Source organism: Lotus japonicus, chromosome 1 (genome assembly GCF_012489685.1).
Source record: "Lotus japonicus ecotype B-129 chromosome 1, LjGifu_v1.2".
NCBI classification, from domain to species: Eukaryota; Viridiplantae; Streptophyta; class Magnoliopsida; order Fabales; family Fabaceae; genus Lotus; species Lotus japonicus.
This window is the reverse complement of record NC_080041.1, coordinates 29,348,485-29,490,791: the sequence shown is the minus strand read 5'-3', so window position 1 is coordinate 29,490,791 and position 142,307 is coordinate 29,348,485. Positions and strand designations below refer to the sequence as shown.

At 36.6% G+C, this 142,307-nt stretch overlaps 15 protein-coding genes, 1 long non-coding RNA gene, 1 other non-coding gene and 2 pseudogenes across 20 annotated transcripts; 10 read left to right on the top strand and 9 right to left on the bottom strand.

Annotated features, from left to right (window-relative positions):
• The first annotated feature begins 3,277 nt into the window (after positions 1–3,277).
• LOC130734341 (filament-like plant protein) lies at positions 3,278–8,230 on the top strand. 2 transcript variants are annotated; one of them, XM_057586707.1, is made up of 5 exons: positions 3,278–3,423; positions 4,218–4,369; positions 5,311–5,650; positions 6,051–7,606; positions 7,729–8,230. In XM_057586707.1, exons 2-5 carry the CDS (start codon positions 4,256–4,258, stop codon positions 8,122–8,124), a joined length of 2,406 nt encoding a protein of 801 aa, XP_057442690.1. In that variant the 5' UTR covers positions 3,278–3,423; positions 4,218–4,255; the 3' UTR covers positions 8,125–8,230. The 2 variants fall into 2 exon arrangements, with proteins under 2 accessions (XP_057442690.1, XP_057442689.1); XM_057586706.1 differs by having other exon boundaries at positions 5,308–5,650.
• A 548-nt stretch (positions 8,231–8,778) lies between these two features.
• On the bottom strand, positions 8,779–8,863 carry TRNAM-CAU (transfer RNA methionine (anticodon CAU)). Its single transcript is given in 2 exon segments — positions 8,779–8,814; positions 8,826–8,863. It is a non-coding gene; the product is annotated as a tRNA-Met (tRNA).
• A 14,631-nt stretch (positions 8,864–23,494) lies between these two features.
• On the bottom strand, positions 23,495–25,697 carry LOC130731777 (replication protein A 70 kDa DNA-binding subunit C-like; annotated as a pseudogene).
• A 6,810-nt stretch (positions 25,698–32,507) lies between these two features.
• Positions 32,508–37,706, top strand: LOC130734339 (chlorophyllide a oxygenase, chloroplastic). The gene is made up of 9 exons (XM_057586704.1): positions 32,508–32,663; positions 33,360–33,581; positions 33,766–33,870; positions 33,991–34,296; positions 34,649–34,796; positions 34,991–35,175; positions 35,308–35,420; positions 35,898–36,192; positions 36,909–37,706. Exons 1-9 carry the CDS (start codon positions 32,595–32,597, stop codon positions 37,089–37,091), a joined length of 1,626 nt encoding a protein of 541 aa, XP_057442687.1. The 5' UTR covers positions 32,508–32,594; the 3' UTR covers positions 37,092–37,706.
• Positions 37,707–38,344: 638 nt separating this feature from the next.
• On the bottom strand, positions 38,345–38,928 carry LOC130734340 (uncharacterized). The gene has a single exon (XM_057586705.1). The coding sequence runs from the start codon at positions 38,869–38,871 to the stop codon at positions 38,539–38,541; it is 333 nt and encodes a 110-aa protein (XP_057442688.1). The 5' UTR covers positions 38,872–38,928; the 3' UTR covers positions 38,345–38,538.
• Positions 38,929–40,532: 1,604 nt separating this feature from the next.
• On the top strand, positions 40,533–43,673 carry LOC130732152 (serine/threonine-protein phosphatase 7 long form homolog). The gene is made up of 4 exons (XM_057584264.1): positions 40,533–41,864; positions 41,949–42,565; positions 42,809–42,860; positions 43,558–43,673. The coding sequence occupies exons 1-4, from the start codon at positions 40,826–40,828 to the stop codon at positions 43,671–43,673; spliced, it is 1,824 nt and encodes a 607-aa protein (XP_057440247.1). The 5' UTR covers positions 40,533–40,825.
• An 820-nt stretch (positions 43,674–44,493) lies between these two features.
• Positions 44,494–45,159, bottom strand: LOC130732144 (uncharacterized). The gene is made up of 2 exons (XM_057584257.1): positions 44,824–45,159; positions 44,494–44,679 (listed from the first exon to the last, which is right to left on the bottom strand). The coding sequence occupies exons 1-2, from the start codon at positions 45,157–45,159 to the stop codon at positions 44,494–44,496; spliced, it is 522 nt and encodes a 173-aa protein (XP_057440240.1).
• A 1,257-nt stretch (positions 45,160–46,416) lies between these two features.
• Positions 46,417–47,583, bottom strand: LOC130731776 (protein FAR1-RELATED SEQUENCE 4-like). The gene is made up of 2 exons (XM_057584000.1): positions 47,432–47,583; positions 46,417–47,346 (listed from the first exon to the last, which is right to left on the bottom strand). The coding sequence occupies exons 1-2, from the start codon at positions 47,570–47,572 to the stop codon at positions 46,441–46,443; spliced, it is 1,047 nt and encodes a 348-aa protein (XP_057439983.1). The 5' UTR covers positions 47,573–47,583; the 3' UTR covers positions 46,417–46,440.
• A 1,667-nt stretch (positions 47,584–49,250) lies between these two features.
• On the top strand, positions 49,251–49,462 carry LOC130731775 (60S ribosomal protein L29-1-like). The gene has a single exon (XM_057583999.1). The coding sequence runs from the start codon at positions 49,277–49,279 to the stop codon at positions 49,460–49,462; it is 186 nt and encodes a 61-aa protein (XP_057439982.1). The 5' UTR covers positions 49,251–49,276.
• Positions 49,463–51,978: 2,516 nt separating this feature from the next.
• On the top strand, positions 51,979–55,721 carry LOC130732135 (uncharacterized). Its single transcript, XM_057584248.1, has 4 exons — positions 51,979–53,606; positions 54,060–54,170; positions 55,178–55,287; positions 55,539–55,721. The coding sequence occupies exons 1-4, from the start codon at positions 52,361–52,363 to the stop codon at positions 55,719–55,721; spliced, it is 1,650 nt and encodes a 549-aa protein (XP_057440231.1). The 5' UTR covers positions 51,979–52,360.
• A 2,732-nt stretch (positions 55,722–58,453) lies between these two features.
• Positions 58,454–59,101, top strand: LOC130732123 (uncharacterized). Its single transcript, XM_057584239.1, has one exon. It carries the CDS (start codon positions 58,454–58,456, stop codon positions 59,099–59,101), a length of 648 nt encoding a protein of 215 aa, XP_057440222.1.
• A 2,561-nt stretch (positions 59,102–61,662) lies between these two features.
• On the bottom strand, positions 61,663–63,186 carry LOC130731774 (uncharacterized protein At3g50808). Its single transcript, XM_057583998.1, has 3 exons — positions 62,905–63,186; positions 62,048–62,287; positions 61,663–61,938 (listed from the first exon to the last, which is right to left on the bottom strand). The coding sequence occupies exons 1-3, from the start codon at positions 63,097–63,099 to the stop codon at positions 61,789–61,791; spliced, it is 585 nt and encodes a 194-aa protein (XP_057439981.1). The 5' UTR covers positions 63,100–63,186; the 3' UTR covers positions 61,663–61,788.
• Positions 63,187–70,998: 7,812 nt separating this feature from the next.
• LOC130732113 (ent-kaurenoic acid oxidase 1-like) lies at positions 70,999–75,997 on the top strand. The gene is made up of 8 exons (XM_057584229.1): positions 70,999–71,231; positions 73,310–73,787; positions 74,438–74,701; positions 74,862–74,951; positions 75,047–75,125; positions 75,453–75,559; positions 75,655–75,773; positions 75,892–75,997. Exons 1-8 carry the CDS (start codon positions 70,999–71,001, stop codon positions 75,995–75,997), a joined length of 1,476 nt encoding a protein of 491 aa, XP_057440212.1.
• A 7,357-nt stretch (positions 75,998–83,354) lies between these two features.
• On the bottom strand, positions 83,355–86,493 carry LOC130734337 (BTB/POZ domain-containing protein At1g21780-like). Its single transcript, XM_057586703.1, has 4 exons — positions 86,364–86,493; positions 86,127–86,272; positions 84,418–84,533; positions 83,355–84,180 (listed from the first exon to the last, which is right to left on the bottom strand). The coding sequence occupies exons 1-4, from the start codon at positions 86,474–86,476 to the stop codon at positions 83,572–83,574; spliced, it is 984 nt and encodes a 327-aa protein (XP_057442686.1). The 5' UTR covers positions 86,477–86,493; the 3' UTR covers positions 83,355–83,571.
• On the top strand, positions 86,108–86,581 carry LOC130734338 (uncharacterized). The gene is made up of 2 exons (XR_009017911.1): positions 86,108–86,244; positions 86,322–86,581. It is a non-coding gene; the product is annotated as an uncharacterized LOC130734338 (long non-coding RNA).
• Positions 86,582–90,276: 3,695 nt separating this feature from the next.
• LOC130734336 (V-type proton ATPase 16 kDa proteolipid subunit) lies at positions 90,277–93,473 on the top strand. The gene is made up of 3 exons (XM_057586702.1): positions 90,277–90,462; positions 90,582–90,867; positions 93,138–93,473. Exons 1-3 carry the CDS (start codon positions 90,387–90,389, stop codon positions 93,268–93,270), a joined length of 495 nt encoding a protein of 164 aa, XP_057442685.1. The 5' UTR covers positions 90,277–90,386; the 3' UTR covers positions 93,271–93,473.
• A 2,674-nt stretch (positions 93,474–96,147) lies between these two features.
• Positions 96,148–99,360, bottom strand: LOC130734335 (wall-associated receptor kinase 2-like). The gene is made up of 4 exons (XM_057586701.1): positions 98,767–99,360; positions 98,206–98,591; positions 97,601–97,771; positions 96,148–97,447 (listed from the first exon to the last, which is right to left on the bottom strand). The coding sequence occupies exons 1-4, from the start codon at positions 99,225–99,227 to the stop codon at positions 96,243–96,245; spliced, it is 2,223 nt and encodes a 740-aa protein (XP_057442684.1). The 5' UTR covers positions 99,228–99,360; the 3' UTR covers positions 96,148–96,242.
• A 3,992-nt stretch (positions 99,361–103,352) lies between these two features.
• On the bottom strand, positions 103,353–125,363 carry LOC130732082 (protein disulfide-isomerase-like; annotated as a pseudogene).
• Positions 125,364–127,467: 2,104 nt separating this feature from the next.
• Positions 127,468–137,606, top strand: LOC130734334 (aldehyde dehydrogenase family 3 member H1-like). Of its 3 annotated transcripts, XM_057586700.1 has the most exons (11): positions 127,468–127,732; positions 132,186–132,245; positions 134,416–134,484; positions 134,566–134,662; positions 134,778–134,984; positions 135,426–135,541; positions 135,639–135,743; positions 135,821–135,993; positions 136,098–136,188; positions 136,625–136,774; positions 137,116–137,606. In XM_057586700.1, exons 1-11 carry the CDS (start codon positions 127,568–127,570, stop codon positions 137,347–137,349), a joined length of 1,467 nt encoding a protein of 488 aa, XP_057442683.1. In that variant the 5' UTR covers positions 127,468–127,567; the 3' UTR covers positions 137,350–137,606. The 3 variants fall into 3 exon arrangements, with proteins under 3 accessions (XP_057442683.1, XP_057442682.1, XP_057442681.1); XM_057586699.1 differs by lacking the exon at positions 132,186–132,245 and having other exon boundaries at positions 127,469–127,789; XM_057586698.1 differs by lacking the exon at positions 127,468–127,732 and having other exon boundaries at positions 131,845–132,245.
• Positions 137,607–142,307: the final 4,701 nt, after the last annotated feature.

Genomic DNA, 142,307 nt, shown 5'->3' with positions numbered 1-142,307 from the left:
TGACCCACTCTTGGAAAATAAATAATTTCCCAATCTTGGGAGATATGTATATTCAACTTTTCTAGAGCTTTATCTCGTTCCTAGTGTTTCCTGGACAGAATCAACATTTAACCTTAAACTAAATGAAAGGTAACCTTGATCTAACTTGAACTTTTATGAGAGTTAATCATGGACATAATCTCAGAGTCCTTTGACTGAATCTAGGGTTTTATGGATACCATACGTACTCATTTAATTTATTCTTCAACACAAAATATAGAATAATAAGTTAATGGCTCATATTTTAGACCATATTTGGATTGGTAAGAGGAGGTAGAATGTGATAGAATAGAAGGAGGGTTACATATACCGTTGTTTAGTTTTGTTAAATAAAGATGGAATGGAATTGAAGGGAGTTGAATCCCTTCTATCACATTACATTATTATCATCTCTTACCCCATAAATTGGACGGAAGGGAATGAAATGTGTTTTTTTTCCTCCAAATTTTGGAAATTCGACGACAAAGCCTAGAAAGTTCCAAGTATAGGTCTCAAAATTCATATATGAGTGAAGATGCCTATTCGTCTGAAGTAGGCTCTCTCTTAAAGGTTTCTTATCATCCTTTGAGTTCTCTTTAAGTAACCGTTATAACCTCACATTATGGAGTTTTAGTATGATACTATTGTATGCCAGTTAATGCATTTAAGCATGCGTTCCGACTTTAGTTTTGATCTTCAGCTTCAACCCCTTACTCTTCTAAGACGATTCCTCTGTTTAGGTAATCATGCCTGAGTTTAGGTGCTTGAGACTCGGCATCTCTCCAAGATTTAAGCGTCTAGCTTAATGGACATGAGTTGTCAGGTTCAGACCAATGAGACTCAGCAAGTACACAACACTCCATGTCCTAAGGGTCTAACTTAATAGATTCGAGTTGTCGGGTTTAGGTGCTTGAGACGCAGCAGGCACACAACGACCTCCAAGTCCTAAGCATCTAGAGTAGTGGACTTGAGTTGTTGAGTTTAGGCGCTTGAGACTCAGCAAGTACTCAACTCTAAAAGCCATAAGCGTCTAGCTTAATAGATTTAAGGGCCCGATTTTCTTTTGGCGGGAATGTAATGCACGTATTAAATGCAGGATTTATGCCATATTTTTTCCCAAGATTTTACACTTGATTTCTGCACTTTATATTCAGAACTCATGTGTTTTCAAGTGTATTTCTGAAATGCATGTGAAAATAGAAAGAAAATAAAAAGAATACAATGGAAAAACGGGCAAAATGGAAAAAAGTGAAGATTGGTGTGCTTCCTCTCATCATGACCGTGGTGTCCAAAGGACACGACCGTGCCCAATAGAATTCAAGATTCACGAACGTTTCAACCCCAAGAGCACTTGTGGATATTGATTTAGTTGTGCTCCTTAAGTGGCATGACCTTGCCTTCCTGAATAGCCAAAGTTCATTTTGAACTTAATTGTTTCTATTTAAAGAGAGACTTGGAAGTGGTGGTGGCAGTGGCGGTAGCGATAGTGGTGGTAGTGTTTTAGGACGATATTGGTGGTAATTGTTGTGGCGAAGGGCGACTGTGGCGACAACAGTGGTGGTAGTGGCGATGGATGGTGGGTATGGGTGTAGTGGTGGCAACGACAGTGGTAGTGGAGGTGGATTGTGGCGGTAGAGGAGTTGTTATTTGAATTAGCAAGGTCTAACTCAACCCAAAAGCTAGCTCAAGAGTTAAGGGTTGCTCTATCTTTCATAAGCACTTGATTGGTTACATCTCTAGCCAATGTGGGACTCTAACAATTGTGATGCTAGTGGTGATGATGGTGGTGGAGGCAGCAATGGTCGTGGTGGTGGAGCTGGCTGTGGTGGCGGTGGCAACAATGTTGTAGGGTGACAGTGACGGTGGCAAAAGGTGGTGGTGACAATGAGTGGTGGTGGCAGCGGGAGTGGTGGTGATGGAAACAATGACAGTGGCGATAGCGGGGATTGTGGTAGTGGCGATGGTGGTGTTGGGACAATGGATTAAATAATTTAAAATAGCTTATGCGTCATAGTCTTATACGACCTTATTCATCATTTATAAGGTGCATTAAATAATCCATCATTTGAATGTATAAGAGAAAATTGAAAGATAAACTTATGTTAACACCAAACAATGAATAAACTCAAAACCTTTTTTTTATAGGCAAATGTTAGTTGTTAGTAAATTAGTCTCTCCTTAGGGTTCGAACCCTGGACCCTTCATCTCACTCAACCTTTATGTCTCTTAACTCTTACCACTTGAGCTAACCTTTGGGGACAAACTTATAACGTATTATATAAACTTATATTATCATGCATAATACGGTCTACCAAACAAGCCTCTATTTTAAACTCAAAACACAAACAAGCTGAAATCTCCCAAAGTTCACGAGCTAATAGCATTCCTCACATTCTCATAAGCTACTATACAATTTTAAACAGCTGAAGAGCCAAAAATGGCCTAACGATGGGAAGGGACGTTTACCGTATGTAACAAAGTAAAAAAATATATACAGAGGCAAGGTTGGCATTGGAAGTTCGATTCACATAGACACATTAATTTTTTTTTATGGGACGTAGATACATTCATTAATCATTAGTAGAGTAAGGGAGAAAATATTATAAATCAAGCTATATTTTTCCTTTCATCTCATTTTTATTTATTATATATCATATATCATATTACTATCTGTCCCACTCTCAGGGTGAGTGATTTTTTTTTTAATACATCGGAAAATAGTGTGAGTGAAAATTGAGTTTTGAACTAAATAAGTAAAATATTATTTGTGGAAAATAGATGGACAATAAATGAATGAATGAGTGACCTTGGGCGGGAATAAGTGCAGCTCAAGTTCAAATTAATAAACACAAATATAGAAAAAAACATTTTGGTAAAAAGCTGAAAAAGTGTTTTGTGGTCACGCACCCCCACTCACACGACACAAGCTCATCCTTCAATCTCACACTCCTCTGACACGCTTACAATCACATGGCCTTCTATTCTTACATTATTTTAAAATAATAATAATCATACATCAACTCAATAAAATAAAATTAAGAAACCATATATTAAAAAATCAATAATAATTATATATAGCTAAGAAAAAACAAGAAAAAGAAACTCCAAATCCATTATTATCTTCTACCTGCTGTGTTGTTTTGCTATGTGAATGCTCACTCACTCACTGTTACTCTTCTTTCTGACATTCTACAGGTTTTTTTTTTTTTTTTTGCCTCTGCCCATTTTAATTATTGTTTTATTTTATTTATTTATTTATTTATTTATTTATTGTCATTTACTACCATTGTTGAGTATCTTCTTTTTCTTCTCTTCTACACACACTTTCTGACACTCTCTCTTCCCTTCCTTTGCTTCCATTTATTGTTTTCTTGGTTTGGTTGAGTTGGCATCAACTGGTCAAAGGTATTTTGATCTGGGTTTTTCTTTTTGTTACTTGCATTTCTCTGTTCACTGATAACTAGTTGTGGCATTAAAGAACTGATTTTTTTACTATGCATTGGAATTTTGGGGTTGTTTGAGGCATTTTCAGTTCAATGGCTCAAATGGGTAGCTCATGTTTTAGGGTCTTTTCAACTGGGTCTTCGTCGGTAACATGCTTGACCCTTTTTTTTTTTTTTTTTATTAGTCCATTTTTCTGCAATTTAGCTACTGTTTCATTACCCTGTGTTGTTATGTAGCTATTGTATTTTCAAATTTCAATCCTGTGAAGAAAAAAAGGGGTCTGAATGATTTCCAAGAACTATGTTTTGCTAGTGATTCTGGAGCTAAAAGATTTCTTCTTTTCAATTTTTTACATGGTTTGAATCTAGCTAAAGTCTCTTACTTTTATTCTTATAGATTGTGAGTTTCTTAGCAAAACTGGTGGATAATACTTACCAAAGTTATCTGCTTTTCAATTTTATTTTATTAATTTTTGAACTTTTTGAAATTTTTTGAACCACTGAGATTGTAGAAGAGGGAATGTGTTTCTGGGTTTTGCTTTCTGAAGGCTAGGGCATGTGGGTTGGGATTATCTGTTCTGTAACAAGCTGAAGACTTGGCTTCAGCTTTTTCATCCTTTCTCTTTGTTGTAATATTGAGAACATTTTATTGGCAAAAAAAAAAGAGAGAACATTTTGAACAAGATTTTGCATTGGGGTTTTGAGTGAGCTTCTGAACATTTTGGGTACTGATGCCTGCATATGAATGCCCTGCAGTTTTCAAGCTAGTTTTGGATTGTTAGAAAGACCCGATAATGACGGATAAGAAGAGATGGTTTCGGAAGCGGAAGTCTTCTGAGAAGAGCTCTGGCGATACTGAAAGTTCAGGATCCGTTTCATCTCATTCTGAGAGGTACTCAGATGAACAGGTAAGATAAACAATCCAGAATCAATAACAAAATGTGGTGTACCCTAATTTGCATTTGGTTCCTTGAGATATATGAGGTCTTTTTTATATCATACTAGACACAAGATTTGAGTTACAATTTGACTCCTTCCTTGTATGGAAAACATTAGATTCCTTACTTACCAGTGGATGAATTTAATCATTGACTTACTGGCTAGCTAAGATTGTTTTCACTGGCTGTTCTATTCCATCTCTCCTGTTTTCTGCAATATGATGTCCTAATTTGAGATAAGTAAAAACCATAAAGTTGTGCTCATAATCATAATATATGAGTGTTTTGCTAGATATGTTTACTCTTGAATCTGGTGTAATCAGTAAATTTTCTGTAAAATGAGAAACTGAAAAGATTGAAAGAAAAAAATCTCTTGCATTGTTGAGTTCTTTCAGTAAAGCCATGTTCCACAATTAATTATTCTCCCTAGACATGTTCAGGTAGAAGCTATTAATTTAATGATCATGAAATGATAATAACAGAAAATGTAGGGTGTTTTCATTCTTCTGGTCTATCTCCAGCCGGGAAAAAAACAATTTTATTTCTGTTTTGGCATAAATTGCTTGAATAAGTGAGTGACCTGAAGACTTGTCTCATTAATTATTCAAGTTTGATGTACCAATGCACACACATCTGAAATTAAGTACTCACTTTGTAGCTCTTCTGAAAATGGCTCCAGTGGGGCCAATGTTGAGTGCATTCAAGAATGTATTGTTTTAAGTTTTAACAATTTCCTTTCCAAGTTTATTTTTATGCCTTTCTCAACCTGGAAATCAACTTGTGGTCGTGTAGTAGTGTCTTTATGTAATGACCATGTTACTATATTGCACGAACAGAACAAAGTTTACCGTCAATGTTTATCCTTTTTTTCCTGATAAGTTTAGAATTTTTTGTCTGATATTTGAAAGCAGGAGGCCTCAAAGGAATCTCCTAACGGAAGCAATCAGTCCCCTGATGTAACCTCAAAAGTCACGGCCTGTGCTGAAGATGTTAATGATATTTCCATTATCAATGCACAATTGCCTGAAGAAATCACCCCAAAACCTGTACCCACTACAGGAATCATAAATCGTTGTTCAGTAGAGGAAGATGAAAATGGAGAAAATAGAAATATGCAAAATGGAAACGAAGGAGACCTAAATGATGGTTCAAGGAATATATCTGAGAGGCTATCTGCTGCACTTGTGAATGCCAATGCCAAAGAAGACTTGGTTAAGCAGCATGCCAAAGTTGCTGAAGAAGCCATTGCTGGTACAAAAACTGCTGTTAATATTAAGTGCATTCCTCCATTTCTCTCTGTTATTTTCAAAATAAATCACTGATTGAACTCTATTGCTTGATTACCATTGCATCATTTGTTGAATATTTCATTCATGATGTGTGGCATGTGTCTATGAAACAATTCAGCTGCTGTTAAACTAGCAAACTACCCAGTATGTTCCTCCTTTATGAAAATTAAAATTAAACTTGCATCTCAATTCAATAGTATATTAGATTAAGGGGATGTTGGCTATCAGAAATTTCATAATACTTGTTGACTGAGGTAAAATAGATATCTCTTTGTATGATTCCTGGATATATTTTTTCCCTTCTTTTTCTCTGTCGTCCCTTTTCAGATTGTCTCTAAATTGGGCCATTTTTATTATCTTAGGCTGGGAAAAGGCGGAAAACGAAGTGGTACTTTTAAAGAAGCAACTTGATTCAGTCACCGTCAGGAATTCAGCTCTTGAAGATCGAGTTACTCATCTAGATGGAGCACTTAAGGAGTGTGTTAGGCAGCTAAGACAGACGAGAGAAGAGCAGGAAGAGAATATCCATGATGCTGTAGCAAGGAAGACTCTTGAATTGGAATCAGCCAAAGCTAAACTTGAGAGCAAGCTCATTGATCTCCAGAGCAAATTAGATGCTGCAAATGCGAGATCTAATTTTGATCTTGATATGAGTCGTAAGGTTGAAAGTTTGGAGAAAGAGAACATGGCTCTCAGGCATGAGATGCTAGCTCAATTAGAAGAGCTGGAAATTAGGACAATTGAGAGGGACTTAAGCACTCAAGCTGCAGAGACAGCAAGCAAGCAACATTTGGAAAGCATCACGAAGGTAGCCAAGCTTGAGGCTGAGTGCTGGAGACTAAAGAGCATGGCTTCCAGAGCATCTGTAGTTATTGATCATAAATCCGCCGTTGGATCTCTCACAGATAGTCAATCAGACAGTGGGGAGCGGCTTGCTGCAGTGGAGATTGAAACCCGCAAGATGAGTGGCTCAGAACCGAACAAGTCTGAGCCAAGTTGTTCTGACTCATGGGCATCCGCACTAATCGCTGAGCTTGATCAGTTCAAGAACGAAAAGTGCAGAAAAGCTCCATCCAGCTCTGTTAAAATTGACCTAATGGATGATTTTCTTGAAATGGAACGACTTGTTGCATTGCCGCTGGAGACTAAGGATGAAAGCAGTGTCCAGGAGTCTGTTGTTTCCAATCAGCGCATTGACAAAGAAAGCTCTCTCAAGGCTGAGTTTGAGATCATGAGTCAACAAATGGATGAACTAAAAGAGAAGCTAGAGAAGGTGGAAGCAGATAAAGCTGAACTAGAGATAGCTTTGATGAAAAGTGAAGAGTATATTGAGGAGTCACAACTCCAGTTGAGGGAGGCAGAAGAGAAATTGGAGGAGTTGCAAAGCGAGCTAGAAAATGCCTACCAATCAAAGCAGAAGATAGAAAATAACCTGATGAGCATGGACGCAGAGGCTCAGACATTATCTATGAAGGTTGATTTATTAGAAGCGGAGGTCGATCAGGAGAGGGCCGTGTCACATGAAATTGCAATGAAGTGTAAGGACCTGGAGGAAGAGTTAGGAAGAAGATCTGCAAAGCTTGGCTTATTAGAAGCTGAGCTTGATAAGCAAAGGTCCGTGTCTGATGAAATCACAATGAAGTGTAAGGACCTAGAGGAAGAGCTAGAAGGCAAAACTGCAAAGGTTGACTTATTAGAAGCAGAGATTGTTAAAGAGAGAGCTGAGTCAGATAAAATTGCAACTAAGTGTAAGAGCCTGGAGGAAAAGCTGGAGAGCAAATCTGCGAAGATAGATTTATTAGAAATAGAGGTTGATAAGGAGAGAGCTATGTCTGAAGAAATTGCAATGAAGTGTAAGGAGTTGGAGGAAGAGATACTCAGGTCAACTAACTCATATGTTGAAAAGAAGATTAAGCAGGTTGGTCATCACTAACATCTATATATTAAATGTTCTATCATTGATCTAATGTACAAAATAAGAGAAATTAATCATATACTTTCTACCCAATCATGTAATTCATGTGAATTTTTTTATTCCAGGAGGACCTAGCATTAGCTGCCGGAAAGCTTGCCGAGTGTCAGAAAACAATAGCATCTTTGGGGAATCAGTTAAAATCCTTGGCTACTCTTGAAGATTTCCTCATCGATACAGCAAGCATTCCTGCAACTCCGCCACTCATTGCACATACTGACGGAGAGATGTGGAAGTTGCATTCAAATGGCACATTTTCACCCAAAAGAAATTCCAGTTCTTCCAGGATGGCTGATGGTAGCTCTGGACCGTTGTTAATCAGAAATGAGGAAAGCTCACCACCCTCATCATCATCTTCAACTTCATCAGCACCCTTGCCGAACCATGTCAGCTCTGAGAAGAGTCGGAATGGCTTTGCGAAATTTTTCTCGCGAACCAAGAGTGGGATCCGGCTAGAAATTTAGTCTTAGCTAGAAACGGAAGTATTTTTTTTTCTCGAGTTGTAGAACAGATTGATCTTGTGATTCAAAGAAAATATATAACAGCATTCAATTGGTGTCAATTATATCATTTTTCAAAATCTTGTGTTGGGTTTATGTGCATGTTTGGTTTCCTATTGGCTTGCCAAATCCCAGCATCAATTCTGGTAGAGTGAAACAAATATTGGATGAAAACATTGATGTTTGATAATCATTTTGGAGAATTGATTTCAGCCTCGAAATCAATTCTTGATGAAAATACGTATGCCTTGATTTTGTAAAACATTGATGTTTGATAATCATTTTGGAGGCTGAAATCAATTCTAGTAGAAGTTAGAGAGAGTAGATTTTGCATCGAACACAATCAATTGCGTGATTTTACAATTGAACTTCATAACATTACCGGACAAAAACCATTTTTCATAGGAACGTTTTTACTATAGTCAATTTTACCAAAATCAATTGCGATAAACTCTGATTCAAACACGCTCTATTTGTCTTTTGACATCATCTATTTCACATCATGTTCTTGAAAGTTTTCCACGTGATCTCATTTTTGTGATGGGATTATACATGTAAAATTGCAGATTGCACGTGTAGGAAGTAGGAAGTAGCTGCAGAAAATAAAAATTTAAAAAATGGGGTGAGAGAGGCTCGAACTCTCGACCTCAGGATTACTCAGAAGCTATGAGACCTACGCGCTAGCCAACTGCGCCACCACCCCTTGATGATGATTTGCTGCTGAAAGCTATTAATAACAAAACAATCAGAAGGTTGGATAAGGAACGTCTCAAAGTAATTCACCGTCATAAATTTCTAATTAAGCGGGTAGATATGAGTGTGCATATGCTTCATATACGATAATACGAATGCATCTTTTACAAAATTAAAGCATACTTGTTTAATTTCATCGGTCAAAGTTAAGGTAAGTTAAATATGTTCTGTTAGACTTTATTTTAAATTTTTAATACAACGGGAAATATCAATTGCATTCTCTAGGAATTGATTATAGGATATCTCCTCCCAACCTATGCGTCCCCTAACTTTTACCACTTGAGCTATCATTTGAGAATGTTATGCTATAATAGAGGTTGAGCGCTTGAAGAATATTTTAATTTGACTTTTGTTAGAAATATCATATGTGTTAAGTCACTCACATATTGCATATTGAGAGGTTCTTACTATCATCTGACAATTTTTAAAAAAAAAATAGTATCATCTGACGAATAATATACCCTAGAATATTCTATGTGCAAAATCCTCATCCAACCAGAGCGTGCAAACTGTGAAGTTTATTTATTTGTAGGTGGTGAATGACGACTGCGGGATGGGCGGTCTGGGTGGCTCGCCGGAAACAATGGTGGGGAGAAATGTGGTGGATGAGAGAAGGAAGAGAAAGAGGAATAGGAAGGAAAAGGAGAGGATGACCCAATTTGATGAAAGAAAATATTGAAGGACATGTGAAAAATCCACGTGAGCCGCCTACATGTATTGACTATTGATAAATAAAAATGTTACATTAACTATTACGTCAGAGAGACCATTTGAAATCAAACAAAGATTTTTTTTAGTGAACATTTTAGATTCTCGTATATAAGTCAAAGATTAAAAATATATGTAACCCTAATTTTTTATTTTTTATTTTTTATCTTTGAAATGTGTAAACACGTCTCTCCCAAGTCCTAACAAATGGTTCTACATACGTATAATGCTCAGGATCAAATCTGGGACTAAATACATAAATAACTCATTTATTATCAGTTGTGCTAGACTTTATTGGTGTTGTTAAAAGATAATGTATAGTGTTTTTTTTTGCAATGTATTGTGGTTAAGCTCTCTATTCTTCTACTCAATACATTCATCATTAGAAGCCCAAGAGGACATAGTCCATAAATGCAGATACTTCATAAAAATGGCCTTGAAAATCCCCAATCCCAAAAATAAAAAGCCCTAAACCTAGCCTCCATCGAGATCCCTGTCAATGGGGAAAAAAATAACCTGATATAAAAAAAAATTGACATCTCAACATCTTCCTCCAAAATCCTTCCACCCGAACAACACAAAATAGTTGTATTCGATGATTGGCAAATTGCACAATTATAACTTTATTATAACTTCATTGTTAATGAAAATACCAAGACAAGCCCAAAAATTGATATAGGCAGATATTTATATTTATACCAAGTAGACCTGCTTGAATAAAACCCAAAAGAAGTAAAATGGCAAAAAAATAGTTTAGTTACATATGACAGAAATTAATAATGAAAAGCTAATTGAAAATTTAATCAAATCAATTGTTTCTTCACTTAAAAAGCAATAGACTTAGTCTCCAACCGTTCCTAAGGCCACAATTCAAGCCATAAAAAATGTAAACATAAAATACACCATGTTCCAACCAGTTCCCAAGGCCACAATTCAAGCCACTTATGTATTTCTTTTGTTGATACCCTGTCGAAGCAAATTAGGGTGACATCCACTACCATGGAATAATTGCACAGGTTGAATAGGTTGCTTACCCTTGACTTCGTGTACCATGTTGCATTATAGGAACCACGCGATAAAAGGATTGGGCAGGTTGCATATGGACCCCTTGACTATGTGTACCCTATTGCATCATAGGGACCACTCCATAAAAGGATTTGACAGGTTTCATAGGGACCCCTTGACTATGTGTGCCATTACCAGCAACCACATTGTTATGAGAAACCAAATTGTGATGTTGTGGTCTCCACTTTGAATAATATCCGTTGATCTGTTGTGATTGATTACCTAATAAACAACAAGGCAACAAGGCATAAGTTAATCTCAATTTTCAAAACTAGTGAATATTAAGATTATGATAAGTGAGCAACTTACTATGTTGTTCGGAGGTGGTACCATTTAATGAAATCTATTTTGAAGTATACCTGTTGATCTGTCGGGATTGATTACCTAATAAACAACAATGCATAAGTTAAGCTCGAGTTTCAAAACTAGTGAATTAAATTTCAGACTGACCTAAGTGAGCAAATTACTATGTTGTGTGGAGGTGCCACCATGTGAGGAGTCCCACAATGAAGTATACCTGTATTGCAGATGGGTTTCCTTTCCTATATTAAGCAATAAGAAACAAATTCAGATTGATATAAGTGATTAAGATAATATTGATGAAATTTTTTTGTTAAGCACTCACCATTTTCTTTACTGAATTTTGAGTACATAAAATAGCAACATCATTTTTATATTCTGGATGTTGACTATTAACAGATGCTTTGGCCTGCTTTTCATAAATTAAACCAGCATTAGCATCAATTCAACAATAAACTACATAAAACAACAACATAAACAATTACTGTGTCCTTCTCCGATTTCACTGTCACACTATTAAGTTTTTGTTTCTTTTCTTTACCACCCCGACGATGTTTGACATTCGCAATACTCTACAAAAATAAATGAATCACAAAGTCAAGCATAACACATAATGTAAAGATAGCTAAACAATTTCAACAAGACATATTCTAACTTTGGAAATAGACTTGTGAGTCGTGTCCGGTGTTTGTTGTACATTGTGATAATCACGTCCAGTCAATTCTTTCTCTTTCCCCGGCATACAAGTAAATTTTAAGTTGACTAATTTAAAAATAGAGCAACTAAATAACAGTTTTAAGTAAAAAAACAATTACATTTTCTTCTGATGATGATGCATCATCCACGACAAGCTTTTCTTTGTCCCTGTTCTTCGCAGTACATGTTCTTTTAGTGTTCCCTCTTCTAAGACAATTTGAACACCTTACCCTTGTATTGGTTTTTTGCTTCTTTGGTGGAGCACCTTTGCCTGGAATAACATCTGGATCACCAATGTCTTTATCTCCACCGCTCCCACGACGATGACCACCGACCTTCTTCTTATACTTTGATGTGAGTTTCAATATATCATCCATAATTTCTCTTAAAAACTCTCCATTATCTGAAGCTATACAACAAAGGTCATTGCACGCAGAAACTACAACACACTATGACAAGTTGTCCTCATCACCTCAAGAGCCACTTCATCAGTTGTTGGTGATGTCATGAACTTAGATTTTGCATCTTTTCTCCACCGTCTAAAACTAAGACTACTTTGTAGTGATTCCATGTTCTCATGTCTCATGGCTAAAAACATATGAGAACAAGGAATTCCTCGAGAAGGAAATAGACGACAATCACCAGTAAATTCATCTTTTGTTGTATTATAGAGAACATTCTAAACAACGTCGCGCCTATCATACCTGTGCATCTTGAATGTCTTAATCTCTCCATCAATTGTTTTTTTCCATCATATCTAATTCACCCACATACTCAATTTGGATTCGTACTTCTTTAAAGATTTCATGCGTGAACACTTTTGAAGCATGACTCTCTATCTTATAAAGAGGGGTGGTCAATACATTTTCAGTAAAGAGAGAGTTATAATCAGCACGCAACTCATTCTTCCTGTATACTCTTATGGCTTGTTCAATGTTATGCATGAACTCGACAATGCTATTTCCCCCCCCCCAACATACGGCTTGATCTGAAAATTGATTGCTTCACATCGCGAGGTAGTTCGTATGCCAGCAAAGAATTGGTCATAGAGATATGCATTGGTCCAAGAATTCCTTTTCTGATAGGTTCTTAAAAACCATCTATTTCCCGCAAGATTGTGTTCAACAACCGGGTTATTCCAGTGTTCTCAATTGTGAAATCAGAATACATTGCTTTCGCAAATCCAGTCAAGAAGGACTTATTCTTCACATTATCCTTTGAGTTCTTGTGCACGTGCCATGCACATCGACGATGTGATGCACTTGGAAAGACTTGTTTGATTGCCTCCCTCATAGCCTCATCACCATCTGTCACAACTGATTTCGGGTGTTTATTTGACATTGCTTCCAAAAATGTTTCCAAAAGCCACTTATATGATTCCATGGTTTCATCAACTAGCAAAGTACAACCAAAAATAATCGTCTGCGAGTGACAGTTAGAACCAGAAAATATAACAAGTGGAGGTTATATTTGGTCTTCCCGTATGTTGCATGAAAAACAACCACATCACCAAAGCACTGGAAATTTGCTCTACTGCAACCATCTGCCCGAAAAATATGTTTCCGTTTACAATCCTCCATAGTCGTGTATTTCAAATAAAACATTGCATCATTGTCTGTCTTGCCTCTCAAATAAGTGATAGCAGCTCGTGCATCCCCACCTCGTAGCTTGTAATGTTTCTGTCTGTTAATATAATTGTACAAATCCTCCTTTATAAACTCAACTCTTGAATATCCACCTTTTTGCCCGTCAAGAAACCCATAATATGACATGTTCTAATGCCAGATTAACGAAGACTATCTACCTAAGCTTTATCACTTTCACTCAAAGTGCGATTAGCTGGTGTGACATGGGAATATATCAACGGGGTGAGTTCATGGTTATGATCATCCACAAAGGAAACCACCTTCCATTCTGAAGTCTTGTAATCCAATCGTATCCAAAACTTGGTTTGACGTCTAGTGCGAGTAAGGGGTCTATGACATCCATTCCTAGCCATATTGAAGTATTTTGATTCTCTTAACCATGCTTTGTTGCATACATATTGTCGCATTACAACATTACTTTGTGCATCTATCCGGACTTCATCTTTTCTCACAACAAACTCATAAGATTTGGCATAGCTTGAATAAAACGTCAAAGCATCAATCCAAGAAGAAAATTTCAGACCACATATTACATCTCCCTTCGTCTTTCCCTTCCTCCAATGTGTCTCGAAACCACCATAATTAATGGCGCCGTTTTCATTAATCGTCCTTTCTATCTTCTTCAACTCCAGGCTACAAAAACCTTCTTCAACCTATTCATTCCTCTACCCTCATTCAACTATTTACCTCCATATTCACAAATCTTCAAGACTTTCAGTCATGTGTGGCTCAGCAAAGGCAAACCGAAGCGGACTAAAAGGTACCAAGCCCACTCCGCCGTCTGGAACGAAGAGCCAAAAGTGGATGTGCCGATGGAAGTCATTGAAATATCTTCTAGTTAAGAAAGTCATAATCTTTACCCAAAACTATGTGGGTTTGGTTCATTTCGAGTGATTCGATGTACATGTAGGTGTAACTTGATGCATAGATTTGTGGTTAATAAATAATTTTTATAACAACATGGATCCAATATAATGAATGTGTTTGAAATGCATCCAAAATTCCTAGTAATAAGTTGTTATTTACAAAAAAATTATCAAAGTGAACGAATATGGTCATTGACAGTGAACAAAAAAGCAATTGTTATGCATACATATTTGTTTTCAACCGCCATGTTTCACATGACAACAAATTAGAATAAATCTCATACTATTGATTGTACAAGAATAAATCACTAAGCAACCTGTATCTTTTAGGAAGCATCCTATCAAAAATATTTATGAATTTTCTGATATAAAGCACCTAAAGCTTGAGTTATAGCAAGGTTGAAAATTTTATGATATAAAGCACCAACGTTCAGTTCTTCTGTTCTGATATATGTTCTCCTACAGATTGTAGGACGGTGTATAAATGTTTATGATTAGGTGTTTTTAATGATATAATAAAATTTGGTTAGCTAAATATTCTTTGTTTGAATAAGGTGGTAGTTCTATTATTCCTTATTAAAACAAGTTCACATGGAATGCTACTTTGAAAATATTTTGAATAATATGACATATAGTTACTTATGATGTCTAGAAATGAATCTTTCATATTTTATCTCTTATATGCATAACATTTCACAGAATGTGGGAGCTAATTAAGTGTAATTTTATTGGTCACGCTGAATCTCTTTATATATTATGCAGTTTCCAAGGAGGTAACCTTAGACAAGATGATGTTGATGACAAGAAGGTGATCACCCATCTGATAAATGAAGTGACAACCATGAAAGCTTCAGTGGATGACCTAAGGCAAACTGTCTCAACGCTGGCCAAAGTTGTGCACCAACAAAGTCCTAGAGTAACACCATCAGGCCACAAGGATACACCTAAATCAATGATTAACCATGCAGAACAAAAGAGTTCTCTTTCTGGCCACGTTGTAAAAAATAATGGAAAAAATGATGGTGAAGAAGAAGTTGCTGGGAGGAAGTTATTTTTTGGTCCAACTTATGGAATAGTTGATTTTACACAAAGTTTGATTCATTCCATGGAATCAATTTAGGCCTAAAGAGTGGTATCAAAGTTTATGAGGTAATCAAATAAGTGAGTTAGGTGTTTTGAATCAAAATTATTGTTCTGAAAAAGTTTTTATAACAATCGTGTGTCAATCTTTTGGATCACACTTATGTATGCTTTGTGTGCAGTGTATCCATGTCATTTATCGTCCTCCTGATAGTATGATTTTCAACCAGGTTAAGGCGGTTACAACAACTTATATATTTGCAGACAACAATGCTAGTGGATGGGTAAATTGTGTTTTGTATATGGAGTTTTCTGCTATAAGCTTTGATTGAATTCTAAGCATAAATACTTACTATCATTATTGGGTACCAGTTTGTTGTATCAACTGAGAATATATATATTCATCAACTCTCTGTTTTACCAAAGCTACATGTTAATAAGTTTCAAAAAGCAAACATAATTTCTTTTCACCCTTTAATTTCCGGTTTCTCTCAATTTATCTTTGGTGTACCTACTGTTTTCCAGTTTCATGCAGACATAGCAGCTCTAAAAATTCTTAGACCAATGGGATGGGTTGACCAAGATGTAAGAATAATCAGAGTTTGTGATTTCAATAATCTTATTTTTTAAGACTACTTTGTTGACATAGTTTACAATATAAATACTTAATTTGGTTGTGAGCATGCTTTCTTATCAAGATAGGAACAATGGGGGAATGAAATTTAGGTGGTACTTACCAACAACGTTTACGGTAATTTCTTCCCCTTTAGCTTTGTTCCATGGTTTATTTTTATTAAACCTATTATGCAATATAGTTTAATCTCTTTTAATCACAGCAATTTGCATCAATGTCTAGTATTTAGAAAGATGATATTGTGAGTTCGTACAAAGATACATTCATGGGCAAAGCTGATAAATTGAAAAAGGTATGTGCTTATTTATATAAAAAAATTATTTTTCAGATTATAGCAGTTATTTACTTAGAAATCTTTTGGTGTTTGCAGATCTTTATTCCTATTAATGATGAGAACAAGCATTGGTATCTAGTTGTTGTCGACATAGTCCTCCATCAAGTGATCATTCTAGACTCCCCCCCAAGTCCATGTAGAAAGTATGATTGGAAGAGAGAAGTTAGAAAAGTGGTAAGTAAATATATCTTATTGTTAGAAAAGTGGTATGATAGTAACTGTCATATGGTTAATACAACCATATTCTATGAACATGTCATATTTTTAGATGAATTGTTGTTGAGGCAGGAGTTTAAAAGTACTGGAAAATTGAAGCTTGCACTTTCCGAGTTTGAAATCATACACAAAGATAATGTTGGACAAAAGCACCTGGCTCGTAAGACATTCTCAATTTAATTTACATTTAAAATTGGTTTATGATAATTATTTCACTAATTATTCCCTTACCATTTGAATGACTACAAAGTGTGGGTTGCAACTTGGATGACTGATAATTTATGGATTGAAGATTACCTAATAACTGTAAGTATGTTTTATAATATTGCCATAAATTTTTTTCTACATCGAAATTCTCTATCAACATGCATTAACATATTTTTGTAGGTTAATGAAGAGACAAGAGTGAGGCTTGCACATGATTTGATGTCCTTGCCATGAAACCATTGTAAGTGCTTACACATTATGGACCAAATATATGAAGAAGTAGAATGGATGCAATCCCTTGGAGTTGAACTCAGATTTTTATTAGGACTTATTTGATAATAGATGTTTAATTTTGGGAGAATGTTTAATTTATGTTTTTATTTGGACAACAAATTTTGTATGTGCATCCTGCAATTTTGGACTTTTTCATGTGTATGGAATGCTATTTTGATTAGTTATGTTTATGTTTTGTTTTCAAATCAGCTCATTATTATTATTCTCATATATATGCTTTTATTACTTGTGAATTATGCAAGTACCAATGTGAATTTCAGGTATCTTCCTTTATATATCAAAGTTTGGAAAACAGTTATACTTGTGAATTATGCAATTACTTGTGAATTTGCAGGTTACAATTGCAGAGTTTGGAAAGCAGCTATAAAAGCTAAGACAACGGATGCTGCATTAAGGGGTGTTGATTTGAGTTGCAGTTCAGCAAATTTGTAGATCATATATTATTATTTTTTGTTCTTCATATTGATAAAGTGTAACACCCGAAAGGAAACTCTTAATGTACTCATACTTTATGGTGTCAATATATCAAAGTTCAATTCCCCAAAGCTTTTATTACTTCCAATTTTTTATCTCAATTTTTTAACCTACTTTAAATCTGGTGTGCTTGTTTCATCAACTTGAACACAGGGGATCAATTTCTTGTAATAACTTTTTTTTTTGAATTCAGCTAATTTATCAAAAATTTAGGATTGATTGTACAACATAAAATAGCTTGACTCATAAACTACCATAGTGTGTTTGAATCAGTTCATCTTTTATATCATAATCAATCAATTGACACCCATAAACAAAAGGTACTGAATTGTAGAATTGAATAGAATGAAAGAGTTATTTTATGGCTAACATTACTCAGGCATTAAGAAGTTAAATATGGAGTAACTATAACAAACACATGAAATTAGGGATGTCAATGGTACGGGTGGGCATGGGTAGTATATACCCACCACCCGCTCCGCAGGTAAAAATTTATACCTGTACCCGCTCCATACCCACATGGATATCTATTAAGTGGGTTTTAACAGGAATTTTAAATATCCATGGATATTCATGGGCACCCGACATCCATTAATACATATTGATTCCCATATATTTTTTAAATGAAAATAATATTAAAAATAAAATTTAAGATTGAATTTTACCGTTTTCAAGGTGTAAAGGAAACTACTTTTATGCCTCTTTTTTGGGTCTAAGGGTTGCTTTTTACCATTACTATTATACATATTTATTTGAAGGAGAACTATAATTCAAACATAAATTCATTAGATATTACATTTTTTTTTTACAGATAAATATTAGACTTCATATATATATATAAATATATATATATAAATAAATAAAAGATATTTTAATATTTTATATATCGGGTGAGTATTCATGAGTATGGATACATCAATATCCATACCTGCCCCATTAATAAATGGATAATGAAAATATCCATTAAATAAATCTATGGATGCGGGTAATTTTACCCATAACGGGTTTTTATCCGTGTGTATCCGCGAGTATGGGTAATTTTGACATCTCTACATGCAATCCACTAGCATCCAATTAAAGATCTGGATACATACAATCTAACACAACTCTAATCCAACTACTTTTCACATACAATCCAACCACAACTTATGAGATGTAACTCAAGAGAACCAAAATTAAACACATAACAAAACAACAAACAAATGCTGCTAATTTCCTAAACTTATTCCTAAGTGAATGCACTTCTTGTATGGTAGATTCCAAGTTTTGATTAGTATCCAACAAGCTTTTCTCCAAAGTCAATACCCTAGCCTTTTTTGCTTCCAGTTCATCCGTCAGATTTTTGTTCTTCCTCGCTAGATCATTGATAAGCTTGGTTGATAATTGACTTGTCTCACCACACCAAATAAAAAAGTAACAATGATCCAAAGATCCACCAACCTTTTGACAGCCAAAAAAATTCTCTTAGGGTTCTCTTCAGTTTTCGAAACTCTGACAGTACAAGGATCACCACAGAAGCATCTTTGCATGTTGGACCCCTTGATTGATGATGTGCTTCTCGAAACAGAGGAAGATGATGAATTGTCATCCTCCATTACCTAACATAAGAGTTTCTTTGAATGGTTTAAAGAAAGAATTGCTAATGATGATAGTGCATCTGATACAATCAAACGACTTTCATTTAAGCCTAAATGTAACGTTATAACTTGGAGTGCATATGATATTAATAAAAATTCCTTTTATATAAAATCAAAGGATGATACCATGCAAAATAGTGGGGTTATGGTTGTGGCTGAGTCCATACACTTCTCTAGTTAAAAAGATAAAAACACTATAATGACATCTACGCCGTACTTTGGGGTGATTGAAGAGATCTGAGAGGTTGATTATGTTACATTACAGTGTCTGTATTTAAATGCAAGTGAATTGATATTTTCAGTGGTGTAAGAATTGACAAATTTGGATATACACCGGTTGATCTTTACAAGGTAGCTTATAGGGACAAACCTTTGGTTATGGCATCCCAAGCTAAACAAGTGTTTTGTGTCACAAATCTTTCTAACACAAGGTGGTTAGTGGCTCTACAACCAAAAACTACACACGGTAGTGATGAAACCCTTCATATTTCTGAGATTCCTTCTTCTGCAACAAATGTTCTTACCTCTAATGTAGAAAATGAAGTAGATGATGTGCACGTTACTCGTTTGGATCATGAAGAAGGCATATGAGAGAGCTAGTAAGTTTTTATTTTTTGTTGAAATAAGTTAGTAAATTTAGTACCCATGTATGCCACATGTTATATCTATTTGATTAATTAGTTTATGTCATTAGTAAATTTCATATTATATGATCCATCGAGATCTAGAGCAAGTGATTAGTGTGTTATGTGTGAGTGTTGTAAATTCTGTGATTGAGTGTTGCCAATTGCTAATAGTGCTGATATTATTACATTTATTTGTGCTTTGATTCTGAATTTTTTTTGTTTTGTGTAAACATATACATGGCTGATTCAACCAACATCCCTCTTTCGTCTAGTGAACCTAATCATTCGTCTAGTGAACCTTAAAAGAGAGTGGTTAGAAGTTGCACTAAGATGACTAAAATTACCAAAGTTCGGAAAACAAGTGTGAAATTAAAGATTGAGTTTGATTCACAAACTGAGAATTGTTATGATGAAAATTCTGCAGTGTTTAGGAGTTATGCAACATTACTTGCTCGAAGTACTTGTAGTTTTTAATAGATGAGTGGCGACAGGTACATGTAGACACAAAAAATTCAATTTGGGATGATCTTAAGGTGTTATTGTCGTATTTTTAATTCATTGTTTACCCATTCATTTTGTATCTATTGATCTTAGGTACTAACACCAACTTTTTTTATGTATATAGATTCATTTTGATATTACAAAAAATGATGATCCAAAGAATTGTGATTTGAAGAAAAAATGGATGATGTTTTTGGGGGATCGATGGAGAGGTTTTAAGGCACAACTCTCATCTGATTATATTAATAACCCCAACCCCGATCGCCCTCCTCCGTATGATGTGTATCCTTATATTAAAGAATATGTATGTGAGAAGTTTTCGAGTCTCGAAATACCTATGCATTTAAGGTTATTAGTAATAATATTTTTTTTCTAGCAAGAGCTACCAAGTTAATTTTGTTTTATTCAGTTTTAATTATCAAATGTTTGCACTTGTTGAGTTGTTTGCAACATATGTAAGTTAAGGATTGCATGCATAAGAATTATCATGTTGTGAAGATATTTTAATGAGCATGAGGTGAGGCATAATTTGGACTGAAAATCATACATGTGGTTATATGTTAAGTTCTAAGTGTTAACAAAGCATAGCTTAGGGGGAAATGTCACTTTTAAACCACAGGGAGACTAGCTGAATTTTGTTCTTATTTTGATACTTATGTTCAGTGTATTGTGTGATTCCATTAACATTTTCTGTTCCATTGAAATTTTGGAGCACCAATTAGTTGTTTATCAAGGTATCAGGTTGGGGATCCTAATTTGTTTCCTAATTACTATTGATGTTCAAAGTGTTATTGTTAGATTGGTTTGGATTCGATATTCCTAGTTCTTGACAACAGTGTTGGCTTTCTATTGTTAACAAACAAATTTTGTTTTGTTTGATTCCTCTTTGGTGCTTCTCTATCAAATAAATTTAGTAATGGTTCTTTGATGTATAATAGGAAAAAAGTCAAAAGGGTAGGGATGATGTGGCTAAGAATCTTTATCCACATACATTATTTCATGGAGGATATGATTTGTTTGAGCAGAAAATGATTAATGAAAAGAGACAAGAACGAGACGCATCAAGAGAATTATATTGTATTCCATCTCCACCGTCACGTCATGACAAAAGAGAGCCCGACAAAAGCGAGGGGCCATACACATTAGAGGCTACACGAGTTGTTTCTGAGAAAATTGTAAGTAAAATACTTTTTCCATGATTACTTTCTGATTATGGTTGTATGTGTTCCTTGTATGCAACATCCTTCTTTTCCACTAATGAAATATTAAACTTATATGTGTTATGGAAATCTGTGTTTTGCAAATGTATGACTCACTGGTTGAAGAGACTGAAAAAGGAACCTTTATTTCACAAGGACGTGACGATATCTTGATAAAGGCAATTGGAACATTTGGGCATGGTGGTCGTGTTCGTGGTGTTGGAAGATTTTCTAATCTAAGCAATTACTTCGGAAGGTCCTCACGTCCAACACAATCCATAGATGTTAAGGAGATTGAAGTACAACTTGAGGCGAAAATTGAAGAAAAACTTGCAGCAAAAATTAAAGCAGAATGTAAAGAAAAGTTTGAATAACCGTTGACCATAACGCATGAGAAGATGCAACAATCATTTATGGAGACGCTAAAGACTATGAGTTTATCTGATATCTCCACAACAAACAAACAAGTAGAACAAAATGTGTTTGTGCATGGAAGCACAAAAGTTTCCTGTTCCGCCGCACAAGAAAATTACAAGGAGGACTCGACCACTGACAATGTTCAGAAAGTGTTATTCATGTTTTTGAAAGAGCAACAACATGTATGTTTACCATTACAACATGATCATGGTGTAAAAAAAATTTAGATTTCACCAAAACGTATTAAAGAGTTGTTGGTGGGTACGACTTGACATTACTGTTCTACTCTATAAGTTTGGTGCACGTAAGTACACTTTCATTTTTACCGTTATCTTTCATGACTGCAATATTCAATATTGATTTCAAATTTATTCAGGTATATCCATCGTCTATGTATCGAAAAAAACAAATCAGATGTGTTTGGAATTTTGGACCCAGTAGTCATGAGTTTTAATCCAAATGTCTCAGACTAAAAAGAAAGTTCAAACACACATACAATCTAGGTTACGTGATTTGGACAAAGTGTGTTACTTAGCACCATATCTTGCTTTGTATGTATACTAGGTAGTTACCCGTGCGATGCACGGCTGCCGATTTTTTGTATGAAAAATTAATATTATAAAATGACAAATTTACAATTCTAAATATGATCAACAAAAATGAACGCATTCATTCTAGCTAATATTAGAGAATTCAACCACATGTCATCTGTTTTCTATTTTCCTTATGTTCATAATTTAATTTAATTATTATTTAATAATGAGAATGAGTAAAATCAGTACAAGGGGCAAAGTTTAAAAACTATTTCGTATCTAAATCGGAAAAAAAAAAAAACGAAATGAACATTTGTCATATAAACCATGGATTAGTAGTAATAAGGAATTTTTATAAGTTTAGACTGTGACAACCGTAAACAGGATATATATATATATATATATATATATATATATATATATATATATATATATATATATATATATATATATATATATATATATATATATGACTTCAATTTAACTGATGTCCAATAAGAAGAAAAAAAGAGATAACGTCGTAACCCTTATTAAAGACACATAAGAATAAAAAATAAACACAAGGTCCAAGAATACATAATAACATACTTCATTAATTCAACAACTGCAACATAGTTAGAAACAAGTCCCCAGTATACAACCCAAGTACTTAGTAACATAATCAACCAAGTGCAAACCACTATTTCACAAATAATCAATTATTCTAGAAGATGACCTATGCTACTAACACTACGCCAACCACAAAAGAAAAACGGCCCAAAATGAATGGTAGGCTTTTGATCCAGCTAAGCACACTGCATTATTGGTAATTATTATTAATAACTAATAGAAACTACTTCTCCAATTTGACCTGTTTCAGCTTCAGTTTAGGAGCAACCACATCTTTCTTGAAATCATCATCAACCTTCCTCTTAAACATATTAGCAGAGCTCCCCACATAAGATGGTCACTGCCAAGAGAAGGGGTTAAAACCTCAGGGGATAAAACTTCACATGACTGAGAAGGTCCTTGCACTGCTTCCTTAGCTTCACATGTACTAACAACAACCAGTGGAGTGGGACACCTAGCCTAAATATCATACGATAAATCAGAAAACAGTTACTCATAGTCAAACCAAATTTAAAATCATAAAAGACCTTGATAACTCATCCTGTAGTTTAATTCTTCACCACATTTGCAGTCTGCGCAGAAGAAAGTGCCTTGTAGGCCACAATAATAGAAAGGTCATCACAAATTCGCTTCACACGGTAGGAATCATCAAACTGAAAAAAGTTATTTGATCCCTTCTCCACCTTAAACATCAATTCCTTCCCAATCAATTGTTGTTCCATCAAAGGAGTTATCTCACCGGACTTGGGATCCTACTAAATTGGTAAATCTTTAATGAACTTTGCACATCTATAACTACTAAGTTTCCCTAAAATCGAATATATACCTTCACATTTGCTAACATATCTTGCATGACTTCTTTATGAGCTGATGAACATCAGAATTAAACAACATAAAATTGCCTGAATCAGTGTCATCGAAAACCTCCAGCTTAATCTTGTACCTACATAACCAAAAAGTTGTTTCAGAAAAAAAAAAAAAACCACAAACATAATCACACCCAAGTAAATACATGGTTTAAGATACAACAAAAGCACCTTGCAGACACATCCATAACATGCCTACAACTACCTGAGCATAAATATAATCCATCATCAAAGGTCACAGCTTTGTGACACTTGCAAACAAAGTACCACCATTGATCATCTTGCAACAAACCAACCATAGTCCCATAAACAACAAAGAAACCGTCCTACACATCAACCACCAAAAATAAACAATTAAAATTACTTTACAGACAAACTTAAAATTAAAATAAGCATAAAATAACAAACTACCTCAATTGTTTCATTCAATCCGCAGATTGTTTTCTTAGGATGGTTATTCATGAAATCTTCAAAAATTGGAACAGAGGGATTGGGAGAGATAATGTGCCCAACAGGTTGATTGGCTTGGAGATCAAGGACATATATGCTACAAAATAAATATCAGACTTATATTCAATTTTGAAATCATGTTACGTAAAATGAATAACCAATCAATCACTTAAAAAAAACCGATCCATCAAAGAAACAGACTCAGCAATTTTCGGATTAATGATAATCCACGACGCTGTCATTACATTATGCAGTATATTCTTTCCTGCATAATACAGAACCCGAATTAAAATTCAGATTTACTACTAATATTAATCATTTTCTTCAAAATACAGATGTTCAATATCAATACCTCTAGTTAAATGACTTAAGCTTCCCAAGCTGTAGAACAACAGCAGGCTTTTCCAAAGGATTAGCACCAAGGTAGTCCAACACAATTTGGACATACTCTTCAAAGAGGGCACACTACACTTCCCCCCTGATCAATGAAATGATTCATAAAAAAAAATATAGCTTAGAATGTAGAAATATATATATATATATGTAGTAGAAGTATCATCCAATTAATATATAAACCAAAATTCATACTTATGATCAGTAATTTCAAGCAGCATCATCTTAGTCACAATGCCATCATTAATTAACATAAGTCATTTCCTCAAAGGTGGCTGTCAACAAACCTAGCATATTTGCATTCAAATATTTTCCTACATAAGTTATCAATATCAACAAAATCAGCAACAACATAATAACAATAGAAAAACACCCACCAACTAAGTTTATAGTCTACACCTTCGCCATTAAGTTCAGCTGAATCCTTGAAAGAAAATCCCCACCTGGAATTGTGCTACTCTCAGCTGGCATGATTTTAGTTTTAGGTTTGAACAAAATCCTAAAAGCATGATCAGTGGGTCGATAGGCTCCAAAATTAGGAATCAAATGAAAGAATGTTATCAAATAGACATTTCCTTCGACAAACTGTTCACTCCACTTCCTAAACATCAGCTTCCTCACAGATGCTTGTATTTTCCCACCCTGCAATGACAAAATAATTCATCTACATAATCATCCCAAGACCTTTAAAACACTAAGTGGCTATCAAGCTATGCACAACTAAATAAAATAATGAATACATCTTCTTCTAATAACCAAATATCTATAATGAGCAATCCGATCTATAACAACAAAATTCAACATGCAAAGTCTACAATGAACAATTCTATATTATAAACAGGTGTTTCCACAAAATTTTTAGAAAGCATCCACATACATGTTGATCTAGTAAAATCAACTCCATTGAAAGAGGTTTGTTTTCACCAGCAATAGAATCAGCAATCCAGAGTTGAACAACTCGCACTTTGATCCTCCAATTATGGTTTGGAGGGCACAATGACATCACAAAGTCAACCGCAGCATAAGATGCCATCAGATATCAAATAGAAATTAGCAACCTCAAAAGCTTGGTTTTCACAAATACCTCGAATCGCTTCTGAAGGCTACCACACCGCACAACAACCCTTTATATACCACCGATAATGGCTAGATCAATCGGGTTAAAGGTAATTGTTTTGGAAACATCTACAAAGTTGGCTAAAAAGTTAATTGCACCCCAAAAGTAAAACGAAAAAAAATGCTACAAAAGTTGCTGCGAAAGGTGAAATTTGAAACTCCTGCACACTAAAAGCCATATTACATCTCTAAGTACTAAAACCCTTTTCCTATTAATGTACAACTTGAACTGATATCCTATTCGTGTACCTAAATTTTCAGTCCCTATTACTTAATACTCAATATCTCGTACAACTTATATTAAGTATTAGTCTCAATTATAACTTTTTTTAAATAAAAAATGGCTTAATACATCAGAAGGCCCCTGAAATTGTAAAGGGAATCAGTTCCAGGGCCTGTAAAATTTTCGCATCAAATTGGGTCCCTAAGAAAAAAAATTAATTCAATTAAGGCCAAATGCTGTCCGACCTCAATTTTGTCCTAGTCGTCAATTACACGTGGCTTTTATAATTTTTTTAATTAATAAATTAAAAAAAATTAATTCCAACTCAATTATTTAATTAGAAAAAAAAAATTAAAAACTTAATAAAAACCTAATCTAATAATCCCTTAACTAAACAATCTAATAATCTAAATAATAAACTAACCTAATAATCTAATTATAACCAATCCATAATTAAACCCTTTCATCCCCAAATTGAACCAAATTACAAATCTTCCCCATCCCCAAATTGAACCCAGACAAGAAACCAAACTCTCATTCCTCCTCCGTCACCAAGAACAAGAAATTGGATATTGGTAGGGTTTGGTACGGTTTTGGGTTTGGTACGGTTTGAGGGTAGTGTTGGATTTGGCTGCAGTGAGGCTTTATGGTGGTTGAAATGGAGATTGTGAAAGGTGGGTGGTTCGAATCAACGAGTGGGGTTTTGGTCGGGTGTGTGTAGCTGCTGTGTGATGTGGGTGTAGAGATTCAATGGTGGTTTTTGATTTTGGTGGCGGCTGGCTGCGGAGGAAAGGCTTGATGGTTGTTCTTGCTTTGATGGTGAAGTGAGAGGTTTGTTCTGCACTGGGTTTCATGGAAATACATTCAGCTTTCTAAAAAATGAATGGGGTTTATGTGGTTGTTGAGTGATGGCTTGTGAAGGAGATGAGATGAGGTTCAATGGAGGAGTGAGAGAGGGAAACGTATCAGAGATTGAAGGAGAGATGGAGGTAGGTAGGAGGTTGAAGAAGGCTGAAGAATATTGTTCTAGTTTGGGGTTGAACACAATGGTGGGTTTTGCTAGGTTAATGAAAATCAACATGAGTTTGGTTTTGATGAAGATGATTTGGGGTTAATTTGAGAGGGTTTGGAATTAAAAAATTAAGTTTTATAATTTTTCAATTAAAAAATAATACCAAATGCCACATGGAAAAGCTGAATAGGTTAAAATCGAAGCCACTTCAGCATCAAACACACTTTGTCCTTAATTGAATTAAAAAAAAAATTTTAGGGACCCAATTTAATGCAAAAATTTTACAGGCCCTGGAACTGATTCCCTTTACAATTTCAGGGGCCTTCTGATGTATTAAGCCATAAAAAATTCATATCTCAATGATAGTATCACTTTCTTTTTGAAAGTGTAAATATCAAATACTCACATAAGAAATATAATTTACCACTGTTCTTAAATTTAATTACTATTTGCCATTCCATAGTAAGTTAGTAACAACCTAAATTAAAATAATGTTTGTCTTCTAGCAAATTTCATCCAATTTTTTTTCTTATCAACTTATTTCCTTTTTTATATCTATTTCAATTAATTTTTAATATAAAATCTATCTTCAAATTAATATAATGAATATTAATCAATGACATTTATTTAAAGCTTAATCCTCAAATTAGTCCCTGTCTTTGTCTCGCCGTCTGAAGTAGGTCCCTGACCGGAAAAATTTGTGGAAAAGGTCCTCATGAATGGAAAACGTGTGGAGCTAGTCCTCGCCGGAGCTCGGAGCTCCGGCGAGGGATGAAATGGCATGATGACTGTATTAATGAAGCTGATGTGGCTTTAAAAAAAATTAAAAATTACATATCATAAATTAAATTAAATTAAAAAATTAAATTAAATCATAAAAAATCAAATCATCTCCTTCATCTAACTAACTCGTTTCTCCTGTAGATATAAGCAAAAAAATTAAGCAAAAAAACCAAGAACACACCACAAAGAGCCACCACCACCTGCAACCGAATTATCTCCTTCATCTAATCCGTTTCTCCTTCACCAAAAATCAAGAACACACAAGACAAAAAACCTAGAAAATCAAATCATCTCCTTCATCTAACCTGTTTCTAGAAATTTCTGCAGAACCTCAACCCACCACCACCTGCAACCGAATTAAAAATCTAAATCACCCCCCCCCCCCCCAATTAACCCGTTTCTCCTATCCTCAAAATTATTTGCTATTGTAGTATCCATGTTGAATAACTTTTGTATTTTAATCACTTTTCATTTTCAAAACACATTGGATTTCCATATTTCACAAATTAATCATGTTATTTATTTTTTTATATCGATTACAATTCAAAATTAATGTATCATTCTGTTTTTAGTTTCCCAAGGTATCTCCACAGCCAGCAGCCATGAGACTACCAATACATTAAAATTTAATAACTTTGCACACAAACATAATTATCTATATTAGAATTAGTATATATTGTACCGAAAAAGAATTAGTATATAGTATATATTAATCACGAATCAATGACACATATTAAATAGAGAAATATATAATACTCTAAAGAAATAAAAAAAACTAACCAGCAAACAAAAATCAGGTCATTACTATGAAATTACCTTTTGAAGTCAAAGCTAAAAGGTTTTCAAAAGCTCCTAATTAACCAAATATTATAACCAAAAAGTACCAGCAATAGTTCCTTATGGTGCACCTCCACCACATTGAATAAAAACCCCTATATGAATAGTAGCAAAATGCTATTCCTTTGTAGTAGTTATAGATGTAAATTGGTGTTTTCTCTTATTTATTTTTAATCCAAATGTATCTTACTTAACACACTAATTGTTCTTCCACGCGTACATAGGGCATTGACAACTAATAATCACTTGTCCTAAAGGCAATACTTTAGTTCTCCTTTGTTCATTAAACAATGATCTTCATTCACCAATGAAGGATATTGTTACACAGTAAGTGTATATTTTATGTTGCTTTTGTTATATATTAATATGTCCTATTACACTAAAATGTATAACTTACTATGATGATTGTTTTCAATTTTTTTGATATAGAGCTATGAAGGTTTATCAATTGGCTAAGGGTAATAGAAAAAATCCTCAATGACTTCGTCCCAAAGTAAGTGTAGTGTAGATTATGGCTGCGTCTTGCTGTTGCTGTTTATGCTTCTTTTTTCTTGATCCTTAGGTGCATGATTTTGGGGAAGTCATTACTGCTACATGGACTCCCCTGGTCACTGTAATATATACTAATATGCTTCTTGTCACTGGTTGTAATATGTACTGTTTTGATATATATATATATATATATATATATATATATATATATATTCAGTGTATAAAAATCGAATTCATTTGTAGGCAAGGTTGCAGCCTAATGGGAATGATTGTGGATATTATGTGATGAAGAATATGCTTGACATTGTCTCTGATAATATTACTAAGTCTTTGATGGAGATATTTTAATTTTATGATAAGGTAAATGTTTGTCTCACTGTTTGAGTTCTTCATCAAAATGTCACACAACCTGTATTTTAACCTATTGTACAAATTGTACGTATTCAATGATCCAATGACATTAACAGAACAAGAGTTGTATGGTTTGCAAAACAGTTGGGCAACTTGTTTTCTTGACTTGCTCAAAGGTTAATATTTATTTGGTATGTATTTAAAGTTTGTGCCTAAACTGCCTGAATTTCCTCTATTGGCTCATGCTTTATCCCTTCTAGAGTGGTTAAAGTTCTAAATTCTGAGGACAATGATATACATAGGAAAAAATTATTTGCATAAGAGTGAATTCATTGTCACAAATCTTTCAGAGCCAAAAATTTTCAAGCCAAGTTTCTCTTATTAAAGACTCCTAATATATTGTTCTTTACTTTTTTCTCCATGATCCACACATAAAGGGTTGATAACCGTTTATTTGATGTGGTGTTCAGGTTAGCTATAATTAAAGCAACATAATAATACTGTGAGAAAAGGAGGTTGTGAAATCATGCTTGTGGTACTGTCATCAAGTGCTAATTCTAGTTGTTTCCCCCCCCAAAGTTAGCTGTCTTAAGAATAGATTGGGGATTATTAGCTGCTATTTTGTTTTGTTTTTTTTTTTCCTTTCTTTCTGGTTTTGGGAACATGGCATCAAAGGAAAGAGTCACGCAAGGACCATGATATCAAGGCCCTTGGACGATGCTGCTGCTCTTGTTTCCATTTTTTCTAATGTTATAGTTATGTAGTAGTTATCTGGTTTTGACAAGTTTTAGTAGCCTTCTTTTCTGCTGTAGTTTTCCTTTTATGCTGTTTAGACCCTTTAACTTGGGGGAGTATGTTCCCAAGACCTATTACTTATCAATGAATTTCTCTTTTCAAAAAAGATTGGTGATGTAAAAATATTTAGCTCGAATTAGTGTAAAAAAAGCGCAAAAAAAAGTAATAGGAAAAAAAATGCAAAACAAAAAGAAATATCTCACATCGGTGTGAGAATATAAGCTGATGTAAAACATGTAAATAAATAAAAACGAATTTACATCAGTGTGCAATAGAACTGATGTGAAATATATATATTTTTCACAACGGTGTTTTTGTCTCAATCGTTGTGAAAACACGTGCGTTCAGTTTTAAGTTATAGATTTCACATCAGTTTTATTAGAGGTCTGATGTGGAAAAGTACTTACCACTACGGTTTTGTACCTGATGTGAAAAGGTGCAGACATACCACATCTCCTTTGTTTACATCAGATGCAAACCGATGTGAAAACACATTTTTAACTGATGTGGAAACCTCTTTTTGTAGTAGTGTGAGATTGTAGAAAGTTTGCAACACATGAAAGTTAAATCTACTACATTTGGTGAAATAGAAAATTCCAAGCTGTTTGAATATACATCTCTTTAATGTGTTTTTCTTTATAAGCCAATGAATAAATAAGAAATACTAGGAGTAGTTCAACCCAATTTACAAAAGGGAACCAAGGGTTAAGAGTGAAAACCGCCCCATTTGCTGCAATACATAGCACTAAGGCAGACCCAAAACGAAAGAAAAAAAAACAAGTCCCTCCAACTGTCAAGATGTTACCATCAAATCAACAAGCATGCACCTCAACAATAACACAAGACTATAATACTACAAGCTCCCTCACAAACAGATATGTGTTGTGTATTGTGCTGTGTATTAATTCACATTTTTTATGCAAAAAGTTCACTATAACTCAGTGGCCTAAGGCCAAATCCAAAATTATATAATTGTGGAAAACAACCAACAACTCAGACTCATGGAGGAGATAGTAACTGATTTATTGCAAATAAGAAGTTAATGCAAACAGGAAATACTACTAGCAATAACAAAATAAAGAGATCACACAAACATATTTTAGGATTCTAGAAAGTAATGTTAAGACAATGATAACTTTATTGTAATATGCCTAATCATACAAGGACAATGAACTAAGGAATATGTTTCTTCCTTCATGCTAAATGAGTAGTGCCTCATAGCCAAGAAACAAAATACTATCCATAAATTTTCCATGTTTTAGGATATTATAAGGTTGTACCGGTAGAGACCACTTACCCCAAATAAACCCTAAAATACATGTCACTAATTAAAGCAAAAGTTTTCACTTATGACTTTCGGAGGCTACTTTTTGTTTGGAGTAAGTGGCCAATCGATTAAAACGTAAAGGGAGGAACTTACTTCAGACGGCGAGACAAAGGCAGGGACCAAGTAGATGATTAACCCTTAAGTAAAATATTTAAAACGTAAAGGGACTAAACTATGAAATATAAGAATTACTATGACTTGACACGTTGTCACACTTGTCATATTTTAATTGGCAGTAAAGAGGGGGGTATGACTGCTGTATTGGGTTGAAGTACCCCTTATATTTTCTCACCAATACAAGTTTAGTTTATCTAAAAAAAAAGCTTGCCAAAAACAATTGTACAATTATAGCAAATTTATATTTACCTCTTTCAATAAGAGGAGTAATGATTCGAATATGCGAGGCATCACAAATATAAGACTTTTCATGCACTCCATTAACTCCTTGAGTTACTATTTTAAATTTTGTATTTGAGTTTATAAGACACTAGTTTAGTTTATAAGACACAAGTTTAGGGAAAAATATCTCTTGATAAAATTCTTCCAGACCTTGCAAACTACAAATCAAATTCTGCTTGGCAACAAACATTGACTGTAATTATCTGATTACTTTTCTGGGGCTCCTTTCATTTCCCACACAAAAATCTGAAACAACCAATTAATGCACGTAGCTAGCATTTTCACAAATCAAAATAAAAATCCAACAGATAACAACAAATGACACAGCGCGAAGAGGATAGAGAATATATCTTCACAATCCGAGCTGGCACCACCCGCAGGCCCCACAGCTGTGAACAAGCATGTGGAAGAAACAGCAGCCACGTGTCAAACAACGGTGTCCACGTGGCACTCCTCAGAAGGTGAACTGAGATCGCGTGAAACACCAACCTCTTATCAACAAAAAATCCATACAATAAAGCTTGGTCGTTTTTTCTTTCTCACGGTTTCTCCTCCTTTCAAACTAACTGTCTTGTTTTGTCAATCTGGCACCGCCATGAATGCCATAGCCACTGCTTCTGCTCCTACACTTCCAATCTTCTGTAGAACATCCAACACCAAAAAGGTAAGATGGTTTTTTTTATTTTATGTAATTTTGTTATTTAAGGTGAAAGTTTCAACTTTCAAGTGAAATGAAGTTAGTTGATAATTTTGTGTGTTCTTTAATATGACTTACTTCTGAACTTATAAGGGCACATCACATAGTATGATACTAGAGGCAGGGAAGTTTGTTGATCCTAATATAAATTTAGATAATGTTTTGATTCTATTATCCTTTCTTTTGTGATGAAAACTTGGTATTTTAGACTTAGCTTTTAGCTCAGCTTTGGCTTGTAGTATAATGTTTGACATTAATTTACATTGTTACTTTATACTTTGTAGTTTCCATTTGTAAATACCTATGTTGTAACCACAAGGTGTAACACAACTGGTAGATAGTTGAGCTCCTTTAGCATCTAGTCCACGGTTCGATCCCTAAGCGGTGCGTGTGTATGGATGGAGAAACATTTGTTGAGAGAGACCTACCCATTTAACTTGACCTCTGAGCCTCGAGGGATTAGTCTCATGGTTGTCGGCTCTGAGATACTTTGGGAAAGAAAAAAAACCTTCACTTCTTATTAAAAATCTATGAGCAGTTAATATAGCAAGTTTCTTCTATAATGGGGCTACATTTTATTGTCCCACATACTTGAAGGAGTATGGTTTGTACTTTGTACTCTACCCTGCAGCTTATATTTATTTGGGCATTTCAAAATTTCAGGGTTTGAAAGGTAAATTTAGAGTGTTTGCTGTATTTGGAGAAGAGAAGAGAAATCCATGGGGTGCGCTCTTTGACGTAGAGGATCCAAGATCGAAATTTCCACAGCTAAAAGGGAAGTTTTTGAATGTATATCAAGCCCTGGAATTGGCTAGGTTTGATATTCAGTACTGTGATTGGCGAGCTCGGCAAGATGTGCTTACCATCATGCTCCTCCATGACAAGGTTTCAACTCATTTCTGTTGTTTTTACATATTTTTGTGTCAAATTCTATGCTTAAATAATGGATATTTGTTTATAGTTGGTCTTTGAGAATTTTAACATTTATAAAATTGGCAATTGGATCTTATTAGTATATAACTGCTATGTACTTTTTGTTTGACTATACCTTTTCACTAAATGAGTGTAGGTGGTCGATGTTCTTAATCCGCTAGCTCGTGAATTTAAGTCCATTGGCACCATGAAAAAGGAGCTAGCTGAGTTGCAGGAAGAATTGGAAGATGCACACAGACAGGTAAAATGAACTAAGCAAAACTTGGAACCGAGATGTCTTTGTTTCATTTAACTAGGCAGAAACTTGTCCACTAGTTACTAATCTTTCGCTATATTTATATAACTAAATGAATGACTGCAGGTCCATATATCGGAAGCAAGGGTTGGCACTGCTTTAGATAAACTAGCTTACATGGAAGAATTAGTAAATGATAGGCTGTTACAGGACAGAAGCACGGCTGAAGTTGCCCAGACACCCTCTCTTCCCAGTACTTCTACAAAATCTGAGGATATTCCCAGTACTTCTACAAAATCTGGGGATATTCAGAGAAGAAGGAAGCCACGGAAAAGCTTGAACGTCTCGGGTCCGGTTCAGTCATACCATCCCAACTTGAAGAATTTCTGGTATCCTGTTGCCTTCTCTTCTGGCCTAAAGGACGATACCATGGTAAGTCAATCATATACTTTGAATATTTCAATCATATATTTTGCAGCTATCCTTTTCCACTGGAAACCCTTATGATATGATAGTAAAACATTGTCTTTCATCAACTGACAGAATTAAATAGATCAGAATTTGGAATTAAATGTCCTTGAGACATATTTTGACAGGTTGCAAATTAAAACACTCACTATTTTTTGTTAGTTTATATTATCATTTTTTGTCCTTTTTATTCTATTTCGGGCGAAATGGTTGCCGTGTCTGATAAGTCAGTCCTACAGAAAATTATCGTTTTGCAAAAGTTACTCTAATCTGAGTGTGAATTCTCACAATTTTATGTCTCCTTTTTCTATTTCAGATCCCAATAGAATGTTTCGAGGAACCATGGGTTATCTTTCGAGGGAAAGATGGGAGACCTGGATGTGTCCAGAATACCTGTGCACACAGAGCATGTCCTCTGCACCTTGGTTCTGTAAATGAGGGTCGTATCCAATGCCCCTACCATGGTTAGTAGTCACTGTAACAATTAACGAAACTTGATGTTGTTTCCTTTGGGCATGTGTGCTTGAGTAACATGCTTGTATCCTAGCAATGAGTTATATGCACTTGTTCATAATGTGTATGTAAGATCACAACACAGTTTACAGGTTTCTATATCCTAAAACTGACAGTCTAAAACTACCTAATGATTGGATATCAGGCTGGGAATATACCACTGATGGAAAATGTGAGAAGATGCCATCAACTAGATTGCTTGATGTGAAGATAAAATCAGTTCCGTGTTTTGAGAAAGAGGGAATGATTTGGATTTGGCCTGGCAGTGACGCCCCAGCTGCCACACTTCCATCGTTATTACCTCCTTCTGGATTTCAAATCCATGCTGAGGTATGCAATGGATATAATCCATCCCATTAGATATTGTGCACGATGCAAGAACGAATATAATTGTGTGATTGATAAAAAAGAAAAAAAAAAATATAACTGTTTTCTAACTTGGTGGCTCTTCACTTGTGACAGCTTGTCATGGAACTTCCTGTTGAGCATGGGTTACTTTTAGACAATCTTTTGGATCTTGCACATGCCCCTTTTACTCACACTTCAACGTTTGCTAAGGGGTGGACTGTCCCCAGGTTTGTTTTGTTTTTACCTTTAAACCTTAAAGTAATTGTCATTCTAAAGAATTGAGCATTGCATAATACAAGGGATGGAAGAGTGAAGATGCCTTTTGATAAAAACTTGTTCCTCCAATTTTGTTCGAATTATTTGGCCTATTGAAAAGACTCCTCAAACAGTCCCATACATGGTGGACTATGAACATTAAAAGTTGGAATCTTGTCATGCGGAGGATTATACAGATTTGTTTTTGTCTTCTAAATATTCAATCCATTTGAATGTACTCTTACAGGATTTTTTTCTTCTGCCAATTTACGGCAAATGCAATGGAGTGATTTTTTTTGGGGGGGGGTGGGGTTCCTGACTTTAGTGTGTCATACTTTGACATTCAAATGTGCATGAGTGGAATAGTTCAGCTTTTAGATACAAGTCTAATCTTGATCTTAATAAATTTCTAGGTCACTTAGTCTCTCTATATGAATTTGAACTTGCAGTATGGTGAAGTTTTTGACACCTGCATCTGGCCTGCAAGGATACTGGGATCCCTATCCAATTGATATGGAGTTTCGGCCGCCTTGCATGGTTCTATCAACAATTGGAATTTCGAAGCCTGGGAAACTGGAGGGACAAAGCACTAAACAATGCGCAACGCACCTGCACCAACTTCATGTCTGCTTACCATCTTCAAAGGACAAAACAAGATTGCTATACAGAATGTCTCTGGATTTCGCTCCTTTGCTTAAGCATATACCTTTCATGGAACATCTATGGAGGCATTTCGCAGAGCAGGTGACATGTCTTTTCGAGTCTTAAATGCGCTGTTAATCGTGTTTGAGTGAAGGGGGAAACAGAAGTAAAAAAATAAATTAAGGCCTCAATAGGACAAACCAGGTTTTGTTGTAGATTTCCTTATAAGTTTGAGGCACTTAAGGTTTAAGCTTGAAGAGAATGCAAAAAATTGGTATGATTTTTTTAAAAATCTTACACATCATTCTCTTCCTATATATGAATGCTATTCAATTGTTGGGACTATTGAGAGATCTCATGTTGACTAGAGATATGACTATATAAGTCTTCATATAGGGTATAGAACAATCCTCACCCTTGAACTTAGCTTTTAGGATTGAGCTAGGCCAAATCTGAATTCTAAAATGGCATCATAGCTCATCCTAGGCCTGCTTATTGGGCCACTTATAAATGTGTCACCCGTAGATGTCCTGTCATGCAAACTTCATGCTCTGGATGTCCAACTCTGGGCGTGAGGGGTGTTGAGAGGTATTTTTTTTTTTGAAATGTTGAGATGTCTCACATTCACTAGAGATTTACTAAATAAGTCCTGATATAGGGTAGAGCAATCCTCATCCCTGACCTAGCTTTTGGATACAGTTAGGCTTAAACTAAATTCTAACAGGGGCTAGTTCTTGCTTTTATTTGTGTGAACATGTGAATGAGACTGCGAATCAACGTTAACTTCTTAATAATGTGTTGATGTTCATTTATTAAAGGTTTTAAATGAGGATCTACGGCTAGTGTTGGGGCAGCAAGAGCGAATGAACAATGGTGCAAATATATGGAATTTCCCAGTTTCATATGACAAGCTTGGGATAAGGTACAGGCTATGGAGAGATGCATTAGAGAGTGGAGCTAGGCAACTACCCTTCACCTCATACCTAGAGAATACAGATTAGAAAGTGTCATTCGTCTCATGCAGTGGTGCTTTTATTTAAGATCCAATGAGGGATTTTTTTTCTCTTTCTTTTTAACTCAAGGCTCTTGAACAACATTGCATTGCAAGGGCCACTTAGAACCCATTTGGATGCAAACCAAATAGCACTTATTGGAGTTTATTCAGTGCACATATAAGCTCCATTAAGCCCCGTATCCAAACAGGCTCTTAGAAGCAGATTGGCGGTTTTCATGCCATCCACGAGGCCGGCCATCCGGGAACTGTTATATTCATCAGAGATTGTTCCTTTGCAAAATGATAGGACTATACTCTTGAGTCTTGACACTTTTTTTCTTTCTTTCAAATTTCTATGTACAGTATTAAACCCATTTTTATCTTGTGATATATGGTTTACCAACTTAACGGGTGCCTTAACCTCACCCTTGAATAAGAGGGTGTTTGTTGTATGATCCTGTATTTTAGTCCAATGTTAATCAAGAATTCCTGATTGGTTTGGGTTACAATCTCTGACCTTATCCTTTCGTTTTTCCCAAATAATGTACATACTCACTGAGCTGCATGGAACTTGCAATCATGGCAAATGCTTGTAACAGACATTATTGTGGGCTTGGTTCTTTATTTTTCTGTCGAACTTAACCCTATAAAATTTTACTTAACAATGCAAAATTTTACTTTTCTATTTATGCACCTGTGAAATCACGTTTATACCAGTGGGAAAACAAAGACAGATTCTAGAACTCTGTTCTGCAGTCCTGGTAAAGACTATTAGGTCTATTATTATATAATAAACTGAAATATAAGATAAACTGTCGTGTACTCTCTTTTGAAACTGTTTCTCAAAGAAATAGACAAGTGAGGAAACCTCTTAGGAAAATTCCTCTAATGTAAAGAAAGCTTAGGTAAAGTTTCAGCACTGCCATTACCAGGTCTACGAACTAGCTATAGTGTCAGCAACGCCATTACCTGATCTACGAACAAAAGAAGGATTAGAAACATCAAAGTTCGGAAGATAAGATGAACAATCACGAAGGACTAAGGAGAGGTAGGAAGTCCAACACATACTTCACAAGCAAATCATTTATCAAATTCAAAATGGATTTGACCGTTGCCAAACCCTTCACCTTTCTTTTGTTTCGAATCAAAGTAGGTCGCGACCCATAGCGCTTCCAAACCTCAAAAAGAAGCAAGCAATCAATATGAAAAACAGTACACTTACTAAATTCTAAATGAATAAACTTAATGTGTTTGGATCAATTGCTAAAAATCAATTATAGTAATTTCATCATTTTATTTGATCACATCAATGAAATAACCCATAAATGCTTAAACTACAACCACATCATATATTGTACTAACTATTTATCAGATTTTACATCCCCTCAAAACCCCGATATTACAAACAGACCCATGAGTTACAAACACCAATAAAATCTTCAAACTTTTAATTTTCACAGCTCCGATCCGCAGTAAGGGCAGAATGCGAATTCAGCGGCCACCTCCTTATCACAGAAGCGGCAGCGCAAGGCATCAGGCAACCCAACACCACCACCATCCGGCGGCGGCGGGAGGGAGTAGGATTGAGGAAATAGGAACTTGCAATCCTGGCAATACAAGAGCTGCTCCTTCCCCGGCCAGCGCCACACGGGGACGAAGAAGAGCTTGAGAACCTTGTCGTATTCCACCAGATCGGCGCGTGAACTGCAGTTGATGCACCTTCCCACACCAGATTTCACCACCTGCCTCACCTGTTGCTCTATTCCTCCTGCAAAGAAGAAGAACATGGCTATGGCTATGGGTTCGTTTTTGGTTCTGTTGATTCTGTTTTGTTGTGTGTTTGGTTCGGGTTCTCTGGAGTGTTCCCGCAATTTCTACTGCTTCTGCTTGTGGGCTATATGTAAATATGGGCTGGGCTTATTGCTCTATTTTTTTTTTCTCTTTTTCTGGCCTTGTGCCTCTAAGTTACAACTCGTGGACCACCTTTACGGGTAAGGTTGATAAAATTTTAACTCGAAAAGAACTTGGGTTAGTGCAACCCGCCTCGTTTAACCTGCGGGTTTTTTGGGCGGGTTAACCCGCGGGTTAGAGTAATTTTTCATTAAAATTTATTTTATTTTGTCTTAATTCAATGTTAGTTTTATGAATTATTTTTAGATAGAAAATGGAAATTATTTTATTTCTTTAATTTGAGAAGAATTTTTGTATTTTACTTACTGTTATTCTATTATTAATCTCATTTCAATTATGGCAATAATATAGTTGTATTGATAAATCCTGTAAATTAAATTATTTTACTATATTCCAAATGTGACAGACTTATAACAAAATGTGAAAAAAAATTGCATTGATAAACCTCTTGCTTTTAAGTTGATACCAATTTCTGTTAGTTTTTTTTTTAATTAATTTTTTATAACATTTTAAACACTTTCTAATCCAATTTCTCAATTTTCCAAATTTTTTATATTTATTTCACTTAACCCGCAAGTTCATAGCGAGCCAAGATTGGTTCATATTTTCCTGACTAGTCAAGACCTCGGGTTAGCACAACCCAACTCATTTTCAATCCAACCCGTACAGGCTGGCCCATTTGGATTGGGTTAGGTTGGCCCATATTGACAGCTTTAGTTTCACGGTTAGAAGAGGTGGAGGAGGATGAAGAAGATAGTGGCAAGCGATAGCAGAACAAAGTTGTTCACCAGATGACAAATATCCTTGGCCTCAGAGTTTATTGTGTTTCCTCTCAGATGAAGAAGAGGATGAGGAAGATAATGAAGAAAATGAGGAAGAAAAAGAAGAATAAAGATAAGAAGAAGGATGCAAAGGGTAAATATGGAGAGAGTAATTTGAATAAAGATTTTTTTGTGTCTTAAATATGAGAGGTAAGAGTTCAAAAGTCTCTTATCTTTCTTGAATAAACTTTGGAGAGATAATAGATAATGGAATACAATTAACACAAAGATTAGTTTTAAATAATGGTAAATATGGAAGATTGCATACATTTTTTAAACGAAGACATTAAATAACTCCATTACATATCTGAACAAGACCTTATAATAAAGGATGAAAGGAGTATAAGAATTAACCAACTACGTCACACACCTTAAGAAAATTGGTTAATATAATAAATTGCATTAAATCTATTCTAAAAAATATGATTGTATTTCCAAAATTGTCCTTAATATACTTTTTTAATCTCTTCCAATCTATTTATAATATAGTAATTGTGAAGCGCGCAATGTAGCACTGCCAAATCATCTATCTATTTATAATATAGTAATTGTGAAGTGCGCAATGTAGCACTGCCAAATCATCTTTCTTATTCTCACATAAGTTTGCCACATCAGACTTTTTAATTACGTGTCATACTCTTGCATCTCCTACAATTTACACAGCATATTTCCGATTCTGTAATGGGAAAACATTTCCCGATTGTAAACCAGTTTAAGGCAGTTTTTTTAAGCCAGTTTTTTTTAGTTTTCCTCCATCTATTGGGCTGAATATTTTGTACAAATTTTCAAATATTTTAGTGTCATGACACTGGGAAAGGGTGTTGATGGTATCGGCTTATTAGAACTAGGGAACTTCCTTAATGTTGCATTTTAGTTATCTAGATTGACAAATTAGAAAGGGTGTTGATGCTATATGAGAGATGTTTGTTTCTATATGAGAGATGTTTGTTGCTATATGAGAGATGTTTGTACAATTTGTAACTGTTAAAGTTGTTCAAGTTGTAATTTGATGTTAAATTTGTTTGCTTTTCATAGGAGAATGAAGGGCGGGAGGAAGAGGTCTCGATCTTCTACAGTCGATGATGCAGAGGATCGCCACGAGCGCTTGCATGCTTCTACGCGGCGCGGCGACCATCGAGCAGCTAGTCAGGCGGTTGAGGCTTCGGCCCCGTCTCCGTCTCCGTCTGCTACTCCGGCCGGGGCTCCGTCTCCGTGTCCGTCTGCTACAGCTCCGTCAGGTGGTCCATCTGCTACAGCTCCGTCAGGTACTCAGCCTCATCCTACTCCGGTCTCTCCGATGGTTGAGTTACCTCTTGAGGAGACATCTGGCGAGCAGTCTTCTTCGGAGCCCAGTGGCGAGGAGTCTGCTTCTGAGACTGCTTCTGAGGCCAGTGGTGAGGAGGAGGAGCCTCTTTTTCTCCAGAAGGAGATTGATGCTGCTGATGTTGTGCCAGATGTGGTGCCAGAGGGCGGCGCGGATGACGACCTCATCCAGAGGGTGGCACCGTTTCCCGGGGGGCCTGAGGATCTTTCGCTTCTTGCGCATTATCCTGACCACAAGGCTCCTTGGACGTGGCAGGCACTTCTTCGCACAGACCCGCGGTACGTGGACCGTCGGACATTGAGGGTGGCCACTGTTGGGGGGAAGGTATGGAACCTCCCCTGTGATGGCGATTCAGAGGCCCACACACATGTGCGACAGCTGCTGCAGCAGACGGGTTTGTATCACCTACCTTGGTGCGGGTTACCGGAGACAGACCCAGCTGTCATACTGGCCCTTGTTGAGAGATGGCATGAGGAGACGAGTAGCTTCCACATGCCGTTCGGGGAGATGACTATCACCCTGGACGATGTGTCGACTATTCTCCATCTTCCCACAGGGTCGAGGTTCTACACTTCGGGCAGAGGGGAGCGAGATGAGGTTGCAGCGCTCTGCGCCCAGCTCCTGGGAGGATCTGTTGCTGATTATCTGGCTGAGTTTGAGGCGGCGGGTGGCCAGAACATTCAGTTCATTACTCTGAAGACCATGTACACGTCTGCTATGGATGGTATGTCTTAATAATTACTTTATTAAGTTGTATTTATTTTTAGCGTATTATTAATAACTGTTAACTTAATTCATTTCATTGTAGGGGGACGCTATGAGGATGCTGCTAGGATCTGGCTGGTGAACCAGCTTGGTGCCACCCTCTTTGCCAGCAAGAGTGGTGGTTACCACACTACTGTCTACTGGATTGGGATGCTTGAGGACCTCGGTCGCGTGTCGGAGTACGCGTGGGGTGCGATTGCGCTGGCTTCGTTGTACGAACAGCTGAGTCGTGCTTCCCGCAGGAAGACAGCGCAGATCGGTGGGTTCACCTCCCTCGTGCTGTCATGGGCGTATGAGTACATATCCAGCAGCGTCATTATCAGGACGGAGGTCCCCGGCTACACACAGGACCAGCCTAGGGCGCAGCGGTGGTCCACGTCTCGGATCGCGCATTCCGGACTCGATGAGAGACGAGTCATGCTCGATGAGCTTACAGTGGATGATATCACATGGACCCCTTTTGAGGACCATCGAGATGTTCGACCGCGGGATCCCAGGGCCCTCTATTCCGGCTACATCAGGACACCTTACGGCCGGTCTGTGAGCCGACATCTACCAGAGCGGGTTATGCGCCAGTTTGGCTTCATACAGGACATCCCTCGACACCCCTCTGAGATCCAGACGACGGGGTCCCTTGCTGAGACCACAGATGCTGCCTATGCTGAGTTTGAGCTGCACCTCCGCCCTCAGGGGATACCTGCTACATATCCGGGAGAGGCGGTGGAGGGTTACATGAGGTGGTATAGCAGAGTGTCCCATGTGTTCATCATCTCTGAGGATAGGAGGGAGGAGCTTAGTGCCGTGGTAAGTTTGGATTCTAAACTTGTATATTATTTTTTATTTTTATTCATTCAATTGTGATTTTTGTTAATGAAATTATTTTTGTATATTATTTTTATGCAGTCTGCCATACGTAGGGGTGTGAAGTTGTTGGAGCAGTCCCTGGAGGTGCCAGGTGCTCTTGCTCCAGGGACACAGCCCCGAATCCTCACGGAGAGGGCGCTCGATCTCTTTCGACGGAGTTCCTTCGTTGGTACCCAGGGAGTTGCCTTTTCTGCTATTCGAGGAGCCGCAGCTGCGGGAGGCAGAGCTCGTGGAGGCAGACCCCGTGGAGGCGGAGCTCGTGGAGGCAGAGCTCGTGGAGAGGGTGATCCTGGAGAGGGTGTTCGTGGAGGTCGAGCGCGTGGACCCAGAGGTCGCAGGGGGCGGGGTCGGGGAGAGTGATTTTATTACACTTGTTATGTATATGTTAGGACTTTTTATGTTATGTTATGACTCTTACCTCGTTTTATTTACATGTGTTATATTTTGAATCTTAATATTATGACTCTTATAATGAAAAAAACAGAAACAACGACAACATAAATAATTCAAAGCATGTAGTAATCCATGACAATAAGTTAAACGGTTACACAACCAAATTAAACATACATAAGCAACACCGAAAACAAAATTATTCCTCTGTGATATCGATGAAGTCATGGGGTCCGCAATCTTTTGGGAATACCTTCACTAGGTTGGGCAATGTTATATTAAGATAACAAACAGTTCCTCTAGGTGCAAACACAGCAACCTGCAAGTGAAATATATACTTTAATTAAACCATGCTTATCTGTCCAAAAAATGAAGCAAGTTTCATGTTTAGGTTTCAGACCTTTTGGAGAACAAGAACAGATCCAACAGTTATGTCATTCGCAAATTCACTGTGAGTAAAGGCCTTGCGATGGATGCTAGCATCAACAGCACCCGTGGGGTCCTAAATGTTTGATATCGTTTGACAAATAAATAAGAACGGTTAGTCAAGGGGGACCAAAAACAAGGCATTACAAAAGCAAGGACAAGACATACCTTGAGGGTAACTTTCGCATCTCCAAACCCATTGGGAGTGCAAGATTTGATAACAGCAACAACATTCTCTACCCTCTCAACGTTCGCTGTCAGAGAGCCCAACGGAGTGGCTATTCCCCACTCTTGCAGGGCTGATAGCCAAGCATGTGAGTTGAAATCAGGATCGGTTTCGGTTGATCCATGATCTAGCACACGCCTCACGATTTCCTGGGTCAGAATGAGTGGTGTGTTAGGGGTGGATCTACGGGCATACATGGCAGCCTGGATGGCGCCAGCCGGGCCAGGAATGAGAGGACGAGAGCTGCCAGAGTTGTTGCTTTGACCTTTGCAATGGCGGAGGAATGGATTTGGGTCTTGTTCCATTGTGTAGAATGAGGAGTAAGAAGAAGAGTCAAGACACAATAGACAGGAAGATGAGGAATGAAGAGTGAGAAGAAGAGGCAAGACACAACATAGATTTATAGCTCAGGAGTGCGGTCAAAACATTTAAGGTGTACTGGTGGATGGTAGAAGAGTGGTTGGGGCTGGTGGTTGAGAGTAATGTCAGGGTTGGTGGTGGAGGGTAATGAAAATGAAAATGACAAGAATACATCAAATTAACATTACCAAAAGTACACGCATGAACCTGCCAATCTACGATGATGTCTAGGTTTTCATCATTAACAACAACCTGTGATAAGGGCCACATTCTACCAAATTACAGAGAGTTTACAAATTAATATTACACAATACAAGAACATTCAATCTGTGGTGATGTCCACATAGTCCGCATGACCACTAAAAGCACGAAGCCAAGCTTGGAATTGTGCATCATACATGCCTAAACGTGGACCATATAAATTGCGCCAGTATTTGGAGGCAAGATCAGCGTGCCAATCCCACTGGGGAGCAATAGTCGGCATAGGATGTCCAGGAGTTAATTGGAGCTGCATTTTAGAGAATAACCATAAAATTAGATAACTTCCACATACAAAAATTAATCGACAAGCTAGTATTAGATAACTTCCACATACAAAAATTAATCGACAAGCTAGGCAACTAAAATATTAGTGTATTTGGTCAAAATATACCTGTACCCAGTGATTTATCACATGTCCAATAGCTATAACAGTATGCTCATCTCGTGGGCCGGCTCCTATCAGTGGAAAGTATGTGTTACAACCCATAGAGGATAAGGATACGAGAACCAATTGGTACTTTGTGGCAACAAGGTATCCCATCTCTGGCAGTTGAAACCATTTGTCAGGGGTGGCCGGGTCACCAATAGGAAGAGTGAGACGATCATGTAAGCCATAAACAACATCTGTGCCCCACATCCTATTATACATTAACACATTGGTCTCAAGTTCTTGTATCAATGTAGCCCTAACCCAAGGCCAACCGTCCTGACCGGCGGAATGCCCCATTAATGCAGCAATGGATCTATAGCCACAGTTACCATCATCCTCAACATCTGTAATTGTGCCAATATATGGATGGAGAAAGGCTGGAAAGTTACACATGAAATGGCTTGTATCAGACTTCTTTACACGCTTCTTCCTCTTTGCTGGTTGTGAAGACTTCTTTTCCTCTTTAATCTTCTTGTCAGTAAGTTCAAACGCTGAAGGATCACGAGTCAAGGATCCTATTGCTCGACCCTTGGGTTGTTTGCTCTCCTTCAACTTAGCAGTGCGGTTGGACTTTATCCGAAGCTCAGGAGTACATAATGTACTCCTTTCAGGACAATATATCGCCTGAAGCTTCCTCCTTACCATACTCTGCCCTCCAGTATCCAAAGAATGGAAATAACGTGTCAGTGCCTCAACTTCTGGGTGCATCTCTCCATGGTTTAGTCCGCAAATATCTGAGCTGCCAGTATCTGCAATAGGTACATGCTCCCAACTTAGGCTCTTCCAGAATGGATGAATGGCCTCGTACGGAATCCTCTCATAATCTGCAAGTTCACAGACATGTTACATCGAATCCCAAATATAAATAATTGGAAGTAGTTGACAGGAGAGTGGTTGACCGGTAACCTGCAAGTTGACAACCGCAAGGTAGTCCATGAGTCTCTCTCAATAAGCAATCGCATCTGCCGCCGCAGGCTCGCATTCTTGTCAGTTCAGCATCAATGAGTTTCAGGCATTTGATTGACACAAATCCCCTAATATTTGTGTAGAAAGGGGTCTTGAAAAGGTGATCAATTTTATTCATACTACGCTCAAACGATGCTACTATCTCAGTGTGACGATTGGTGGTCAAACTATGCGACGCATCCCATGATGTGGCCAGGTCACCCTTACTGTTCCGCAACATCAACTTCAAGCTGGCATGTGCACCTTCAGCCCTGCAAACCAACAACGCACATGTAAGAATTAATACTGTAATAATCTATGAAATGAAATACATATACAAGTCATAACATAATTTTTGTACCTGTTACTTGTTGTTGTTCCAAAATGCATCACATGATTTGTCCATGCCTTGGCAAATTTCTGCTTGTGGACCAACCATGTAGTAGAACAATAAGTGGCAAATTTCAACTTGTGTTTATGCTTGCACATGTTAAACAATTCAATCCAATGAGCTTCAAATTCTGGAACTGTTGGAGCATCTACCAATTCGGCCCACTTGTCCATAACCTCTTGAGCAAAATCATCCGTGCCAACATACTCTTTGCACTTTTCCAAAACACACTTGTTGATGTGTCACAAGCATAGTAAATGGGTGGTGGTGGGAAGGCTTTGTGAAGCAGCACTCAATAAGGCAAGATCTCTGTCCGTCACAATCACTCTAGGCAACCTGGATTGGTCGGAAATCAGAGACTTCATACACTCCAATGCCCAAATGTAGTCCTCTGTGGTCTCACTGCCAATGTAACAGAATGTTATTGAGTATGTTTTATCCGTGGAGGTCAGGCCAACAATCTCGAGCAAGGGTAGTTTGTATTTGCTGGTCTTGTATGTGCAATCCATGATCACAACATATGGGAATGTGTTGAAAAGTTTGACGGCATTCGGATGAGCCCAAAATATATCTCTAATCACTTCCGATCCGGGTTCATTTCGTTCGAAGTGAACATACTTCTCACCGTCCAACTTCTTCAGCAAGTATTGTATCTCTATCAGTGACCCACGGACGGATTGTCTGAACCGCTTGCAAACACCATAAATTTGTTGGATGGTAGTCAAGTTTGAAGGATCTTTTTCCTTCAAGGACACCAACATCTTTCTAGGTGGAACCCAAGTCTTAGCCTGATTTATCACGTCCTCCTTCGCCTCACTATTCAGTCGACCAGCGTAATTGTGGCCAACTAGTGACTCAGCTGCGAGATGGATGTGTCTACCGTCCATCACCTTCAACCACCAACCTTTATCATCTTTCGTACGTCGTCCTTTTAGCCTAAAAGGACAACCTGTCTTTTGTGTTGACGTTCCTTCAACAAGATCCGGTTCTCTGTAGGGAATATACGCATCATGCTTCTCACACCCCAGAATGACATATTCTTTTCTTCCCTTCACACCACTATCAGACTTTGTTGTCACCAAAACAAAATTATTTGCCATAGAAATGTCGCGAACCCATTTCATAAGATCATCTTTCAAAGGGAAACGCTGTTTCAGGATAAACAAGGCATAAGGCATAAAACAAGGCATAAACAAAGCAAACAAAGCATGCAAAAATTTGTGCAATGAGTACCTGATCAGTATGATACAAATGAGAGACATCTATAGATATAATCGGAGGTTCAGCTAGTGATGGTTGCTCCTCTGGATTATCATTTTCCAATCCAGCAGCATGTATCAATTGTGATTCACCAAAGAAAAAGGACTCTGTCATCCCTGGAACAAAAACGGTAAATCAATAACCGACCCTATAACGGTAAATAAAATTCCGGTACTCTAACGGAAGATCATAATCCGATACATTAACGGCAATTCATTTACCGATTCAGTTCACGATTCAGCAGCCTAAATTACCAACTTAACTAACTAAACTAACTACTTAAACTAACAACTAACTACTTAAACTAACTATAAATAAAGTACCAAAGCTAACAACACTTACCAAAAGTTAAAAGCTTTCCCTTGGTGGTGGTGGTGTTGGTGGTGGTGGTGGTGGAAATGTGGAGATGGTGGTGGTGGTGGGAAGGTGAAATGTGAGGGAGGAGTGAAGTAATGGTAGAATAAGGTAGTTTGGGCGAGTTATGGGGGGCTGGTGGGGGGTTGTTGGAGGGAGGAGTAATGGTGGAGGGGTTGGTGGAGGGAGGAGTAATGGTGAAAAGGTGATCAAACTGCCAGATTACCAATCGGTAAATGATATACCGATATCAATATAAAAATCGGTTAATGATTAACCGATATTGTTCTTCGTGTTCTGGGTAATGAGATAAAAGTGTTCATACTGAGGAACAATAACGGTAAATGATTTACCGATTGGTATTTTTACATCGGCAAATCATTTACCGATGGGTAATTTTGGAATAAAAAAAAAAATGCTGGGGCGCGTAGCCTAAAGGGTGGGGTGCCAAACCCAAATCCCCATTTTTTGCGTTCTTCTCTTTTTCCCTCTCCAGCCGATCGAGCATTGAATCTAGAATGCCACCTCCTCTTAGCTTGCGGCGCCGCCGCTGCCACTTCCATTCTCTCACAAACTGAGCTACAACCACCAAATCGCTTGCACAACCGCACTCCTCTCTCTTTCCAAATTGCCCTCCCTGCAACCTTGCGCCATCGCCGCCTATTCTCGCCTCTGGTTTGCTTCTTTGACGTTTTATCTCTTCCTACTCTGTTTGAAAATTGTTCTCTAAAGAGTTTATTTTTTTAATATAGTCATCTTCACCAATTGGTGATTACTTGTATTCACACTGACATTATTGATCAGCTCATGAGAAATGGGGACCTTAAGTACAAACTTAATGATAAACAGATAATTGATCAAATAATCACATTCTTATACTCAAGTCATGAAACTGTATCAGCTACTGCAATGATGGTTGTCAAGTATCTCCATGATAATGATGGAGTTCTTGAAGAAGTCAGGGTGAGCCAATGTATGACTAATTTCAAATATATTTTCTTCTTCTAGCAAGTTGGAGGAAATTAATGGTGTCAAGATGCCAACTTTAATTTCGATGAAACTTGTGCATGCAGGTTTCAAGTTCAAGTATAGTCTTTAGGAAATGTTCTAAGATGCAATTTGATGTTGAAAGGAAAGGGGATATCATTAATCTCTCATGTCCTGAAGTGAAGTTGAGAAAACAACAAATTGCCAAATATGATCAGTATTAGGAGTTAGGACACCTTAGCTTCATGGCTAGAGACATGTATAACAGTTTATACATGTATCATGCCATTCTTAATAAGAACATATGATGTAATCCTTTTTAATTTTCTGAATACTAAACCATGTAATATTCAGGTTACTTGTGAATGTCACGATGTAGAAACCTAGATTGACATTAAGAAACTTGGATAAAAGTTTTAGTTCTCATTCTTCTGTTGTGCAGGAAAAACCCTAGCTCCTCAACCGGATCTTGAAGAGATGGCCAAGTCGAAGAATCACACCGCTCACAACCAATCCTACAAGGCACACAAGAACGGCATCAAGAAGCCCAAGAGGCACCGCCACACTTCCACCAAAGGGATGGATCCCAAGTTTCTGAGGAATCAGAGGTACGCTAGGAAGCACAACAAGAAGGGTGTTGAATCTATCATTGAAGATGAGTAAAGTGTTGGTCACTGATGGAGCTATTAGGATTCTCAGCTTAGATTGCTTATTCAGGCTCTATATGTTTTGTTTTGTTTCAAACTTATCTCTATATTACAGTCATTTTCATGGTTTGTTCTGAATTCAGACAGAATGGTTGATCTGATAACATTGTTGTTCTGTTTTGTTGAAGACATTTAAATTTTATCAGAGTTTTAGTTCCCATATTAAATTGAAAAAGGAAAGCTCAAACTTCCTTTCATATCTGTGTTTGTATTGCTATATATGTTTGTACTGCCACGATGTAGAAACCCACATGCTTGCTATATATGTGTTTGTACTACCATGAAATTTCCTTAAAAACCAATGCTTGGCTAAGGAAACAAAAAGTAAGGAAGGGCAAAAGTGCAAAGGCCTCAACATAACATACAATAGGAACAGTAGAGTACAAACTATATATTCCACATATATTCCACACACAATAGGAACAGTAGAGTACAAACTATATATTCCACATATATTCCACATACAATAGGAACAGTAGAGTACAAACTATATATTCCACACAATATTGCACATCTACTATAGAAGATGACATGTGCAACATTCAAAAGTTAAAATGTGTAAATCTAGGTTTCTACATTGTGCAATATTGTGAAAAAATAATTAAGGAGGATTCTATTCATATCATTCTCACGCTTACTCTCACCATCCCCTTTTCCCGCACTTACGTTTGAAGATTGCGGAATAGTAGAGTACAAACTATATATTCCACAATCATAAATGTGGGACATTGTCACATCGAGATATGAGGGATGACAAGAGTAGATGTGAGGATGACATGAATAGATTTCTTCAATAATTAATACTCTCTCCGTTCCTAATTATAAGACCTAATACAAAAAATTGCGCTTATTAAGAAAATATTAAATGTGTCTAATTAATGTATTGATTTTTTAAAAATGCATACATTCCTCCATATTTACCCTTTGTCATTTTCTCTCACTAATTAATGGTAGGTGGTAATTAAAACTTTGGAATTGAAAACACACAATTAATGTGAGGGGTATATATGGAAGAGTAAAATACTTTTTGATATATTTTTAGGAACATGAAAAATTTAAAATTAGGTCTTATAATTAGGAACGGAGGGAGTAGGTACAAAATCAAAATCTAATTCTTATAAAATGAACCAATATACATCTCTTATTTAATTCTTATATTAAGGAGGGGGAGATAGTGCGAAACATCCAACACCTTCAGTGTGTGTGGCTACACAAATTACCAAAGCTAAAGGTGTTGGATGTCTGGTGCTATTCACATGTTCATCAATCATTTTTAAAAATCAAAGCTCCCTAGAATTGAAACACGAAAGCTAATTTTGAATGTGGTAAGTAGAAACATTAAAGGGCAGCATCGTTGTCATTAATTGCTGTGTGTGTCTGTAGAAATGTTTATTGCTTTGAGCTGCAGAACAGTGGATCGAGAATGAAAAGACTGATCATGTATTTAATGTTGGCACTAAAGACTGTAATGGAAATGCGAGCCCTTCAGGCACGTTAGCTGACAGAAAAGCAACGATCGACATTAACAGCAATAAAATACACCAAAACACATAGTATATCAACAAATATTGAGTTCTGTTTGGGAAGCTCTGGTCTTGTTTCACTTCCAGGTTTTGAGGCAGTTTGGTTTCATGAATCTGCTGTGACCAGAACTTGCTTCTTGTTTTGGAAGTCATTATAACTTGTAGTGTAGTGTGATAGAAATGAAGGTGTCTGGCTTATGTGGTTTGTTTTTGGTGGTTGGGGCAGTTTTCATGTTCTTTAACTTCTTAAGTACTCCTCCAACTTTTGCCTCCAGCTGGTTTCCTGGTAAATATCTTGTTTTCATTATTATTATGAGTTGCATTTTTTTTCAGTTGAGAAGATTATATCTCATGCAACAATAGTTATGTTTAGTCTTTCTCAAACATAAGAAAAAGTTTATATATAGGTCTGAAACACTAATGCATTACCTTGACTATTGTTTTGCCTATTAGAATTTTAATTTATCTTTACGGGGAGGGGAACATGGTACATGCAGTGGATAAAAGCTACCAAGCTAGACACTCACTTTCTTTTTCTATCTGTCTTTTCTCTTCTTATATCGCTTATCATATATCTCACTCTCCTTCACTGACTCGGTTTGGGTTGAGGAGGGGCCTCCTGAAGTGCTCCCCTTTATGCTCTCTGATGTAAATGACTTCTATGCCAAACTTTTCTTAATGATATTTGATAGAATAGGATATTATTTATTCTCTTTGTAATTACGCCTGTAATTAGGGTTTAATATTTATTGTTAGTCAACTAGGTAAGTTGTATATATAGGGTATTTCATTATCAATAACAGTCACGGAATTGATTTCCTTCATGGTATCATTGAGCAGGTTCAGATCCCCTCTTCCAATCTGACCTAATCCTTTTATTTTATTTCCTAAATTCTCCCTCCAAACCCACCCACTACCGCTGTCTCTCCCCTAGCACCCGCCACACCGCCGTCGCCGCAGCACTCCTCTACTTCTCGCGCCGCCGCCGCCACAGGCCTTCCTCGCTGTCGCCGGTTCTTCCTCTCCCATCGAAGAACTCTCACCACGCTGCACAGGTCTTCTCACCTTGTGCCTGCGTGACTCTCTGCGCCTCCAGGCTCGTCGGACGTCCCGCCACCACCGCCGTCCCTCCCGCCGGCCACCGCTGTCCCTCGCGCCTTCAACCGCACGCCCACCCGTCGCTTCCAGCCCTTGTTGTTGGCAGCAGACCCGCGTGCCCAGCCGGATCCGATCCAGGATCCAAGTTCCTTTTTTTATTATTATTTTATTTCTTCCCGGTTCGCCAGGATCCAACTCGCCCGGACCGGACCGGTTCCAGCCAACCCGTTTCTATGGCTACCTCCGACTCGACAACTGGCTCTCCAACCGGCGACACCACTACGGTTCCTACGCCCACTGCCACACCTACGGCCCCTTCGTCCCCCACTGTCAAGCCCGAGTTTCATCCGGCCCTTGCTGTTACTAACATCAAAAACAACATTCCTTTCAAACTCGAGCTCGACAAGGACCACTATGCTCTGTGGGCTGAATTGTTTGAAACTCATGCTCACGCCACTCAGGTGCTCCACCACATCATTCCACAAGCTGGTTTGGAGCCTCCTGCGCGCACCGATGCTTCCTATGCTCGGTGGGCTACTCTTGACTCTACTGTCAAGCAGTGGATTTATTCCACCATCTCCTTTGATCTTCTCTCCACTGTTATGGAAAAAGGTTCTACTGCTATGGCTACTTGGAACCGTATCGCTTCTATGTTTGAGGACAATCAGAACTCTCGTGCTGTCGCTCTCGACCAGGATTTCATCTCCACACGCATGGAAGATTTTCCTAATGTTTCGGCCTATTGTCAGCGTCTGAAACATATCTCTGATCAGTTGCGCAATGTTGGTGCCCCAGTCAGTGACCATCGTCTTGTTCTTCAGTTGGTCTCTGGTCTCACTGAGCCTTTTCGTGGTGTTGCCACCCTGATCCGTCAGAGCGAGCCTTTGCCTTCTTTCCTCAAGGTCCGCTCCATGTTGATTCTAGAGGAATCTGGTCTCGCCAGGATGTCCGGTCCGGCCTCTCAGACTGCTTTGCACACCTCTGCTTCCCGTCCACAGGCCTCCGTTGACTCCTCTCCGCAGCGCCCCACCTACCGCAGCGATCAGGGCCACTCCAACCATCGTTATGGGTCAGGGCACACTCGCAATTATCAGGGTGGTTCTAGTAAACCTAAGAAGAAAGGTGGCTCCCGTTATCCTGGATCATTTGGCTCCTCTGGTTCCTCTGCTGCATCTCCTCCACCCTGGCGCCCACCACCGCAGGCATCCTGGAATCCCTGGGGTTGGGCTCCTCCCCCTGGTTGGGCTCCTTCCCCTTGGGGCATGCCTCCTTGTCCTTACCCCACATCTCAGTGGTCGCGTCCCATGGGTGCTCCGCCGCAACCCGGCGTTTTAGGTCCGCGTCCTCAGGCCTACACCGCTACTGCTTCTCCAGCACCCACTGATATCGCTGCTGCCATGCACACCATGTCCTTGACTCCTACAGACACCACGTGGTACATGGACACCGGCGCCTCGTCCCATACTGCGGCATCTCAAGGTACTCTCACGTCTTATTCTAATTTAAGTCATTTAAATCAGAAACTGATAGTTGGTAGTGGTCAGGGCATTCCAATTCAGGGTTCAGGATACACTTCTATTCCTACCCCTCACAAACCTTTAGCACTCAATCATGTCTTGCACACTCCGCGAATTATTAAAAACTTAATTTCTGTGCGACAACTCACTACTGACAATAATGTTTCTGTTTCTTTTGATCCATTTGGATTCTCGGTGTCTGACTTCAAGACTGGGATGCCTCTCCTGAGATGTAACAGCCTCGGCGACCTCTACCCAGTCACTCGTTCCTCTCCCTTTGCTGGTCTTGCTTCTACTGTCTGGCACAATCGACTTGGTCATCCAGCTTCCTCAGCTTTAAACCATCTTAGGAATAATAAACTTATTTTTTGTGAACCTTCGCGTTCTAGTTCTGTTTGTGACTCTTGTGTTTTAGGCAAACATGTCCGGTTGCCTTTTCGTTCATCTGAAACTATTACTTTGAGACCATTTGATATTTTGCATAGTGATTTATGGACGTCTCCTGTTTTAAGTACTGCTGGTCATCGTTATTACGTTTTGTTTTTGGATGATCACACTGATTTTTTATGGACGTTTCCGATTAGCAAGAAATCTCAGGTTTATGAAATGTTTACTACTCTTGCTACACTTATTCAAACACAATTTTCAGCAAATATTAAATGTCTTCAATGTGATAATGGACGTGAATATGACAATGAATCCTTTCATCGGTATTGTGATGCTAATGGCCTTATTTTTCGCTTCTCTTGCCCTCACACTTCTTCTCAAAACGGCAAAGCAGAACGGAAAATTCGCACCATTAACAACATGATCCGCACCCTCCTCGCTCATTCGTCAGTTCCTCCTTCATTTTGGCATCATGCCCTTCAAATGGCAACATATCTTCTGAACATTTTGCCACGCAAGACTCTTCAGAATGATTCTCCTACTCAGCTGTTGTATCATCGCGACCCTTCCTACTCCCACTTACGTGTCTTTGGTTGTCTATGTTTTCCTCTATTTCCTTCCGCTACAATAAACAAATTGCAACCACGATCGACTCCGTGTGTTTTTCTAGGGTATCCGATGAATCACAGAGGTTATAAATGTTATGATTTGTCACACAGAAAATTTTTAATATCGCGGCATGTCATTTTTGACGAAACCCGATTTCCCTTTGCTGACCTATCCTTGACTCCTGCCCCTTCTTATGAGTGCTTCACCGAGGACCTCCCTCCTTCCTTGATCCACCATTGGCAAACCGTATCCTCCCGCCCACCTGACCCTCCGGTCCAGCCGTCGAGTCCCACTGATGTAAATGACTTCTATGCCAAACTTTTCTTAATGATATTGTATAATACCTTCAAGCAGTTCCTCTTATCTTTAAGCATTAGATAAAAATGATTATGATGTAACTCAATCTATGTATTGTACGCGTTAAACAAATTTCTGGCCTGGCCATATAGTACATTTTTTCATGTTCTGGTAGGAAATTTCAGATGCATTTGACTAAGGAGATTAGATATTAATATGCATGCTTTATTAATTGTTTAGATTCTCAACACAATGTGAAACTTGACTATTTTAATGGCTTCCCAGATTTTGTTGCTACCAGCTGTGGTGATAAACTAACACTGACTTCAGTCATGAGCAGGAAACTGAAGGTATGGATATGCTTTTAAAATCCAAGGAACTGACAATGTATTGCAGTTAAAAATTGTACTAGCTCTATTCTTATTCATAAGTCACATATAACTAATTCTATATGATTAAGGTTTTATTTTAAGGTACTAAGAAAAGTACTAGACATATACTTGTAAAAAAATATTATCATATTTTCTAAGTTTTTTAGAAAGTTATTGGTAAAAAAAACAGATATATACTATTCATATTTATTAAGTGTTGTTCTGTTCAGGAAAATGGCAGAAGCATGATGAGAAGCAACAATAAGGCTGATATGACTCTGGATGATTATCATCCAATTACTCCAGTACCTGTACCAGCAGGGGGCGAGTCTTTCGTTCATGCTCCTGTTCAGCATGGAACTCCTCTTAATCCATATATACCAAAACCTCCACCTCCTAGTAATCCTGAATAGTTCATGCTAGTGCCAATAATGCTGATCAAATTAGAAATGCTATACTAACATTCTTCTTGAACACTCTTCTACTTAACCCATTGTACTTTATTTTATTGGGTCAAAAGAGTGTTCACAAGGGTACCATGGTAGCATTTCTAAATAAAGACTGTGCAGTGCAGCTTTTAGTACATTGTTTTTGTTATTCTGCTTGCCCTTCTGTGTAATCCTTGTTTTCTCAATGTGTTTGTTGGGGGAAAACAGTGCTAAATTGTGTGTCTTTTGACTTCCTCTGAAGTGGAGAATGTATGTACTTGGAAGGATCATGTGGATCTCTATGTTAATTAGTTAATTCTTATGTGTGTTTTTGAACCTTTCAATCACTGTTGGTGATAACGAATTTTTATTGTTTTATTTATTCACACCTCAATTACTCTTTTATCTTATTTTCACACACTATATTTTTTTATTTCTCAATTCTTTACCTATTACATTACTCGAAGATGATTGGATTTTGATACCAATCTCATAGCAAAGAAAATGTGACTATATATTCTGTAATTCACAATTTTTTGTTAAGAAAGTTTCTGGAGCTAACAAGGTTTAAGGAAAAGTAAGTGTAACTCGGGTGGCAAAATGAAAATTTAAGTAAAAAAAAGTAGAGCGTAGAAAGTGCCAACCTGCTCGAGACAATTCTCCGAAGTAAGCGGAAATGTTTTCTCTCTTCAACAAAGCTTGACATGATAGTTCTTGACACAACAGGTTTTGGGCTCAGTCCTTCTCAACCACCCGACCTAAGGTTGTCTCGGCCAACCAAAAGGCTAGAATCAAAGCATCTATCACCATGCTGGCAGAATGGCTCAGAAAAGAGCACTTGTGCGTTAGTGTATGGTCGGTTGCCAGAGGATCGAGATCAATTAGTCCATGCAAGGCAGCCCAAAGCCACTTCTCCACACACATGCAGAGACAATCGTCAAGGACTATGATCTTATAAGTACATGTTTTATCGTTCATTTACACAATATGTTATTGATTCTAAGCATTTTCACTTAGCCTTCTATCCAAGTTTCTGAGAACCTCTCACACTAACAGACGAACAGTGACTTAAGTGTTGAAGTGTCGTATCAAATTCTCATATTCAAACAAAAAGAATCTTTTCTAATTTAGGAAGATTTTTTCCTCCTTATGATATTTTTAGAAAATTTTTCATTTTTAATTATAAATCATTTTAGAAAAAATTAAGATGTTTGTTTTAGATTTTTACAAATCAACCACAAGGGGTGACACAAGTGGTGAATGTGCATTTCCGTAAGGGATCTCGCCTAGGCTTTTGGTCCGGGTTCGATCCTCTCTGAGGTAAAAAATAATACCTTTGTGGCCAGAGACATCACTACTGTATCCCGAGCCAGATTAGTCACGTGGGGTCCCTTTCCCCGTGGAGACCGGTGGCCAAAGGACAAAAAAATATTTTTTACAAATCATTTTTTAGAAAACCGAATCAATATTATTTAGAAAAACCACTTTGATTATCTTACTAGGAAAATCGATTATTATAGATGAGAGACGATAAAAAATTAATTAGTGTAAATAAATACGCTTCATCTAGTTAAGGATTTGATTTATAGTATATAACCCTATTAACAGAGGGTGTTAGAGAGGAGAAAGGGCCAGATTGGTGGAGGAGAAAGACATGCATGGTGGTCTAGAAAAAGAGGAGATCTAACCCGTTGTGTGGCGGTGGTGGTGGCCGGCCAGAGTTGGTGGTGGCTGTGTGGATTCTTTATTTGCTGGTTTTGCTTACAAGACTGTCTTCTTCTTCACCATGAAGGAGTTGGAAAGGGTGGGTGTGGGTGTGGCTCTGCTACAGACTGGGAAAGGAGGGACAAGGATGGAAAAAATGAAGAACTGATGGTATTTTTGTCATTTCAATTAAATTATTGAAGTGCTCCATGGTGGTTCACTTTTAAAGTGACTCACCAAAGACGCCATCGAAAATCATATCATAGCAAGCAGATGACAAATCAATCAAGACCGAAACGAACCGTGGCTTAATAGGACTATATCTTGTCAGAGCTCTGCAATCTTATTTATATTGGTTTTGAATAAAAGATTCCTGGATATTTTTTTCAATAGATATATAGAGGTTAAAATATTTTAATAATATTTTTAAAGGAATAATAATATTAATAGTTATTTTTTGAGGCAAAATAATAGTAGTTATTAGTATTAGTATTGCCAACCCCCATTGTTAAATAGAAAAGCTCGTGCAGCTAACTAACATAATTTAAATTGATTGGTACCCCTCTAGGTTAGTTCAAGTGGTAAGAGCTAGAAGACCTAAAGGTTTGCGGATGAAGGATGAAGGATGCAGGGTTGAAGATGACTAATTTACTAACATTACAAACAAAAAATGCTTATAAAAAGAAATAATTGATTGGTTCTTTCAAAAAAAAGAAAAAATAATTGATTGGTATATCCGTGTTTCAGAAAAAGAAATTTGGTATCCGTTGCAATTGAAATATATGATCCCAAAATACATCCTTAATTACAGAGATATCCTAATCAAACATGATTTTTTTTTATCAAAACAAATCTCTAATTAAATGCAGTCTCATCTCAAGAAAATATAAACCAAATCTTTGCATCCTGCACTAAAAATGTGTGAAATTTTTACCTTATATAATACCATTACATGGAAAACTCAATCAATTTCTCTTCTTTTCTTTGCTGTTACTTACTTACAATTGTTGTTAATGGCGGCGTTACCATATTCCTTGAATCTGAGACCAATGCTAGTACATGAAAGACGATTGATCTCACAAGACGATAGTATGAGCATGTTCTTCCACCTTCACTTTGATTACACTGATCAAGCAACTTCCACAAGATTCTACAGACAAGTCATCATTCTTTCACTAATCTTGTGCCATTGTAGCGAGTATACACTCCAAGACATAGATTACGCTAACTTCTTGCGACGCTTCTTCTCCTCTGTGCCTATTTCCCGTGAATTGTTGGACTCGATTCTTCCTCGATTGGCTGAATGCGCTAGAGACATGATGATCGCACAAAACAACATTGAAGGACGTGTGTTAAAGCATATCGATGTCAGGATTGTCGTGGCAAGGCAACCACAAGTTGGAGATGATCATGTGAGGATTCATCAGCATGTTCCTTTGCCATCTCAAGTTGTGGATTTGTTAGAGAAAGTCACAAGTTCTAGTGACCAATATTGTGCAATTTGTTTGGAGGGGTTTTGCAATAATGGGTTGAAGTCAGAAATTGTTAGCACTAAATGCTCACACATTTTTCATAAAATGTGTATTGCTCAATGGCTCCATCAATGTGTTAGCAATCGAGCATCTTATACTTGCCCCTTGTGTCGCTGTGGAATGATATGATCAACACAACAACAAGTATTGTCAATGGCTGCTCTGCTTTGTTTTGTTTCACTTAGGTTGAGTCTTTGTACTTTTGTTATTGTCTTTTTACTAAGTAGAAAAGATCAATTTTGGCAATTGTAATGTCTTGTTTCAGGTCAAATTTGTGTTCTTTCCAAAATTGTGAGAGGAATGTTCTTTTTTCTGTCCATTTTCTCTTTATTACTATGCATTTCTTGCATCTACACATTGGTATGTTGGCAAATAAGCAACCTCTAGGGATTAACAATATTAATCGAAATTCTTGATATTTGAAGATAAGTTGTGCAATTATAATGAAGAGAAGAGAAGGTTAGACAAATGAGCCTAGTATTCTAAGCACACCAGCACTTCATTTCTTGCAGGTTCATCAGTTTGCTTTGAGGTGAAAACTTCTGCTTACCTTTACCAAAGTTCAAAACTTGCTCTCGGTTTACCTTTATCAATTAAATTCTGGCCACCTTTCCGTTTTTGTTCACTAATTGGTGCATAAGAACTAATTACTCCACTTGAAATAAACCAATTAGTTAGACTAGCATGTTCATTGTTCATTATGCTTGACACAATTGTAAATAAATGATAATGATTTTACCCTGTCCTTCCCATCTCTAGTGGCCTGAAATTTAACTTCAATGCCTTCCATATAAAATTCAACAATGAGATTGGTAAAATCCCAAGATATGGTCCCCCACTGTCTCAACCATTGCATGCCTAAAATTATATCACAGCTACTTAGAAGAATGGCAATAGCATTAGTGCAAAAATCATAACCTTGCTTGTGCCATTTGATGTCTTCACATAAGCTAACACTATGGATGATTCCGCCATCAGCAACAGTAATCTCCAAGGGTTGTTGAGGTTGCGAGTTGCCCACCCCTTCGTGACATAGCTTCTGGTTGATGAAAGTGTGCTGCCAGTATCAATGAGGACATAGGGTCATAGACCCTCTTCTTGCTCTCATCATTGGATGCTGAGAATCCCTATGAATGGCATTGAGACACACTGTAGGACTACATCAGGAGAAAGAACTGCATCATCCTCTCCTTGTTCAACATCATCCACCTCCATTAAGAAAACTTGGAGCTTCTTCCGCTGTGGACAATCATGACCAGGGGTGAATTTTTCATGACAGAAATAGCACAACTTCTGTGCACGATGCCCATCCATCTCCTTCGGATGGAGCTTTCTTCATTTGTGTTTTACAATCATATTGATGTAACACTGTCATAAAGGCCATAACTTGTAACCTTCATCCTTGTTTGCCATCATTCAATTCATGCAACTGATACAAGCAACTGCTGTCCTATTAAAAGGGTTTTTCTTAGCTAAGACTTGTTACTGGCTGCTACTTGCAATCCTGATTCGTGAAAACCTCATCTTCTTTTGTTTGATCTCGTATTCCTTTCCTATTTCATATACGCATAATATTTCTAAGCTTGTATGAGATTAAAAAAAAAACAAAGGTGTAGTGCTGAATTTTTCAATTTCAGGTTTGAGGCAAAATGTTTGTGAGTGTAATCAGAAACATTAATTTGTAAGGAATCAATTGGGCAGAGAGCTTTGTACACTACTGGCAAAGGGCTTCTGCTGTAGGTAAGAAAATAGACCTTATAATTGCTTTTGAGATGTGTTAATTACAGATTGCTAAGTCACACCCTAAGTGGAGAAAGAGAAGTTTCCTATTATGCTGGACCATATTATGATTTATGTGATATCAGGGTAAGTATCCATGAAGCCATGGAGAAGCAGAGCATAAGCATATCAAAATGTGAGCTGTTTTCAATTTAACTATGTTGGATTTGCAAAATTCAAAAACATTTTCTCAAAATGTTGAGTTGTTAGATCCTATCATTTCTTATTTTGACATCCTCTGCAGTGTGCAGGTTATATGTAAATTCAATTCTTCTTCAATAAACTCTTTGGTCTATTCATATTTATTGAGGCAGTTCTTGATTTTACAGGAAGTGGTTGATTGGGTCACTGATGAAATGCTTGCAAAGTTTGTAGTTGACAGTCCCTTGAAGTCACAACCCAAGGGTGCTAATAGAGATGATAAATCCTTGAGTGAGCCTCCATATGCTTATGCAAATGGCATGCCAGCAGATCCTGAGGTTCTTACTCAGATCCTTTTATACTATTAATCTTAATTTAGGTAAACTTAGATTGTGGATTATAGTCTGTCTTAAGTGATGTTTTATTTGATTTGTTTGCAGATACTTCCTCAAGATCACAAGCTGGTTCTAGAGGCAAACTCAAACTCATGGGTAGCTAGTTCTACTGGAAAATACGCCAGCAAGTAGTTGGTAGATAGCTACGATCCTTAGGCGGTGTATGGAGAAATATTTGTTAGAAGAGACATACACATTTAATGTGATATTCGAGTCTCGAGAGAATTAGTCTCATGATTGTCGGTTGTGAGATATCTTAGTAATAAAAAGAGCTGAAAAATATAACCTTCCCAAAAGATCAGAATGAAAGTTACATTTAACTAAACTCTAAAATCCATGGAACTGAACTAAAGTGGATTAAGTCAGTAAACTAGATTTTCAAGTCATATAGATATTCATAAAAATGAAAAAGGAATATTTCTAACCATTAAAGCACTTCCTTAGAAAAATGTAATATGTACCAAAACCAACTAAAATAACATCCCAAAAAAGAAGAATTATCTAAAAGAAAGGAGCTCTTGTGGGCATCCCTTTTCTTTGCCTTTTCCTACATGATTCAACTAGATCATCAGAAACTTGATCAACAGAAACTGAATTAACTTGATAAACAGACTGATCAGATTTCAAGGAGAGATTTCGGCCACTCGCAGCCTGCAACAAATTAAATTCTCAATCAGCAACTTCATATAGTATAGATTGATATAGTGGCAAATAAAGAAACAAAATATGTATATATATGCACTGTAAAAAAGTCACTTACTTTGCATTCAATTGAACAGAACTTGTTACCAACTTTTATGAGTTCCCAGCCACATACTTCACACTTGGGGGCATCTTCTTTGCCAGTTTTGTTATTACGGGACTTAGAATCCTTATTATTTCTCTTGTTGACATAAACTATTTGCATTGCATTGATTGTATATAGTTGTATATCCTCAATATCTATCAGCTTGCACAGCTCGTTCACCTTGAAACCATCTTGACCTGATGCTTGGTACAACTGAAAAATAGAAATTAGAGAAAGGAATCAATTTAATGCACAACTAATTTAGACAAAACACACAAAAAGTCTCTTAAAGTCAGCCAACCCAGTTCACCAAGGTTCTGGTTCAATCAAAAAGTGAGTCCAAGAAATAGTCAACTCAAGTTTTGAGGGTTAAACTGGTTGAGTTGACTCACATAAATTAAAAAACTTTTCTGATCTTTAAAAGAAATAAAATTTCAAGAAAAAGATTATAAAATGAAAAAGTACATGAAAAAACATAAATAATACTAGTTAAAAAAGAACTTCTGCATAATGGGACTCTAACCCACTTAATCCACCATAGTCAACCCATGAGTCACATAAATGTGAGTCAATCTAACTCACCCATGAAATTTGCATAAATGAGTATTTGTGAGTGGTTAGAATCTTGACAGTAAAAATTGTTCTACCGTTTATAAAGATTATTTCAGTCATATCTTTAGTCAATTTGAGACTTCATTCTCAAACGCATTATTGTAACACAAATCAGTTCATTTAAACCACAAAAGAATTTATCCACAACAAATTTACACAACTGAGTACTGATTGAAACATGCATTTTACTCAAAGATGAGATTATATATGTTACTTACTGGAAGTACTTGGTGTTCTTTATGCTGGTGGTGTTGACAGAACTTGCAAACTAATTTCAAGCAGTCAATGCAGAAGACGGTAAAGAATTTCTTGCTCCAAGTGCAGTTGGGAGAATGTGCCAATGGCTCTCTTATTCTGAAAGCATCAAGCAAAGCTTGTAACCATGATGGAATATTCGCCGTACCCACCACCATATTGATGATGATGATGATGATTTCTTATAAAATCTTCTGTAGACTGAACTCTCACTCCCACCTCAAAACCCAGTGAAAAGAAGCCTATTTTTTCTTTTCTTGTTTCAAGAAAAGGGTTAAAAGAAGAGTATTTAATGAATAGTGTCTGTAACTTTGTACCCACGTAAGTAACTTCACCGTATATATACCTTTATTTCCTTATATGATATGATTACGAACTCTCGAAAATTATGGAGTTTGATTTCGAGTTAAATACAACAATGTTTTAAATTAGGATAGAATTTAAAAACTTGATAAGTAGATATTAACGTCTGAGATATTGAAAGGTTTTTCTTTAATCAAGATATTGAAAGATTATTGTAACAAAAAAAGATATTGAAATATTATTAGTTTAAAAGTGAGATGAGGCTAACACATCTCTAAGCTAGCTAAGATAAGAATAAGCTACTCAGATAAGAATTTGAATAATAAAAAATAGAATAATTACGGAATAGAATTTGAATAAAAAAAAGAATTAGATTAATATACTATATAATATTAAATTGTGGCTTATAATAAATTGTGACATATGATTATTTTATTGAAATTTAATTTAATTTTTATAGATTAAGTGTAAATAGGAAAAATATGATGATGTTTTGAACTTGAATTACAAAAATAAATATTATAGTATTAAAACAATTATTTGAACTTGATATATTTATTATTGTTATTTTTTTGTGCTTCGTAAAACTAAAACAAGAAGTAAAAAACTAAAACACCAACAAAGAGTCTCTTAAAGAATCTCCAGCTAAGGATGAAAACATCTACAATGCGCACTCCTACATGGAAGAAGAAGTACAGTACCTAAGTGAGCAAAATATATACAATAATGTTACTTACACACCTCTCATTTGAGGTGGAAAAGGTGGAATGAGGAGTATAGGAAGAAAAGAAAAATAAAAGAGAGAAATTATGATATGTAATAGATGATAAGAGGAGAGAAATAGAAACAAAAATAGGTAGAAATAAAGTATTTAAAAAATGAGGTGTGTGTATATCATTGTTGAATAATATATATAGTTCATTGCTGTATTGCTATCTCTGTGATATGTCTCAGAACCACCACCCAGTTCTTCTGCAGGTTTTGATTTAGGCTATGTTTGGCATGTTTAGCTGATAAGCTAGCTGAAAGCTGAAAAACTAGCTAAAAGCTTATAAGCTAGCTGATAGCTGAAAGCTGATAAGTTAGCTGATAGCTGAAAGCTGAAAAGCTACGTGATTGAAACAAAAGTGTTTGGTAGAACTAGCTGTTAAACAAGCTGAAATTATAAAATGACATAAAAGGACATACTTGTATAATTATTTTTATATTTAACATTACTTTATTTTCACGTTAATACCAATATGATATTAATATTAAAATTATTATCACTTTAAATATTTTTATTAGCTACATATATATCATCTTAAAAATATAATATTTATTTTTATTAATATAATATTTATTTTTATTAATATAATATTTATAATACTTGTGGTGCACAGCGGTGTGGCGGGAATGGTGGCGGAAACTGCATACGTAAGTGTGAGGGGAAAATAAGTTTAGTGTTTTTATAAATATATAAGGATAATGGTAGAATTTTAATAAAATAATAAGGATAAAAATGAGAATAAATTTAATAAGCTTTAAGCTATAAGCTACCTGAGATAGCTTAAAGCTTTAAGCTACTAAAATAAGCTCCTTCACCAAACACTTTTGAAGAGCTTTTAAGCTAGTCAAATAAGCTTTAAGCTAGTCAAATAAGTTATAAGCTAGCTGAAATGACATGTCAAACATAGCTTTAGAAATAATTGTCGCGGATCAATAAAAAAGGAAAGTAATGGTCGGGTACAATCAATTTGATCAATATGTTATTATAGATGTTCGTAAGGACCCATATGTCAACTTGATATATGATTTTATATTTTGGTTGTTGATAAATCATTTATTAGAATAGATTATATACTCTCTCTGGCCTCAATTGTAAGCAAATATTCTCATTTGCACACTTATTAAGAAGTTGAATTTTTGTATTAATTTTGTATAAACTATGGGTTAAAAGTACTAAAATAACCTTCTAGTTTTAAACACCAAAATTTAATGAAATTAAACAGGGTGCATTTGGTTCCGTTATGATACTATTAATTGTCTCACATATTTAATGCAGTAACGTGCAGAGTAATATGCCTTTTGATGTTTCCCTTGTAAAAAATCAAAACATACAAAGATGAACCACTTCTAATGAATCTTCAACAATTAATTGTGAGAAATCCTCATCATCACAAGTGCCCAAGTCAAATGAAGGCATGCTAAACAAATTATGTGGTGCTGCCAATTTTTCTTTTGGTACAAGTGACGCTGCCATTTTTAAGTAGTGTAGGAGTAAGTCTTTTTTTTTTATAGTACTAGTAAGAAACTTGGAAGCATAAATTAACTTGGGAATGTGTGTGGAAATGAGTTATAGCGGCTCGGTAATACAAATATAGGAAGTTGTACAAATTAAATGACAAAATGCATGTGTAAGGGTATTTGTGGAAAGAAAATATTAAATAGAGTTGAATTTTATGACTTTTGCTTATATTTGAGGCCAAATTTTTTCCATGTTTTTTTCTTACAATTGAGGCCGGAGGGAGTATGTCACTATGTCACTATTGATGCGTAATGTTCAAGAATTTAACTGGGAATATCCTAGTTTTACATGGGTTACGTTGAATTTAAAAATGTTGGCTCAGTACATTATTTTTTTGTGCGTCTTTAATTATGCACATTATTGATATATGCATAATTGAATAAATCGATAATTAATGAGAGGTATAATAGATGATGTAATAGAAAAAGAATAAAGATATAAATAAAATTAAATAGACGGAAATAAAATGGAACAGAAAATTGTCAAATAAGCAAAACTCATGCATAATATTTATATCTAGTTTTTATTTAAATTTATTAAAATTATATATTTTCATATATGGATATGGGACTAAGGTAAACTTAAGTGAAATCATGATTGTCAATCTCTAGAGATTACCTAATCTCGTAACGTAATCTTGTAAGAGATTACCTCGTGCAAAAATAATACTTTTAAAATTTTAATAATGATTAAGTCACACTAATAGTACTTAAAATTATTCAAATTATCCAACAATGACAATTAAAATCATGCATAAAATTACCAAATATCCAAACCTAAGGTACACAAGTCATAACAAGTTAACAAAACATCAATACAAGTTAAGATAAACTTAAAACAAGAACAAATAAGTCACTAGTGTCCAAACTTAAAATCCTACAACACCGTCGAATTTAGAACAACTAGAATCATCATCTCCATCATCACTACAAAATATCTGTCAATTAGCGGGGTTTTTTTTTTGCATTTAGTGGGGGTTTTCAACCCCCGCGAGCTACTTAGCGGGGGTTTTGAAAAACCCCGAAGTTACACTCGCCACAAATTATTGACGGCGTTTTTCAGCAAACCCTGGTACCTGCATTATGCATTTAGTGGCGGTTTTTAGCGGGGGTTTTAAACCTCCCTTATACGCAAGTTTTTTTAACGAGAGTTTTCAACCTCCCTTAAATGTAAGAGATTATTTACATTGTTTCTATACCATTAGGGACCTCTGGCATCTCTAGATAACTGATCATCCATCATGAAAATTGAAACATAGGGTGGTCTTGAAGTCTACTTACTTACTTCTTGGAAAAGTCCGCAAGCTTCATGATAGACAACCAACTTAACTAATTGGTGATAGTAATAGTACTCAAAATCAATTAAATATGCAAAAGAACAGAACCTCAGTAAGAGAACATTTCTTTGTTATACTACCATGTGCAAACCTAGTTTATCTAAGTTAACCAATAAGTACCTACATATATCTCCCATTCATTCACGCCACTAGATACATGAAAAAGAAATATTGAATGAGTGATTAGCCCATAAATTAATTCTTCAGCAACTGATATGTGAAAACTAGTTGTAAAATCTATACCTGGAAAACCGGTGACTTCACTGGTGTTTGGCATATCACACTGAGATCATTGGTCTGCTGTATTAAGGAAAGTAGTAGGTCGTTGAACTTCTCGGCTAATAAGACAATAGAGAAATGAGTAAACATGGAAATATGCCGAAACCCAACAATCTCAAATGCAATCAGTCGATAACTAGTGAAAAATAAAGATAATCAATCTGGACGAGATGAGCATTTTCCAATAGAAATGTGAGTAGTCTATATCATTATCCTCTACATCTACCTCTTTAGTTATCCATTCATCATCAGATTGGATTTCATCAAACGGAGGAGGAAGCCGCGTCGGAGGAGGAGGAAGTTGCGCTGGTGGACACGCGAGATGATGAGTGAAGGCTGCGCACGCAAAGATGAGAGAAGAAGTAGAAAGAACGACATAGTTGAGTGGCAAGAACGACAGAGATGAGTGAAAACCCTAAAATTTGTGGGTTAAGTGACTCAATTAGCCTTAGGCAAAACATTTTTTTGACATTTTTTAAAAAACAAGCTAATCTCGTAATCTCGTGGTAATCTTGCGATATTACACGAGATTAAGAGATATCTCGTGATATTAGTCGAGATTTGAAAAAAAAGTTATTACCCCCCGCTTGTCTCGTTTTTGGTACGTGATATCGTAATCTCGTAAGAGATTAAGATATATATCTAGAGTGTTGGGAAACAACACAGCTGAAGAAAAAATAAAACACAATCTCAACACAAGAAAAATACGTGGAAACTCCGAAACCGGAGAAAAAACCACGATTGTTGCCTAAATCGGAAACCAGAGAATTATCACTATGTGAAAATTGTTACAACACATAGACTTCACTCACTCTCACCCCAATACCCAGTACAACCACACTCTCACAAAGCAAATATTTAAACTAAGTCAGATATAAGCTTAAAGTGCTACTAACTGGTACATATAAAAACAAAGAACCTAGATCCAATATATAGCTTTGGTCTCCCCCTTTCTTCACCACACTAAGCGATGTGGGACTTCTTCAATAGCTAACTTTTAACCTCCTTCTTTATTTTAGAAGCTTGGCAATGTGGGACTTGACAATCAACCCCAACAATCTCCACCTTGATTGTAAGAGTTACACATCTTCCGCTTACATTGTCTATACCGACAATTATACTCCACCATAAAGAGTACACTTCACTTGGAAATAAATCATTCCAAGAATTTTCTTGACTTGGAACTAAATCATCCAAGAATTTCCACATGTTGAAACCTTGCTGAAATTTTATGGTGCAACTCCCATGTTTGCTTCCAGGAAGTTCTTTAGCCATCGACACCTCTCACCACACACCTAGCATCAATGTCAACCAATGCTCGTGTTATGTTTCTGAATCCACTAGCAATAACTTGTCATTTTCCATGGTATAGCGGAAATACCATAAGGACAAACTTTATCTTCTAGATGAGATCACCACCATCTCCCAGAACAAGGGAGACATTGCTAGCACTTACCACAGAGTCATTTTTCAGATACTCCTCCACCTAGACAATTTCTCTTCACATGCCCAGACTTTCACACTTCCAGCACGCCAGATTCTTTGCAAGGATCTTCTTCCCATTAGCCCCACCTCCAGTTAGAAATATTGAGCTTGATGAAGTGCTTTCATCATTTTTCATTATCCTTTCTTCCGAAATAATTTTAGTTGCAACTTCTTCTAAACTCAAAATTTCCTTCCCATACATCAAAACAAGTTTCAGATGAATATAGGAAGATGGAAGGGACAAAATGAGCCTTAACGCTTTATCTTCATCATCAATCTCAACTTTAATAGATTCCAGCTCGGAAACAACACAACTGAAGAAAAAATAAAACACAATCACAACACAAGAAAAATACGTGGAAACTCCAAAACCGGAGAAAAAACCACGACCGTTGCCTAAACCGGCAACCAACGAATTATCACCATGTGAAAATTGTTACAACACATAGATTTCTCTCACTCTCACCCCAATACCCAATTCAACCACACTCTCACAAAGCAAATATTTAAATTAAGTCAGATATAATCTTAAAGTGCTACTGACTGGTACATAAAAAAACAAAGAACCTAGGTCCAATATATAGCCTTGGTCTCCCCCTTCCTTCACCACACTAAGCGATGTGAAACTTCTCCAATAGCTAATTTTTAACCTCCTTCTTTATTTTAGAAATTTGGCAATGTGGGACTTGACAATCAACCCCAACATAGAGATTGACAACAATGAGTGAAATTATATATTAGGAATGATATATATACACAAGAGCTCATTTAAAAAATAATCATTAAAAAGAAAAATCAAATTAAGAAAAATATTTTTTTACGTGTTGTCTTTGAGTTGCATCTATCATCAAACCTCATAGTAACCGAGGGGAGGGATGTTGAATCATCTGAATGCGATTAGATCATATAATTAAAAGGGATTAAATTCATGTGTTTTAAGCCTCATCTTCAGGAAACAGGGTGAAAGAAGATATTAACGGAGTCACGCTAATCAATGATTACTCTGCTTATTACAATATTAGAACTAAAAATATAAAAAAATGTGTTGTCCATAGTCATCATTGTTAAACACAATTACCATATCGGAGACTCTTGGCTCGGATTGGTGGGTATGAGGAAGTTTGCATAATTTCTTGAAGGACCTCTTTCAGGCATTCGATCGCCAAGGGTTTATCACCATCTGCGAATCCGTTAGTGATTACCAACGTATCCACTCCAAGAGATATTTAACCCTTTATAAATCTTATGTTCCCAAGTTTGATGACCGAGAATGATGGGTGCTATGACACTTTTCGCCTCTTGTGGAACAAACATTTGAATTTACTTTCCCTTTTGTGGATCGCATGGTTTGTTTGTTGCCTTCTTGTCATATTCATTAGTCATGCATAGTATAGATGAATGAAATACAGTTATTGGTTCCTCACAGCAGCGCTAATGTTTGGGTAAGTGAATACCGAACATGAGTTTGGAATGTTGTACGGAACTGGTGAACGGGGACGTTCCTCCACATAAGGACTTACTTCTTCTAGTATAAAGTGATTAGGTGGGCATCGGAGGTGGGTACCTCCCTGACACTCTTACGCTCAAGTTAGAAAGGCGGGAGAGAAATAAGAATTCAGGTTGAACAATTAGTGTGTACCTAAAACGTGTCTATATACGTAGGGTTACAACAAACCATAAGAGAATCAAGTCGAAATATTATGTGATAGATATTATCTCGTAATTAGATGTGTTACATAGTAAGGAATCTTTATTCTCATAATGCATACGACATCATCAATTTTGGTTTTGTTTCTCTTTTGAGGAAGTTGTGTTCTGTTTTGTTTGTCCTGCCTCTGTTTTTGCAGCAGGAGTGGTCTCTTGGCACTGATGCTTGCTTCTTCTCCTTGTTTCTTGTTGTATAGGGTTGGGGTACCCCTAGAACCCCTTTATATTTATATATTACAATATGCTTACCAAAAAAAAATTGTCTATTGTTTTATTCCGTAACAATGATAATTCTTAATAAATTAAGTGTTAATATTATATAATGGTAGACACTCATATTTTTAAACTATTAAATTTATTTAATAAAAAATAAAATAAATTTAAATTATGTATTTTCTTAAATAAATTTATAATGGTAGGCACTTATGTAATTTTTTATTAAATAAATGTAATTATGTATTTTCTTCTTTATAATACGTTTCCTATAATATTTTATTGATATATATATCCTATTTGACTAAACTTAAATCTTAAAATTTTACCACATGTATTATTCTTACAACGCATACTTCCTCTAAGTTTATTATAAATACAAAGAAACCGGGGGAGGGTCATTCGTGAGTTGGGAGCTTTGGGGTGGGGTGACTTCAAGTTTGAGTGATGAAGATGGAGATTGAATCCAAGTGGGTGGTCCTAATGGCCATTGCTGTTTTGATGTTGCGATACATTCTCAAGAATGTAAATTGGTGGTTGTATGAATCTAAATTGGGTAAGAAGCAGTACTCACTGCCCCCTGGTGACATGGGCTGGCCCTTCATTGGCAACATGTGGTCTTTCCTTAGAGCTTTCAAGTCCAGGGACCCTGATTCCTTCATGTCCTCCATTGTCTCTAGGTACAATTCATTCATCACACTCAGTCTATTATATACACTTATACAGGTTCAAATAAGTTTTTAGTTATCTAAATTATTATTATAAGATTTCATTTTGATCACTAACATCTAATTTTTATATGATTTTGGTTTTACTCTTGTGTATAATTTTCATATGACTTTATAATATCTCATTAAATAATTATGTGGCTAACAAAGAGTGATGCCGCTAATACCACATGTCAAAAGTAATCTTATGTGAATGACTTGTTTGGTAGTCAGGATAGAGAGTTGGATAAGATCATAAAAAGATAAGGGCAAGATAGACTCTTATCTTATCTTGTGTTTATGGTTGAGAAGGTAATGATATGATATGTATTGAATAAAAAGTGCATAATATTTTTTTAAAAGTAAGTAGTTGATTAGATTTAGTTTTTTTACATTTTTATAAATGAGCCTATATTTTAAAATGAACTAAAATTAATTTAATTTTTATTATTTGCTTATTTTAGTTTTCTTGAAGGTAGCCTATTTTAATTAAAATTATATAGGTAACCGGCCAATTGGTTTAAACTTAGTAGTGGCATATGATAAATTAATTAAATTTAAAAAATATTGACAACAACAAGAAATTTTATTGAGTGAGAATAAAGTACATGAGAACAACCCTCTTATGAAAAGAGGAACATCACAAACAGATTGGTAAGAAAAAACTAACTCATCCTCTTAGAAGTCCCTTACTTAGGGAAAATGTCTCATTCAAACCTTTGTAGGAAAAAATCATTTGGAATAAAAACTTAGAAAAGTAAAAAATTACGATTTAAATTAAAAAATATTATTAATAGTCTTAATTTTTCAAAGATACTTTATATTTACATCATAAATTATTATATAAGTAGATAAATAATTTTAAATAATATAAAATCAGCCTGTATTATTCTAATAAAATTAATTTTTATTATTTTTGTAAATGACCCTATTTTTTAAAATTTAATTAATTTTTATTCATTATCCTATTTAAATTTTTTTCTCAAAGGGAGCATATTTTAATTAAAATTAAAAGCTATATATTCAACCAATTGGTTTTAACTTAGTAGTGGCACGTGATAGAAAATAAAAAATAACTAAATTTTTTAAAATATTATTAAAAATATTTTTTTTCAAAAGTACTTTATATTTAAATTGTAAATTATTATATAACTAGAGAAATAATTATACATAATATCAATTATTTATTATTAATAATTATAAATAAATTTTTTTCCAGAAATAAATAATTGTTACTCTTTACTATAAAAATCAAAAACTAACGTAAAAGTTAGTATATTGTTTTTTTAATAAGAATATTCTTATTTAATTGGCGACTCTATCTTTTATCATTCTCTAATGCATAATTGATGGGAACAAATCAAGAAAACGGGACTAGAAGTAATTTTGGAAAAGTAAATATAAATTGAGAATAAATTAAATGCTACCAAGTACCGACAACATACTATGTTTCTTAATTATTTTTATACACCGACCAAATGAAGAATTAAGTAGGGTTGGTTTGGTTTAAGAAACATTTTTTATTTTTATTTTTCATTTTCATTTGCAAATTGTTAAAATTTAAAAAACATGTTTGTTTTGATTTTTTATTTTCATTTTCACGCTGCCACCGCCTTTTACCGATACCACTACCATCATTGCCGCCATCACAGCTGCCATTGTTGCCAATTGTCATCACCACTACCACTAACCTTAACAATCATTGTCACTGTTGTCACCACCATCACCACCCACCACCCACCTCCACCACCACTGCCAACATTGTTGTCATCCCTAACCACCACCACCAACCGCTGCCGCCACCATCAACCTCCACTAACATTACTTTTATCTCACTATTTCTATTGTTTTCATTTCTTTTTCTTTTATTTTTTTGCTTTCAGTATAGTTTAGAAAAATATTTCTTAAGAATACATTTTTCTTAATATCAAGGAAGCCAAAAAGACTCGTACCAATTTGAAATTGAGATTATGAAGGGTGAAGTTTCATTATTGATCATCCCAAGTATGATGACACCTGGCATTTTTTTAATGATCTAATTAATAATAAAGATATGGACGAAGCGGAATATACAAGGCCTTCATGTTTGGGAACCCAAGTGTGATTGTGACAACGCCTGAAGCATGCAAGAGAGTTCTGACAGATGACACTAAATTTGAACCTGGTTGGCCTCGCTCTACAATAGAACTCATGGGAAAGAAGTCATTCGTGTCAATTGAGTATGAAGAACACAAGCGTCTCAGGCGCCTGACATCGTCTTCAATCAATGGCATGGAAGCATTATCTCTGTACTTGACATACATTGAAGAAAATGTTATAAGTTCTTTGGAGAAATGGTCCAACATGGGAGAAATTGAATTCTTAACTCAGATGCGGAAGCTTACTTTTAAAATCATCATGCACATTTTCATTAGCTCAGAAAGTGAACATGTCATGGAGGCTTTGGAAAGAGAATACACTCAACTTAACCATGGAGTTAGAGCCATGCAGATTAATATTCCTGGATTTGCATACCACAAGGCATTCAAGGTAACATCTCAACATCATTTTACGTTGTTAAGCATTTTGTTAGAAGTCTCACTTTAACTAGAGATATGATCAAGATAGTCCTTAGAAAGAGTAAAACAACCCTAAATTTTGTGGTTAAGTATCCCAAATTCTAATACTCAATATGAAAACCAGAAAGTTAATTAGAATTTGTTTGCTTCTAATTCTTCTTAAGTTTAATAGAATACAGCCTAAAGAACCTTGTTGTCTCTAAGTTACAAAAGTTAATTGTTATGGGCTAGTAAATGTATGATCATGTTAGGATGAGGCTATGCTAGCCGTAGGGGATTTAATGTTTTTTATTACTAGTATTGGGTTTAATTTATAATATTAAGGGGAGAGGTTGGGTTAGGACACTCTTAAGTCTTAACTGTTCGTCAGTCACGATCTCATAGCTTGGCGTTAAAAAGCCATGAGACCTTTGTACAAACAAAAAACGATGAGTCATGGGGCAGCTGGTTAACGGTTGAAGAGACTTTTGCAGGGAAAGGAAGTCTGCCCGAAGGCGAGACTCATGTTCACTTGATTGAATGAGTTTATAATTCTCTCTTCCTCGTTCTGAACTTAATCATCTCAGGTTCACTTTATGAACACTTACCATTTATTTATTTATTTATTTATTTGAATTTTAGGCGAGGAAAAAACTACTTGCCATATTCCAATCTATTGTGGACGAGAGAAGAGAGCAAAGGAAGACATTTGTACCAAAAAAAGCCAAAGATATGATGGATGCTCTGATTGATGTAGAAGATGATAAAGGGAGAAAGTTGAGTGATGAGGAAATCATTGATATCATGTTGATGTACTTGAATGCTGGTCATGAATCTTCAGGACATATCACCATGTGGGCGACCTATTTCCTGCAAAAGCACCTAGAATATCTCCAAAAGGCTAAGGTATATATCATCAAGTTATTCAATTATCATTCATAGTCCATCTATATTTACAATTACTCATGAACAAGAAACATGAATTCTAATCACTTCATTAAAATATCTCCACATCTTACTCTATAATACAAAAATTTAACGTTAATATTGTTTAAACATTGAATAGGCAGAACAAGAAGAAATAATAAAGAAAAGGCCTCCAACACAGAAAGGGTTGACTCTTAAGGAAATTCGACAGATGGAATTTCTTTATAAGGTATAGATTTGTTGATCTCATGTTACTGACAAATGATATTGGACCAATTATCAACTATGGGTTACATTTATTTTCAATTTTCTATATTTCCATAGGTGATTGATGAAACCTTGCGTGTGATTACATTCTCACTTGTGGTATTTCGAGAGGCAAAGTCTGATGTCAACATAAATGGTTAGTGTTTTGCATATTTGGTGAATTAAGCTATTTGATGTCTTCTTCTCCTTTCTTTTGAACATGATTTTGCGTAAGATACAAATGATGGCGATTGGCTTGCACAACGGATGTTCATTACATCACTGATTTGAAAACATCATGATGTGACAAAATATAGATTTGAAAATGTAATATGCTCTTAATTCATCTTACAAATTACTAGTAGCATGTGTGGATCAAATTTTATATCATCAATTCTAACCTAGAAATCAAAATTTATTTTAAATTCAGAATCAATTACAGAAATACTTACAGACATTCACTAAATGTACATGGGTGATACAGGTTACATCATTCCAAAAGGTTGGAAAGTGTTGGTTTGGTTTAGGTCGGTTCATCTTGATCCTGAAATATATCCTGATCCAATGCAATTTAATCCTAATAGATGGAATGTAAGTTGCAAAGTTTTATTTTTAAACACAAACACACACACACACACACATATATATATATATATAACTTATACTTGTGATTTATACATTTATAGAAGGAACACAAGGCCGGGGAATTTCTTCCCTTTGGAGCAGGAACTAGATTGTGTCCAGGCAATGATCTAGCCAAGATGGAAATTGCAGTTTTTCTTCATCATTTCATCATGAATTACCAGTGAGTAATTCATCATAAACCTATTCTCCCATTTTCTACCTCTTATTTCATTAAAAAAAAATTATTGGTTGTAACAAGCATTTCTTTAACAATTTTATGTGATTTATTGATTACACAGGCTTGAACAGGTTAATCCGGAATGTCGAGTGAGATACTTACCTCATCCAAGGCCCATGGACAATTTCTTGGCAAGGATCAGGAAATGTTCACCTACATCAACCTAAGATGGAAGAAAGGGGATTTGCAATATGAAATTCGATCAATAAATGTACGAACCCAAAGCTAGTATAAGTTATTTTATAATAATCGAATAATGTTTATGATAAAATGTAGGATAACATTGGTGAACTGCCACAATTTATCATTTATATGCCATGATAATATACCATTTGGATTGTTGTGATTTCAAGTATTTCATTAAAAAAAACTATCCCATTTACTCACTTTTGAGGAAAAGACAATGATCGGCACAAGGGTGTCTGATGAACCTCATGATCTAAATTAACCAATGTCATTATTTCGAATTTATTTGATTAATCAGTTTACTTAATCTTTCTTGAAGTAATAAGTGTGAATGAAATGAAATCAGTCTCACGTTGGATAAAGAAATAAGAGTTAAACAATTTATTAGTGAAATGACTCACTCAACCATAGTCCCTGGCCATGTAACTCAAATTGCGTTTTTTGCTCCATTCATGCTGGGATCAATTTGAGTCATACCTGTAGATTAACAGACGGGAGAAACATGGAAGTTTTTTTTATCTCCCACTGCTCCGTTGTTTTCTTTTTCCCTGCTAGCGGTTTTTGGGGCTGTTTTGGCCCATCTTCTTTCTTTTTCTGTTTTTATGTTTCTTGTACAGGGTTGGTGTAACGCCCCGAATTTCAGGGTTTACGGTAACAATCTTATAAAGTAAATATGCAATGTTTTCCAAAAGGATTTATAAAAGCGAGTATTATTTTTTTTCTTCTCAAAGAATTTTCAAAACATGACATGCCTAAACCCTACTGTAATTAAATTTACATCAAGCCTTAAACAAGGCAAGTACCCGAGGGTAAACCCGAAAGCACCCAACCTACAAAACCTAACAAATAGAAACAACTCAACAAAGAACCTACTATGCAATGACACCATAAATCCGACATACTCCCTACGATCTCCACATCGGGGAATCGTAGGAAAGCAAAGCATCGGAACCTACCCGAAGACTCAAACATAAATTCCTAAAAATCATTAGGTAAGCTTAAACCAATAACAATAAGCTCTCTAACCCAAGGCTCTAGCCTTAAACCCGACTCTACTCTTCAAGTCTTTCACAAATCTTCAAGTTCTCATCTCCGACTCGTACTAAGGTCAAGCTTCATCGAGGGTTCTCCATCGCCTAATAGCGTTAAGCGCCCAAACAACAAGTAGCAAACAGAAAGGGTTAACTCCATACAACTACCACATATAAAAGAGAAAAACATGCTATTCAAATTTAATTTCAAGTAGATGACGACATATATCCAACAACATAAAATCAAATCAGATATCAACAACATAGATTTAATCAGATATCAGCAACATAATAACATATTGAAATCAGTTATCAACAACCTCAACAATATAGCATCGAATCAGATATCAACAACCTCAACAATATAACATCGAACCAGATATCAGCCAAAACAATATAAGTTCCATGTAGTACAACTAGGCGTTACTACCAAGACATGTCAAATCAAAAGCGTCTCGCAAGACGGGACAGTCACATGGTACGAAAACCATTGATCTGTCACTTAATATGCCACGAAGGCCACTCAATACGCCACGAAGGCCACACAGTACAACCCAACAACGCATATGCGCAAATATCAACACAACATATAGCTACTTAACACATACTTAGTATGTGATCCAGCCCAACATCAACCACGACAACAATCAAAACATCCACAAGAAAGCAGTAATGACAGAAACCAGTAAACGGCCGAAGCCTCTCAGAAAACGGAGATACACGTCTCAATAAGTTCACTCGGCCGAAGCCTCCAGAAAACATTTTCCCAGTTCAGCACAATAGTCATAATCAAATGTCAATCAATTTAAACACATTCATCTCAAACGCATGCAGTGCGATAAAAGCATGCAAGACTCAAAGACGCGCTAAAAATGAGCTACCCTAACCTCTTATTCTCCTTCCAAGCTTGATATCACAAACCGATCCAAAATCAAGCTCCTGAACTCAGCAAGTTCCCTGAAGCGTCCTCCTCCGTCGTGAAACCTCACAGCTTGTTCCAAACCTCTTTCCTCAGCTCAACTCGCTTCAACCCTTAAGCAAAATATCATTTCTTAGCCACCAAGAAACAATACAATCCAATAACGCTAAACAAAAACCGAAAGAAGCTTTCGAAACTTCAGAGTTCAACATCTAAGCACGAATGGACAACAAGACCTTCGTTCGCTAAAACGCGCACAACTCGAGCTACATAACTCGGAATGACACGAAACCAAAGCCGAAATTTCGACAACAGGGAGAGCTACGCTATAGCTCAGGCCATACAGACCTAAACATTATTTTTGGACACAGTGCCACAACAACAAGTTTCGGCCATAGCAAAAAATAAGGTTTTCCGAACTTTTCTTCGATCTAATTTAATTCCTAGGTATTCTTAGGCGGTATCTAGGCCAGGGAAACTCTCAGAAAAATTATCGGGTCGAAAAACGAAATATGGGTAATTTGGTCCAAGTTTTAAGCTCAAAAACTCAAAGTTGAAATTTTGAAAGTAAGCACATGTGAAGAAAATGGGTTTTTTGATCGTTTTTCAGATCTAAGACGACTCGGTGAAAATCCGAACGATCCGACAGTGATTATAGCATGCTGGGTTGTAGTAGAAGATAGTTGGAAAGAAAAATCGAATTAAAAGGACAATTTTGCATAAAGCTCAAAACTTTGAGCACAGAAAGACATAGAAAAACCCAACATAAAGAAGAAACAGAAGTAAGATTAAGCATCCTTACCTCTGCACATACGCGTAGCTTCTGAAATCAGGACGATCGGACAAGAATTGAAGAAAATCTCATACACACTCTCTCTCTCTCTAGATGCTCCACGGCCAAGGGAAGGAAAAATGAGATTCTCATTTTTTTTCTTTTTTATAGTTGAGGCGAAAATCCAAAAAATCGAGATTTCACGGTTCCGGTCGTTTTGGTACTTTCATCTGGTGATAAAAATTGAGTATTCGGCGACAGAATGTCGAAACTCAAATCGACGTTCTTTTAATTGAAGAAAACGTATCTAACACAGTATGAGTCGATTTATGCCGAAAAACTACTTTTGGCAGTTGACGTCGCATGAAGAAACTTCCTTCTGAAGAATTATCATAAACGTCGAAACAAATGAGACAACGCAGATGGAAACTTCGTTAGAAGCTACGAATAGAAAAACATTTCATTCAGGGTCTTAATTAAAGTCCCCGAGGAGGAAAAACCTAGTTTCGACGACTTACGGGAAGCAAACCCTATCGTGCGTACAGTCCAGAGTTCCGTAATGAAACACTGGTCATAGGAAAAATACTAAGAGGTTCTTATTCTTCCTTCAACTCTAAATTTATCTTAAACAGCGCTCTAGGAGCGGATATAGCATTTTTCGGACACTCACGACCTTAGCCGGGTGCGAATATGGCTCGTGCTATCACTCAAACCGACAATAGTGTCATCCTTAGACGTAATCAGAACTTAATTATCAAATAAATAGTTTTCATGACTCGCGACAGGGTTCGAGTCATAAAATCACCTAAAAAAATAATAGAATAAATATTCAATTATTTAATACAACACAAATAAATAAATAATCTAGTTATTTGTTTCAGGGTCTTACAGTTGTGGGCACATCTAGTGCCTTGAGGTTTTGTGGTGAATGTGTGTGTGGATAATGTCCAAACCACTTATGCTCTTATATCAATGTGGATGGTCAACTCTCAACTCCCTCATGAGTCATTAGATAATGAGAGTCTCGTGTTCATACGGAATTTAAAAGAGGGAATAAAAAAAATATCAACGTTTTAAAAACTGAACTGATTGATACACTATTTAAAGGTTCAATGGTTCAAGTGTGGTAAAACTATGATTGAATTGATAGTTGTAAAATAATATTTTAAATTTATTTACTATAATATTTATGACATTTCGCACAAGATATTGGGAAATTTAGACTAATTAAATTCTAAATTACTGTTCGTCTAATATAATTTATATAATAAAAATAAATAAATAAATGATTAAAAATATTTTTTAAAACTAAAAAAATACAAAAAAAAACATATTCAACCGAATTTTAGCTACTTTGAAGATAAAGAAGAAGAAGGGGAATTTGAGATATGAATTAAAAGTAGATTAACCTACACATGAGGATTCAGTAACCAGTGGGTCGACCTAGCTTACTGAATTTAGTCATTTTCACGGCCACTCGGTGCTTGACGGAATCGGTGCGGAGATGACGCGGTGGAAGACCCTCCTGCGAGCTTGACGGCGGGGCGAGAGAACCTGGTCTAGAGTGTTTCCTGTTGCTTCCTTTGGGTTGTGGTGCCCTTTTTGCTGCCATTTTTTGTTTTTGGGCCAACAAGACCAATCCTTTTTCTTGTTGTTGTTGTTGTTGTTGTTGTTGTTGTTGTTGTTGTTGTTGTTGTTGTTGTTTTTTAGTTAAATTTTTAAGTAATAATAATAAAAATAATTTGATTTTTCACCTAACTTTTTTTTACATGATGGGGCTAAGCCCGAGAAAAACACTAAGCACCCGGCTCAAGAGGTCGAGACTCGAGAGGGACCATTCCCTCTTTTATCATCCTAATCAAATGATGACAATCACAAGGGAGAAAGGAACACATAAACCCCAAATAGAAAGTGAAACCTGCGCTTGCGAGCCAATTTGCGACTAAATTGAAATTCTTTGAGACGTTATCAGAATTTTAGAGGTCTAATTAACACAACCTTAAAGCTAGCTCAAGAGTTGAGGGTTGCTTTGCCCTTTATAAAAATTATATGTGTAATATCTCTAACTAATGTGAAACTTCTAACAAACGTGCTCAAACACAATTCCTCCATGAATATGTTGAAAGGTTTTTACCACAACTACTTTCAAATCCTTTTCAAGATTCAATTGTAGTACAGTAAAGGGTTTTTATCGTCATCAGGAAATTGGATATACAATTTCGTTCTTTAGCTAAATTACTTAAGCAAAGAGTTCAAGAAACGTTTGGTTGATTGTTTTGAGATATGTTGTGACACAAAAGAAAAACAGTAATAAAACAGGTTGTGAACAAGTTGAGAAAATAGTTGGAATTGGATTTCGCCGATTAACTCTTCAGTATCTTTATGATTTCGCATATAAATTACTTCCTATGTTGAATTTCATCACATCATTTCTTATCATTTTCATAGTTCCCTCATAAAAATGATCATTCAACTCACTTTCTAACCATCAATCCCTTGAATAATTAAGAAAACAAGTTGTGTTAAGCTTAGATGTTACTTGACTAATGAAATTAATTCCATTCCTAGAACTTAAAATCACTAGATAATCCTATCTATTTCAGATTCAAGTAACTAGTTTCCACTACTTAATCAAACCCAAAAACAAGTTTTAGTTGATTATTCTAAAACAAGCATTAAGAGCAAGATAGATCATTGAAATCAACGCATAGAAACATGAATTTATACATGAGAATCAAGATGGATACATCTAAGATAAAAGACTACATCCAATCCCAACACAAAGAAAGTTAGCTATCCATTTCCATGGATGCTTTGAAGCTTACAAAAAGAAACGGAGAAGAAGAAGATGATCTGTGTCGTCGTCGGTGTGTTCCCAGCTCGACGGAGGGTGCAATAACTCCTCATTTCTTCATGGATTTCCTTTCTCTCAAGTTCTGGTTATGTTTTTCTCTCTATGGTTTCGATTTCTACCGTTTGAAGATGAAGAAAATCCTTTTATAATGATTTTGCATCTGTGCAGAGTGCTGGACGACCCTTTATAGGTGATGGGCGCCCAGTTACTTCAAGGTTGGGTTTCTGGAACCGTTATAGGCAGTGGGCGGCCACTGACAAGCGTTGGGCACCCTGATGATCCAAACATTCTCTAAGTCTCATAATAATATGCCATTTTTCCTTGAGAACTTAAACCCTGCATCATAATTTGAGAATATAATCAATCATAAAACACATTTGAGCTTAATTCTGAATCAATTAAAAAATTCCAATCAAGATGAGGGGAACTAATAAGGATTTCTCATGAATTACTTAAGATAAGTGCTTATATTGCTCATCAAAACTAGGTAAAATTGGCACTTATAAGAATAGCAAGACCTCGTCGAATACAGTTAGCGGTCTCTCCATAGGAGTGGTCTTGCCCGCAAGCTATATAGATAACAAAATTGAATGGCTTCCTTAGAGTCACTTTTGATGATAACTTGCGGGAAGTGATGACTCGGAATGAGATTCACTACTGACTCAATCCCACACAACTCGGCAAGAAGAGGGTCAGAGGTACCAAAAATTTTACAAACACTCATAATCCAAAAACCATTTTCATCCAAAATTACTTCGCCGCAATTTGTTGTATTATCGGACGTCAGCGCCTGTTAACGTTGCTCTTAGGTGAAATCAATAACAACACAATAACAAAGTAAGATGATGATTTTAATATTTTTTCTCTTCATTTCAATTTCATTTAAAATTTTAAAACCTATCACATCTATGTAGTTTGTTTGTCGTGCATTATCCTAGTCATGTCTAATATAGCACCAATGAGAATATGTTTTTTAGTAAGTAGGAAAATTAAATGACAAAACTACACTGAAACCCGGTCCGTCAAAAGAAGAGGCATGATCGCTGGAAGAGGGGACTCCAAACAGTTATAATACACTGTAATCTGGCGCCTAAATCCGCAAGACAATGAGGGTATGTTTAATAGTATTTGATATTTTCTTACAATTATAAAAAAATTAATGTAAACCTAAATATGGATGTAAATCTGTTGTATAAAGTTTTCTTCTCTCACAATTCTTTTAGCAATGGATTACATTATCAGTGTAGCATCCAATCCCTGAATCACATTATAACACGTATAATCCATCGGTAATTTTTTTTTTATAATTTTTTGGTACATCGGTAAAATAAATTATATGCATCAGAGATTGATCCATGGACCTTCCCGTCCCACTAACTCATATGTCTATCAACTTTTACCACTTGAGCTATCATACGATGACAAAAATTAAATAAATCTCTAATATCACAAAAATTAATTAATTACATGTGTAAAAGGAATTTAACGTGAAACCTCTTCATCCATGAATTTTCACCAACTAAATTATATTTAGAATTTTTGTAAACTAAAAAAGTTAGATATCAATATTTTCATATTTTAATTACCGTGTAATTGTTTTTCACTCAGATTTTCTTTTTTGTTCATGGTGATTGGTATTTATATTTGTAACAACCTTGGTATTTATATATTTTATTGCTGGAGTTGTACAAAGGAAATAAGATAGGTTTTTGGCTGACCAACTAAATTTAAGAAGGAATATCGTCTAAGAAGAAACCTGAAGTAGAATAACCAATCAAAATCAACTTGCCATTATATATAGAACAATGCACTCTCCTTCATTTGACACTTTAACCGCTAGATTGTTAAATATGGTAGCATTATCTACATTACAGTATATATATTATACATTTTATATTGTACTACAAATTAAAAACATGATTTATACAAACAGATCCATCATTTGCAAGATACAGGGGAGCCAAGAGTTCTATGGTAAACTATTTCCAAACAGTAAGCACTTCCTGAAACATCTCCATCATCAGCTCCCTCTCCGCAAGGAGAAAAAAGTTGTTTATTTCCTCTCTAACATCATATATCTTGCCAAAGTCAAATAAGAATGTGAAACATCCTTTCTTTAACTTGGGCAACTGGTACAGCCAAGCCTCATTTAGCCTGCTGAGAACATTTCCTGAGGTAAGATCATCCAGCAGGCTTTCCTCACAAGCATCTTTGAGATCACCAATTTCGAATTTATTGGCTGCTCCGAGCAACGCAAGCCTGTGCTTCCAGAAATCTTCATGTTTTATTGTGCCGTACAAGTAGCTCAGAAGGGCCTTGCAGGATTGTTGTGACATGTCTTCCATGTGGATTGTAGAGGTCTCTTTTTCATCATCAACGACGTCTTGATGATGATACAAGCCCTCAAACACAGGGGAGCTTGCAGACAAAACTGCCTTATGGGCTCTCAGTGTACCATCTGCGGTGACAATGGTGAGGTCAGCGTGTATTTCCTCGTCAAGCATGCGGGAGAGGCATCGGAGAGCGCTTTGAGATGCAACAGATTGCAGTTTTCCGTCAGATGGCCATATGGAACCGGCTACTCCACCCTGAAATCAACAAAGGTTGTTAAGAAGCAACAATCTAATACTAGCTCAGAGGTTTCCTGGGGATAATGCGCGTCACCAAACACGATAAGTTGCTAAGAAAGTAACGTGTACCAATACTTTATGAACAGATAGAAGAGAAAAAAAAAACATCATTATATTTGTGCATAAATTTTTATTATTATCTGTTTGCATAATATCAGATTAACATAGTAATGACAATAAAAGTTACGGACTCACACTCGTAGGGTAGATTTTCAGGTCAAGAAATTCAACATCAATGATGAAGCGACCAAGGAATGTTGTATCCACAGGCCAGACAAAGTCCTCACTTGTTCTAAGCACCCTTTCATGAACTGCGGCATTACAAGCACATATAAGTGAAGACCCAACCTGAGTCAGCATTTCATCATACAATGTTGAACTAGTTACTCGCTAGAGGTAAATGCAATTTCATACTTCTTGGTTGGCAATGGGGGTATGCACGATCAATACTATGCCTATATTTCTTGTTGGTAAATAGAAGTGAAGAGTGTGTGTGCAACAGCAGATATACGAAATCGATGTCATAGGGCCAAAACTCAAGGTATAAAGGAAAAGCCTGATGTCTCAAATTAGTGAAATTGAAAAGGAAACTTGAAGCTTGCGTTACTAACTTGGAAATCTAGAATCGACCTTTTATTTACAAGAATAATAAAGAATTGGAATATTTTCTAAGATACTAATGTTCCCCATGCTTCATAAGTTCCTATTGTTTCCAAAGCTTTCATAACTAAACTTATCATTTCCAGAAAAACCAAAAGGCTAACTTAGTGAAGAGAAGTAACAAGAAGGGGTGAGAAATTAGAAGGTAATCACCACCCAAATCAATTCTTTGCTAAAAGATTTTCATCATAATTATTGGCTGCAGTTCTGCTTGTGTAAGCCCATCAAAAAAGTCCCTACTTAATAGCAACCATGGTTCTGAATTGTGGCCGTGGTCACATTACAGGCTGATACAATCCTGATGCTATTCCCAATCACAGCCGGATGTGATTGTGGTGGCCACAACCGAGATGTTACGGCCACCAACATGAAACCTTGGTAGCTACTAACGATATGAATGCAATACAACATAAAAACCAGGATGAAACCAGTCTTTATTTCTGTTCCATCACAAAAACAATAAAATTGTAACTTCATTGCACTCCATCTTATCCAATTTCTAGCATGTTTAGATCAACTTCTTTTTTCCTCATAATCAATTATGAAACTCCAAAACTTCTCACAGAATATTCTTTATTTATGTTCCATCAAACATCCAAACAATAGAATAGTAACTTTACAGCACTCCATCTTATCCAATTTCTAGCATGTTTGGATCAAATTGTTTTTCCTCATAATCAATTATGAAACTCAAAAGCTACTCACAGAAGCTTCTGACCTTCTCCGCTTCTCCTCAAAATTGATTTTGACTTTACAATCAATGGTAGAAGGATTTACTCACCATAAAACATCAAAACATCAAAACCTCAAAAAAAATAAAGAATAAAAGCCTCCTTTCTTCAAACTATCCTATTCCCTAATCAGTCTCTAGTGGAGACCCTTTGTGATGAATCCCTTAGTAACAGTAGCCACATAGCAATGACTAAAGGAAAGAAAAAAAATAATCTTACCCAAAAATCAAAGTCTCAATCAATATATTCAATCCTATCTTGATGAAATTAATACCCTCAACCCCTGTCCCTTTCAATCACAGCTCACACACAGATCAACACCCAGAGGAATTGTGCTCACATAATTTCCCACTAATAATTAAACTCCCAAAATCTCAAACTATAAACAAAATAAAACCCTGAGTTATTTCTAAAAGCTCATTCATTTCTTCCAATATCAGCAGCAAGATCAAATTTTGACAAACACCCATCAAGGCAAAACACACCAGAAACAAGAGGAAGAAGAAAACAAACCAGGAGAAATATAAAATCTACGGGTGGAGCCAGTGCTGGAGACACGAAGAATGAAACGAGCCACAGGTGGTTGCTCCTTAGAAAGCTTTGAAGGCTCTGGGAAAATATGGATATACAGGTACCTGTTTCTCTCTATGGACATGTACCTGAAAAATGGAACCAATTCAATATTAATCAAGCTGAATTTCAACGCAGGAACAACATCATCATGAGATGGATGATAGAAGAAGTATGTACCAGTTCCAAATTCCGAGCTTGAAAGGTTCGGATTTCTTGTAGGAACAGGGTCCGAAATTCTCGATTCTCCATTGAGCTAAACGGGAAATGGTTTCGACCTTGGAATCCGCCATGGATGGTTGTAGAGTGAGTGGGAAGTGTGAACTACCGAGAGTGGACTCTGTGTAATAGTGTCTTCGGTTGGACTAAAGTAAAGTTTGTGATGACTTTGATGGGCACCGTCACTTTGTTAGTCGTAGAATATAGTATTACACTATTACCAATTTACCATTTCATTCCTCCTTAGCTCTATGTTCTTTTTTTATTGAACTTAGCTCTATGTTCGATTCATCTTTTTTTTTTTTTTTTAACTAACTTAGAGGAATGATATATTTACAACTCACTTTCTCTTCCATATTTTTTTCACTCATTTCTCTTCTATCTCTCTCTGCATTTTTTGTCACATCGCATATCATATCACTTATTTCTCTCACTTATCTTCACATTTTAAAGAGGTGGAAGTGAAAATGGATGGGGAACTAAACATTATTCATAAATAAGTTACGAAATACTTTTAAGCAAAAAAAAACGAAATACTTTTAAGCAAGTAATACAATAATGGAAAATCAGTTTATATTTAATACGCCCTTGGTCCCATATATAAGTCATTTCTTAAGAAATTTGTTCCCTAAATATAAGTCATTTATTTTTTTCTCCGTAGGATAGCTCAAGTGGTGGGAGTTAGGACATATGAATTGGGTAGGGGGAGGTTCATCAATTTTTGGCAAGTGCAATTTATCTTTTCGATGTACAAAAAAATAATATCAATGAAGCATTTAATGAGTTTTTTCAAAACTACCCTCTCATATTATGAAAGAGATAGTGGATTTTTGAAATAAAAATAACTTAGAGAGAGAAAATCATGGGTAATCAAGAAAGCTAATAAAACTTTTAAAAATATATTGTAACTAACTACATTTCATAATTCTAGAAAATTAGGTAAAAATGACTTATAAATAGGGACAGAGGATAACCCATATTTTTATGAGCAAAACCCATATTTTCAACATTTAAATTTGATTTTTAGGAGTAAGTTAGTTATTTTAACTTTTTTTGACGGGCTAGTTATTTTAACTTAATAGTAGCAATAAATAATAAATTTTATATATCATTTAAATTAATATTTTTACATTTATAAATTAATATACTGTACACTATATAAAAATATATTAGTATAGAAACAATTTTAATTTGGGGAGTCACAATAAAAATAAACTTTGTTAACGAAAGATTTTACCAACAATTCCAAAATAGACGGTAATGAAATGAATTACCAACAACTTAGGGCTCGATGAATAAAAGATAAACAATTTCCAACGACCAAAGTCATTGGTAATTAACAGTTTTTGGTGTTATTGATGGTGTTGACCGTCAGTAAATCGTTCATTTTCACATGTTGAAATTCTGCAATCTTACTTATGTAAATTATCTTATGTAACTTGGGGTAAACGGTAGGTTTGGCCGAAGTACATTTCACCAACAGCTTAAACCATGGGCATATATACATCACCCCTATAAGCATCCAGAAAAACAACTGACTATGTTAGTCATCGGCAAAGTGAAATGCGGATAAGGTTATATATAGGTTACCGACAAAACAATCTTTGGTCATCGTTAATATGATGACGATTTAAAGTGTCGGTAACCTATATATAACTGCTCTTTAAAAAAAACTATGGGCTTGTTTGGTACGTTGTATTAGGCATGATAATATAAGCTTATACAATACATTATGGACTTATCCATTGTTTGGTGTTCACATTGTATTGTATAAGCTTATACATCAATCTACTCTTACACATCAAAATGATGTATTATTTAATCCACCCTATAGATGATAGATAAGGCATGATAAGAGTGCAATGTTTTTTTTTTGAAAATGTAATATGTTTGGTTTATTGAATATAAAAGTGTGAACCACATACAGATTTGACAATAATGAAGTCACAACGCAACCTAAAAGACACCCCCCCAGGCAAGTAGAGATAGCACATGAGCCTCATCAAAACCTTACTAGGAAAAACCCAATGGGAAAAACCCTAGTAAGGAAAAAGAGTACCCAAATACTAGTCTACAAATGTGCCTGAAATACATAACCCCAAATAGAAGCTGCTCACTAGACAAACAAAGTAGAGCCTTAAACCAGGAAATTCACACCCTCATAACCACAAGGCTAGAGCCAATGATACCCCGTGCAACATCCCCCATAACTGCAAGCTCAGCCCAGGTCATCCTGATTTCATAATACAACCCTTAGTGGCACCTCACGATCACAACCCTGTTTAGCTAGTTCATGCGCTTTGTCATTCGCTTCTCTGAAGACATGTACAACATCAACACAATTCACGTCAGTTCGCAAAGCATCAATAGTGTGTAGTTCATTCAACAATTTCCATGGTCTATGGCTCCGATTATGCATCCAGCCCACTGCAAGCATTGAATCTGTCTCAATGACAATATTCAGGAATCCAAACTCCTTGCAGAACTTCAGTGCTGTCAAAATGGCCATAATTTCCGCTTCATACGCATATGCCATACCCAAAGAGATGGAGAAATACCCTTTCACTTCCCCCTTTGAATCTCTGAGGATACCACCTGCTTCTGCAACACCCGGCGCCCCACGGGCTGCTCCATCCACGTTGAACTTAAGTATATCATCCAGCGGAGGCACCCACTCCACCGTCCTTACTTCCTTGGTCCGGCGTTGCACCCTTACTTTCTCAAAGTGCTCTTTAAAATCATAAAGAGAATAGTTGCACACCAACCTTGATGCTCTGACCCACCAGTATAATTTTGTAATATGATCATCCCACACTATCTCCAACCTCGCCTCCTTTGCTCTAAAAATAACATCATTTCTTTCCATCCACACCGTCCTCGCCACTGCATATGGCACCATCATCCACAATTCCAAATCAGAGGCTACACGCAACGCATTCCACTGTTGCAATAAGGCCATCAAACTCTCTGGCACACACCAAGCACCCCCTTCTCGTCCCATAATTCTGTACCATAACTTGGCAGTGAACGCACAATGAAGCAGTAAGTGCTGCACCGTCCCCGATAAGAGTGCAATGTATAAGCTACTTATATATATATTTAATCGACCGCCACCACAATCACCCTCCACCACCACCACCTCCACCACTACCACCACCACCATCGTCACTACTACCACCACCGTCGCCACCACCACCACCGCTACCGCCACCACCGTCGCCTCCATCACCACCACCACCACCGTCGCCACCACAACCACTATCACCGCCGCCGCCGTCACTACCACAACCACCCTCCACCACCACCGCCTCCACCACTACCACCTCCACCGTCGCCGCCACCACCACCACCGTTGTCGTCCATGCCACCACCACCACCACTGCAACCATCGTTGATACCTTCATACCACGACTGTCGCTGCCCCCACCCTCCGCCACCAACACCACCGTCCACCACCACCCTCCACCACTACCGCCATCGCCACTACTCCACTACTACCACCACTACCGCCGCCACCACCACTGCCACCATCATCACCTTTCAATACCACCACTACCACACCACCATTGTCGCCACCAAATTATACAGTGCATGATCAAACGCTGTATAGTATTAAAATTTTATCAGGTCTTATCCTATCAGGTCTTATCCTATCAGACCTGATACTATCAGACCTTATACTATATTTCAACCTATATGTAACTAGCTTTGCATAGGTTAACACGTGTAACATGCAGCATTTTAAATTGCATTATTTTATAATTAAAGTGAGCGTTCAAAAAAAAGCCCTTAGAAGAGGACAAAGAAGGGACATTTTGGTCAAATCACCTCTCACTCACATTAGCCACCTGTCTCACCCTGTCTCCGTCACTATTTTTCTGATCTGATCTCTGCAAAAACCAATCGATCAAATCTTCCTCAACACGCTCCTTCATTCACTTTCCTTCATCAAACACTCTCCGCTTAGCGACGGAAACAACAACCATGGCAGGCTTCAGCGGCGACGAAACTGCTCCCTTCTTCGGCTTCCTCGGCGCCGCCGCCGCACTCGTCTTCTCCTGTCAGTTCCCCTCTCCCTTCTCGTTTTCTAGATTCTATATCAATTTTCAATAAGATCCTGCAAATCGCTTGAATTTTTAGGGTTTCTGTTTGGTGATGATTATTGGTGATGATGAACAGGTATGGGAGCTGCATATGGAACTGCGAAGAGTGGAGTGGGAGTGGCATCGATGGGAGTGATGAGACCTGAGCTTGTCATGAAATCGATTGTGCCTGTGGTTATGGCTGGTGTGCTTGGAATTTATGGGTTGATTATTGCTGTGATTATCAGTACTGGAATTAACCCTAAGGCTAAGTCTTACTATCTCTTTGATGGATATGCTCACTTGTCTTCTGGTCTTGCTTGTGGCCTTGCTGGTCTCTCTGCTGGTATGGCCATTGGAATTGTTGGTGATGCTGGAGTCAGGTATTTTTTTCCTACTCTGTTTGTATCTTACTTTCATTTTACTTGCTTGTTGTGATTTACATGATTATTGAAGTAAGACTACTAAATGTGTGTTTGGATTAATTTAATATGACAAAATTGATTCTGACATAATTGAGTATTGTAAACGTGATTTATGTTTGGATACACTTATAAGAAAATTGATTTCCTTTAGAGAATTTTGTTTGGATGGCTTTTATTAGAATTGATGTTAGGTGTGAAATGACCAAAATGGTTGAGTATTATAATCAATATACACATGCTTACACCAATTGAAAAGCATTTAAGTAAAAACATATCAAAAACTGATTTCACTTTTTGAGAAATGATTTTACTCACTTAATAAGCTACCCCTAGGTGTGTTCTCTATAATTGATTTTGAGCTCATGATTGATTATGATAGAAAGTATCCAAACATGTGAAAAACAATTCTCCACCATATTTTTTGCTTCAAAATCAATATGTGGTTGCCCCCCCGCACTCCCAAAAGCAAGATTTTTAGTTCCTATGAAATTATTAATATTTGTCTTTAGTCATGATTTTAATAGCAGTTCATCGCTAAATTGCTCTATTTTTGGTTCATTAATGTTTTTGGAATACTCTTACCTTAGTTTTTGGCGTGTGCTTTTTTTCATTTTGAATTTTAGTGCAACCTGAATATGTTGTACAATTGTAATGGACATGAGTGGTACCAAAAATGTGCTGTTACCTCGTTTTTTTTGTGTAGGTTTCACTGTTTTATTAACAACAATTACCTAAGTGAAATTTAAAGAAAAACTATTTAGAGAAAAGACTAAAATGGGGTGTTTTCTGGTTTAGTATCAGATATTGACAATATTACTGGACTAAAAACATACTTTACATATTAAAGTATAAGTAATTACTCAATAAAAAGCAAGCATGTAGACAACATGGAGTGCAACATTAAGCCATATTGGTGTCTGAAACAATTTCAAGTAATAAACTATGTTTTAAAGTCAAAAGTTTCTAGTTATTTGCCATTATTATCTAAAGGGTAATCTAAATTATCATATTGGTCCTATTCGTATATGTTTGATTCATGTGATTATATTATTTGGTCCTCTTTTTATTCAAATTCAATTGTTAGCCCCAAAAAAATGCTAGCTGATGGACTCATGCAAAATGATGTGTATGACGTAATAATACACTTAGTTCAAATCAGAGACTACATTGTGAATGAGAAACATTTTCAAGAACCAATATGCCCATTTTACTTCTGTAAAACATAGTGTTCCCTTTTTCCCTACTAAGGTTAGATCAATGACACCTACTCTGTTATTGATTACGGACTGTGAACAATGATTTCTGTACATGCTTACTCTGGAGCAGTCTTTTGGCAATGTGGAACTGGAAATTAGTAATTGCTATTACGGCGAAAATTTAGCTTTTGAAAATATTTGCATGGGGGAATTGCTGTGTTCAATTCTTGACAGTGTATGATATGCTGTAAGCAAAGAATCACATATTTAAATAAGCTACTGTAAGTAGCATTGGGTCTCTTTACGCGATTATGGAGAAAAAATATACTAAACTAAACATGCATTAATCTATTGAAATTTATTCGCGAGATACTTTCAGCTTTGTTATGCTAGTATTTCATTCTGAGAAATCTTCTGTGTGATTGTATCTCTTTCTAGTCAACAATTTATTTTTTAAGTGGCAAGGATAAGATACTATGAATCCAGGAGATGGCTAGGTTGGCTTTTGTTACATCACTTATGTGAACGTGAACGGGGGGGACCTGGTTTCCCCTTTCTAACTATTGGCATTAGAAAAGAAAAAGCAGAACGTCATGTTACCTACAGATATACTTAACTATTCGAGAATTTCATGTTGAAACTTGAGCTTTATTTCATATTCTTTGTTTAAAAGAGATATTTAATTCTTAGATTTTTGGCTGCTTTCACTCTCTGTTCCTTCATACCAATGTTAACAGTCGAAGGTTGATGTAAATAATCTCTACAAACTTATTCAGATGCTTAGAGCCTAATTGAATCTTGAGGCTGGTCCATTTGTTGCTTCTTTTATTCCCTTCAGGCTGTTGATCTATGTTATTTTGTGTTTGTATACCTTGCCATCTTGCTTTTTAACTTTCATCTTGTGTGTAAGTGTGTGGGTGCACGCTTTCTCAAATAAAATTTTCATTTCATCCATGAACTGATGCAATTTATGTTATTGTTAATTAAGTGCTTGGAGAGTGGAGACTAAGTAAGGTGATTCCTTTGTTTCAGGGCCAATGCCCAGCAGCCGAAGCTGTTTGTTGGTATGATTCTTATCTTGATTTTTGCCGAAGCTCTTGCTCTGTATGGTCTCATTGTGGGTATCATCCTCTCATCCCGAGCTGGCCAATCTCGTGCTGAGTAAAATGAAGCCAAATCAGTGATAGCTGGGTAGTACGTTATAATTTTACTATCTGTCTTGCATTTGAAATCAGAATACTTGACTTTGGTATATTACTATTAATTCATTTATTTTCGCAGACAAGTCCTGTATCTCTAAACTCTGTTAGTTTCATGGATTATTCATTTTGGTTGGCTGATTAATGATATTATACTTGTTTGTTGAAACATGTTTGCACGATCATAGGATATTTCGTTAATCTCATCATTATTTAACATAAGGGAGATATTGGTGAGAAATAAGAGCTGGCCTGGCACTTCGAAAGAATGAGAATTAAAACTTAGTGAACTTGTAGGTTGGAAATTTTATGTAATATTTAACTTTTACTAGAAACCACCATTGCCTTTTTTAGGTTTTGTTGGGGACGAGTTGGATAATAACCATGAGAAACTAAGCTGGTTAAAATGAAAATATAATAAACTCCTAGGAAACAGCATTGCTAATAAGTCATTGAAGTTGCCTCAACAGCAGTTACTGATGTGCATCCAGGAGCTGCAGTGAGCGACACAACCAAGCGACCAGCCAAGAAAGTCTGATGCATAGATAGAGGAAAGCTAAAAAGGGAAAATATCCTTGGTTTGGCGCATGAGCCTGGTGATCTGGGGGCTGCACAGGTTAAGCCAGGGCCTTCGGTTAGCGCCTGGGCGACAGGGCCTGCTATTTGGCTGAGCAGGTGTTGCTTTTTGGAGCGCAAGTTTAATAGTTTTGTTATTTGGGTTTGTTTTGTTATTTGTGAGTCTGGCCTGTTTGGGCCAGTTTTAATTGGTTAGCAGGGTTGGAATAGTAAAAATAAGAGTATTCTCATTAGTTTAAGATTTATGTTTGAGTATTAGAGTTTGTAAAGGGATTCCCCCTTGTAAAGGGTTTCACCCTTGAAGAAGGTTTCCTTCTTGTTAATCCACAAGGATTGTTTTTCATATCTTCCCCTCTTCTCTTCTATTATTGTTGTTGGGTTATAGAACATAATGTACAGAAAGTAAGAGAAGCAAGATAAGTAATAAATGTGATATAAGATGTGATGGGGAAGAGAGAGATGGAGAGAACAATGGAGTGTATGTGGTATGGTGGTGTTACTGTTTGGATGTTAAAAATCATGAGTCCTGGAACAATTGGTGATTCTACTACGGACTTGCCATAACCAAGTTGAACAGCCTGTCCACACTACCAAGCACTCAGGAGGCTCTCCTTCAATCTAGACGGTTTCTCCGACTCTTAAGTCGCTGCTATTAACATGACCAATACCTAAGGAACTTAATCTTTTGAGGAGTCTCGAAACACCTCACATAGGGCCGCAACTCGACACATCCCCACATTGTAATCCCCAAGAGCAGCCTTAATATTATCATGTCCAGCTAATAAAACCTTGCAAATATGGTACATGACCTCAGAGCACTAGCACCAGTTTTAAGTTGAACAAACTAGGACGTAATGACCATTAGATTGTAGGAATTTTATTAGTTCCTCTTTAGTTGAAAAGGGCCTTCATGTTATCTTTGGAGTAGGGGCATAGAGAGGCATGATCCAGCTTGAACTTCTTTGGCAAGTGTGAGATATATTTGATCGGCACCAAGTATAGGCCACTAGTGTCCAAAGAAAATAGTAGAGAGGACCGAGATCCTTCAAGGAAAATATGACCTTAAGTTGTTTGATGAAGACTGGGAAAATCTAAATTGCTCCCGGTGACAATTATATCATCCATTCATATAGATTATCGGAAACTTATGTGATCCTTTTCCTTAAGAATGAAGATAGATGAATCACTCTTAGTCCTACCAAAGCCCCATTCATTTAGTGCATTTTGAGCCTGTCAAACCATGCCCTTAGGGTTAGGGCTTGTTTCAAGCTGTAAATTGCCTTGGTTAGCTTGCAAATATAATTGGGTCTGGCTGGATCAATAAATCCTTCAGGTTGATGCATGAAAACTGATTCCTTGAGTTTGCCATTTAGGAAAGCATTGTTAATTTCCATCTGCATTTTCTCCCAGTTGAAATGAACTGCTATGGTCAGTATAATTCTTCCTGTGCTTGCTTTATTCCCAAGGCTGAATGTCTCGTCATAATCTAGGCTTGTAGTTTGTTGAAGTCATTTAGTAACTAATCTGGCCTTCCTCCTTTCTATTGTACCGTCTGCCCCTAGTTTTGAAAACCATAGAGTCAATAACATGTTCTACACCTGAAATGGAACTAGAGTCCACATATCATTTGAAGTGAAGGCTTGGAATTCATTCTCCATTGCCTTATTCCATTCTTGTTCCTGGAGTGCTTCATCTACTGGATCAGGCTCCATCTCATCTGAGTGCCTCTATGCTGCTCCTACTGTCCTACATATGAAAGTTGTGAATTCCTGATTTTCTTCTCGTGCACGTTCCATGTGTGTTAATTTGCTGCATTGAAGAGCTGTTTGGTTCTGCCACACTGTATCTTCATTGAAGACTATGGCTAACCAGTTTTCTTCTGTTGCAAAGGCTGAAGATATGCATATAGATACTGCTACTATAACCTGGGAAAATTCTGTTGCAACTTGCAACCCATCCTCCCATAAGCTTTCAATTGTTGCAGTGGCACATAAAGATGCCGTTCATGTAACAAAAGAAGTTCTGGTTCTATTAAGTTCTGCCCCATGGCTAAAAAGTAAAATCCATGTGATAGACAGGGATAAAATTCCTGTAATCACAGATATATTTCCAACACTGACAATATCCGGATGGTTGATTTTCAAATACTGAAAATTCATAAAACATCAGTCTCTTCATATATGACCCTATTATATATGAAAATTATACATTTGTACATGTGTTTCTCTAGTTGCCAACAATAACTCAGCCTCGAAAATATTCAACCGACCTATTAGCAAAGAACATGCAAAGATAAAAATTATAAACCAAAACACTATATTGTGCATTATGTTTGTTAATTTTCTATCATGTGTTGCTATAATCAACGTGCAATATCAAGGGGTATCATAACATGGCCCCTCAAGCTGTCGTACTCAGTATTTCCATGGCTGCTGTTACTATTACTCTCCTTATAGATGTCAGATAGCTCATGAAGCAAGTATTGGGACTCGTCTAAATTCAGGTCTGTATTAGGCCAAGGGTGCTTCCCTGTTTTCCTTATCCCCTTCAGCTCCGTTTCAACTTCCTTCATGCAAGGCCTCTCCTCCCCTTTAAGTCTCAAACACTTGCTTGCAAGAATAGCAACTTCCATGATTTCCTCTCTATTTTCATCACTCAGCAGACCAAAATCGAGAATTTCAAACAAGCGATCATCTTCCAAGCAAGAGAGAAAGTACAAGGCAAGACTTCTTTCTTCTTCCAGCCCCTGAAACGAAAGCGCTTGCCGCCCTGTTAGCAGCTCTAAGAGTACTACCCCGAAGCTGTAGACATCACTCTTCTCAGTTAGCCTGCTTGTTTGCATGTACTCCGGGTCCAAGTAACCAAAAGTCCCTTGCACCATTGTAGCTAGTCCAGCTTGATCAACTGGAAAAACCAATCTTGAAGCTCCAAAATCAGACACCTTGGCCGTGAAAGTGTCATCCAAGAGAATGTTAGCACTCTTGACATCTCTATGGACAATGCTTATGGAGGCATCTGAGTGCAAGTATGATAGAGCTCCTGCAGCCTCTACCGCAATTCTAACACGATTCTCCCATGATAAATTACATGCCTTGCTCTCATTGTGTATATGATCGAAAAGTGTACCATTGTTAACAAACTCATACACCAATAACGGGACTTCAGTATCCAAACAACAACCCAAGAGCTTCACCACATTCCTGTGATTGATTTGGGACAGAATAATCACCTCGTTTATGAACTGCTCAGATTGGCTCTGACCCACCACTTTAGACTTCTTGATTGCCACAACCCTGTTATTTGGAAGGAATCCTTTGAAAACTGTACCATAGCCTCCCTTGCCAATGATTAAGCTCTCACTATAGCTGTTGGTGGCTTCCTTTAGCTCTTCTGCAGTGAAAATATGTGCAGTTTGAGGGGAGCCTTTTCTTGTTGAGAGTCTGTGTTGTAAAATAAAACCGCCATTCTGCCGGAAGAAGTTCTCTCTTTCTTTAACTAGTTTCCTTTTTTGATATATTAAGTATAACCAGGAAGCTCCCAGCAAAGTTAAAAACCCTGCACATCCACCTGCATATTTATATATGGATGTAGCATGTTAATGGACTGCAAAATCTTAAAATTGTTCTCTCACAAAGTAAATGGAAATGGATGCATGCTTTAGGAGAAAACATAGACTACTCTGGTGTAACAAATTAATGACAAAAACTCAGACTGACTTACTAATGGCAAACTTGGTTATAGTACTTTGATGCTGGATTGGTTGGCATCCTCCAATGTTAGTTCCATTTCCAAGCTGCCCACGAGGACAAAAGCATTCATAGGACCCATTATTGTTGCGACAATGAAGATCACTCAGGCATGTATGATTTTTTGTCTGACATTCGTCGATGTCTGCAAGTTGTCAAAATGAAGAAGTGTTATTTTGGCGTTGCTTACAACATTGCTCGAGTCAATAATATAAGTCATCAAATTGTACAATTCCAATTGTGTCGTGTCTCTTTTTAATACCATTACTAGGCTGTACTTAATTCCTTTTGTATTATTAAAATTTGAAACAAATTCCTTATTTCGCTATGCACTCTTATTTTTTCCTCTATAAACTTTTTGTTGAATGAAGAAAAGGAAGTCTTGGGTAAAATAGCAAGTAGTAGCAGACTCAGAAGAATGAAAAAATTTAGAGAGAAGAGAAAATGAAAAATTAGTTGGGACTGATTTCAAATAACCACATTTAACCAAAGCAACTCACAATCATTGGGTAAAAAACAAACATGGTCTGTGATCATTAGACAAATTAAAAAAAGGACATGGATTAATCATTAATATACCTTGGCAACCATTCGGAAGATACGGGTTTCCATCATAACCAGTTTCACACCTACACCTGTATCCATAACTAGTCTCACTATCATCACAGTAGCTATTCTTCATGCAGGCACTCTTGCCTCCTCTCTCGAAAACCCCACATGACTCATTTCCAACACTCCAATCAACAACCATAGGGAGCATGGTGAAAGGCAGGTTCTTCAAATGACTAACAGAAAACTTGTACGATCCTTTTTTGGAAACAAAGGAAAACCCACAATCACTAAACCTCGAACTAGATCCGAACCTGTACGCTTGTATAGTGATGTTCTTCATTTCGGAAGGAACATCCACTTGGCAACACCCGATCCCCGAACACTCTCCATCGGTTACCATGTCATCGGGTAACCTGCATAAAAAGACGAGTTGACACCCTAAGTCCCTAATTAAACCCGCATCTCGAGTGATATAAGAAGAGAAAAGAGAGATTAATGAAAAATATGATGTGTAATGTGATAGATAAAGAAGAAAGAGATCCGACGATTGATGAAAATGAGAATGGATAAAAAGAACCAAAATCCAACCTGCTACACCTGGTTAAGCACCCGGTTGAATACTCATCCCCGTTGTAATAACTGTTTAGGTAGCCGTAGGTGTTGCATCCAACGCTTACAAACTTGTTTTCTTTGCTTGAAATGGTGAAAGAAGGGGTGGTGAGAAAGGGCTGGTTAGCTACCCCGTCTACGGTGTCGTTGCATAGGCGCGAGACGAAGAACAACATGTCCAATTGGCCTTGGAGGGTTATGTTGAGGAGTTGGATGTTGCCATTGTATAAAGTGTTGTTTTCGCATGTGAGGCTCAGTCTTTCCTCCAAGAAACAGTTCTTGCCTGATAAAGTGGATTTGCCTATGCCAAATGGGTATGGAACTGAAACGTTTCCACATGTGTCTGTGCAACCGGGTAGGGATATATTAGCTGCAGCAGCAGCAACTTCTAGTAACCCTGTTAATGCAATGATTAACAGCAGGGGTAGTTGTATTTGCATGGCTTTTAATTTGTGAATCAAAGTTAGGAAGAGGAGATGGTTTTGGAAGGACTATACTAGTTGGATTAATATCAATGCTTCCTAAGATTCATAGGGAAGAAACAAAAAGGTTCAAAATGCATAAAATTTTAAGTTAGGTGGAAGAAAATGCCAGGTAGAGGAGTTCAATTTTAAGCTCGGCCGGCCGGCAATCAAAAACTTGTCATGACATCATCCACCCTGAAACTATACTTGAGGTTAAATTATTTTAATAAAATTTATAAAACTAGTTTTAAATAATCAATGGCCATTCTTTAAGGAAGGATCAATTCACACAAATGTTTTAAACCATTAATTGTTGCCAGCTGAGAAAAAAAAGTTATATATAAAAATATCCTCTCCACTTCCTCCATACCTCCTCCCCCTTCCTTCATTACCATTTTCACAGTTTCATCATTGTCCATAACTGTCTATGCCTAGGTCTTCGTCGTCCCCTCCGCCGCCGGAGACGAAGAACATCAAGCACAACAACACCTCCCTCGATGGATAATCAAATTAAATGCGTTTCTTTTATTTTCTCCAATGAGCCTGTAACAACGTCTTCAAGCCAACTAGGACACTTCCACCGATTGGAACTCGTACTATCATGTTCTTTATCTCCGGATGAAGATGACCGTCGATTGTTCTCAGCTCATCATTTAATTAAAAAAAATTATAAATAAAATAATTTTAAATATTTCATACAAACAACGAATTTACAAATGAAGAAATTTAATTACTTTACCCAAACAAGAAAATTTACAAATTCAAGGAGAAATGAATTACTTAGTATTTAAAATTCCTTTAAAACATTGAAATTTTCCGTCCAAACACACTATAAGTTTTTTTTTCCAGTTTCCAATAGTAATTAACTAATTATTACAATCAATGATGATGTAGCATGGTGGCATGTAGGTTTTTAACTATGCGGATTTTATTCAGGGCGTCATACCAATATCTAGATATTATACCCGTGCGTTGCACGGGTTTCTTTACAACATTTTTAACATTAAATAATAATGATTATAGTTTAAATTATTACATAAATATTAAATTATTTTTTATTTTAAAAGAAATAATAATAATTGTGTTCAAAATTTCAATCATTTCAAAAAAAAAAAGGAGTTTTTTATAAATATTATTAGAGTTCTCTTTGTAAATAAATTAATATTACTCAAATTCAATAATTAATATTTAATAATCAGCATTGGATCATTTTAAAAATTTAATTATTTATTTATTTAATAATGTGAAAAATATTATTAAAAAATAAATTAATAAGTTTTTAATAAATATTATGAAAAAAAATTAAGCAATAAGTTTTTAATGCCATCAAAAAAGTTGTTTTACCATTTTTTTGTACTTTTTACAGAGAAAGTCATTTTGGGGACACAATTTCCCAAACAGGTTTACACATGTTAAAATTGAGAAAAATAAAATAATATCATCTTTGTCAACTATTATAAGATATAAATTAAATAGATTAAGTTTATTCAACTTTGGTCATAACTTATCTATTAACCTTGCTCAAAATCGTTTTTACTAATATATAATAAGATCATAAAATTATATTGAGATTTTTTAGTCAAATAAAACACACATACATTATAGTTAATAGTAAATACCTTATAGTGTCATTTTTAGATTTAATTTTTTTTATCTAAATTATTTATTTCTAACATTATTTTGTCATTAATCAACTTTAATTTTAGTTATTTTTTTCTAATGCAAAATTCAAGTCAATTTTTATGTTTATGAATATTATTATTCAATTTAGGTAATTTAATTACTATTAAAAATACAATTTCTTTCAATTTTTTATCTTATTATTTAATATATTAATTACAAATAAATTTGTTAAAAAATAAATGATTATGACTAATATATATTTTTTAAATATTTTTGTATCTAATTAAATATTTTATTAAATCAGTATATTAACGCGTATTAACCTTCCTACCTCAAATAATAGTGTAGTTTTTGTTTATTAGAGTTTTTTCGCTCTTTTTTAGAGAACTAAAGTGTTATGTTTAAGGAGTCTTTTGTCATGTTCTATTCTACCTTATACAACAAACATGAAAATTAGTTGGTAGTTGAATAACTAATTGGTCTAAAAAAATTATTGATCAGTTTTTAGTTTAGTTTAATGTATATCATACAAATAATTTTTTTTGGCTTTTTTTGTCTATTTATAGCAAAATTTCAATTGAGTTATACATTTTAGTAGGTAGTTGAATAACTAATGACTTAGGCAAATTTATTAATTTTTAATATTTTAATTTAATTTTTGTAATACAAAGGAAAATGTTAATACAAAGGTTCAAAGTAACTTTTACATTTTAGTAGGTAGTGCAAAAAATAGTAATAAGTTTGCTCAATACATTAAATGCATTTAATACTTATAGCTCAAGTGAGCTTTACATATATATATATAGATAGATTCATATGTGTAGTGAAATCAAAATAATAAAAAAATTATTATTATTTTTAAATTCGGAATCTCCAACCTTCGTCCCCAACATCACCTTCACCTATCACTTAAAAAACCCATAAATAATTTTAAAAAATTAAAAATTCAGAATCTTTCAACATCTTCATTACCTTCATCCTCATCATCTTCACCACCTTCATTTTCAACCCATCCCTAAGCATGAACAAAGCCCAGACTTGTAATCCTTTAGAACAACAACGAGAAACCCAGAAAAATCATGAACAAGCCCAGAAAGTCGAAAAGAATGAAATCAAAACCCCCTAACATTCTTCCTACAACCCATCCCTAACCCTCTTCCTCAAAATCTAAAACACCATATCATACCCCCAAAATCAAACCCTGATATGTAATGGGCAACAAGAGGCTTAATATTAATCTGAGGAGAAAATTGCTGACTTAGAAAATGGTGATGTTAATGAAGAGTTTAGAGAAAGTCCGAAGGGAGAGTATTTGCTTCAACAAGGGAACTGCCAGTTGTAAGAAGAGGGATATTTTTTTTTGTCTTGACCAAGGTATCCCCATAGCCGACAGCCGTGAGACTAATCCCTCGCCCCACGGTCAGCGCACTAAGCGGTAGAGGGCTGGTCAAGGAGTTTTTTCTATTCGCAAGAGTTGTGATTCGAACCCCCAACCACTTGCTTAAAGGATGAAGTGCTAAACCACTACACCAACTCACTTGGTGTAAGAAGAGGGATATCGTGTAATATATTTTAAGCTCCTTGCTTGAATAGAGCCTTATAAGTTTCATTTTTCATCCTTTTAATGTGTTTCTATTTGTATCAGATAATTGTTTTATATAACAACATCATTGGGCCTATTGTGCTCTTTTTGGGATTGTAAATTTAAATTAGTTTATTTGTCAAAATAATAATCTTAAATTTGGATTACGTGTAACTCTACCACAGTGTTTGGTGGGAGGGGAGGATATTTTTCCTTTTTAAAACTTATCATGTTTGGTTCAATTTTTAGGAGGGTATGAGAGGGGAATGGAGGGGTTCAAAACCTCTCATTACTCATTTTGTCTCCCCTCTAAAAGTGGGGGGAATTGCGAGATAAAATATTGCATTAGATAAAAATACCCTTAATGGGATTTATAATCTTTTAAAAGTATAGGTAACTAAAATATTTGTATTAACCCCCGCCCCCCCCCCCCCCAAATTAGCCAAACATGAAAGGGGTTATTTCCCCCTCACCTCCTCTATCATTTCATCCTCTTAACCAAAGATAATAAGAATTAAAATCTCTCTCTTCCGCCTCGATTAAATATCTCATTGAACCAAACATACCTGCCGCAAAAACTAGCTTAGAAATGAAGGTTGCTATGCAATTTATAAACACTTATTTAGTCTTGTCTAGACAATGTAAAACTTTTCAACGGATACATATCTTGACCAATCCAACCAAAGAAAAGGATATCTTGACTACTAAGAAAAAGGATGCATAAAGATATAGAATTTAAACACAACTACTAATCACACAAGGATCAAAGGATTTTTTTACCGCCACAAATTTTTGGTATCAATTTATTCTGTGCCAAGGAAAAAATACTCCCATTTTACTCAGAAAATCGTCTAAATGAAAACAAAACTGAAAGGATAAAAAGAGAGGCAAATTAACTCACCAAGATTTCTAATTCTAGGTTACAAAACATGTAGGTCCTGCATATAACTTAGTGTGTCTACATCCTAAGAATGGAATATCTGTATTCCTGGAAAGGAAAGACAACTAAATCAAAACATGAGTACGGAATTGTGGAAGACATATTTCATAGTTGGTTTTAACAAATAAGAATGTACATCTCATCTGAACTAATGAAATACAGATATCTACCTTTTCAAAGCTCATCTTTTACTTGTTCTTTCTGATCCATTTTATCCCTGTTCTTCTCAATGAAATCGATGATGTCTTCCTTCGTTCTATTTCCATCATACTTTGATATTTTTCCACTTGCTGACTTGAAGTACAGAGTTGGATAACCTTGTACATCAAAGGTCTCGCTTGGGATATCATTGGCAGTTGCATCCTGGAAAGTAACACAAAACAAGTGAGAGCAATTTAGTGAAAAAGATGGAAGTAAAAGATAATGAAAATATGACATTTGATGTGTAATTCTCTAAAATCATTACATATAATCACAGTTGTTGTTTTGTGATTAATACTGTATCATATGCTCTTGCATTGTGCTGTTATCAAGCAGCTTACTCCTAATTAAACTAAATATACACATAATCTTGAAATCTTAAAACCTTCGGGAATCGGGTTCTTACCAGCTTTGCGATAAGAACATCAGGATTACTTTGATATGAAACAGCAACTTCCTCCAATATTGGAGCCAACTTTTTGCAATGACCACACCAAGGAGCATAAAACTCTAGCAGAACTGCAAGGTATTTGTGTTAATAGTTAATAAATTCAATCTCAAATCCTCAACAGTTAATACATAAGTCTTAACTAGATGTGTAATATTAAGGCTACATATAATCACAGTCACACACATAAATATATATATATACACACACACACACACATACATCGACATGTATTAGAAAATAACTAAGAAGGAAATATAACAGAACTATATGACACTGAGCCATTCATCTTTTGTAAAGGAATAGATACAATATTTTGTCAAGTTCTGCATAGAGACCGAATTATAAATTATCAGTTCTTAAAGTCATAGAAATCTATAGGAGAGTCATATTCAACAAATTGCATAAACAAGAAATATTGCAAGTCACAATCAAATCCAAATTCATAAAGTCAAGAGTACTTCAACTTTTAGATGAAAGGATTTTTACTGACAAGCAAGAGAGATTCATTATGTGATCAATTATGTCGGTGCCGGTGCATAGTAGGGGTGTAATCGGATCAGATTGGTTCGGATTTAGGGTGTTTAAATGTTCGAACCAATCAAACATGTTTGGTTTGGGTTGGTTCGGATTTCATGATTTTTACTTCTAAACTCGAACCAAACCAACCCGATCTCAATCGGATTGGTTCGGTTCGGATGATTGGATTTGAAATGAAAAAAAAATTAATTGAAAATATGCACGAAAATTATTCTAAAAATGTGAAAAATTATAAAAAGTATAGAAAAATCCAACATTTTTAAAGAACAGAACATTCGATAAATACATAATCCATATAATCTAAATAAAACTAATATCTCTAATACCAATATAAATATGTAATGTAATGGGCTGAAAGTGTTTGAGCTTAATGTAAAAAAATTATTAATTCATTGGGTTTGTTCGGATTGATCGGTTTTTCAATCCCCAAATCCGATACCCGAATCATTGGTGATCGTATTCAGTAAAAAAATCTGAACCGAACCAATGATCCAATCCAAGCCACCATAATGTGTTCGGTTCGGATCGATTTGATCAGATTCACGGATCGGACCATACCCGCTTTCACCCCTAGTGCATAGTATAGTGCTCGTTCCCGACAAGTAAAGATAATTGAATATGCCAAAAGCTAAGATCAATCAGATAATTGCTGGAATAAAACCAAAGAGAAGAAGAAATAAAATATACCATTTTCCCCTGAGTTGAAAACTATGTCGTCCAAGACTGTCTGCAACTACCACTTTAACAGGTTCGTTGTTAACTTCAGGGATAGGTTCAGACTTTTGATATGGTTCAATATTTCCATCCTAAAATTATACAGGGACTTAGTTTGAGTAAAAGATACAAAATCCATCTACAGCAGGAATATAGTTACTTTAAAATTTTAATACAAGAAATATTACAAAAACTATATATCCCAACTAAAAATACAGATACCAAATTCCATCAAGTAAAAGGCTGAAGTTACATATCAAAATAAGCATCACCTTATATGCCTTCAACCAAGTTGAAATGTGATCAGGTTCCAGATTGGATTTAAAAAATTTCTTCCCATCGTTTTCTTGAATGATAATTAGAGGCACTTGGTCTTCCTTAAGGCCAAAATACTGTCAGGATAAGCCATATTCATAATGTCAAATATCAAATATTATTATGCAATGAATAACAATGATAACTAAAGAAAAAGAATGGATTCTATTTTGATGCAAACCTGGAATGCACCTTGACTAGCCTCAACATCTCCAACTAGAAAGCTTATGCCCTCTTGCCTATATTGCTCAGCAGTTTCATGGTATTTTAGTTTGAGAATATCAGCAGTGCCATAAGTTAAGTTAATGAATAGCAATGCCTAACAATTTCAAAATCTTAAATTAGAACTCGGCCTCTATAGAAGTAGTCAAAATTGTCCAGATAAGGAACTAGTGAAATAGAAAATCGGAATAAATATATGATACATCGGTAATGTAATGATGTCAACTGAAATATTGCAAAAAAAATTGATTATTAATTGTAAAGCAATAAGAGTATTCAAATAAGAGTTTAATGGAAATACACCGTCAGTGTAAACTTTTTTTACACAGACGCCCAATTGAATTCCGCCACATCATAAAATATATCTTTGTTTTAATTAGAATTTAAAATGATATTTACTATTCCTCCTATGTGGCATGTTGTGATTGGTTGTTAGTGTAAAACTGTTTTACACTGAAAGTGCATATCCATTAAACTCTTCAAATAAATGAAGGGGTGAAAGAGAGAGAAAAACAATGTCAATGATATAGAATTCTAACAAGTAAGTTTGATAAGTCATCTCACAAAAGGTCATGTACTAAAGCCAATTTTTTAATAAAGTCATATATACATGAATATATTCATAGAACAAACAAATCAAGAGCCTAATCCAATAGGAACTGGGTTGATATTCAAGAAAAAAATATCTTATTAGAAATGCTCCATTGCAGTATTCTGATATTACCAATAATCAAGAAGCAAGGGGAATGACAAAACCTTTGGAGACTAAGCTTTTATCAAAAGCAAATAATGATTCAATAGGTGGAATAGCAGAATAGACCGAGAACCATTCCTTTTTTTAAAACTTTGGATTTTACTTAATTTATAATGTTGGCATATTCAAATAATAAAGTACATATCATTTAACATAGAGGTGAGAGGAACAAAATCAAAAGAAAACAATCATTTTGGAATATAAAGTGAAGGTAAAACATGCAAATTATGAAAAATAGGTGACCTACAAGGATGATAGTAATAGAAGCGGGTAATTAGTAACAAATATAAATGCAGAGAGCCAGAGACAATACAAATCCTCCAGCTTAATATTGAAAGAACAAAATTGCGTTAGATAGCACGTTACCTTTACATGAGGACTGTTAAAGAATTTGACAACATAAGGGTGATTGCTTGGGTCATTGTTAAAGACAGTCACAATGGGAACACTAGATTCTTCCACAAATTTCTCTAAAGCTTCCACATGGAAATCCTACAAGTATGAGACAATATACACAATTAAACAAAACAAACACATTAAATTACACAAAACAATTATATATCTGCAGTGCAGAAATCAACACTTACTTGGAAGTCAACAAATAGCTCATCAAATGGCTTGAACAATCTAACCATGGACCCATTCACTGATGATTCTCCCCGTGGAAGATGTCTGGCATCCAAGGTGTGACCAAAATCATAATCAGAACGCAATTTCTCTGCCAATGCGGTGAAGTTCTCAAACTCTTGCCCATCAAATTTTGGGAAAACACCAACCTGAAAAAATATAGTATAGTATGATAATCAGCCAATGCATATAAGAAATAAATCAAAATCACAATGGAAGATTTCTCACAATAACAACTTTATTTTCACCTACAAAACCACTAGCATCATCAACAGATTTAATTTCAGTTGATGCAGGACCACTTAGCTTCTTCAAATAGTCAACAATACCATATGCTTCACGGGGACCTTTGTATTCTTGAATAACCTTACCCCCATTTCGCAGAATTTTGATTGTCGGAAATCCCTTAATGTCAAATTCCTTTGCAAGTCCTCTGTTCTTCTCCTCATTGGCATCAACTTTAGCCAAAAGAATTGGAGGATCATGATTACTCAAGATAGAAGCAGCTTTTTCATACTGCAGGAGCAAAACTTATAGAAAATTAGTATTCTCGTAATCATACGAGATTACCTGGTGAACTTAATAGAAATCCTGAAACAAAAGGAAAAGAGAACTACCTCTGGAGCAAGCTTCTTACAGTGGCCACACCTAGAAAGGAAACATGAAAAAAATTTATACACTAGGGGGAAAATATTTGTTAAAGTACAGCAGTACACCAATACCAAATACGATTAATTATGAAATTGTTACAATGTTAGGGTAACTCCCATAGAAAATATGAAGATTGTTGTCTTAGATGATTGGAGCTTTTGTGGAGATGATAGGGGCTGTGTGAGCAGTGCGCTTGAACTGTGCCTTGTGCCTTCGATAGCCGTTGCACCCAGCAGTAGCTGTTAGGGTTGTTTTAATTTAAATTGGGTTAGTTGTGTCTGTTTGTAACTGTCTAGGGGTGGTTATTGAATAGGGGGTGTGTTTGTTCATTTGTTTCATTCAGAAGTTGTGTGTTTTAGTGGGAGAGGACTGACTCACGAACATCCAGAGTTTGTATAACTATTCCTTAATATTCTGTCCTTAACAGGAGAATACTCAGAACTCAGAAGTATTGGTAAAGGAGGGTAAATCAAAGAAGAATAGTACAATGGTTAAAGTTAGATAGAAACCAAACTAAAGGCTAGACCATTAAGCGAGATTCAGAGGTAAGTGATCTATGCTTGGTCATTTGGACTAAGTGCCATAGTTTGATCCAAGTAGCCACCTGTATCTAGCTAGTGAGATAAGGATATAGTTGCTTTTATTGTTGTAACTAATATTGAGTAGGCTGCCAAGAATAATGGCCCTGATTAGTATGACCAGAATTTCACATATTGCATAGCTGAAACTGTTATCATCATGTACAGCTCTAACCTTTTATCAATTCAGAAAATAAATAAAAATATGTAGCCTTGTGTTTATAATACTGGCAGAAAAGTTGGATCCCAAAATATTTGAGACATAAAAATCATTAAATTTAACCGTTTTTTGTTTCCCAAAAATTCATCCTGTATAGGCAAGAAGAATAATCACCCGTGTGTATAATCGGCTGTTAAGAGACTTTTGTATTCAAACATAAGGCCATATGACATGCTTAAGGAAACTGGACTGGGCGGGACATAAGGGATGCTTATGCCCGCCCAAAATGAGCAACCAGGAACGAAAGTCAGTCTTGGCGGGATTCACAGAATAACACTGAATCCCGCCCACCCTTTAGACAGGCCCACACGCCAGCTGGAAGATTCCTTTAGATTTGTCTCATATGTATAAAGGCTTGGACCCCGGTTGTCAGGCCCAAGTACAGCAAAAGTCCACATCATGATCATTCCCTCTATAAAAGGAGAGGTCAACACCTTGTAAAAAGTACATTTTGAACATTTAATGAGAATATTCCTTTTATGATATTTTTAGTACTCTGCTAGGGTTTACTTTCTGCCAGTCTTCTACGTCAGATCTCCCTAGTACAGAACATTGGCGCCGTCTGTGGGTCTTACCTCGATCTACAACTTGACGTAGACGGTGAGCTTTAAGATCCATGGAAACCCGTTCGTGTGGCGTGGGCCGCCGAGATCATCGCCGGAGGGGTGGTGGTCGTCACGGCGGCCGCGGCGGTGGACGATATAACAACCGAGAAGTACCTCAAGAGCCGGAGCAGGAGGCTTCTTCGGAGGGGGTTCGCTCAGTGGCGCAGTCACCGGTGTCGTTGGTGAATGCAGCTCCGGGGAGACCTTCAGATCTGATAGCTAGATCAGATCCAGGAGTCAGGCGACGATCAGCGCCGCTTGAATATGTAAATCTGGATGACCTCAAAACCAGCGTTCCGAGAAAAGCACCAGAGGTGGTGACGGGAATCACTCCGGCGGCCTTGCAACAAATGTTAGACACTTTGCAAAAAGTACAAAGCCAGAACGAGCAGTTGCAAGCCCAGGTGCAGTATTTAACTCAGCGACAAGACTATAAGCAAGAACAACGGCTCGAGGCCGAGGACGTTGTTGAATTCCAGCCTTTTGTTCCCGCCATCACAAGGGTGGGCATACCCAAGCATCTGCAAACGATGGCGTTGGACGCCTTTTCAGGCGACTCTGACCCCATGGAACACTTGCGTTACTTTAACACAAAAATGGTTATTGGAGGAGCAACAGATGAGGTGAAGTGTAGGTTGTTACCATCAACGTTCAAGGGGATGGCGATGCAATGGTTTATCCGCCAACCGCCCTTCTCCATTGACAATTTTACTGATTTGTCCACGAAATTTTTAACTCAATTCTCCGCCAATAAAACCACAAAGGCAACGATGTTTGATCTTATCAGCATACACCAGCAGCCAGGCGAGAAGTTAAAAACCTACATGGCACGCTTCAGTAAGATGGCAGTTCAGTTGGAGGAGGACAATCTGGACGTATGTTTGGCGTCTTTCAAAAATGGCCTCAGGGCGGGTGATTTGAATCGGGACTTAACGAGGCGGCCAGCAAAAGACATGATGGACCTTCGTGCCCGTGTTCAGGAATTCATATTAATTGAGCAAGATGATCAGAAGAAACAAGAAAGAGAGGAAGGACGCAAGCAGTCTCAATCTGGCGGTGTTTCTCAGGAGAAACCCAAGGCGGGGAAGGAAACCAGGGTAGCGCAAACCCCCCGTATACCAAGACCGGGACCATATCAAAACTCCAAACCCGGATTTCAAAATACATGGCACAGAAATTCCCAAGGTCCCACTGCAACCGCAACTAGTCAGCATGGTGCTCCGCCAACCCCAACGCCACTCACTAAGTTGAATGCACCCTTAAGTACCATTTTAAGGGCAGTTGGGCAGACAAACGTTGTGCAGTATCCGCCACCACCACGGCGGCCGCCAGCTAATGTGGATACCAATAGATGGTGCGAGTACCACAAAGCGTTGGGGCATACGACAGATAATTGTTGGAACTTAAGGCGGGAAATTGATCGTTTGATTAAGGCTGGCCATTTGGCAAACTTTGTTAAAGACACAGCAACGCCAGAGGTCGCTAAGATCACCCAAGGGGACAAAGGCAAAGGCAAGGAGATAGTTGAGGAGTTGGGCGATCCTGTTGGGGAATGTTCATCTATTGCAGGAGGATTCGGCGGGGGTGCACTTTCAAGTAGGGCTAGAAAACGCTATGTGGCGGCAGTACACTCAGTACATGAGGCGAACGAAAGCGAGTGTTGGGTGAATCACTCCCCTATCATATTTACCCCTCAGGACTTTGTGCATATGATCCCCCATGACAACGATCCAATTGTGGTAACAATCAGGGTTAACAATTATGTGACGAAGAAAGTATTTCTAGACCAGGGATCTTCGGCGGATATCATTTATGGAGATGCCTTTGATCGCCTGGGGTTAAAAGAATCAGACTTGAGGCCGTATAAAGGAACCTTGGTAGGATTTACAGGGGATCGTGTCACTGTTCGGGGATATGTGGAAATACCAACTGCCTTTGGCGAAGGAGAGTTTGTAAAGAAATTTCAAGTGAAGTACTTAGTCTTGGCGTGCAGAGCCAATTACAATGTACTCTTGGGGCGAGACACCCTCAACAAGCTATGTGCGGTCATTTCAACTGCTCATTTGACTGTTAAATATCCAGCCTGAAATGGAAAGGTTGGGGTATTGCATGTGGACCAAAGTGCAGCAAGAGAGTGTTATTTAAGAAGTGTGGCGCTCTATGGGCGTAAGGCCGCCAAAGAAAGTCACAGAATCACGGAAATCTTTCCACAAGAGGGATTTAGTTTGGATCCAAGAGACGATGCTGATGATTTCCGCCCACAACCTCTGGAAGAAACCAAGCAAGTGCAAATTAAGGATAAATTTCTAAAGATTGGCAGCGGTTTAACAAAGTGTGTCCTAAAGATTCATATCCACTTCCCAATGTTGATAAGCTTGTGGATGGAGCGTCGGGGAATGAACTCTTAAGTCTCATGGATGCTTACTCGGGCTACAATCAAATCATGATGCATCCATCGGATGAAGAAAGTACAGCATTTATGACCAATCAGGCGAATTATTGTTACAAGACAATGCCTTTTGGTTTGAAGAACGCAGGAGCTAGGTATCAACGGCTCATGGACAAAATTTTCTCAAGACAAGTAGGCAGGAATATGGAGGTATATGTGGATGACATGATCGTAAAGTCCGCCAAGGCTGGTGATCATGGAGGCGATCTTATGGAAGCATTTACTCAATTAAGAACATATCAAATGAAGTTAAATCCTGAGAAGTGTTCTTTTGGGATCCAGGGTGGAAAATTCCTGGGTTTTATGTTAACATCAAGAGGAATTGAAGTGAACCCAGACAAGGGAAGGGTGATCTTGGAGATGAAAAGCCCAACAAGTGTAAAGGAGGTTCAACGTCTGACAGGACGGATGGCCGCCTTATCACGTTTTTTGCCAATGGCGGGTGACAAAGCAACCCCATTCTTCACATGCTTAAAAAAGAATTCAAAGTTTCAGTGGACAGAGGAATGCGAACAAGCTTTTACCAAGTTGAAAGAAACTTTAGCCACACTGCCAGTACTCTCCAAACCAACATCAGGCGTTCCATTAATACTCTACTTAGCGGTCACTGATAAGGCGGTGAGTACGGTGTTGCTCCAGGAAGAAGGAAATAAGCAGAAAATTATATATTTCGTGAGCCACACTTTGCAGGGGGCGGAATTGCGGTACCAAAAAATTGAAAAGGCGGCTTTGGCAATTTTGAAAACGGCAAGGCGTCTCAGGCCTTATTTTCAAAGTTTCCAAGTCAAGGTTAAAACTGATGTTCCTCTAAGCAGGTACTTCAAAAGCCTGATTTATCAGGGCGGTTGGTCAGCTGGTCAGTTGAGTTATCAGAATATGATATACAATATGAGCCAAGGGGCCAGGTTACAATTCAAAGTTTGATCGACTTTGTGGCAGAATTAACACCCACAGAAGGAGAGAAAATACAGGGAGAATGGGTCCTATCTGTGGACGGATCCTCCAACAATGCTGGAAGCGGGGCGGGAATAACTATTGAAAGCCCAGATAAAATGATCATAGAGCAATCTCTAAAGTTTGAGTTCAAGGCGAGCAACAATCAATCCGAATATGAGGCTTTGATCGCCGGCTTAAGGTTAGCTATTGAGCTAGGCGTTCAAAAGTTATTCATCAAAGGCGATTCGCAGTTAGTGGTTAAGCAGGTGCAGGGCGAATATCAAGTGAAGGATCCGCAACTCTCTAAATATTTGGAGGTTGTGCGCAGATTAATGATGGAGGTCAAAGACATTAGGATAGAACATGTCCCGAGAAGCCAAAATGAGAGGGCTGATGTGCTAGCTAAATTGGCAAGTACAGGGCGATTGGGCAATTACCAAACAGTCATTCAGGAGACCCTGCCTCGCCCAAGTATTGATCTAGTGGAAGTGAAATTCAAAGCAGTAAAGTCAATAATTGAAGGCGAGCCTTCATGGATGGAGTCAATCAAGATTTTTCTACAGAGCCCTCCACAGGATGACGATCTGAACACGAGAGCAAAACGCAGAGAGGCCAGTTTTTACACGCTAGTGGATGGGGAGTTGTATCGGCGGGGAATCATGTCTCCTATGCTCAAATGTGTTGACATCAAGGACGCCCATGGAATAATGGCGGAAGTCCATGAAGGTGTGTGTTCCAGCCATATCGGCGGGAGATCCTTGGCAGTAAAAGTTTTGAGAGCAGGATTTTATTGGCCGACAATGAAGAAGGACTGTCTGGAGTATGTTAAGAAATGTGAAAAATGTCAAGTCTTCTCTGACTTACACAAGGCTCCGCCGGAGGAATTAACAACCATGATGGCGCCTTGGCCATTTGCTATGTGGGGGACTGACATTTTGGGACCATTCCCGGTAGCGAAGGCACAAATGAAGTATATCATCGTGGCGGTTGATTACTTCACTAAGTGGATAGAAGCCGATGCAGTGGCAACTATCACAGCCGCCAAGGTCAGGAACTTCCTGGGGCGAAGGATTGTTTGTAGATTTGGGGTCCCCATGGCATTCGTAATGGATAACGGAACCCAATTCACAAGTAGTGTTACCCGGGAATTTTGTGCAGAAATGGGAATCGAGATGCGATTTGCCTCTGTAGAACATCCACAAACCAATGGGCAGGCTGAGTCGGCTAACAAGGTTATCCTGAAAGGTTTAAAGAAGAAACTGGATGAAGCAAAAGGGCTTTGGGCGGAGGAACTACCAGGCGTTCTTTGGGCATACAACACCACTGAACAGTCAAGCACAAAGGAAATCCCGTATCGTTTAACTTATGGGACTGACGCCATGCTCCCAGTGGAAATAGAAAACCAAAGTTGGCGAGTGGCTCGGTTTAATGAGAATGACAACGGGGAAAATCTGATAGCAAATCTAATTATGTTGCCGGAGGAACAACGGGAGGCACACATAAGGAATGAGGCGGGAAAAGTGAAGGTTGCAAGAAAATTCTCAACGAAAGTAGTGCCAAGAAAGATGAGGGTAGGAGACTTAGTGCTCCGAAAAAATACAATACCTGACAAACACAACAAACTTTCGCCCAATTGGGGCGGGCCTTACAGAATTATAGGCGATGTTGGAGGAGGAGCTTATAAGTTGGAACAACTAAACTGTCAAAAGGTTCCACGAACATGGAACGCCTCTCATCTAAAGCAGTATTTTAGTTAAAAGAAACAACAAAGGTGAATGAAGCCGCACTCTTTTTTCCTTTCTTTGGAGAGGTTTTTAATGAGGCGGCATGTATAAAGAATGAAGGGACAATTGTTCCCATGTATGAAAAAGTAATGAAAAGATTATTTCAACAAGTTACTTTTCAATTTTTTAATTTATATTACGAGTTTATGCAAGGTAAATCGTATCAAGGTATATAATACCGCGAATAAACCTTTCGGAATAAGAAAGTATCGCCATCAAATATTACAAGCCTTGGCAATTCTAGTGGCCACTAGAAACCAAGCCTCGTCGAAAAATCGGCAAAGGTATTTAAAACTTAAGTAACAACAAAAGTTGGTAACAACTTGGTAACAACGAATGAACTTAAAACGGTCTTCATTAAAAGTAAGAAAAGGGGGCGACGCCCGTACATGATTGAGAATGATGAAAAACAAAAGGGCAATGCCCAGAGCACAATGTTGACTTCATAAAATAAAAACAAATTCAAGGCAGATTCTCGTTGTTGGCGCTGTCTCCTTGGCCTGCAACAACTTGAGGGTATTCCTTTCCTTGATCCTCACCCTTGTTCTGATCATTTTTATCTCCGCCATCATCTTCTTCTTCTTCAGACTCACTTTCATCATTGAATTGAGGAAGGAGGTCGAGGCTAATGTCGTCATCGCCAACCACTTGACCATCCTTGATCTCCTTCAGCCACCCAATGCGGGAAACATCAAAGCCCGGCTCAACCACACTAATCTGCTCTTTGGCCGCCAGAAAGCCTTGAGCAAACTGGAGAGAAGCACGCCCTAAGATGGAAGCATTCAGGCGTTCGTACTTCTTTTCCAGTTTTTGGCACTTGGCTTGAACAGCAGTGTGTTTATCATTGATGACGTCTTTTAGAGACTTGGTCTTCTGAAGAAGCAGGTCAGAAGCCGCCAAGTCAGCAGTTAACTTAGTGCACTTTTCCTCAGCAGATTTCAGCTTCTTGTTGGCGGTCTCAGCATCAGCCTTAGCTCGCTCATAGGCAGCCTTATAATCGGCTGCCTTCTTTTCGAAACGATTCTTGGCTCAAATCACTTCTTTCACACACTGGGCCATTCCCGCCACAGTGCTGGCGGCGGAAAGTGCATGAAATATGGCCAAGGAAGCAATGTTTGGGGGGCCTTGACCGGAAACATCTTTGTGGACCCGGTTGTCAAAGGTGCGGGTCATGAAGTCCAACCCATTGAAGTGAGGATCATTTAAACTCAGCAAAGGGGGAGGAGCCTCGCCACCAATGACTGAGCTGGTGCCAGCTTGGCCAAATGGAGTTGGCGGGCGGTTAATCAGCAAGCTTGAATCCTGGTTAGGTGGCGGGATAGTGTCATGTCCCTTCTTTTTCTCCGTAGGCTGACTTTGGGAAGCAGCACCAGCTGATTGATGAGAAGGTTTACCACCAGCAGCGCCTGAAGTTCTTTGGCGCTTAGGGTCCCTGACATTATCAGAGCCTGAAGCACCTTCATTCTTCTTCTTTTGCTCATTTTCGGCGGTCCTTTTCTTCGCCGCCGCGGCAGACTGGGCGAGGTATTCCTTCAACTTCAACTTCAACGGGTTCGAATCAACCTTGCCTTTTCCCATCGTAGCTGCATGGAAAGTATTAGTTAGACAAAACACATGAACAAAAAGAAAAAAGCAAGTCATGTGAAAAGATCATAAACTTACTAAAAAACTGATTTAAAGTGCCGGCTTTCGACGCCTCAATCAGGTCATGGCCAGAGAGTACTGGTAGTGTGCGAAGATAATCGGCGATACCTTGCTCAGACTCATCTAAGGCGTCATATGAAACGGATATTTTGCGGCGAGGATTTTTTGTCCAGTAAAAGGGGAAGAGTGGATTATTATCGGAATCTCGGAACAAGTTATTTATTTCGGGCGACTCCATAACTTTGAAATATTTTTTCTGCCACACTTTGTAATGGCTTTTAAGAGCGGTGAATCGGCTCATGTTCTTACGGGCTAGAAGAGGAACCCACTTGATAGAGGTAGGTTTCGTGGTGACTGTTTTATAGAAAAGGAAAAACAAGGGGTAGGTGGGAGTGAAACTCAAATGTTCACAAAGAATTTCAAAACAGCGAATAAAACCCCAGGCGTTGGGTTGGAGTTGACAAGGCGCCACGTTCAGAAAGGAAAGAACGTGACATATAAAGGGCGAGAATGGAAGTTTGATATTCAAGTCCAGGAAAAAATAACCATAAACAAAAAAGAAATCGGGCGATTCATCGGACAAGTCTTTGCGTAAAAGAACACAATCACCCTCGCCACAGGGAAGAACATTCAACAGGTGATCTACGTTATTAGAGGTGGCGGGGTTTATTTTGGTAAACCCTTGGGACGATATTCGAAGTGAGCTGATGCTTCCAACACTGCCCCAGATGGAACGCAAAAGACATTTATCTTCAACCAAATGTGCGTTTGAACGCCACTCGGGTGAAGACAATTCTCCATTCGAAGAGAGAATAGAATCTACAGAGCCGGCGGGACCGGAATCCTCATGAGTAGAGGGCGAGGAATGAATTTCAATAACGGTGGGGGCAGAAACTTCCCCCTCCGAAGATGGTGAAGAAAGTTCTAAAGAAGAAATGCTGATATTGTGCATTGACATGCTGGGTAATTTCATAAAAATAAAAAGAAGATGAACAGTTGCAGCAAGAAAAAAGAAGAAGATGAACAGTGTCAAGAAAGAAGAAAGAGGAAAGACTCACCGGAAGAAGAAGTGGAGGATGGAGTAGAAAGCAAGTCGGCTATGGGAAGGCACCGCGCAATGACGACGGCCGGAGTGACGGAGGTTCGCCGGAGTTCAAAAGAGGAAAAAGTGAGAATCGCAGAGAGTTTGAGGAAAAGGGTTTTCAGAGAGTGAAAAGTAAAAAAGTAAAAAGGGTTTTTATAGAGGAAATGGGAGGAGAGAGAATGAATGGGCAGATCGTGAAGAATCGTGGGATCGTGGGATTTGAAATTCGAAAAGGTATGAAGCGAAAAGACATTACTCCTCGAGACGCACAACTGAAAATTGCATTTATGACCAACGATGACGAAATCCCGGAAAACAAGGATACGTGCGTCATTTGAAAAGACGTGAACATTACGGTTATGATGAGGGCGATGCATAAACAAAAATAAAATGGCGACATGCCACGGAACATGAGAATGGCGCCATATTGACGAAACAACAAAAATGGCGATGAAGGCATAAGCATGAATACGGCAACACGCCTACGATCACAAGGAATGACGGTATGCACATCAAAGGGCTATAAAGCAGGCACGTTAAAGACATTTCAACTCAAGGAACTTGAGCCTCATGTCTTGGGGGCATGTGGACTGGGCGGGACATAAGGGATGCTTATGCCCGCCCAAAATGAGCAACCAGGAACGAAAGTCAGTCTTGGCGGGATTCACAGAATAACACTGAATCCCGCCCACCCTTTAGACAAGCCCACACGCCAGCTGGAAGATTCCTTTAGATTTGTCTCATATGTATAAAGGCTTGGGCCCCGGTTGTCAGGCCCAAGTACAGCAAAAGTCCACATCATGATCATTCCCTCTATAAAAGGAGAGGTCAACACCTTGTAAAAAGTATCTTTTGAACATTTAATGAGAATATTCCTTTTATGATATTTTTAGTACTCTGCTAGGATTTACTTTCTGTCAGTCTTCTACGTCAGATCTCCCTAGTACATAACAGAAACGAATCTCATTACACTCAAACCAGCACATAATGAAAATTAAACATATTTATATTCACACAAATTGAAACACTAACTATTTACAATCACTTGAGCTCTCATAGAAATGGGTTTTCAGTTTTGACATTCTGTCCTAACCAAATCAAGTAATCAATGACGAACATCGCCATACACCAAATTTAGCAGTAAGTTGCATGGCAAACGTAAATCATACAATGAATATAGGCAACAAAGAATCAATCTCAAATACTGATTCCATGATCACTATCAAAACAAATTTAAAAGTTTGATAATTTGTATATCATTACATAACTGATTCATTGACAACAAATGCCAATATCAATGATTCATTCTACAAAATTAAAAATAGAAATGAATAGTGAGATCTGTAATGTAACACACGCGAAGAGGAAATGCATGCGTACCAAGGTGCGTAGAACTCGACGACGATGAAATCTTGCTTCGTGACGGTGTCGGAGAAGTTGGAGTGACACAATGTGAGCACGAACTCCTTGTCCTTGGCTTCATGGTCGTTTGCAGAGACGTGAGTGATGAAGGGCGATGCAATGAGAGGGAGAAGGAAGAAGAAGACAACGAGGTGGCACATGCAAATACAAGTCCTTGCTAGAAACGCTTGCTCCCTCTCTACAGTTTCTTTGCTTCTGAGATCCCAACAGAATATTTGGAGGGCCTATATATAAATTTTCAGTTAAATTAAATCACATAATAATTTTTTTTCAAACAACACATAATAAATTAAATGGTTAGATATGTTTTTAATCCCTAACTTATATTCCTAATCATCTAGTCCAAAGTTTTGATTCATTAGCGATGAGTATGGAGAATGATTTATCATGACATACATCACTTAACGTGATTTCAGAGACTCTATGAATTAATTTCATAACTGCCGGTTATAAGACACCTTGGAAAACAATAAAAAACTCTGACTTAGACCCCTAAATTTAAAACGGTCATTAAAAAAAATTACAAAATTATTAGTACTCCCTCTATTCCTTATTATAAAGTTCATTTTACCTGAATATCTAGGATTAAAAAAAGTGGTTAAAGTTAATTTAGTACAATAAATTTGTAAAAATTTTTAATTAATTTTACTAAATTACCCTTACTTATAACTTTAATGTGAGACCCAAGTTTTTAAGCTTAGAATAAACCGAATAAAATTCCTATTCACGATTAGTTTCGATGTAACGTGAAGGAAAACCTGAACAAGTGTTTATCAAATGGAATAAATTTATGAAGGAGAAAGTTCAGGGAAAAGGCTAAGGATAGTATTAAAGTCGATATAAGTTATAGCGCAAGTAGTATTGGCTTATACCTAGGACGAGAGCGATATTAAACGATTAATTTACACTTAAAGACACGATGGAAACTAATTCCAAGAATCTTCAGAGAAATGTTAGAGCTTCTCTTAATCTTTCCATGACGAGTATTTCGATACGAAACCCTGAAATGTACGAACGTCCGATTCTAATTCTCGGAGGTTTGCCGAAACTAAATCCCTGATAACTCAAGAAACTTAAAATAAACGGTCGATGGAGACTTTTTCTATTCGGAGCTTCAAACAAAGATTCCGCGCGCATACACCTATTTCTTTCGAGGTTTCTAATCTTTCTTCAGAAAGAAGTTTTGTCATCCGACATCAATTGCAAAAAGTAGTTTTTCGGGTAAAATCGATTTACACCGACTTTGGATCGTTTGTCTTAATTCCAAGAAACCTATTCTGAGTTTTGGAATTCTGTCGCCAGAACCTATCTTAGAATTCACAGAGGTAGGCACAGGAAAAATCGGAATCGCGAAATTTTCATTTTTCCGCATTTTCCATAAACTATAAATAGCTTGAAAAAAATCACAATTTTCCAAACCCATTCTCACCCAAACCCGCGAGCACCAAGGAGAAGGAGGAGGAAAAAGATTTTCGCCGTTTCTTGCCCGATCGCTGCACCGTTTGTTGCTACTCGAAGACATCGAGGTATAGATGCTATCTCTCACTTCTGATCGTCAATTCTGTTGCTTTTCTCTATGTCTTTCTGTGCTCAAAGTTTTGAGCTTTTTGTAAAACTGTCCAAATAACTCGATTTCTCTGTTTAAACTTATTCCATGCATGCCCAAGAGCATATTTAGCGGATTACATTTTGCCGAATGTCGCCGAATTGCCACCAAGTTTCAATTCTTCTTGAAAAACCCATTTTTAGCCAAAGTTTCGTCCTTTAGACTTAAAAATCTCGACTGAGCTTAGCGCTAGTATGATTAGTTGTCATAAACGTCGTTGGTGACGTCCCCATCAAATTTGTTTTTCAAAATTCCAATTTTGAAATTCCGAGCTAAAAACACTGACCAAAATACCCCTGCGACAGTTTTCGATCCGATAATTTTTCCGAGCTTTAATTCGCCTTAGTTACGACTAATGATAACCTAGGAACCAAGTTTGATCGAAGAAAAATCGGCGCACACAATTAGTGTGTGTGGCCGAGAGCACCTCCATAGGGGGAGGGAAATTTTGTTTTTCGAAAACTTGTCTTAACGCGTTAGATTATCGTACTTCGGAGTTTATGATGCTTCTTGTAACTTTAGTAATTGTTGTCTGTTGAGTTTCTGACTGATTGTGATTGAATTCTGTGGTTTTCGCTCTAAGGTTCGTTTGAGGATTTCCAAGGAGCGGAAAGAGGAGATTGTGAAGGAACGCTTCAGGATCACACTGGAGGAGCTACAGATGAGGGCTACTCACTGAATACTAGCTAATGCTTTAGGTGTCGACGAATTGGACTTGATTTATTGTTTATGCACTTGATTGTGTTTGACTGGGAAAAATGTTTTCTGAGGCTACGGCTGACAAATGATAATCATTTATCGTTGGAATTGTTTTTGATATTGACTCACATGTTATGTGCTAAATGGTTAATCTAGGATGTGTTGATATTGATCTACATGCTATGTGCTAAATGGTTAATCTAGGATGTGTTGATATATGTTCCATGACTGTTGGATTGTGTTACTTTGATTATGAAATTACACATATATCTGTTGTACGTCAGAGAGGATAAACGGGCAGTTATGCAAGAACTTATCATGAGATTTTGGGAAAGTTTGATGGGACAAACGGAGATTCGGGCCCTTATTCATACTTTAGTGGATCGAGACCTTCTCTGGGAGTTACTTGAGATTATGGGATCTTTTAAACTCATAAGATTAGAGATAAAACTAAATGGAAATTGTTTTACAAGCAAAATTCGTAATACACTAAACAACCTCTGAACCCTTTAAATAATGATAACAATCTCAGATGAAAGCTTAGGGTTTGGATATTAGTTTTGGAAAATGAGAAATGTCGTCGAATCCAAGTTTTGGGGAAACTAATAAGTTTCTGAGTATGTTAATACTCTTTTGCTCGATGAGCAGTTTTGTTGTTTGGCTATCTAAAGGATAAGCCGGGAAATTAATAAGTTTCTGAGTACGTTGATGCTCTTTTGCTCGAGGAGCAGTTTTGTTGTTTGGCTATCTAAAAGATAAGCCGGGAAACGGATAGTTTCCGAGTATGTCGATACTCTTTGCTCGCTGAGCAGTTTTTGACCATCGGATGGAGATGAGTCGGATGATTTTGAGAAATCATAATGAGATAATACACTTTTTATAATTAATTGTCTTTTGTCCCAGAATCGACATTTACCTTAGGGTATTCTTTTTAAAGACAATAAGTTAACTAGAACACGTGACGACGTGACGAGTGAAGTCGGAGACGTTGTTTGGCTAATCACTTTGCATTCATGCACACATTTCTGGGATTAATACACGGTGGGATGCCGGACCTCGGTGGATTCCAAAATGGTCATAAGACCCGGATTTCCACATAATAACACTGCGGTGATTCTTAGTAGCAGACGGAAATGGCAGGCCTGCGGGTATACTGCTGATCTGACTACATTTTGTTTGGTATAAGAGACACCCGAGCGGAAATGGTCCCACTATGGCCGGTGATAGGACTGACTCGATGGTGCCCATCTTTCCGGATTGCATCTTGTTCCTCGTCATCTTATTCATGCACCATGCATACTGACTTAGTTGCCGAGTGTGATTGTTACTTGTTAATTTTATTTGATACATGTTAATTGTCATTATTTGTCATTTATATCCATTGGAAGATATATAATTTATAATGCTATCACAAACTTCTAAGCCTAAGTTGTTATCCCTTAAACTTTATCTACTGGTGTATTACTTATGTAATTCTTTGGAGTTGACCCTCGCGCCTTCTGTGTGTGTTTGGGCGGACTACGCCTTTTGTCAGATGTCCATGGCGGATTGGTTCACGATGGTCCACCCTTCGGGGGGGACTAGGTTTGAGATGCTTGATCAGGAGATCCCCGACTCATGGGTGGTCGACCCCGCTGGCCATAGAGCGATCTACTCGGGGAGAATAATGGAAGATCGTGTCGACAGTCTGAGACACTTGACAGAGGGAGTTCTGAGGCATTACACTGTCAGCTTCAACCTGCCACCTGGCGTGCACTGCGGACCCGGAGTAGGAGCACCACCACCACCGTCGTCTTCTGACGATGAGGACCCATCGGAGGAGAAGCCTGTGGGAGGGACTTCTTTGGACTCTAGCTCACTTACTGTGGCTGTCGCTGCTGACCTTGGTTCGGGTTCTGGACCCGAGAGACCAGCACAGGAGCTTGTAGCAGCTGCGAGAGGAGGGATAGTCGCAAACACAGACCTAGTCGTCCTGGATTCTGATTCGGACGATGATCACGCTAGCATGTAGTTGTGAGTGCTGGGGTGTACTCCTCTGGACAGGATTAGGGTAGGAGTAGTGTTATAGCTCTGGTCTTCATGTTCGTATTTTGGGGCAGGGTAGGTTTCTCGACCGTTATCTTTTTGTGTGGTTTTCTTTATGGAAATCACAGAGAGTTGGTTGGACTAGGAGGTCTTATTCAGGCCGTTTTGGGCTGACCTACTTTCATTTTGGAGGACTGTATTGCGTACACTTGACCTTTCACTTGGTTTGTACATATTGCCCACGGGCACTACTTTCGGTTACTTCCCGTCACTGGAGGTTACTCGTGACATGGTTCTCTACTTACAGCGGGGGCTGTAAATCTATTGTACATTAGTTATGTTTGTCTTTCGTTGTAAAGTTTTTATGTCGACGAGTCTTTAAATTTATTATCTAAACAAATCGAAAAAAAAAATATTCACGTTTTTCCGCTTTATTTTCTTTTTTGTTACTAAAGTGACGCCACCGAAATCAGGGTGTTACATTTAACACTTCAATTAATTATCAGTCCTAATTAATATCCCACTATCTCTAGACACCACATAATGCATTTAATTGATACTCTTGTAGTTCAGGAAGTAATACAATGATGAAGAGTTTGAATTTCTAGAATAGGTTAATTAATGATAGTGGCATTGGAAATAAACTAAATCATGAAAAACATAAATATTTAGTTTTAAATACAGTGTAAATTTGGGAAAAAAGTAATCAATGCTACCTAAATATTAGAAATGGACTTATATTTAAGAAAAAAACCACAAAAAAATTGCCTTATAATAAATAACGGAGGGAATACTTTATACTTCTTCTGTTCATGTTCTTTTGTTGTTTTAACTTTCGCTTAAATTTCAATTTTTTTTTTGTTTTACAAACCCAATGCATTTTTTGTCAATTTATTTCATGTATACCCTCATTTAATATTATATCTCTCACCCATCAACTCTTATTTTTACCAATCCAAATCATAACAAGTTTCTTAACCCATTTTATGATATACACACACCTCTCCACTCTTTTTCCACCTTCATTTTCTATTATTTCTCTTTCCTTTATCAATCAAATCATATATCACATATTTACTTTCTCTTTCTCTCTCCTTTCTTCATATTTCTCTCTTTCTCCACCTCTCCACACCTAAAAAATAAGATGTGAAGATATAATTATTCATAAATATTACTCTCTATCTCTCTTCAACCTATATATCTCAACATTAAATATGTGTGTCTATGTCCAAAAATATATCAATGATTGCACTCTTGAACACTGTGCATAATCTTAAACAACAAAAGATCAAGAAAAGAGTGAGTAATTATTTGTTTTGAAAAAGTCCTTATGACGTCAAAACGTGTGTGACATTTTTGCTAAGTCATCATCTAAGTGACAATCCTAGTCAGATACATGTGTTTACGTGGGTGTTTTACATCATTTTTAGTCCTTTAAAAATATTTCAATCATTTTTTATATTCTCTTCCTCCATTTTCCTCTTCGTCTTCTTCTTCTTCATAATCTTCTTCCTCTTATTCCCCTTCTCAATCAACTTGTCTCTCACAACCACCACAAAACCTCCACACCTTTCACACCAAAGTCGTCGCCCCCACTACCACTGCCACGACTTCACTATTGCTATTGCCACCAGGGGCGCATAGATCGAGGTGGCTCACCTGTGTCTGCCCTAGTCATAAATTAATATATTATCAAGTAATTCGTATCAACTAGTGCATTGAGGCGCACACACGAATAAATTAATATATTACATCATTTCATTTTCATTTTTGGATAAAAAATACCATAAAAAATGAAAAGAAAAAAACTCCAAACACGAATCAAACCTCCTACACCTAGGATTTCTTCAATTTGACTCACCACTAAGCTAGGCACAAGTCTATAGATGTGTTTGATGATTAAATTTATTTAAAACCTATAAATAATATCATAAAGGGACATAACTTTTTTTTATTTACTCTCACTTTTAGTTTTAACGAACTTATGATTGGTTGGTATTTATTATAGTCAAACTAATTATGTCTTTCTTCTTCTTATTAAAAATATCAATTATATTAATTGATTTACACATATAGTGTCGTTTGGATTATTGTTCGATGAAATTATGTTTGATATAATGAAATTTGATAAAATGAAGGATACAAAAATTATGCTTAAAAGTTGTTTTAAAAAATGAACATTGTTTAGATAAAAGAGAGAAAAATTAATTTTTCATTTCATCTTTGGCTACCCCAATGTTAAAATCCTGATTACGCCCCTGATCGCCACCGCCACCACTATCATCACTGCGACCAACATCCATCACCACCACACAACATTACCACTACCACCACCACTATTATCATTTCTACCGCCACAATCAATGTCATCCTCACCCTCACCACCGATTCCACCACCGCCATCCCTACTACCATCACCGCCACCCGCCACCATGACTACCATTACTGCCGGAACCACCACCCTTCGCCACCGCCGTTGTCGCCACCACTTACAACTGTCATCAGTACTATTACCCCACCGCCACTACCACAACCAACTCCACTACCACTCACAATTGTTTCCATCATCTTCTCTCCACCACCACCATCACGACTACCACTTTACCTCCACCACTACCACGCCACCGCTGGCACCCTCACTGCCATCTCTACCGCCACCACATCATCTCCATTATTCTCCATCATGATCACTATCCATCAAACATATGCTTAATTATATCAATTTATACGATATTGTAAGTTAAACAATGTATAACCAAATGATGTATAATATTAATTTTTTAGCCAAGTTAAACTCTTTCGAATTACATTTTTGTTGGTTTAGAGAAATATCCTTCCGCAATGGAGGGTGTTCTCTCTGTTGATCTTTTGCTTGATTATCAATGATAATTCAGTTTACTGTACAAAAAAAGAGCCTAGTACTATCAACTTTAATATTATTAAGTCTTATACTATACATGATACCAACTAAGGGTTCCCATTAGGGTGGACCATTAATAATTTGGTCCATCGGTGCTCCATGGAAATTTTAGACTTTACACTCAGGGTTTTTAGATTTTTCCCCTTCTTCTCCTTCTCACTCTTACTCTCCCTCTTCTCACTTCAACCATCTCCAACAACACCCACAAACACCATCAACAACCGTGAGATGAAAGTGTAAGGTGAAGGAGCTTATTTTAGTAGCTTAAAACTTTAAGCTATAAGCTATCTCAGGTAGCTTGAAGCTTAAAGCTTATAGCTTATTAAATATATTATCATTTTTATCCTTATTATTTTTTTAAAATTCCACCTTTAGCCTTATATGTTTTTTACTAAACCTATTTACTTATTAGTTATCACACTTGTCTCATACGCACACCGTTCCAGCACAAAAATAATTACTACTTTGGAATAAAACAAATAATTTTATATTACAAATTACTAATTATTTATTTTATTCTATTTAATTTAATAAAAAAAATATTGAAAATTAAATATGTAAAAATTAATATTATATTTTTAAGATGATAAATAACTTGAGTGAAATTAAAATATTTATAATAATTTTAGTATTAATATCGTATAGATATTAATGTGTAAATAAAGTAATGTTAAATATAAAAAGAATTTTATAAATATGTCATTTCATGTCATTTTACAATTTCAGCTTGTTTAACATCTAGTTTTACCAAACACTTTTGTTCCAATTACGTAGCTTTATCAGCTTTCAACTATCAGCTTTCAGCTAGTTTATCAGCTTTCAGCTAGGCGTGCCAAAGGGTTATCAATTTACATGTTTCTCCTTTTATCATCCATCCACACTTGCACCCACAAGACTGATATTCTAGAAGCAGAGAGAAGAAGATGATGCTAACTAACCTAAGGGTTATCAATTTACATGTTTGTCCTTTTATCATCCATTAAATCCTAATCATTCAATTAAAGAATATTTTAAGATTCCTAGATCTAACTGTTTTAAAGTCTGGTGCATCGGTGGACCAAAATAAAAGTTGTCCACCCTAGTGGGCACCCCAACTAATCACATACACTCTTAAAAAAGTTAAAGTGTATGAAAATCCACCGGAGTACAGAAAAAAAAAAAACAATTTTTTGGAGAATTCGCACCAATAATTTAAATGTCTTCTATACGTATCTATTTAATATGATTAATGTACTCATAGGCTGTATTCCAAGAAGAGGAATCTAATGGCAAAGCAATGAAAGCATATAAGACAACAAACAGAGCTCCCTGCATCGAAAAGACCCACATTATTAAGTAATGAAGGAACAAGACAAACAATAAGAACTGAATCGCAAACAAGAGGACAATAAAAATCTATATAAAGTATAGACCAATAAGGTATAATATAATTAGTAGATAATTGAACTCCTTAAGGATCTAATTCAAGGCTCTATCTGCAAGTTGTGCGTATGGAAAAGTATTTATTCGAAGATACATATTTATTAAACGTGATTTCTAAACCTAGATGAATTTGTCTCAAGACTATCAAGTGTGGCATACTTTGAATATATATATATATAATATTATCTCTGTAGTCAAATGTTATCTATCTAATAAACAGATCATTGCTTGTATGCACACTTCTGTACATGACTTTCAGAGTTTCTTCTCACAAATAGAAGAGTTCTGATCTGTGCTCCAAATTCATGGCGTCTATCGCAAAAAAGCAGGTAGTGTTTGATTTAGAAGAAGCTTCAGCCATGGTTAAGGATCTGAGAGTAACCTTTGATTCTGGAAAGACTCGGAGCTATGAGTGGAGAGTTTCCCAGTTGAAAGCCCTTGTCCAGTTGTGTGAACAGCACGAGCAAGAGGTTGTGCGAGCTCTCTACTCTGATTTATCAAAACCTGAAACTGAATCTGTCATCGAGGTACTCAATTTCTCTCTCTCTCTAGAACTAAAATTCTACCTCACACACCTCAAAAGAGAGGTGAGAGGTGTGTGAGTAACATTATTCCTACCTCAATTCATGTGTTTATCTTTTTCAGTTTCTATTTTTATTTTTAAATCAACCTTTGAGTTTTGCTTGTTTTATTTGACTTTTTTTTTTTAAACTCAAGTACGCATGCTTTCATTTAATCATAGAAATCATACTTGTTTTATTTGACTTTAATTTCTAGATTGGATTTTAAGCTTTTTTAGACTATGTTTGGATTGATGGTAGGGAGTAGAATAGGATGAGAATTGAGATGAGATGAAAAAGAGTGAGTTAAATACATCTAATTTCATTGAATCTCTTCATTTTAGTTTGGAAGTGAAGTTATGAGATGGAATCAAAACACCAGTCACTTAAAATATTATAAATTTACAATTTAATTAAGGCATTCCACCTTGCCGTAGATAAAACGTAAGATTCAAATTCCTCACCATAAAACTTGTCACTCCTTCCTGGGCATCCCACCTCCACACTACTTTCTCATTCTTCCAACGTTATGTAGTGAGTGTGTTTGTTGTGTGGGAAAAGAAAACAAATAAATCCAACTATGTCAGTTCTCTCTATCCCATGTTTAAAAATATATCCATTCCTTTCAATGTGGCTGTTCTTCCTGTAACTTCTTTTTCGACTACGGGTCCTTTTTTCTTGTTACAAGGGTAATATAGTAATATTTTTTTTAACTCATTCGGCTTGTCTACTATTCAAATATTGAAGCGGTAACTTTCTACCGCTCCATCATAAAATACTCAAATAATAAAATGGAAATTTTATTCTATTCTATTCCGCTCCTTTATATTCTGTTATATTCCATTCTGCTTCGTTCCATTATGCTCCATCAATCCAAAGTACAAACATACCCTAACACGTTTTAATTTCTGTATAATGAGTTTTGATTTTCGTAAGAGTAGTCACTGGTCAATATATGTTTCTTTCGTTGGTTGTGACATTCGAACTACTACTATTGGAGTACTATTTAACAGTGCTAGGGGTGCACATGGGTTGAGTTGGATGGATTTTGATCAAAATAAAATCCGAACCGATCAAAATTGTCTGGGTTGGGTTGGGTTGGATTTCACGAATTTCTTCTTCGGACCCGATCCGAACCAACCCGACGAAGTTTGGATTGGGTTGGATGGATTTATTGGGTCACTATATTAAAAAATCTTGTAAAAATTATTATAAATTCAGAAAAAGTTATAAAAAATACTAAATATGTTATAATACTAAATAGCATGAAAAAGACAAAAAAAGTTATAGAAATAATACCACATAAATGACATATAGCCAAATGTCATGAAAATATAAAACTTCATTACCAAATGACATGAAACAATCTAATATAAATAGTATCTAAAAAGTGAAAAACAACCCTAAATGTCATGTCATGACACTTAGGACTTAAATGTCTCCAACATGCCAAATAACTATATATAAACATGTAACAAATAACTACGAACAAATACTCTAAGTTCAAATATGACAAATAACTACAAATACTTAAGTCTCAAAGTTTCAAAAAGTCATCACTCCGACACTAGCACTCCAAGTATGAGTAAAATTATAAAAATTATTATTATATGTATGGATTCTGCGTTGGGTTGGATGGATTTGAACTGAACTCGAAATCCGATCTGAACTTGGTTGGGTTGTATTAAAATCCATCCGACTAATCCGATTGTCCGATCAAACCCGCATTTTTTCTATTTGATCGGATTGGGTTGGGCGGGTTCATTGGATTTACCCGTCCCATGTTCACCCCTAAACAGTGCTATATACTAATTCTAATTGAAGCACAGCTGAACCTGCTAATCAATGAATGGTGATAAATCTTGTATTCTGTTTAGATCTAAAATGTGAATCATGAGCCAATTAAGTGATAGACTAAATTTTTTAATTCACCTAATCTTGCGGCCAGTCAATAGGTTGGTGGCTAAACTTGTCCAAAATTTGAAAAAAAATAAAAGAGGCTGACTTGTTAAGTAAGTTTACCTTGTCAAAAAATTTTAATAGCAAAAATGAATTAAGCGAACCAATTATGAATTATCAACTTAAAGCTTCAAAGAAAAAAATTAAACAAACATTTCATGGGAAAATACCAAAAAAAAAAAAGGAGAGAATGAGAAAAACAAACAAATTCGTTTTAATTTACTATCTATTAATGTGTAAATAGTTATTTTGTTCGCTTATAATTATTATAAGGTTAATGGGTCAATCACCTTACATATAGAAATAATAATTTTTATCATTGAAAGATAAATGATGATCAATTCAATTCACAAACATTTCATTAAAAAAAAAATCAATTCACAAAAGTAAAAATATGTGATCAAATTCAATTCTAAAAAGTTTATGTAGGATAGCTCCAAGTGGTAGAAGCTGGGGGACATATGTGTTGGGTAGGGGGTGCAATGATCGATTCCTTGCGGATGCAATTTTTCTTTCCGATGTAAAAAAAAAATTCAATCCTAAAAAAATAAAGGTAATAAGTAAATTTAATCTTTTTATGTTACATGAATAAAATGACAATTTCAGGGATTAGACTAAAATAACTACCCCTCAATTTCTGTTAAGCTATCATTAATTTAGGAAAGTTTTTTATTGTTATTCATTGGTGAACATTAAAGTTCAAGATAATGTTAATCATTTTGTAATCATATCATTAACTTTTTCGACAAATCAATCATATCATTACCTTACAAGAGTAACAAATAAGCCAACACTCATTTAATAAAGAAAAAGAAAGAGTAACGAATAAGAAAGAAATAAATTAAATTAATGCAATTTGATTATTTCGGATATTATTCCGGTATCTTCTTAATGCAATCCAAATATTCGGTAAAAAGAAGTAATTTGTTTTTTGAACTCGGTAAAAAGAAGGAACAAAGAAGAAAGAAATAAATTAAATTAATGGAAAACTTAAATATGTAAATGATAACTTTCATAAAAATGAAAATATGTGTTAATTTTTTTAATATCTGGTCAAAACTCTTAAATGAATTGGGAGTAGTCATCTCTTAATAGCCAATAATGAAATGCTGCCAAAGAAGAGACCACCGAAGTCTATGATGATCATCCCTTAATACTTTATATCTTTTTTTTATCTTCTAAGAGGGATCCATTTTTGAACTTTTCTTATTCAATTTATATGTCTTATAATTCTACTACTTAAGCTATTATTTGGGGACTTAATATTTTTACTTTAATTAATTATATTTTTACTTTTAATTTTTTAGTGCTGAAACTTAAACTACAAACAAAATGAATTCTACGTGTAGTTCTTTAATTTTCGCCTGAAACGTTTGAATGAAGAGAAAAACATCTACATACATTAGACAGAACATCAATGACATATTGTCGAGATAAGTAAAAGCTCACTATTAAGTTAGAGCGCTAGAGTAACTCTTTGAAGAGAGTTGTCTACTAATTGAAATTTTACTGGACGCATATGATTAGAAACATCCGCCTAAGAAGATGTGAGAGCTAAACTCAAAATCTGTGTCCTCGAGGCTCGAATGATAGCTCAAATGAGGTAAGAACTAGGAGACATATGAGTTAGAAATGAGATGTTAACAGATCGATCCCTGAATAATGCAATTTATCTAAATTTATCTTTCCGATGTAAAAAAAAAAAATTCAAAATATTTTGCCGGTTTTTTTTTTATTTTTTTTTCACATCGGAAAGTTAAATTGCACCTGTTAGAGAATCGATTCTTGAACCTCTCCATATCCATCTCATATGTTCCTCAGTTTCTACCACTTGAGTTATCTCGTGACAACAAAATCTGTTGCTCCTTATGCCAACCTAAAGATAACTGAATGTAGTTTTTACAAAGGTTCTATATATGTAAACATTTTATGATCTTTATTCTTTAAGGCATAACCTATTTGGCTCACCAATGAAAAAGAAAGATATGTAGTCAAAAAAGTCAATCACATACAGGTAATAATGAAATGAAATGCCGCGAAAGCAGGGACCGCCACGACCTATAATAGAGCAATACACGACACTGCACGCAGCACTGTTCAGTTCATGTTCACCCACTCTCACCTTCTTTCTTCTCGTTTCCTTTCACTTCACTCAATCCAATTCAATATATAAACCTCATCAATCAATCAACCCCTTCCTCAATCTTCCACCACCCTGATTCTTCGTACAATGTCAGAGAACACGAAGAACGAAACTACCAAACCACCGTTTGACGCCGTAGCGGCGACGCTCCTCACGACGGAGCTCAGAGAAACCTTCGCCTCCGGCAAAACGCGGAGCTACGAGTGGCGAGCCTCGCAGCTCCACGCGCTCTCGCGGCTCGTCGCTGATCACGAGAAGCAGATCGTCGACGCTCTCCGAAATGATCTCGATAAGCCGCCGCTCGAAACCGTCGCGTACGAGGTTAGCCGCCTCTGTTCTGATTCGTGTCGTTTATTTCATTCTATCGCCGTCACTAGTTGCGTTTTGATTTTTGTTTATTGATTTTTTATTAATTAGGCGCTTTTTCTAGATTTATTATTTTATTTTTTATAGCGGCGCTGTTTCTAGATGAGTTTGTGTTATTGATTTTTACGAGATGCATGTCGTCGCAGTGATAACAAGTGGTTGTTCGAACTCCTAGGTCGCCGAGTGTTTGATTCTTAGGAGTCTCAGACTGGGAGATCTTTAGCTTTCACTACACTCGAATGTACCCGGGTACACCTGAGTGGGGTGAAAATAATGAGAGCAAATTAATATATCAAAAAAGATAAGATGAGTTTATTTTTTTTGGTTTGTGTGTGTGAAGATAAGATGAATTTTTTTTTGGTTTGTGTGTGCAGTTCATTTATTAGAGGTTCCAATTTTATGGGGACAAAGGGTAAAAGTGCTGATGATAGAGGGTGCTTGTTTGGGTTTTATTGTGTGTGTACGCTGTCCTATGAAAATCAAAGTGAATCAGCATTGACATGTGTTCTGTTTTCTCAGGACACCATTTAGGGGTGTTGAGTATTAATGGTGCTACCTTCAACTCCCACATTTAGGGGTGGGCCAATCTTGTTGTGGCTCTCTCAGTCTCAGCTATTGTCTGTGAACCTTGTTTTGAAATTTATTGCTTGATGTGTACTATGCTTCAATTAATGTGAAGGGGATGGAATAACTGAAATGGTAGGGACTGGTAGTAAATTATTGTTTCATGTAGAATGAAATATATTTCATGATGTAAACTACCCATCTTTTCGTTTTTCTTTACTATATATATGATAGAAATGTCAAATTCACTGAATGATAACATTCCAAAGATTGAATTCCTAAATATTGCCAAAATATGGAGTTTGAAAGTTGTCCTTAGTCCCTTCTAGTTTCTTGGGTTTCTGTTTTTATAATTTTGGGTGTTTGTGGCATGTTGGTTGGGGTCCTTGTGCATTAAGTGTGTGTTTCTGGTGGATCATAAGCCGTTACATTTTTCCATGAGGTTGATAGCTCCTTTGGTAGTACTACTTATCAAGGACATACTTATCAGTTCATGCATTGTGTGCTTTTTTGAACAAGAAATTCTGTGCCACATTAAAGGTTGGCCTAACTGGTAGGTGGTGATTATTTCAATTCCTACTTGTGGTTTAAATACCTCTATAAGCCGTTGCTACCAATTGTGACATGCCTAGACCTTAAAAATAGTCCATCCTTGCCTTGCCTCCACCATGAACATTCTCAAACCCAAAAAACAAATGAAAATCTTTGCTGTGAAAAGTCCAGTTTTATTGCTCTACTAGACCCTTATGTTTTTTAGTAATGCCAAGTGTGTACCAGGCAACTCATAGTTAAAGGTTTCAATAATCATTTTCATTAGGGTTATGCAGATTAAATATCCTATTCCTTATTTTAATTTGTATCTTAGGCTGCTCTTGCTTTACAGTCTTGCCTAACTTGTATCTCCAAACTTTTCCACTATTTTTATTGAAATTTATAAGATTTCATTAGGTTGGTTGGTCTGTGTATGGATTGGATATATTTGATGATGTGAAATTAGTGGTCCTGTACATTCGGTCATTAATACCTGATCAAGTGTGAACCAGTTATAGTATAAGAATTACTAGCAGCACACACTTTTAATGACACACTCAACACACTCTTTGTGCTTGGTTTATTTTTTGAAAAGACAATACATCTCTTAAGAAGTAAGAGAAATGTCAATTACAATGAGTGTGTTGGAGTGTGTCCTTAAAAAAGTGTGTTGCTAGCACTCCTCGTTGTAGTATTTATCATCTAGGTAGTCTCGGAATTTGTTTTCCCCTTGAATTGGAACTTATCCCACTCTTCTTCCTTTTGATAGTAAACTAATTTGGAAAAGAACCTAAATACTTTTAAGTCAAGATACTGACAAGTTTTACATATTAACTTAAGATATATTGCTTGCAACTAAAGAAAACATTCTTTTGGACCTTCTAATAAGGACATGAAACTGAAAATGTGGAATGAAAACCTGATTTCCCGGCTATTGCTTATTAGATTGTTGAACGGTTAGTTAATCAACAAAACAGTGTTAAATATGATATTTTCTACCTTCTTGTAACTGGTGTAATTTGTATTGCAGGTTGCCATGTTAAAAAACTCATGTAATGTTGCACTCAAGGAATTGAAAAATTGGATGACTCCTGAAAAGGTATATTTTATTTGAATTTATTTGATTACATTATTTGACATGATTCTTTTGATTGATCACATAAGTTTATCTTTAGTGCAGGTCAAAACTTCGATCACAACTTTTCCTTCTTCAGCTGAAATAGTATCTGAACCACTTGGGGTTGTGTTGGTTATCTCTGCCTGGAACTATCCCTTTCGTATGTTAATATTTACTTGACTTTGTTTCTTATGCTCTTGAGCTGATATCTCACTTTCTTCTCTCGAATCTTTGTCTTCAAAATCTATAACGAAAGAATTGCATGCTCTTTCCAGTCTTGTCACTTGATCCAGTCATTGGAGCTATTGCAGCCGGTAACGCTGTGGTTCTAAAACCATCAGAAATTTCTCCAGCCACATCGTCACTGCTGGCGAAACTGCTTGGGGAATACATGGATAACTCATCTATAAGAGTTGTTGAGGGTGCAGTTGATGAAACATCTGCATTACTGCAGCAGAAGTGGGACAAAATTTTCTACACAGGTATTCCTTGTGGAAATAATTAACTCAAAAATGAAATTTTGAGCAGAGTTTCTTCTTCTTGAATTATCTTTAGAGGCATACACATTATTGAATCACAACATTTCGGTAATGTGATATTTACTTGGGAAAGCAGGATAGGATTTTCTCCTCCAATATGTTGAAGTTGTCTCAGTGAATGATAGGATATATTTAAGTAAAGTAACCAAGTTCCTCTGTTCTTGTTTCATATTTTCAATTGTGCTCACTATGCTTGTTGGAATCCGTGTCGTATTGCTAAGACACTTGGTGTCACTGTGTCAGTACAGTCTTATAAGAATTTCAATAAGTACACATAAATCTAATGCTTGCTGGTCTTGAATGTTTGCTTGGAAGTTTTAGTACAATGATTCTTGGCTCTGGGCCTGGAGATATTTGGTACTTAAATAGTTGCTGGATATTTAGGGAATGGAAGAGTGGGACGCATTGTGATGGCTGCTGCTGCAAAGCACCTTACACCAGTCGTGCTGGAGCTTGGAGGAAAATCTCCGGTTGTTGTCGATTCAAATATAAACTTAAAGGTATAGCTTAGCTCTCTTTTATTTATATCAATTAATTTCTGTTGCCTGAACCTCCTTGCATCTCATTTATTACTTAATTTGAATTTGAACCGGCAAGGTAGCAGCTAGGCGGATAATTGCTGGAAAGTGGGGTGGTAACAATGGACAAGCTTGCGTTTCTCCAGATTATATCATAACAACAAAAGACTATGCCCCCAAGTTGGTAATAAGTTTTTCCTAAATAAAGTTAGAATTCTTAATGTTTCTGTCTGTTTAGTGTTTGGTGCCTTTTAATTCTAGGTGGATGCCCTAAAGTCTGAGTTGGAGAAATTTTACGGAAAGAACCCATTAGAATCGAAAGATATATCCCGAATAGTGAATTCCAACCACTTTGCTCGCTTGATAAAGCTCTTGGATGATGATAAGGTTTCTGGTAAGATTGTTTATGGAGGTGAAAAGGACGAAAGCAAATTGTAAGCTCTCTGTCTGCTTTTTGCGGTACTTTGTTATGAAGTTTTATTTTAGTGAAATAAAAATATAGTTGACACTTGGATTTCTCTTTTTCCTCAAATTACAGGAGGATTAGCCCCACTATTCTGTTGGATGTCCCGCGAGATTCTTTGATAATGAGTGAGGAGATATTTGGTCCCTTACTTCCCATCCTCGTGGTACGAATTTTGACAACAAAGTAACCTTTTCTGTGAGTCTTTGTTCAAATTCCATTGTTTTCTTTGGCTCTTTACTTGCTTTTACAGTAGTCTCATGAAAAGAAATATACAGTTTTTCAATTGGTTTGCAAGCTGCATGAGTAATTGATATGTTCCTTTTTATGTAGGATATAACATCTTTCTTAGTGTAAAATAACTACTAGATATAACATCTTTCTGGCAAGACCATGGTGGGGGGATTTCAATTATCATGTCCAAATATCAACAAAACCAATAGCTTGTAATACTTTCTAGACATTTGAAGAATTTAAAGCCAATTGTTATCTTATCTAACCTGGAACTAGGAGATTGTAAATTTTGAAGTGTACAACTGTACATTAGTAAATATAGCCACAGCTAATAAATTACTTTTTTTTATTCCCCATGCTTGGAACAGGTTGATAAGCTGGAAGAAAGCTTTGATGTGATCAATACATGGCCAAAGCCTCTCGCTGCGTATATTTTTACATCCAACAAAAAGCTCAAGGAGCAGTTTGTTATGACTGTTTCTGCTGGCGGTTTGGTTGTCAATGATACTACTGTTCATGTAATTTTTCTTTTCCTTTACTGTCTATCTTCGAATCCCTGAGTTTTGATTTGAGTATGCCTCTCTATGTGATTCTTATATGAAAACAGGACATAGGTAAATATGCTCAGTAATAACCTTTCAAGTCGTATGATAATTACCAACAATTCCTTGTTTTAAAAGTACCTATAGATCTAAACAATTTTCATAATTAATGTGCAGAACTGCAGATTGCTTTACATTTTCAGCTTTCATTTGCTTAAATGAAGAGGCATATCTTGTTTCCTGTTTTGAATCATTTGAAATATGAGCACTTTTCATCTGTGTTTCTGTTTTCCATTTGGCCTTTCCACCTGATGCAGCTTGCAGTTCACACTTTGCCATTTGGAGGAGTTGGTGAGAGTGGATTAGGTGCATATCATGGGAAATTCTCATTTGATGCTTTCAGCCACAAGAAATCAGTTCTTTATCGTGGTTTTTTTGGTGACGCGGCAATAAGATACCCACCGTACACGAATACAAAAATGAGATTACTGAAGGCTCTCATTGGTGGTGGCATAATTGGGGTCATCCGTGCCCTGTTTGGATCGTCTTAGAATTCGTCTTGGAATCTCGCAAATATTGATACATCTGATATCATGGTTTCATTGTATTTTAACGTCCAATTCAGTTTTTTACTCATCTCATTAAACCACAACTATACATGATAGTAAATCATGTATTGATGCCCTGTGGTTGTTCTGCCATATGAGAGGCAATGCTAGAACTGACATTACATGTACTCATAAGTTTATTTCTAGCATGTTATTTAAGGAAGTAAACTCATCATAAATGGAAATCCTGGTTTTGATTAGTTATGTTGATCTATCGTGCCAGTTAAGACGTCTTCCTAAGAGCTGTCTAATAAGATTTTGAAATTGGAATTGAAATATGATTTCGTGTTTACTCAAAGGGCATAACTTCTTTTGTAAACAATGATAAATCTAATAGCCAGCCAAGCAGTAATAATTGTATTAAAGAAAAACACCAAATAGAGCGATTTGCAACGCTACACTGAGTACACTTTGTGGTGGATTTCTAAGAAAATATTTGAAGAGGACAAAATTTAAGATGTACAGCACACTCTATTTGATCAATACAATTTTTTTTGCAGGTTTTCCTTTTTGTAATGCTGTCTTTATTGCTTAAAGTTGTTAAAATAACAATGTAACTAGTAGCAGCAATTGGGGTTACGAATTAGTCCATAATTTAGTGAGAGTTCTAAAAAATGTAAATCTGTGTCATGGTTGTTAGCAATTTACTTGTTAGGGAAAGAAGTCTCAATGTTAGTTTTAATGATGATAAATGACAAAGTATTATCATATGCCACTAAAATCTTATTTACATATAGGTACAAAGATCATATGATAAGAAATTGTCAATGATAAAAGATGAATGTAGTACAACGTCTATTATACAAAGCATCAGATGAAGAAACCAAGAAAAAAAAGATCGAAATTTGCGAAGTCATATCATTTGAAGGAATGTTTACAAGATCAAGCAAGTCAAGAAGACAACACAAGTTATAACGTCTACTCAAGATACAATGACTCCATTGTCTCACAACCTACAAAATCAAAATCTATTATTTTAGAGATCGAGAAGCAAAGGACCTTGAAGTCAGAATATGAACAAAGAGATGAAGGATCTTATTGACAAATAAATACATCTAAGCTCATTGTGAAGTACCCATCGACAGAAGAAGTATAGTACAAATAATTAATGGTGTCAAAACGTTTTCTGGCTTGATGCCTTTCTCATCTTATTCCACACTAATATATAATACAGCAGATTTACAATTGTTAATGACATATAATTGTACTTCCTAATTTGTGCAATCTAAAATAGGAATATAAATATCCTACAGTAAACCTATTGATTCTATTCTAAATAATACAATGTATAATAGGAAACACCACTAATAGCAGATTATATCTGCCTTAACATCCCCCCTCAAATTGATGCGGTTGGTCAAGAAGCATCAATTTGCTAAGCAGAAACTGATGACAAGGTTGAGGAACAGCTTTCGTGAAGATATCAGCAAGCTGGAGCTGGGAGGTGACATGAGGAAGAGAGATAACACGATCATCAAAAGCCTCACGAATAGAATGACAGTCCACTTCAATATGCTTAGTACGCTCATGAAAAACTGGATTGGCAGCAGTTTGAATAGCACTAGTGTTATCAGCATAAAGAGGGGTTGCATCATGCTGAGGGAAGCCAAGTTCAGCCAACAAGCCACGAAGCCAAATGATCTCTGAACAAGCAGCAGACATAGCACGATATTCAGACTCTGTGGATGACTTGGAAACTCGTACTTGCTTTTTACTCTTCCAAGAAATCAGGGCAGGACCAAGAAATATACACCAACCGGAGACAGATCGCCGAGAGTCAGGACAACCAGCCCAATCTGCATCACTATATCCAAGCAGTTGGAGCGATGTACGACCAGGAAAGAACAAACCCCGACATGAGGTTCCCCGCAAGTAACGAATTATGCGACGGACGGCAGCCATATGATGATGACGAGGAGCATGCATGAACTGACTAACTTTTTGTACTGCAAAGGAAATGTCAGGACGTGTAATGGTCAAGTAATTAAGACTTCCCACTAACTGACGATATACCAAAAGATCAGGCATAAGATCACCATCATCACGATGATATTTGACATTAACATCCAAAGGAGTATCCACAGGAATTGCAGACTGAAGTCCAGCCATAGAAATTAAATCCTCGGTATACTTATGCTGATGAAGAAAGATGCCTTGGGGATTTGAATGAACCTCAAGACCCAAGAAGTAGTGAAGACAACCAAGATCTTTCATATGAAAAGAGGTTTGAAGTTGCTGTTTAAGCTGATGGATAGCTGCTTGATCAGAGCCTGTGATAACTATGTCATCAACATAAATGAGGAGAAGAACAATCCCAGCGGTCGTTTGATGAATAAATAAAGAGGAGTCATAATGACTCTGTCTGAAGGAGAAACCAAGAAGAGTAGACCGAAATTTCTCAAACCATGCTCGGGGAGCTTGTTTGAGACCATAGAGAGAACGCTTGAGTTTGCTGTTGGTAAATTCGCAAGTGTACGAATCCACCCGGTTTTAATTATCGAACCACAAGGATTGTGAGTGACTAAATTCAGTTTAAGTCTTGAGTATGAAGGTTTGTTTTATTGAAATAGAGATATGTCGATGTAGTAAAGATGAAATAAACAAAAACTCAGAAAAGAACATGCTTTGGGTTCTTGCTCAACTAGTCAATTTAAGCACATCATTCTAAGCACATGTTTTCATGGATCTCTCCTTGATGCTATAGCCTAATTACTCACTTATTGATTCCTCACATAAGCAATTCTCCCATACTAAAAGCTAAGCCCAATTCCTTGTGTACTTAGTCATTTATATGAGGTTTTAGATCATGCAATTTCAGGCCAACAAACCCCAACCCTTCCTCTATTCCAAGTAGCAAGCATACAAGGGTGAGAGAAATGAAACACAGAACCAAGAAGTGCAAGTGAGTCAGGATACTCCAGGGAAATTATATGGTCAAAGATGGACCCTTGTGGACTCACATCGACTCTATCCTCAAGACAACACTTAGAAGACCGAAGTCTCTCCCTCTCTTTCCCAAACATACAATCACTCCCCAAAAGAAAGCACAAAGTATCCACTTGAAAACATTTTCAAAACCAGCATCATGTGAGTGAGCAAGACTTGGGAACATGTCATTTGAGTATAAGGAATAAAGACCAAGGTATAAAGACTCTACTAACAATGCATGATCAAAGGATAAACAAAATCTATAAAAGAAAAATATGCTAAAAATGCATGGACTAAAACTCAGAGTAAGAAAAGAACCTCCTTCCAAGTGATTGAGTGCTTCCAAGTGTTATCCACTTTTATTTCCTGAAAACTAACAAAAGAAACCAAAACGTAAACTTGAAAAAAAAACATGGGTTGTCTCCCATTCAGCCCTAAGTTATAGTCCTAGGTAGACTAAACTTCAAACTCGTAACATAAACAAAAAATCACAAACAATCCCCGGCAACGGCGCCAAAAACTTGTTGGTAAATCCGCAAGTGTACGAATCCACCCAATTTTAATTATTGAACCACAGGGATTGTGAGTGACTAAATTCAGTTTAAGTCTTGAGTATGAAGGTTTGTTTTATTGAAATAGAGATATGTCGATGTAGTAAAGATGAAATAAACAAAAACTCAGAAAAGAACATGCTTTGGGTTCTTGCTCAACTAGTCAATTTAAGCACATCATTCTAAGAACATGTTCTCATGGATCTCTCCTTGATGCTATAGCCTAATTACTCACTTATTGATTCCTCACATAAGCAATTCTCCCATACTAAAAGCTAAGCCCAATTCCTTGTGTACTTAGTCATTTATATGAGGTTTTAGATCATGCAATTTCAGGCCAATAAACCCCAACCCTTCCTCTATTCCTAGTAGCCAAGATAGAAGGGGCAATCCCACATCAAGTCCCAATTCTATAACAAACTTCCGTTATGATTATAGAAAAGCAAAAAGCTAGTATGCATTCAAGCTTAGATTGATATTCAGAAAATGGGATTCAAAGAGAGAAGAAGAACATATGGGAAAGAACTTAAGATTATAACTTAAACATGAAAAGTCTTACATGAAAACCAAAGCAATAGAAGAGAGATTAGCCAAGCATGGCAAGAGCCATGCTTGGCTAAGAACCTGAACTACAAGCTTGGAAGCCTTCTCTCACTCTCCTAGATGATCCTCTACCTCTGAATTTTACAAAGTATGAAAAGATATCAAAAGATTCCCAAATAAAATGACTAAAATCCTGTTTATAGGCAAAATGGGTGAGTCTGGGCGCTCAAGCGCTGCCCTGGGGCGCTTAAGCGCCAGACACAAAGTTCGCTTCTGGAGTGCTGGCGCTCAGGCGCCAGGCATGGGCGCGTGAGCGCCAGACACACGTTTCTGGTGACTTTTTAGCTTTTGTAACCCTCCCTTTGAATGATTCCATCATTTCTTCAAGCAATTGGCCTTCCCTCTTCATGAGTTACCTGCTACTCTCAGGCTGAAGCACTTAAAGACAAGGACAAGTAATAATATCAAGAAATTCAAAGGGTTTTTAATCACCTTAGTCCTCACAAATTAATGGAAAAACTAATGCAAGTCCTAGACTCTATAAAAATGCAAGAAAGACCCTTATAAAACTATGTAATTACTTAAATGAAGCAAAAACACGAATAAAAGTACAAATGCATGAGAATGCATGAAACACTACATGAGACATAAGAAAAAGACTCAAAACTAGCAAGGAGATGACCCTAAAAACACTACTAAATCCGGGTCATCATTTGCACACACCTGTGGAGGAAGAAAACAGACCTTGAGGATGGGTCATATAGATGTCCTCGGCCAAGTCACCATGAAGAAAATCATTTTTCACATCCATTTGATGGAGTGACCATGCTTTGGAGGCAGCAATGGAAAGAATGATGCGAACAATAGTCATCTTGGCCA

Bases quoted from the DNA above. Each gene is read 5' to 3' on its own strand.
- LOC130731775 (XM_057583999.1), top strand. From the start codon at position 49,277: ATGGCCAAGTCGAAGAATCACACCGCTCACAACCAATCCTACAAGGCA.
- LOC130734335 (XM_057586701.1), bottom strand. From the start codon at position 99,227: ATGCAAATACAACTACCCCTGCTGTTAATCATTGCATTAACAGGGTTA. The intron at 97,772-98,205 runs GTATATTAATGA...GACAACTTGCAG, and splicing joins TCTTCCGAATGGTTGCCAAG to ACATCGACGAATGTCAGACA. The intron at 97,448-97,600 runs GTAAGTCAGTCT...ATAAATATGCAG, and splicing joins TATAACCAAGTTTGCCATTA to GTGGATGTGCAGGGTTTTTA.
- LOC130734336 (XM_057586702.1), top strand. From the start codon at position 90,387: ATGGCAGGCTTCAGCGGCGACGAAACTGCTCCCTTCTTCGGCTTCCTC. The intron at 90,463-90,581 runs GTCAGTTCCCCT...GATGATGAACAG, and splicing joins CGCCGCACTCGTCTTCTCCT to GTATGGGAGCTGCATATGGA. The intron at 90,868-93,137 runs GTATTTTTTTCC...CCTTTGTTTCAG, and splicing joins GTTGGTGATGCTGGAGTCAG to GGCCAATGCCCAGCAGCCGA.
- LOC130734334 (XM_057586698.1), top strand. From the start codon at position 132,012: ATGTCAGAGAACACGAAGAACGAAACTACCAAACCACCGTTTGACGCC. The intron at 134,485-134,565 runs GTATATTTTATT...TCTTTAGTGCAG, and splicing joins ATTGGATGACTCCTGAAAAG to GTCAAAACTTCGATCACAAC. The intron at 136,189-136,624 runs GTACGAATTTTG...TGCTTGGAACAG, and splicing joins CCTTACTTCCCATCCTCGTG to GTTGATAAGCTGGAAGAAAG.
- LOC130734340 (XM_057586705.1), bottom strand. From the start codon at position 38,871: ATGTTCTTCTTCTTTGCAGGAGGAATAGAGCAACAGGTGAGGCAGGTG.
- LOC130734337 (XM_057586703.1), bottom strand. From the start codon at position 86,476: ATGGCGGATTCCAAGGTCGAAACCATTTCCCGTTTAGCTCAATGGAGA. The intron at 86,273-86,363 runs GTACATACTTCT...TCCATTTTTCAG, and splicing joins AAGCTCGGAATTTGGAACTG to GTACATGTCCATAGAGAGAA. The intron at 84,534-86,126 runs GTTTGTTTTCTT...GTAATGCCGCAG, and splicing joins TAGATTTTATATTTCTCCTG to TTCATGAAAGGGTGCTTAGA.
- LOC130732123 (XM_057584239.1), top strand. From the start codon at position 58,454: ATGGCGGCGTTACCATATTCCTTGAATCTGAGACCAATGCTAGTACAT.
- LOC130732135 (XM_057584248.1), top strand. From the start codon at position 52,361: ATGGCTACCTCCGACTCGACAACTGGCTCTCCAACCGGCGACACCACT. The intron at 53,607-54,059 runs GTACTCTCACGT...CTTGTGTTTTAG, and splicing joins CCATACTGCGGCATCTCAAG to GCAAACATGTCCGGTTGCCT. The intron at 54,171-55,177 runs GTTATTACGTTT...TTAATTGTTTAG, and splicing joins TTTAAGTACTGCTGGTCATC to ATTCTCAACACAATGTGAAA.
- LOC130734341 (XM_057586706.1), top strand. From the start codon at position 4,256: ATGACGGATAAGAAGAGATGGTTTCGGAAGCGGAAGTCTTCTGAGAAG. The intron at 4,370-5,307 runs GTAAGATAAACA...GATATTTGAAAG, and splicing joins AGAGGTACTCAGATGAACAG to CAGGAGGCCTCAAAGGAATC. The intron at 7,607-7,728 runs GTTGGTCATCAC...TTTTTATTCCAG, and splicing joins TTGAAAAGAAGATTAAGCAG to GAGGACCTAGCATTAGCTGC.
- LOC130732144 (XM_057584257.1), bottom strand. From the start codon at position 45,159: ATGGGGCATTCCGCCGGTCAGGACGGTTGGCCTTGGGTTAGGGCTACA. The intron at 44,680-44,823 runs GTATATTTTGAC...TCTAAAATGCAG, and splicing joins TGATAAATCACTGGGTACAG to CTCCAATTAACTCCTGGACA.
- LOC130731776 (XM_057584000.1), bottom strand. From the start codon at position 47,572: ATGACAGAGTCCTTTTTCTTTGGTGAATCACAATTGATACATGCTGCT. The intron at 47,347-47,431 runs GTACTCATTGCA...ATCCTGAAACAG, and splicing joins ATTTGTATCATACTGATCAG to CGTTTCCCTTTGAAAGATGA.
- LOC130732152 (XM_057584264.1), top strand. From the start codon at position 40,826: ATGTTAAATTTGTTTGCTTTTCATAGGAGAATGAAGGGCGGGAGGAAG. The intron at 41,865-41,948 runs GTATGTCTTAAT...ATTTCATTGTAG, and splicing joins GTACACGTCTGCTATGGATG to GGGGACGCTATGAGGATGCT. The intron at 42,861-43,557 runs GTGCTCTTGCTC...TTTAGGTTTCAG, and splicing joins GCAGTCCCTGGAGGTGCCAG to ACCTTTTGGAGAACAAGAAC.
- LOC130734339 (XM_057586704.1), top strand. From the start codon at position 32,595: ATGAATGCCATAGCCACTGCTTCTGCTCCTACACTTCCAATCTTCTGT. The intron at 33,582-33,765 runs GTTTCAACTCAT...AAATGAGTGTAG, and splicing joins TCATGCTCCTCCATGACAAG to GTGGTCGATGTTCTTAATCC. The intron at 34,797-34,990 runs GTTAGTAGTCAC...ATTGGATATCAG, and splicing joins TATCCAATGCCCCTACCATG to GCTGGGAATATACCACTGAT.
- LOC130732113 (XM_057584229.1), top strand. From the start codon at position 70,999: ATGAAGATGGAGATTGAATCCAAGTGGGTGGTCCTAATGGCCATTGCT. The intron at 74,702-74,861 runs GTATATATCATC...AACATTGAATAG, and splicing joins AATATCTCCAAAAGGCTAAG to GCAGAACAAGAAGAAATAAT. The intron at 75,126-75,452 runs GTTAGTGTTTTG...TGGGTGATACAG, and splicing joins GTCTGATGTCAACATAAATG to GTTACATCATTCCAAAAGGT.
- LOC130731774 (XM_057583998.1), bottom strand. From the start codon at position 63,099: ATGGTGGTGGGTACGGCGAATATTCCATCATGGTTACAAGCTTTGCTT. The intron at 62,288-62,904 runs GTAAGTAACATA...TCTATTTTTCAG, and splicing joins AAGAACACCAAGTACTTCCA to TTGTACCAAGCATCAGGTCA. The intron at 61,939-62,047 runs GTAAGTGACTTT...AATTTGTTGCAG, and splicing joins TCTGTTCAATTGAATGCAAA to GCTGCGAGTGGCCGAAATCT.